The 138,527-nt window shown below is 52.7% G+C and overlaps 4 protein-coding genes and 1 non-coding gene across 14 annotated transcripts in view; all 5 read left to right on the forward strand.

Moving 5' to 3' along the window:
• Nucleotides 1-1,581: 1,581 nt before the first annotated feature.
• ELN (elastin) lies at nucleotides 1,582-34,260 on the forward strand. Of its 10 annotated transcripts, none has more exons than XM_052659011.1 (36): nucleotides 1,582-1,775; nucleotides 7,861-7,911; nucleotides 8,994-9,023; nucleotides 9,544-9,576; nucleotides 12,951-12,986; nucleotides 13,675-13,770; nucleotides 14,014-14,067; nucleotides 14,149-14,211; nucleotides 14,907-14,954; nucleotides 15,930-16,001; nucleotides 16,216-16,245; nucleotides 16,725-16,796; nucleotides 17,640-17,681; nucleotides 18,094-18,153; nucleotides 18,423-18,473; nucleotides 19,918-20,013; nucleotides 20,099-20,158; nucleotides 20,711-20,887; nucleotides 21,895-21,948; nucleotides 22,522-22,602; nucleotides 22,839-22,880; nucleotides 23,282-23,386; nucleotides 24,081-24,137; nucleotides 25,742-25,891; nucleotides 25,983-26,033; nucleotides 26,545-26,676; nucleotides 27,290-27,328; nucleotides 28,743-28,814; nucleotides 28,993-29,052; nucleotides 29,296-29,379; nucleotides 30,256-30,294; nucleotides 30,507-30,560; nucleotides 30,890-30,934; nucleotides 31,253-31,279; nucleotides 31,925-31,975; nucleotides 33,034-34,260. In XM_052659011.1, the coding sequence occupies exons 1-36, from the start codon at nucleotides 1,694-1,696 to the stop codon at nucleotides 33,075-33,077; spliced, it is 2,340 nt and encodes a 779-aa protein (XP_052514971.1). In that variant the 5' UTR covers nucleotides 1,582-1,693; the 3' UTR covers nucleotides 33,078-34,260. The 10 variants fall into 10 exon arrangements, with proteins under 10 accessions (XP_052514971.1, XP_052514979.1, XP_052514988.1 ...); XM_052659019.1 differs by having other exon boundaries at nucleotides 22,842-22,880; XM_052659028.1 differs by having other exon boundaries at nucleotides 13,696-13,770.
• A 12,692-nt stretch (nucleotides 34,261-46,952) lies between these two features.
• Nucleotides 46,953-72,412, forward strand: LIMK1 (LIM domain kinase 1). Its single transcript, XM_052659738.1, has 16 exons — nucleotides 46,953-47,007; nucleotides 48,702-48,798; nucleotides 55,884-56,022; nucleotides 56,361-56,470; nucleotides 58,037-58,243; nucleotides 64,330-64,435; nucleotides 64,535-64,701; nucleotides 65,727-65,910; nucleotides 66,427-66,513; nucleotides 66,822-66,953; nucleotides 67,307-67,366; nucleotides 67,697-67,762; nucleotides 68,120-68,276; nucleotides 70,846-70,901; nucleotides 71,128-71,285; nucleotides 71,395-72,412. The coding sequence occupies exons 1-16, from the start codon at nucleotides 46,953-46,955 to the stop codon at nucleotides 71,555-71,557; spliced, it is 1,944 nt and encodes a 647-aa protein (XP_052515698.1). The 3' UTR covers nucleotides 71,558-72,412.
• A 22,526-nt stretch (nucleotides 72,413-94,938) lies between these two features.
• Nucleotides 94,939-118,329, forward strand: EIF4H (eukaryotic translation initiation factor 4H). Its single transcript, XM_052661751.1, has 6 exons — nucleotides 94,939-95,072; nucleotides 109,573-109,760; nucleotides 111,905-111,969; nucleotides 112,052-112,148; nucleotides 116,183-116,320; nucleotides 116,405-118,329. The coding sequence occupies exons 1-6, from the start codon at nucleotides 95,014-95,016 to the stop codon at nucleotides 116,542-116,544; spliced, it is 687 nt and encodes a 228-aa protein (XP_052517711.1). The 5' UTR covers nucleotides 94,939-95,013; the 3' UTR covers nucleotides 116,545-118,329.
• On the forward strand, nucleotides 110,611-110,733 carry LOC128044065 (small nucleolar RNA SNORA32). Its single transcript, XR_008199043.1, has one exon. It is a non-coding gene; the product is annotated as a small nucleolar RNA SNORA32 (small nucleolar RNA).
• An 8,526-nt stretch (nucleotides 118,330-126,855) lies between the features above and the next one.
• LAT2 (linker for activation of T cells family member 2) overlaps nucleotides 126,856-138,527 on the forward strand; it is a 12,575-nt gene continuing 903 nt past the window's right edge. Inside the window, exons 1-12 of the mRNA XM_052635915.1 lie at nucleotides 126,856-126,891; nucleotides 128,655-128,772; nucleotides 129,237-129,276; nucleotides 132,850-132,893; nucleotides 133,076-133,127; nucleotides 133,352-133,389; nucleotides 133,644-133,679; nucleotides 133,761-133,791; nucleotides 134,328-134,383; nucleotides 135,504-135,566; nucleotides 135,806-135,877; nucleotides 136,343-136,465. Of these exons, the coding sequence (XP_052491875.1) occupies nucleotides 126,856-126,891; nucleotides 128,655-128,772; nucleotides 129,237-129,276; nucleotides 132,850-132,893; nucleotides 133,076-133,127; nucleotides 133,352-133,389; nucleotides 133,644-133,679; nucleotides 133,761-133,791; nucleotides 134,328-134,383; nucleotides 135,504-135,566; nucleotides 135,806-135,877; nucleotides 136,343-136,443 (687 nt within the window). The 3' untranslated portion in view covers nucleotides 136,444-136,465. The remainder of the gene's footprint in view (nucleotides 126,892-128,654; nucleotides 128,773-129,236; nucleotides 129,277-132,849; nucleotides 132,894-133,075; nucleotides 133,128-133,351; nucleotides 133,390-133,643; nucleotides 133,680-133,760; nucleotides 133,792-134,327; nucleotides 134,384-135,503; nucleotides 135,567-135,805; nucleotides 135,878-136,342; nucleotides 136,466-138,527) is intronic.

Consider the following 138,527-nt stretch of genomic DNA (forward strand, 5'->3'; position numbering starts at 1 on the left):
CTCGAGCCAGAATTTTAATCCTGGGTCCCACCGAGCCCAGTGCCTGGCCTCTGGCCCCTGCAGTCCCGGCTTCCCCCGCTGGCCCTGCCGACTGCCTCGGTGCTCCTGGCTGGAGGAGGGGTCCTTTAACTCCTGTCCTCGGACTGGTGACTGTGCTCTCCTCTTATCCTCCTTCTGGATGCAGGGAAAAGCTCTCAGAACTCACGGCCTTGACTCTTCCCCGTCATAAGCTGGGGTAAAGTCAGGTACCAGTCTCCCCCTCCTATCCTCTGGCCCCCAGATTTTTTCCCCACTTAGGTGGGGGAGGCATGACCCCCTCGTTTCCCACCCCATCTCACCCCCTCAATCCCCAGGGTCCCGATCCCACAGTCAGGCGAGGACAACCCAAGTCCTTCTGGAAATGCTGGTCCCAGTTGTTTCAGCTCAGGGCCTCCCCCTCCTGGCCACCAGAGGAATGTCAGTCCCAGGCATTCTCCTGGGGCAAGGAGAAACCTGGTAGTCTGAGGGCTACCAGGTCTGGTTTGGGTTCTAGGCATGCTTGGCGTTGGGACAGGTGGGGGCCGAATGATACAGGTGGGGGATGTTGGGCCACTTATCAGTCTGAGTGGGCTCCCCCGCCCCCCTGGTTCTCTGCAGGGCACCTGGGGATCCAGCCTGATCTTAACCAGGCACTGTGGCCCGCATAAACTGCAGGGGGCTATATCTTCACCCGTGACAGACGGAGCCCCTGTAATATATCAGTCTCCAATGTGACCCCCCGATGCCCCAGGGAATGACACCAACAGGGTCTCAACCCCCAAGCCATTCTGCCGACAGCCACCTGGCCTCTGCAGACCTGGATCCTAGACCAACCCATCACCCCCTCCCCAGCCTCAGGCAGGAGGCTGTGACCTTAACCCACAGGGAATGGAGCCCTGCAAGGCATCAGGGGACCCTTCCCTGCACCCAGATGCCCCACGGGGGCAGCAGCAACACGGTCTCACCTTCCCAGACATTCTGCCCACAGCCCCTTGACCTCTCCAGACCCTGGCCTGGATGGACCCTGGACTCCAGGTCTAACCAACAGCCCCCTCCCCAGCTTTGGCCTGTCTCTGGCTGGGTCTGGGAGTGTTGAGGGAGTCTGGAGGGCCGAGGTGGGGGGGGCAGAGGCGCAGGACAGCTGGCCTGTGTCCCCACACTGGGCCCGGGGCCCAGCCGGAGGGGCGGGGGCCTGGCCACTCAGGCCTTGGCTGGGGCCGGATTTTTGGCCGGGCTGCAGGGCCCTCCCTCCTGCTTCCTCTCCTGAGGGCTGTCCTGGCAGAGGCCCCCCTCGCACTTTCTGGCGGGAACAGGGCCAGCAGCGAAAGAACAGCCGCAGAGGGAAAGCAAGAGAGAGATGGGGGGAAACTCTGTGTGTGTGTGTGTGTGTGTGTGTGTGTGTGCGCGCGTGCGTGTGTATGTGCGCGCGTGTGTTTTAAGGGAAAAAAAAAAAAGAGCCCACAGTCCAGTCCAGTCAGACCCAGCCTGGGAGGCTTGCGAGCCGGCCTTTCGTAATTGCCCCCTCCCCATGGCCCCCTCCCCGAGGCCACCCCCTTCTCCCGCCTTCCCGCCCGCCCTCTCTCCCTCCCTCCTTCCCTCGCAGCCGACGAGGCAGCAATTATGCTTTGGGGATAAAACGAGGCGCAGAGAGCGGGCTGGGGCATTTCTCCCCGAGATGGCGGGTCTGACGGCTGCGGCTCGGCGGCCCGGAGTCCTCCTGCTCCTGCTGTGCATCCTTCACCCCTCGCAGCCTGGAGGTAGGCCTCACCCTGTTCCCCTGAAGGACCCGCAGCCCTGGGGCCGCCCGCTCAGGTGGCTGGACCGACCGACAAGAAGGCGCCCTGCCCTCCCAGCACCCTCAAGGGGGGGTCCCAAGCAGGAGCCCCTCAGCCACTGGACCCTCGGAACCACCCCTCCTGGGAGCCAGCCGTTCGGAGCAGAAACCTGTCATACATTCGCCCCGAGACTCAGAATGGTCCCAGACCAGCGCCGGCTTCTGCTGCCCCCACAGAGCGGATGAACCTTGCTCTGTCCTGGGGGGCTCTCTCAGGATGGGGGTCCCGAGCACGCTGGGGAAGGGCTGACAAGGTCCCATCGGGTCTGTGAGCACCGGCAGTTGGCACACCTGTGGACCCAGTGGCTGTGCACACGTGCCCCAGGGACAGGGGAACTGGGCTGCAGGCCAGCTCTGCGGCAGTAAGCTCTCTGACCTCGGCAGGTTCCTCGTCCCCTGGGAAGTCGGGACCCGCTCCGGGTGATGTCAGGGTTAAGTTGATTGCAGGATTGCGGGTTGGAAAGCTGCCGCTGTGGTCTGTCCCTGATGAGAAAGGCTAGGACTTCTGAGCATGTGTGTAAGTGTGTGAGTGTGCGTGTGTGCACAAGTGTGTTACATGCCCTTGCACAGGTGTGCATGGTCTGTATATGTCCGATCGTGTCATCAGATAAAGGAGGAGGTTTCTGGGAGGGGATGAATGTTCACAGGTTCATCCCGGGACAGGTGTGTGTGTTTGTGTGTGAGTGTGTGTGTGTGTTGGAAGGAGGGGTGTTATAGGATATGTGAAAGTGCCTGTTAGCATGTGCAAAAGTCTGCCACCCAACAGGCATGTCCCCAGAGGCGATCTGGTGTCCAGGTGTCACTGGGTGTGGTTTGTCACTGAGCACGTGCGTGTGTGTGAGTGTGTGCATGCGAGTGTGTGTGGTATGGAACACCAGCAAGGACAAGGAAGCTGGGGAGGTATCTGTCTCCTGGCAGAGGGAGAGCCCTGCGTGCTGGGGGCCTGCGTGAACCTGGGGGCACTCCCGGGCCACCTGGCATGTTCCCTGCCCTAGTCCCAGAGGACGCCCCTCTCCGGGCTGCTACGCACCTTGGGGGGGACTCTGGGAGTGGTCCCCCAGCGTCCCCCGAAGGTGCTCCCGGCCGTGGGGAGAGAGAGGTGCAGGCAGGCTCCTGAACCTTTGGTGGGGTAGCCTGGGTGGGGTCTGGTTTCCAGGAGAGTCCTCTTTGCCATGAAAACCAGTGGGGTCCAGTGTCTGGATGGGGGAGCCTCTGGGTGGAACAGGGCCAGGCTGGAGGGCAGGAGCAGGAGCTGGGCAGGGGCAGCAGCTGTTTCCGTGAGATTGACCAGCAGGGCAGGACCGCTGGGAGCAGGGGCTTCCTGCACAGAGGTCAGCTCCCGAATCTGGACAAAGCTGTGGGATGCTGGCGCAGCATCAGGTGGGGCCCTGCGGGGGGCAGAGAGACCATCCCATGGGAGCAGCCGTCCCCAGGCCTGAGATGGCAGCTCGGGTCCCATCTGAACCTCCTCCCCGGAGTCTGGCCCCTGAACACCTGCCTTCCCAGAGACGGCTCCTCGCTAGAGCATGACACGTAGCCCCCGCAGAAACCCTAAGAGGAGAGAATTTTTATCTACGCTCCACAAACAGGGAGATTGAGGCTGAGGCAGGCTAAGGCAGCACCAGGGGGTGAGTACCAGCCAGCTCATCCCTGGCTAAAGGATGAGGGAGGTGGGGGCCAGGTTCCAAGCGGCATTTGGGAAGGAGCAGGCCTGGGACTGAGTACTCCAGGGTGGGCCTGCCCTAAGAAGAATGCACCCTCAATGACCGGGCTAAATGCTCCGCTGGCCCTGTTCTTTTTTTGCAAACATAAATCTCAGCTCTGTCCCGGGTGGTAGAGTAGCCGGGTCCAAATAAGGGGTGTGTGAACTGATGCGGTCTTCTGGGGTTTGTGCCCAGAGCCTCCCAAAGGAGGGGCCCCCTCCCACATGCACAGGCTCGTACAAGCACACACACACTCACACCTGCCCGGCTTTCCTGAAGGATGTCACCCTCATGGGTCCCCCAGTCCCAAAGAACCGTGTTGCCAGTGGAGACAAAACAGGGACAACCCAGGAAGGCTCTGCGATGGAAGGGTTGTCTGGACCCATTTAAGATGGGTCAAAAGTAGCTTTGAAGATCATTTGCCCCAGACTCCCTTGCCATTTAAAGAGAGAGAGAGAAATTAAATCAGTTATAATTGGGACCAGCTGCCCCAAACCCCCAGAAATTTTATCATTTTAGCTTTGGGTGGTTTTTCATTTTTGTTTTTCTGATTTTGGAACTGAAGATGGTTTTGAAACAGGGATTTTTTTTCAGCCTATTGGAATTACACAGGGAACTTGAAACCTTTCTGACATGCGGTCTCACCCAAAAATTCTTGCTTTACTCGGTCTTAGGAGGGACCCAGATGTGTAGGTCTTGTTAAAGCTGCCGCCCAGGTGACTCTGAGGGGCCTCCAGGGCCTCGGACCCCCAGTTTAGGGGTTGATGCTGCTGTCTGAGTCTGCTGGGGCCAAGGCAGGAAGGCAGGCGTACCCGAGGGGAGGGAGGGGACAGACTCAGTCACTGAAGGGCGGATTGTTTTTGAAAAGCCCTTGGCAGCCTTTCTCCATGCAAACAACAAACAGCTTCATGTGGTCTTATCTGCTCCCCAGGCGGGCCCCCCTGGACTTGGAATTGGCAAAGTCCCCTGCCAAGGCCTGCTGGCCCTCTGCTTGCTCCCAAACAGCCATCTCCCAGCTCTTTGAACCCGGAGCCCAGGCAGAAGGCCCTGTGTGTGACTGGGGTCAGCTGTGGGTACCTGGCCAGGCATTTCATCCCTCTGGTTCATGGATGGTTTCTCTGGCTGTAAAACAGGGAGAAGCATCCTTGCCCAGCATACCTCCTAGGGCCAGTGGGTGACTCCAGCAATGTCACATTGCAAGTAATACATCAAGTAAGAGGACTACGGGAATGCGAATTTTAAAAACCATATATTCTCTTATTGGGGATTTGCTAGCGTGAACTAATATCAGCCTTTGTAATTCATACACATTTATAAGGTTTAATTTTTCTCTTGCCACTCATGCCACGTTTTGTCTAATGGGGAGGCAGCCTATGTGTAAACAGAGACACAGTAACGGAGGGAGCTGACAAGACAGGGAGAGGGGGTGATGTAGAGGAAATCCAAGAAGGCTTCATGGCAGAGGTGACATTTGAGTTAAACCTTGAAAGAAAATTAAATGTTTGAGGGGCTTCTGTGGATGGGAGGTGAGCCTCAGTCTTTGGGGCTCTGGGGGGAAGAACTGGAAAGCGGAGCAGATTCTACCTCAATAGCAGGGAGAACTCTCTGTTGGTAGAGCTGATAGCATCAGGAGGTGGTGATTTGCCTGTCACTGGAGGCGTGCAAGCAGAAACACAAGATGTTCGCAGAGGAATTTCAACCCAGGCCAAAAGACTGTTATGATCCCTGAGAGTCTAGGACCATGATTCTAAGATGCAAGAGACAAGTTCCACCCTGGGCTAGCTGGTGAAACAAGCCAAACCCACATAAAACAAGACAAGTATGCTCCAGGCCAACTGCTTTGGGCCAGCTGAGCAGTGGGAACCACAGGCTCAGAGACGGCAGGGGGGAGAAGTTGAGCCCAGTCTCGGTGGAAGGGTAGGACTTGGAGAGAGGAAAGAGCATTCCTGGCAGGAGGAACAGCTCAGGCCAAGGACGGGAGGTGGGAAGCAGGATGACCCTTCGCATGAGGGGCAGGAGAGGAAAGGCCTTTGATCACCACCAGTCTTATTCTGTTCTCACCTCTCCTGTCCTCGAGAGGGGCCCGGCGGGGGTCCTTTACGCCCACTAAGGCTTCTCCGTTTCCTCAGTGCAAAACGGGGATCAAAACCTCTGGCTCCGTGGGCTGTCATGGTTCAGGCATGGAGTTTGGCAGACACTGTTGGGCTCTGAATCATGGAGGTGGAGAGCAGGGAGAAGAGAGAGCTGGGGAGAGCCGGGTAGGCCCTGGGGAGAGCGAAAGCAAAAGAGGAGCTGGCCGATCCCAGGATGGGCCCAGCCCCTGCGCTGAGGGGAGAACAGAAGCCCAGGAGAGGAACTGGGGGTTCAACCAGACTAGCCTGAGGTGGGGAGACCAGTAACCTGGTTGGGGATGGAAGAGGTCAGACCAGACCTCCAGGCAACTTCCTTGCCTCCCCTCCACCAAATTCACCCATCCTTTATTGAGCACCTATCCTCTCCCTGGCCCCAGGCCATGTACTGTGAAGTAGAAACAAAGTGTCAGTCATTAATTAATTTATTTATTTTGGAGCAATTATTGAGCCAGGGCAGGTCTCTGGAACTCTTTGACAAGGCAGCAACCTGGCAAGGCAGAAGCTATTAACCCCACATTGCTACAAAGGAAACTGAAGTTCAGAGAGGTTAAGTGACTTGCCTGAGGTCACACAGATGGTAAGAAGTTGGCACTGCCAGGATTAGAGACCAGATGGGTCTGTCCTGAGCCCTTTGCTCCCTCTGCCCACCACATTGTTCTTGCAGCCCCCTCACCCCGACTCTGGAGCCAGAGAGTGGAGGGGTGAGGAGAGAGGAGGGGGAGGGGAAGGAAGGGGAGGAGGGAGAGAGGCCGAGGCAGAGAAAGGCACACACGAGACAGTGCTCAGAGCTGGAAGCCCGAGCCAGAGAAGGCATCAAAGGACCATGTGTGCGCCTGGCAGTTGATGACAGGGCCCGAGCGCCCATTCCCAGCAGGCCCAGCCTCCTGGGCCACCACTCTGAGCCCCTCAAGGCTCTGAGCAGATTGTTTAGGCACTCCAGGCCTGGATCATAGTGCCTGGGGCGGTGGGGGGAGGGGTGGGGGGTGGGGGGGCGGGGGTAGGTGGGGGGGGCGGGGGTGGGCAGGGGGCGGCTCAGGGGCTCAGGCTCAGGGGCTCAGGCTTGGGTGGAGGGGCGGGTGGCGCCGGGGCTTTGGCACAGGGGGACCATGACAGCTTGGCATCCTCCACCCTCCTGGGCCATGGCTGAGGCTGACCAGGCCCTGGGGCCAGCAGGCCCAGCTGTGCAGCACAGCCAGGCCACAGAGGCCAGATGTCTGCTTGGCATGCTGGGGAGCTGCCCGACATGCTCCCCTAACTCCGTCCGTTCAGCTGTGTTCAGCTGGGTGGTGCTGGGGCTCAGGCTGGGGCACTGGCAAGGCGGCTTGTCAAGGGGCCATTCAGTGGTGGTGGAGTCAGGGCCTGGTCTGCACCAGGATTGTCTGTTGCCATGACTACACATAGGCTGGGTCTGGGGCCCGGCCTCCCAGTGTTCCCCTGTGAGAGCTTCACGGGTCCGTGGGGACTGAACTCGTGATCCGGGCTGGGCAGACGGCCCCTTTGGCCCAGCCAGTGAATTAGCTTTTCCTTAGGAAACTATTCACTTTGCTCATTCATGGTGTCCCCCTCTGGGCCCCCGCACCTCCTTAGACAGCTCTGTGTCAGACAGCCAGAGCCCCACCCAAGCTCTGCTGCCCAGCGGCTAAGGACGCTGACCTCATGCTTTCCTATCAGTGTGGGAATGGCTGGGCCTCGGCTGGCAGCAGCCGCATTTCCTTACCGCTTGCTGTCACAGCCCGGGCCTGCTCTCCCACAACGCTGGGTCCTGCCCACGCCGCTCAAGGCTGGAGAGATGTGGAGGCCCAGCCAAAGGTGCTCAGACCCAGTCCTCGGCCAGACCCTCTCCAGGTAACACAGTGTGAGCCATTTGCTCAGAGGAGTGACCTGGCTTTGAATCCAGCCTCCATCTATTTGCAGCTGTGTGACCCCCAGCCCGTGTCTTAACATCTCTGAGCCTGAATTCACATCTGCTAAATTGAAGTTAATAATTCCTGCCCTTCCAAACTTACTGGGCCATTTTGAGGAGCAGGAAAGAGAAAATGCTTTGAAAATATAAGGTGCTTGAGTGATATTGGTTACTTTGCAGACACACAGTATTGTTGCCATCATCCCTGTCTTTTATCATTAGCTTTTAATTCATTCTGGCTCATGGGGGACTCTGCCTCCTTCCTTCCAGGGGTCCCAGGAGCTGTTCCTGGTGGAGTTCCTGGAGGCGTCTTCTTCCCAGGTAATGTACATGAAATTTGCACGTGCCCAGGTAAGACAGATGCTGATTAAATTTGCAAGAGGCAGACATGTGAACACTGCAAAAGGGAAAAACATTGGCATGCCCGCCGCAGAGGACTCATCAGTCACTCCTGTATTAAAAAGCTGTTTACATAATGCTGTTCTACAACTACTGAGCATAAATTTTCTAAAAGATGAAACTCAGTGCTTGGAAAACGGGAGGAAAGTGGCCGCCTCACTGATCCTCTGTTGTTTACTCTTCAAACCATTAACCCCACTCTCGGGAATCCATTCAAAGGAAATAATTGAAAAGAAGAGAAAAAAAAAAAGCCATCTGCCCCAAGGTTCACAGGAATGTTACTAGCAAAAATGCAAAACAAGAAACCCGCTTGACAGGAGGGTGTGATTAAGTAAACTAAGGTTATGCAACTACTACAAAGTATGCATATGCTTTCTGTTGGTCAAGTGATTTTCAAGTAAAAACAATATAAAAGCAAGAGCAAGGTGCAGATGAAGAAAAAAAAGGAAAAAAAAAGAAAAAAAAAGGGCAGAATGTTAGCTCAATGGCATGGCTGGGGGGCGGGGAGCGGGGGGGGGGTGGGTAGAGGGGGAGGCAATCTTGTCCTTTAATTGAGAAAAAAAGCATGATGTTTTAACGTAGATTGAAAAATCACAAGTAATATTTTCAATACTTAAAAAGTGTTTAAGGGACTTCCCTGGTGATGCAGTGGTTTAGAAAGCACGCTTTCACTACAGGAGGTACGGGTTCCAGGTTCAGGGGACTGAGACCCCTCATACCGCACAGTACAGACAAAAAAAAAAAACAAAGAATAAAAGGGGTTGAGCATTCAGAACTCATGTGGAAGTGAAAGAAGCCACCAGCACATTCCCAGGCACACACAGAGGCAGGAAACTTTGGCCAGATGAGACAAGAGGAAACAGAGGCTCACAGAGTTCAAGGCTTGCCCAAGATCAGTGGCTAGGCAGCGATGGATTTGACCATGGGTCAGTGGATGGCTTCTTGGCAGGGACCTTGATGGTTTTCCCTCTCTCTCTCTCTCTCTCTCTACCGTGCCAACACAGGGGCTGGTCTTGGAGGTCTGGGAGGAGGAGGTGAGTTCAAACACCAAACTTGGCTCCTCACTGATGGGGTCTGGGTCTCAGCCTAATCCACACATATCCTTAGACCTCAAAGCTCAGAAAACCCAGGCATTAAGGGGTCCCTCATTTCCCAGACTGAGCGTCTAGTGAGGAGGGACTTTTCTAAAAGCTAGATCCCCCAACCCCCTAAGCCCTTGCCCCCTAAGCTCTTGCCCCCAGTCTCTTTTCCCTGGGGGGCCCTGCCTTCTTTCATATTTCTTTTGATCTTTAGTAATATCCATGCAAATCCAGCTGAGTGGGAACCATCACCCTCTTCAGAGGTCCGATAAACAGTGAGAGAGGGGGAAACCCCAGGTCAGGATGGGACCTGGGCCCCCCACCCAAGCATCTGGGTGCTGAGCTCCCAGCAGCTCCTTGTACATAGGGGAGGACATTCTTGATCCCACAGTGAGACCCCACAGTGCCCTGTGGGGATCGTAGGTGGGCTGGGACTCCCCATTAACGACTATCTCTTCCCTCCTTCCCTCCGTAGCACTGGGCCCTGGAGGCAAACCAGCTAAGCCAGGTAAGCCCTGCAGCCTCTGAGCACTGAGCTAGGGCCAGGGGGCAGGGGAGGGAAGGGGCCACAGAGCCCTAAACCGGGCCTGTGGATGGAAGGAGGGAGTGAGGTGGTGGACGGACCCTCCCCTCTAGTCAACGCCTCCCAGGACCAGGCTAGGACCGAGCTCCAGGGCTTCCAGGGTCAGGAGGCTAGAGGCAGCACAGTCCTCCCTGAAGACGGGGTGTCCGGCACCCACTCTGCCCGGGCCTCTGTGCCCCCCGAGAGTCCCCTCTGCACCAGATCCCAGAAAACAGCCCTGGTGCTGGGGTCAAAAGTCAGAAATGATGTTCCAGTGGCCACCAAGTCTGTGAATGTCACTCTGGGCTCAGACACAGATAATTGGACCCTGGCCTCTGCCTGAATGATCCCAGACTCCCAAATGAAGCCCTCTCTTACTCCAGGCCAAGATCTCGGTTATTCTTGACTCTGATGATCCACTCTGAGCCCTTATCCTGACCCCAGGCTGACCCTTGACCCCAGATCAAAGCCCTGCACCTAACCCTAGGCTGCACCCTGACCCCAAGCCCCTTTCAGCTGTGCTCCGACCATGGAGTTTTCCAGTAAGATGTGGCTGGCTGTTTCCTGGCCCACAGGGCTGCAACCACTACTAGGTCCACTAAGCTCCAGAGAACACACCACCCCCGCTCCAAGGAAAGAGGGAGGGTGCGTTCCTCTGGGAAGTCCTGGTGGATAAGGAGCAGGTGGAGGAAGGGGTGTCTCCGTCTGGATTTATGATCTGATCAACATGAGATATAGCCTTCCCCCCCCACCTCCCCACCCCGCTCCATGTCTCCCTGGCTTTGAAGCCTGAGACTCCAGGACAGTTTGCATGTCCAACAGCTCTTACGAAATCCAACCCCCCCCCCACCTCAATGTTCGATGATTCAAGTGCAAATGAATCTACAAGACCCAGATTCCCCTTCCCTGCAGCCCCATCTGGGTTGTGAAACGCTAGGGTTGGGGCCAGGCAAGAGAGAGAGAGACACAGGAGGGCAGGAGGCCTGGGCAAAGGGTTTACTGGGGTCTGTAGGAGTCTGCAGGGCTGGGAGCCCTTTGGGATTCACTGCTTATCCCAGCAGAACCTGTTTCCTATCTTCTTAGAGGAGTGAATGATCTTAAAAGGGTCTTTGATGGTGGAGAGAGAACAGAGGAAAGGCTAGATAAGCAAGAGAGTGGAATTAGGATCGCACGTATCTGGAAAGACCCAAACGGAGGAAGTCGTGACCACAGAGCTAGAGGAGGGACTGGTTGATCCCGCTGGCAGCCGGGGACACACGGTCGGCTGTGATGAAACACCAGAGAGAAGACTGAGAAAACTGCACACAGTTGCAGTTGATAAAGTGAAGCTTTGAGTAACGAAAGATTGAGCGTAGACTTCCAGAAGGACTTCCAGCTTGGGGTGAAGATGTAGACCGAGAGGAAAGTCAGGACCTCGACTGATGAAAAGCGACTGGACTCCATGACCTCCCAGAGCTTATCTTTCAGCCTTAGGACTCTGGGCTCCAAAGGCCTGGACTGGGCCACAGTGCCCCCCAACACAGGGCATGCCCAGGAGAGATGCAACTGGGCACAGGCAGCGAGTGTCATGCCTGGGAACAACTAATCCCTTGGCGAGCAGAGGGTGGGTGGCCTGGCAGCTGCTCCACGTGGGCCTCAGTGGGCTGGCCCCGCCTGGGCTCTCAGTGGGGGACCAGGCAGCTGGGACCCAGCACCACCCCCACCCCCAGCACCGGCTGAAGGCCAGTCACCCACCAAAGAGCCCAGGAAAGAGCAGGGGGGACATCCAGTGGTCACCCCAACAGGCTGCAGACACAACATGCCCTCTGCTCACAAGCCCTGTGGTCCCAGGAAGGTTAGGGACACGCCGGCCCTTTTGTATGTGGGGAAACTGAGGGCAAGTGACTTGCTGTTTCACGCAGCGAGCAGCGGTGGGGCAGCAAGATTTAAATCCAGAGCTCAGTGACTCTGGAGAGTGACGGTTGGATAAGCCAGGCCTCTCGGGGCTCCCAACCTTGGCCATTCTCACCCCTCTCTCCTCCTCACCCCTCTCTCCCTCTTTTCAGGGGCTGGACTCCTGGGGGCATTTGGGCCAGAGAAGTCCACAGGAAGAAGGGGAGCAGGGGTGGGACTCTGCTCAGGCTGCAGGGCAACCCTGGGGGGGAGCACGGGAAGAGGGCAGATGGCTGCAGAGAGCCACCTGCCCCCACCCCACCCACCCAGCCTCTTCTCGCTTCCTGGCCGGTCCCCATCCTCTCCTCCTGGCCCCTCTGCGGTCAGGAAAGGCCAGAGGGTGTCTGCTGCCCTGCTGGACCTCAGGAAATAGGCCAGGCTGGAGAGAAACACCCTCGACAGAGTTGGGGTGGGGCGGGGCCGGCAGCACTGGGAAGTGAACCCAGGCACACCCCGGGCCCAGCCAGACCACACCACACCTGCCCGGAAGGGAGATGGGCCGGAGGCAGAGGCCCATCTCACAGAGGGCCTGGCTGGCTTTCAGACGGGCCAGCTCACATAAGTAGGAAGTGAGGCCAGGGGACCACACCCAGAGAAAGGCAGGTGAACTCTCCGGGGCTCAGCTGTCCTGCTTGTTTGGGGTCGGTCCCCGGAGAGGCTGCCCCTGAGCTTGGGACCCTGGTGACCAGGACTGGCGCTTGTGGGAGAGATTCTCACATAATTGGAAGCAAAGTCGGCACGGTTGTGAACTCCAACCTGATTGCCCATCGGTCCTGGCCAAAGCCGTGGAATGTCTCCTGGAGGGAGAACAGCAGCGATCGAGCCCAGATGTGGGAAGGAGAGAGCCAGAGGGACCCATTTGGCTTTTTATAAACATTTTAGCATCTGTCTGCAGGCAAGGAGGCTCCCAGACTGCAGGGCAGGCTAGATGGACGACAAAAAGGGCTCCAGATACAAGGGAGAGGGTGTGGGCTGAGCCAGGGGACTCCTGCAAGGAAGCCGAAGAAAGGCCTGGGGTGGGGCTGACGTGGGAGCAGGGCAGGGCTTGGCCTGGCCTTGCTGGCAGCTTCTGCTCAGCTCCAGCCCTGAGAGAAAGCCCTTCTGGGTCCCCCGTTAGCTGGCAGGACTTCTAAGGAAACTGAAAGGTCTGGTTGGGATCAACACAGTGGCATCCACATGGCACAAAGCAGTTGGTTACTAAACAGTGGTGACTATCTTACCAGGATTGGCCGCCAAGTACTGAAAACTTGAGTCCAGCTTAGAGACCTGAGTGACCACACACAGATCCCAGCATTGCCGGGTTTCGTGAGTCCCTTCCCACCCTGGGCCCAGGAACAATGGCCTACACCAGCCTCCCCTCACCTAGCTCTGTGTTCTTTTCCCTACAGGTGTCGGAGGGCTCGCTGGCGCTGGCCTTGGGGCAGGTTAGTGTTAACATCCAGGCAAGATGCCCCTCTGGGCCATCGGGGGTACAAGCAGTCAGGGGTACAAGGGTGCAGACCAGGCCTGTCCTGGGCACTGGTGTAGGGGGTAATGCTAAGACCACCTGCCTGGGGCCCCGGGAATGACAGCTGGGTCTTGGTGCTATTATACTGACGAGGTGGCCCTAGCAGTGAAGGACCCGCCTGCCAATGCAGGAGACATAATGAGAGGCAGGTTCGATTCCTAGGTCGGGAAGATTCCCCTGGAGAAGGGCATGGCAACCCACTCCAGGATTCTTGCCTGGAGAACCCCGTGGACAGAGGAGCTACAGTGAGCTACAGTCCATGGGGTCCCAAAGAGTTGGACATGACTGCAGCAACTTAGCAGGCAGCACGGAAGAAGAGCTAGAAGGAAGCAGCCCCAGGAGCCCAAAGAAGTCACCCGACTCAGCGGGGCTTCAGGAAGGCTTCCTGAAGAAGGGAGGTGTGGAAGTCTGACCCCAAAAGATCCCTGTAGCTTGTCAGGCTGAGAGGAGCAGCCTGGGCCATACTGCATCTCTGACTTTGAACCCAGTCCTGGGAGCAACAGTCACATCTTTGCACGGAGCAGAAGAGCCTCAGATGTACCTCCTGGACGGGGCGGGCCAGGGCTGGGCTGGGGGAAGGACCTCACCCATCCTCCTCTCTGCAGGGCTTGGGGCTTTTCCTGCAGGTGCCTTCCCAGGGGCTCTGGTGCCCGGTGGCCCGGCTGGCGCTGCTGCAGCCTATAAAGCTGCTGCCAAGGCCGGTGAGTATTACCCTTTGGGACGTGCCGTAAGCCCTCTGGCCTCTGTGGGCTCTCCACCTTGCAAAGAACCTTTCCTGGATTGGGGAAGCGGTGAACAGGATCCTCAGCTCCAGTCTCCTGGGGGTGATGGGAGGCAACCAGCTAGGTCTGAGTCTCAAAGTGAGGCATAGGCAAGGCCAGACCTCAGTCCAGCGGCCTCCTGCCTTTCGCGGCTCCTGGTGTGACTTGCCTCCGCCTCTGCAGGTGCTGCTGGTCTCGGCGGGGTCGGCGGCATTGGTGGCTTAGGAGTGTCTACAGGTATGGAGGCGAGACCTGGGTGGCCTGGGGGGAGGTCGTGGGAGGAAGGGAGCCCCTCTGATGTGGCCCCTTCCCCTCCAGGTGCGGTGGTGCCTCAGCTCGGAGCCGGAGTTGGGGTTGGAGCGAAGCCTGGGAAAGTGCCAGGTCAGTGGACGGAGTCTCTGGGACTGGAGGGCAGAGGTCAGGGAGAGGCCAGAGCTCCCAAACTCCCTCACCCCAGGGCAGGAAGGTCAGGGCCTGGCTGCAGCGGGGCAGGGGTCAAGGGGCAGAAGCAGGCCCAGAGCGTGATCCCGGGTCCCAGACAGGGGTGAGGGACTCCAGCTATCCTTCCAGGCCCTTCCTCCAGGACCTTGGAGCAGACGTGAGAGACAGGCCCTGTGGCAGGCATCTGGGTGACCGATGGGGACGCTGAGGCGCAGAGCAGGGAGTCAGTGCAGCAGGGCCCGCCCAGTCCCGACGGGGCTGGGGTGAAGCCCCATCCGGTGCCCGTCCCTGCACACCAAGCCCTCAAGGAAGTGACTTCAGGTTCAACTGAAGGCGGCTTGAGTCCGCACAGCAGGGAGGGAACATCTGGAAGCTGTTAGCCCCGAGGTGGGCTGGGCCGGCCATGTAAACAGGCTCCAGGAGACAGGACAAATCCACGCACAGAAGGATCTGCAGATGACTTCCGGAACTCGTGGGAGGGGGGGCCTGCAGACGCCACACACATGTCCCTGGCTCTTCCCCAGGGGCAATCCTGGGGGGCTAGCTCAGGAGCCTTGGGGCTGCTGTAGAGGGCAGGGCCAGTAGAGGCTCCTGGAGGCAAGACTGCTGCTCACACAGTTTTCTTTTGGCCGTAGGTGTGGGGCTCCCAGGTGTATACCCAGGTGGAGTGCTCCCAGGCACAGGTGAGAGCAAAGAGGAAAAGGGGAACACTAACTCGAGGAGAGCAGCCCCTGGCAGCCTCCCGAGGGGCCCCCAGCTCCCCCAAACAGTGGCCACCGGAGTCCTGACAGGCACTGTTGCCCCAAGCATCAAAGCTCAGGCCACAGACCTAAGATAGCTCTGGTTGTCTTTCCCCTAGGAAGACCAGAGAGCTCCTCCCAGCCCAGCCTCCCCAGAACCCCAAGCCAAGGCCCAGACCCAGACCAACATCACAGTCTGTGGTGGGTCTCCGGGGACAGACCGAGTCCCCAGCGTGGCCAGCTGTTTCCCAAACGCCATGAGTCACCAGGGGGGCCCGCCCAGCACATCCGCCCTGCAGGAGACCCTCGGAGTTGCCCTCTCAACCTCTTTCCCCGCCATGGCCTGGCTACCCTATGCAACATGTGACCTCCTGAATTCCCCCAAAACCCCAGCCTCAGGCTGGCTGGGTGGGATTGGCTGACAGAGGGTCCCCCTCGGCCCCCCCGGCCCCTCCCTGCCATGGTGGCCCAGCCCCGGTGGGGGAGAAAGGAGAGGTGGCAGCACGGAGCGCTGGAGGCCTCCCAGCCAGAGCAGATGACGGCTTCGTGTTTGGTTGTGAATCGCATCCAGAGAGAGCCCCTCCCCCTGCCGAGGGCACAGCCCTCCCCAACCTGCAGCCTGCTCCCTTGTCTGTCTGCCTTCTCTGATGAGGCTGGGCAGGGCAATGGGAAATTAACTCCAGTTTAAGAGACAGGCCAACAGAAGGGCTAGGAAATAGGATTAAAACTTCTGACCTTGGGGCAGACAGGGCAGAGAAGTCACCACCAGAGGGGCCCTCTACCCACCCCATGAGCCACGCCAGTAGCTGACATTGAAGGAGGCCAGCTGTGTCATGGAGGGTGGGTGCGGTGCCAGGCTGGCCCTTCCAGATTGGACCTTCCCCACCCTCATCGCCAGCCTCCTCTTTGTCCTCTCAGGAGCTCGGTTCCCGGGTATAGGGGTACTCCCCGGGGTTCCCACTGGAGCAGGAGTCAAGCCCAAGGCCCCAGGTATGTGGGACTCTCTGATTACCCTCAGTCCTGGGTTGAGCGGGGCAGGGAACTTGGGCTCAGATGGGTGGTGAGAAATCCCCAATGTGTTTGTGATGAGCTGAGAGGTCTGGGCAGAACTGGCCACGGCTTGGGCCAGCACTCCCCTCACTGGAGCTGGGGTGCCCTGGGCCCGTGGTGGCCAAGCCGCAGTGATGGCTCCTTGTCATTGCAGGTGCGGGCGGAGCTTTTGCTGGAATCCCAGGTAAGGCAAGGCTGGGTCCCTCCACGCCAGGGAGGGTGGGCAGGCCCATGGGTGGCCAGCCAGGCAGGGACTCCTGCCCTGGGAGGAGCTGAGCACTCCCACTGCTCCAGGCCTTGGACCGGCTTCGGCACAAAGTGGTGTCTGTCACAGGCCTGCTTCCCCTGCCCCAAACCCCTGTCTGGCAGCCTAGAGGAGCCCAGAAAATGCAGCAGCCTGTGCCAAATGGCGAGAGGGCTGCAGTCTCCAAGTGTAGCCCAAGCCACAGGAAGGGGAGCATCCTGCAGCTTCCTGGAGGAAGCGGCCCATCGCTGGGCGTTGCTCAGCTGACTGATGACATAAAGAGGCAGGAAGGCCCTCAGTCTCTTTCTGGATTCCGATGCCATGGGAGCTCATTCTAGTCTGAGGAGAAAGTGGAACTGGAGGCTGGAGGCATCACAGGGGCTCCTGGCCTGATTGTTTTGCTCTCCTTGTTCCCTCAGGAGTTGGACCTTTCGGAGGGCAGCAGCCTGGAGTCCCGCTGGGATACCCCATCAAGGCACCCAAGCTACCAGGTAAGGCAGGCAGAGGATTCAAGAGACTCCATTCACTGGGCCTCCCTGCTGGGAGGTCAGCTTGAGAGGGGACTTGTTTGCCCACCTGTATCTTGGGGTGGCTGGAGAGGGTAGTCAGGAAACCTGGGTAATTTTGCCCACTTCTGGTCAACAGCAAAAGAAAGCAGGGAGGAACGAACTTCCCTCACGGGTCCAGTGGCTGAGACTCCACACTCCCAGTGCAGGGAGAAGGCTGGGTTCGAGCCCCGGTCAGGGAACTAGAGCCTGCACGCTGCGGCTAAAAACCCCCCATGCCTCAACTGAGATGCTGCAAAGCCAAGTAAAGAAAGAAATATTTTCTTAAAAAAAGAAAGAAAGCGGGGAGAGACCAACATCTTGCAGGTGCTGGCCTCCCATACACACACATGCATCCGTGTCCACACACACACACCCACGCACAGAGACCCGTAGCCCCGATGGGAAGCCATATGTGTTGATGGTAAGAAACACCATTCACTGGAAAGAAACCTCTGATGTCAGTCCATTCCAGCTGTCAAGCTCACATGATGATGAGCTATTTCTTGCTGGGGAAGAGAGTAAGGAAGACCTCAGACTTGGGGGCCATGGCGGGTAGAAGAATGGCCATCCCTTTGCGCCCTAGAGTGGGGCGTCCTCTCCCCGCTCCTCCTCCAAGGCCTTGGCTCTCCTGAGAGCCTCTGGAAGCAGCTCAGGACCCTGGTGGACGGAAGGAGGCCTCAGGCCTCAGTGCGTGTGGGGACTAGGTGTGTCTGCCCAGGTAGCGGGGGCCCGGTGAGGCGTGGGGCCGCCGGGGGCAGCCGCTGAGCCCACGCTCCATCTCCCCAGGTGGCTATGGACTGCCTTACAGCACTGGGAAACTGCCCTATGGTAAGGCCCTCTCAGACTGGCGGGCTTCTGGCTCCTTCCAGCCGCAGGGTTCCAGCCAGGGAGCTGTGGCCCCAGTCCAGGGCTAGGAGAATACCAACTGGGGGGTAGGGTGGGTGTGCAGTCTCAGAATGGGAGCCCCCTAAGGAGGGGGACATGGAACTGGGACTCAGGACAGCCTGGTTCTCAATCCTGGCCCTTGCACTTATCACCAGGCCTTGAGAAAACAGGTTTTCTTCTCGGAACCTCAGTCTCTTCATCTGTTAAATGGGAATAACCATTCCACACATGTTTGTATTTAACTCTGGCTGGGGGTGACAGGTGGAGGCTCTGGGTGGCCTGGTCCTTGAAGGGCAGGGGAGGGGGCAGCCGCCATGAGATCGCATGGATGCCCACTGAGCCTCTCCTGTCACAGGCTATGGGCCTGGAGGAGTGGCTGGTGCCGCAGGCAAGGCTGGGTATCCAACAGGGACAGGTAAGGAGAGCCTCACCCCTCCGCCAGCCAAATAACTCAGGCTCCAGAAACCCAGCCAGCCCACCCTATATCCAGACCCTGGTCTGAGTCTAAAGAAGGACCCTTGTGGGGCAAGGCAGGAAGCTGGGGCAGCTCTCCCAGCCTCTGCTTGCTATATGCCCCACATCCACACCCAGATATGAACCAGTTGGTTTTCTTGGGCCTGGAAGAGATGGGCTCTGGAAATGCTGGGGCACACTTTCCAGTCTCTCCCCTTCCTCTTCCCCCAGGGGTTGGCCCCCAGGCTGCAGCAGCAGCGGCTAAAGCAGCAGCGAAGCTTGGTAAGTACCCCTGGAGCCCCTGCCTGCTAGCTGCCAGCCCTTCAGCCTCACCATGCTATTACCACAGAGAGCCTAGTTATCCTATTAACTAACCAAGGTGGCCCCTCCTCGCCACGCCCCTGTTTATCTGGCTGTTTCAACACCACCCGTTCCTACCTCCCTCCCCCCATTCATTCTTCCTTCCACCTGTGCCTCCGCTCCACCCTCCAATTCTCCATCCCTCCATCCCTCCATGCATCCACCCACCCCTCCACCCATCCATTCACCCATCCCTCCCTCCTCGGTCCCTTCCTCCCTCCATCCAGCCATGAATCCGCCCCTCCCTCTGTCCATCTAGCCACCCATTCATCTCTCCATCCACCCATCCACCCACCCCTCCATCCATCCATTCATCCATCCCTCCATCCTTCCCTCCTCTATCCTGCCCTCCGTTTCAGAAACCAGGGACAGATAAGGGCTCTGCTGAAGAATTTCAGCACTGTCGTGGGGCTCAGGAAGAGGGAGACGTTGCTTCTATCTGGAGATAATCAGGAATGGTTCTCAGAGAAAATGATATGATTCATAGCCTTAGAATATAGGTAGAGAGTTTGCTGGGTGGTTAAAATTGAAAGGAGCAAGCAGAGGGAATGGGTAAGGCAGTGGTTAGAAAGATCATTTTAGGTGGTGCATGTATGAGCGTTTAAACAGTTTAATAGTTGAGTATCAATTTAATATATACTATAAAACTTTTAACTAGCGCCTCAAGCCCACTATCCCTTGGCTAGTCGATGTGGCATGGCCTTCCCTCGGGCCATGCATGGGCCGAGTGGGCCCCTGGCGATTCCCCAGTTCAGAGTTAGATCATGGGGGTGAAGTCTTCACCTTCAGCCCCAGTCCCAAGGGATCCCCTTCTTGCAGTCATGATGGGATGGAAGATGCCTGCCCACTAGCCCAAGGGGGCGAGAATGTGGAGGGAAGCAGTGAGTTGGAGGCCTGCCCCACAGAGGTCCTCTTCCAGGCCCCCAAGGCTGGAGGGGATGGCTGGAATGTGGGAGCAAGAGAGCGGGGCGGCGAGGGGCTGCGAGAGCCAGGCAGCCGGGCGCTTGGATTACAAACTTGGCCGCGTGTTCGGAACAGAGAGAGGAAGTCTTGAACATTCTTGCAGGGGCCCCTCTGGCCCGGGGAGCGGCCGCTTGTGGTTTCTCAGTATGTGGCAGTGATTAGAATGGGATTTGTCTGAAAACATACGAGTCCCTTAATGAGGCTGTTGAAATGGACACTTTAGGGGTGAGTCAAGAAACAGTGGGGTGGGGGCCTCTTCCCAAGCAGTCCCGGCCGGAGATGCCTGGGCCTCATTCCCAGAGGAGATTGCAGCGGTGAAAACACCAGTGTCCAAGCAGCCTTCCTGCCTGGCTTCAGGAGGGGCCCCTGGGAGCCACATCTTCACTGTCCCCGCTCCAAACAGGTGCTGGAGGAGCCGGAGTTCTCCCTGGCGTTGGTGTTGGTGGTGCTGGCATTCCTGGCGCGCCCGGCGCAATTCCTGGCATTGGAGGCATTGCAGGTAGGGTCCATCCCAGCAGGCGGTGAGGGGTGTCCTTGAGAAGGTCGCAGGGAAAGGGCCTCACCCTCTGCCGCTTTCTCTCCAGGGGCCGGGGCTCCAGACGCTGCTGCTGCTGCTGCCGCCGCCGCTAAAGCAGCCAAATACGGTGAGTGTCCCCGGAATGGGCAGTGCCAGGGCTCCAGCCAGCCCCAGCCTCAGCATGCACCTTGGAAGGCTCCAGGCCTATAAGGCTGGATGGACTTTGTCTTTGTCAAGCTGGGGCACTGTTCCCCCCCCAACCCCTCAAGCATCATGGTCATGCCTCCCTGCCTCTGTCCAGGAGGCTCTGTCCACTGCTCTCCACTGATTGGCCCCGCAGTGTGGGCAGGGACCCTGCTGACTCCTCCCACTTTACCCCCTGGGCCACTCACAGCTGCTGTACCAACTGCCTGGGCCCAGTAGAGCATTCTGAATCTGCTTTAGACTTAGACCTTGCTCTTCCCAGCCACAGATCCAAACCCCTAGAGCTCTGTCGGGGTTCCCTCAGTTCCCTCCCCTTCTCTCGGGTGACTTGGATCCACACAGAGGCAATGCCCCCGCAGCTAGCATCCTGCACACAGGACCCGCAGCTCCTGAAGCTCCCCAAAGTCATGCTCCCGAAGGCCCCCCTGAGGTTCCCACAGGGTCCAGGCCAGAACAGCAATCCTTCCATCCACAGGCGCTGCTGGAGTCTTTGGCCCAGGAGTAGTTGGCGTCCCAGGAGCTGGAGTACCTGGTGTCGGGGTCCCTGGTGTTGGGGTTCCAGGTGTCGGGGTCCCTGGTGTTGGGGTTCCAGGTGTCGGAGTCCCAGGTGTTGGAGTCCCTGGTGTTGGGATCCCTGGTGTCGGAGTTCCAGGTATTGTATGCTCGGATATCATAGGTGGACCAGCTGAGCTTGGCTATGTGTGTGCACACATGTTTGTGTGTGCAAGAGAGAGATGTTAGAAATTACTGCCAAGACTTTCTGATTCTCCTTAACACATCACCCTTCTATCCTCTTCTCTCCATACCCTTGGTCATCTTCTCTTTCTTGGGCTATAATTAACTACTGCCAGCCTCTTATCTTCTCCAATTTACCTTCTGGTTGTCAGTATGCTCCATGTCTTTTTCATCTCTGTGCTCCCAGCCCTTCACAGAATATGTGTTCAGTAAAAGGTGGATAGATGGGTGGGTAGGTGGAAGGATGGATAAATGTCTGGGGAGATGGATGGATGGATGGATGCGCAAATGGGCAGCTGGGGAGGTAGGTGAACAGCCAGGTGGATGAGTAGGCAAATTGATGGATGAGGGAATGGATGATGGGTGGATGAGTGGAGAGATAAAAAGATGGGTGGTTACATGGATAGATAAATAAGATGGGTAGAATGGTGGATGGCAAGATAAATGGGTAGATGAAAAGAGAGATGGATAGGCAGGTAGGGACAATATAAGTGGTTAGAATGATGGATGAATGGATGGATGGTGGATGAGCAGATGAACGGGTAGGTAGAAGGCAAATACAAAATAGATAGTTGTTTACACATTTAGATGAGAGGATAGATAGGCAGGCTGATGGATAAATGGATGGATAAATGCATGTGTGGGTGGCTGGAGAGATGAGTGGTTGAGTGGGTAGATTGAGATCAAAAGATAGACAAATGGACAGACATTTGGGAAGGTCAGTGGGTGGATGAATGAGTGGCTGGGTAGACAGATGGACAGATGGGTAAGTGGAGATACGCGTGGGTAAATGGATGGACAACCCTGTGTTGGCTCAATAGATAGAAAGAAGACGGACTGAAAGTCAGAGGGGTATATATCTACATATCCCGAGTGTCCACTCCACTCTCCCCTGAGCATTGGGGTCTCTCTTGGTCTCTCCAGGGGCCGTGTCACCAGCCGCAGCTGCTAAAGCAGCGGCCAAAGCAGCCAAATTCGGTGAGTGCCCAGCGGACAGCTCCGCCCCGCCCTGTTCTGGCCTTTACTTGGACTCCGGGACCTTCATCTTCTACTCCCCATTGTACAGCCCAGAGAAGGGGAGTGACCTGCCCCGGGCCACACAGCAAGTCACTGGCAGAGCTGGGACTTGGACCCCTTGGGCCCCAGGATGATGTGTCCCCCAGGTGTCTCCCACCACGAGCCCGAGGGCCTGAGTGATAGTAGAGTCCCAGTATGTCATTCCCAGTGGAGACAGTGTCCCTGACCTCCCTGTCCTGGCCAGGACCCTCTCAGAGGAGAGCCCCAGCCTGGCGGGGGATAAGACTGCACAGTCTGCCCATCACCAACAAAGAGACCCTTCCCCAGCTGCTCAGAGGAGAGAGGGGATGGGGACACACCAGGGGGGGTCAGGAGGGAGGAAGCTGGTGGGGCTCAGGCATCTCATGGCTTCCTGTCCTTCATGGACCAGACTTGCAGGGAGGCTCGCATGCTCTCCCCAATCCAGCATCCCCCAGAGCCCGCCCCAGCCTCTGCCACTAGACCCTTTACCACTTGATTCTTTTCCCTCCTCAGGGGCCAGAGGCGGAGTGGGAGTTGGAGGCATTCCCACATTCGGGGTTGGCCCTGGGGGCTTTCCTGGCTACGGAGACGCAGGTATTCCAGGAGCCGGCCTTTCCCATGAGACTTAGTTCCATGAAGGCAGGTGGTGGTGGCAGGGGTGGGGACAGGGAAAGGGATGGAGGCTGGGAGGGTAGACTGAACTCTGGGAACTCAGGCAGGACGTGGGGGAGAGCGCAGGGCAGGCCTCCCGTGCCCTTGGTGCACAGCCAAGGGCACAGCCCAGCTGAGATCCAGCAAGGTTTCTGAATCTCTTTCTCGATTCCCCATAGCAGCAGCTCAGGCAGCTGCCGCCGCCAAGGCAGCCAAGATCGGTAAGTGCCCCAGCCCTGCGTTCCCTGCCCCCTCCGCCTCCCCTCCTCCCTACTCCTCCCCCCAGGGCCAAGCCCTCCCCGCTCCCCTCCACAGCCAGGCTCTCCTGTGGGGGCCAAAGCTCAAAAATCAGAGCAACCTCACACTCTTGGCCTCTGGGGCTGAAAAGGCCGGGGTTAAGTCAGACGCCCCGGCCCCATTTTCCAAAGCCACAGTGAACATTTCTGCCCTTTTCAATTGCCCACTATTGGGGTCATTGGTACCTGGCTCATCATCCCCCATCCCGCACCAGTGAGTCAAAGGTGCCCGGACGATACCCGGCCATGATGCAGCCCCCACCTCCACCCTCGGCTCCCCGGGGGGGTGCTTCAAGGGCAAAGCTGCATGCTCTTCATCCTTCCAGGTGCTGGGGGAGTAGGAGCCCTGGGAGGGCTGGTACCAGGTGCCCCAGGAGCAATACCAGGTGTGCCGGGTGTTGGAGGTGTGCCAGGTGTTGGAGGGGTGCCAGGTGAGCTGTATCCCAGCCCAGACATGGGTTTGGTTTATCTCATGGAAGGGTCCCATTTTACAGATGGCAAGACTGAGCCCAGAGACAGGGGTAGAGAAAAAGGGATTTCCCATACTTTGAAGGGAAGTGTCTCCATGGGATTCCAGATCACTGAGTGAACCCAGAAAGTCTCCTCCCTGCCCTCAGGGATGCTCAGGATGTCAGCCTGAGAGGCAGCAGAACTCTGCTTGGCTGGGGTTTGGGGAGACCTCATTCATCCCCCGCCCCACCGGGCCTTTCTGCTTTCTGATCGGGTGGGAGGGCCTGTGTTAGTCTCTGTTTACCCGGCACTCTTTCTCCAAAGGGAGGAAATGAGATTAATTTACAATCCTCCTTGTCGGTTTGTGGGTTTTTTCCCCACCAGAAGAGTTCTCTTCTGCATTTCTTCTTCTTTCTGGGTGGAGAGGGGTGGGAATTCCCCTTTTGCATTTCTCCCCCAAGAAATAAGCCATTTCCTCCAATAGCCACAGAGTCAGAGCTGCTTCTCAGGGAGAGGACATGCCCAGAGCAGCTGGCGGGCCATCTCAGTGCAGGCCTGAGAGAGGGGGCAGTTCCCGAGATATGGACTCTGTGAAGTCTTTCTACCATGGGGGATGGAAGAGAGAGGGGAGGGGTGCTGGGGACCGCTCCCCATCCTTAATCTTCGCCTTTTCAGGGGTTGGGGCTCCAGCAGCTGCAGCCGCCAAAGCGGCCGCCAAAGCCGCCCAGTTTGGTAAGTTGTTGTTGTTTCGTCCCTCATTCGTGTCCAGTTCTTTGCGGACCCATGCCTGTGGCCTGCCAAACTCCTCTGTCATGGGATTTTCCTAGGCAAGAATACCAGAGTGGGTTGCCATTTCCTTCTCCAGGGGACCTTCCCTACCCAGGGATGGAACCTGCATCTCCTGCATTGGCAGGTGGATTCTTTACCACTGAGCCACCTGGGAAGCCCCCTGCCAATTCTGCCTCCGAGCCTGATCCCAGAGCGCTGCTCTCTCATATCTCTGCTTTGGAGTCTGAGAGCACCCCTCTCCAATGTGACCTCTCCAAGCTGTCACCTTCTGGGCCTGAGCCTTCCTCACAGGTCTTGGCCCATCCAAGCACTTTGAGGGATGGGGGAGAAGTTTCTGAGCAGGAAGACAAAGAGAGAAGAGATGCCGGAGAGCCCTCCAGCACCCACCCCCACCCTTCCCAAAGCCCTTGCTGCCTTCCAGTCCAGCTGGGGCCTTGCCCTGTTTCTGGAACAGGCGCTGGGCTTCTCCGAGCTCCCACCCACCCTGAACGACAGCGGTGCTCTCACTCCCTGACTGGGCTCTGCATCTCCTGCTTCAGCCGAGGGCCACCCTGGCAGCCCCAGGCTCCCACACCCTCCTGAATATGGCACAGTGAAACAGCTCACTTTAGACCCCAGCTGCATGCCAGAGAAATCTTAACCTCAAGTCTGTTTAATTGCTGAGTCGTGCCTGATTCTTTGTGACCCCATGGACTGTAGCCCCCCAGGCTCCTCCGTCCATGGGATTTCCCAGGCAAGGATACTGGAGTGGGTTGCCATTTCCTTCTCCGGGGGATCTTCCCAACCCAAGGATCGAAACCACATCACCTGCCTTGACAGACAGCTTCTCTACCACTGAGCCACCAGTGATTCCTAAACTCAGATATGGCAACTCATGTTTGTAAAACTACTATTTGCTGAAGGCTTCCCTGGTGGCTCAGACAGTAAAGAATCTGACTGCAATGTGCGTTCCATCTCTGGGCCAGGAATCTCCCTCCTGTTTTCTTGCCTGGGAAATCCCATGGATGGAGGAGCCTAGTGGGCTACAGTCCATGGGGTCACAAAGAGTCAGGCATGACTGAGCTACTAACACTTTTCACTTTCAGCATTTGCTGAGGTAATCCTTACACCAGCCTTATGAGAGTGGTTCTGTTGCACCCATTTCGCAGATGTGGAAACTGAGTCTCCAGGAGCTTAAGTATCTTGCCCGTACTCATGTAGCTAAATGGTGGCTGAGCTGAGCTTTGGAGCCGGGCCTGCCTGTCTTGCCAAACTCCCTTCACTACATGTTATTGCAGTCGTTTGGTTGCTACTTGAGTCTGCCTGTATCAAAGGGGTCCCTGGAACTCCGAAAGTTGAGCTCCTGATCTTGCACAGACCTCTTATTAGGGATGAAGAAGCTGAGGCCCATCAAGAGAAAGTAACTTGCCCAAGGTCACACGGCAAGTCTGTGCCCAGCTGGAACAAGGATCCAGGGTTCCTGACCCCCCAGCCAGCTGCTCTTTCCATCAGCTTCTGTCCTCCTTGGTCAGGACTTGGTTAAGGATTGGCTCTGCTCTCTTTCGCAGGATTAGGCCCTGGCGTCGGCGTGGCTCCCGGCGTCGGCGTGGCTCCCGGCGTCGGCGTGGTTCCCGGCGTCGGCGTGGTTCCCGGCGTCGGCGTGGCTCCCGGCGTCGGCGTGGCTCCCGGCATCGGCCTTGGCCCCGGTGGTGTCATAGGTAAGCTGTGTGAATAAGTGGGCCTGAGTGAGGGTCCTCTGACTCCTCCAGGGGTGCCATCCTTAAACCTCATCCTCTCCCTCTCCTGCAGCCCCAGCTGCAGCTAAGTCCGCTGCTAAGGCCGCCGCCAAAGCCCAGTTCCGTGAGTGTTCTGCCTGCTTTCTCGGTCTGGTGTGACCCCAGCCTGAGCTGGGTTCCTGGACACCCAACCTCTCAGACCTGCCCTTCAGCCTCCTGAGGCCCCTCAGGCCGCAGACATGGGCATTAGAAACAGATTTAGCATAAGGGAGACCCCACACCAGCCGAGTGACCTCTGATGTCCCTGTGTGGTACCGAGGGCACCTGCCAGGGAGGCTTGTTAGGGGAATCAAATGAGTTCATCCAAGAGGGAGGGACAGAAGGTGAGGCTGAAAAGGGCAGTGGTGTCCAGCATGTGCGGCCCTGCATGACAGTCTGGGGAGGGGCTGGACTTGGTGGTCACTGTGAGTTTTAGGAAAACTGGTGGCAGTGTAGAGGGCAGATGAAAGGGACAAGGCCCCTGCATGAGACTGGGCCCCTTCTCCTGGGCCCTGACTCAGCTTCCTGGGCAGGACACCCTCAAAAGGGCCTGTTTCCTGTCTGCCGCCGTCACCCCACTCCCCCCTCTCCCGCAGGGGCTGCCGCTGGCCTTCCCGCTGGCGTTCCTGGCCTTGGAGTGGGCGTGGGAGTTCCTGGCCTTGGAGTGGGTATTGGTGTTCCCGGCCTTGGAGTCGGGGCCGGAGTTCCTGGACTTGGGGCAGGGGCAGGTAAGGGGCCTTCTGGGGGCTGAACAGCAATGCCCCCCGAGCCCAAAGGAGGCAGGGCTCTCTCCCCAGCACGTCCTCCAGCATCTTCGCAGCGAAGCTTATGATAAATGCTGTTAGATCCTACTGAGCCGTCTGAGACAACTGGGGTAAGAGGTAGGGGGCAGGCCAGGTGAAGGGCTCCAAGCTGAAAGGAAGCCCACCACCCAAGGAAGGAGGGTGGGGGTCCCTGGGGTCAGTGGAAGTGGTTGGGCCCACTTAGCTCCCCTTCAGCAGTGTGCAGGGGCACGAGGAACTCTAGTTCTTCATCTCCTAGTTACACCAGCCTCGGGCAGACCGTGCTGGTCCTCGAGGAGCCAGCAGAGGATAAAATGGAAAGAGGAGGCATAGTTCAGCCCTCAAGCACCCCCAGACCAGACTGGTAGAGACACAACTAGATACTGGAGCTCTGTCGCTGGCCCTGTGAGCTCCTAGCTGCAGAGTCACGGCTTCAGGGCTTTGAGAGAAACAAAGAAAGCTGAGGAAGTCAAGGAGGGCTCCCTGGAGGAAGCAGAACTCCCAGGCACAGAGCTCAGCTACTGACCTCCCCCACTCTTCCTTTTGCCCTTTTCCCCAGTACCTGGAACCCTGGCCGCAGCTAAAGCAGCCAAGTTCGGTAAGAGCCCCTCTACACACCACCCCCAGTGGTTGATCCCCTTGCTGCCCGACCATCCTTGATAGCACCTGCTCACCTGTCTCCTCTCCCCCTGGGCCAGGGCCCAGTGTCTGGAGCCTACATCACAGGGCTGGGATGGTCAGCGTGGAAAAGGCAGTTTATAGGACACATTAACGACAGCCCAGCAGACTCCGGCTCCTACCCACTAAATGCTGAGCGTGACTACAGCCCCAGGACAACCCAAACCGCCCCTCATGTTTCCAGCCCCCCGGGGGGGCAGTTCCATGTTGGTGAGGACCATGGTCTTTAAGGCCCCTCAGGCCCTGACAGTTTCATGGGGCCCAAGGCCAGGGAGGGGCCAGGGCTGATGTCCCAGCAAAGCCAGGACTCCTCATCTGGCCCCCGCCTTGCTGTCAGCAGGACTGTGCCTGCCACGAGGACGTGGCAAGCCTGCCTGCCCCCACCCCCGACACTTGGCACCTAGGCAGCCCCAACCTGGCCAGACCCATGCTGTCTGTGTCCCCCTGCATTCCGGCCTCCTAGGATCTGGGCCGGGGCCTCTGCCAGGGAACTGCCAACCAGGTCTGGCCAGTCCACTTGGGGCCAGTCTCCACCTTGGAAAGTGTTCCATCCGCAGCGGGCCTGGTAACCCACAGGCCTCTCTCCTGTTCCTTGCTGGCGGCCCTGCTGGTCTGAGCTCGACAGCCATTACCAGAGAAACAGAGAAGCTAAGGGCTCTGGCTCCAAAGTCATTTCCTGCCCTTGAAGCCTTGAGTACTTTGCTTAACCTCTGCTGTGCCTCAGTTTTCTCATCTGTGAAATGGGGCTAAGGGTACCTACCTTTCTTGCTGCCTGGAACAATAAGCCGGCTAACTGAAGCACTGACCATGAGTGTCCCCCTAAAGCGCTAGCTGTAACTCCTGGCAGCTCTGTCCTGGACAGTGGTTCACACTCAGAGGACCTTCACACAGAGTGTGTCCTCTCACTCTTCAAACACCTGTAGGTGAACAGGGAAAGGATCGTCATCCCCTTTAGGGTCAGAGAGGTGACAGCTCTGATGAGCAGAGAAACCAGAATTCAAACCCAGGGCTGTCAGGGCCTGAGGCTAGTCCTCCACCCTTGGCAGCCCATGGCCGCAGCCACCACTGGGACCACCTGCGGCTCCCAGTGCCAGCCTGGATGAAAGGAGAGGAGGTGGGCAGGTCAAGGATCAAGATGGGGTCTGCCTTTGTCCAGAGGGTCAGGGCAGAGCTGGGACTCAGACCCGTGTGTCTGGGAATGGACCTCTGTCCTCTGCTCCTTCCCCTGGGTCACGTGGCCTTCACCACCTGTCTACTTGCCTAGTGACCTTGGGGTGGGGAAGCCTCGTCCTTCAGAAGCGGGGAAGGACTGACTTTCCACCCTCTCTCCACAGCACCAGGAGGGGTCGGGGCCCTTGGAGGGGTTGGAGATCTTGGTGGAGCCGGCATTCCAGGTGGTGTGGCAGGTGAGTTGAAACCCCATGAAGCTTTGAGCACATTACTTAACCTCTGCTGTGCCTCAGTTTTCTCATCTGTGAAATGGGGCTAACGGTACCTACCTTACTGGAAACCCCAGGATGGGCTGGGCATTGAGGGAGACTGATCCATGGAGACTCCCTCCCTGAGCTCCCTCTGTGTCCCCAGGAGTCGGACCTGCTGCCGCGGCTGCTGCCGCCAAAGCTGCCGCCAAAGCCGCCCAATTTGGTGAGCACGGGTGTGAGGTGGGGGCTGCCGTGGGAGTTAGGGGGAGTGTGTCTGACTACATCCCATGAAGCATATATTCCCTGGCCTGCTCCCCAAGGCCTTCAGGGGCATTGTCTCTGGGGGTCCCGCCCACCTCCTGGCCCCACCAGCCCTCCAAGGCCCTGGGGGCCCAGGCTCCAACCCCTCTGCAGACAGAGCCAACTGCTGTCACTTGCAGGGTTTAATACACAGCTCTCTCCACAGGCCTGGGGGGAGTCGGTGGGCTCGGAGCTGGAGGACTGGGAGTTGGTGGGCTCGGAGCTGTCCCAGGGGCTGTGGGCCTTGGAGGTAAAGTGTGTTCTGGAATCAGTGAATGAATGGCGTGGGATGTGCGTGTGTGTTTGCACACCCGTGCACATACTGAAGTGACTTAGCAGCAGCAGCAGCAGCACATATGAATGAGAGAGAGAGAGACTGACTTTCTTTCCCATCTGGCCACACCTTGCTCAGGCGATCCTCTTTGCCTGGACCCTGCCCACACTTCATCAGCAACTCAAGGTTATACTGAGCCCTGCCCCCTTCTCTGGGCTTCTGCAGCATTTGAAGGGGCCCCAATGGCTCAGCGGGTAAAGAATCTGCCTGCAATGCAGAAGACATGGGTTCGATCCCTGGGTCAAGACGATCCCCTGGAGGAGGAAATGGCAACCCACTCCAGTATTCTTGCCCAGAAAATCCCACAGACAGAGGAGCCTGGCAGGCTACAGTCCACAGGCTCACAGAGTCAGACACGACTGAGAGGCTGAGCACAGAGCAGGTTTAGTGAGGGCTGCCCCTTGCAGTTGGGTGTCCCAATCTCTCCCTCTCCTCTCTCTTTCAATCTGCCCAACCACCTCCAGTGGGAGTTCAGAGAAGGAAAGCAAAGCCTGGAGGGAAATCCCTTTCCCAAAGTCTCTGCCATTGTGGTGGACCTTGTGTTAACGTCTCTCTCTCTCTCAAGTCATCGTTGTGTCTCTGACCCAGCCTGAAATTTCTTACCCCGTGTGCTCCACAAATCTGGCCACACAGTAGGAGCTTAATAAAGATTTCTGGAGAGATGGAGGGGTGGAAGGATGGTGGAAGCATGAGTCAGTGGGCAGGGGCAGATTGATGGCAGTGGCCAGGAGGAGGACACGACTCTGGGAGGGAGGAGATATTCCTAAGCCCTCCTGCTCCCCATCTTTCCAGGTGTGTCTCCAGCTGCAGCTGCTAAAGCAGCCAAATTCGGTGAGTTGCTCCCACAGCCCCCCCGAGCCCAGGCCTGCAAGCTGCTTATACCCCACCCTCACTGCCCTGTCCATGAACCGGCTCAGTCCCCAGTCCTGCTCACAATACCCATGAAGGATCCTTCCTGGAAATCACGTCCTCAGACCCTAGAGGGGATGCTCAGGGCCCCTTACGCTGTGCCTCATCCTGACCCTCATCTGCCCTCTTCTCAGGTGCCGCTGGCCTTGGAGGTGTCCTTGGAGCCGGCCGGCCATTCCCAGTTGGAGGTAGGGGCCGCCTCTGCTGTGAGATCCGTAGCTGAGCCTGGCTGGCTGGCAGCGGGGACTCCAGGGCTGTATCAGCATAGGGACCCGAGAAAGAGGGTGGAGGGGACAGTCCAGGAAAGGCTGCAGGGTGGGGGTACACGTGGGCCTCAGACACCAGGCTGATGAGGCTTTGTTAAAAAAGCTGCTTTGCCATGTGGGGGAGGGGAAGGGGGAGGAGGTGATCCTAGGCGGAGAGGAGTAGGTGACCAGGCCGCGGCGGGTCCCAGGGTCCCACCCCAGCCCACCCCATGCCCCCACTCCCCCACGCCAACCCCAAACCCCTCCTGCAGGAGTCGCAGCAAGGCCTGGCTTCGGACTCTCTCCTATTTTCCCAGGTACGGCCAGGCGCCCCAGCCCTCCTCTTCCCCTGCCCAGAAGGGCTGAGCCAGGCTACAGAGTCGGGGGCCCCCCGCGTCCTTAGATTGCACAGAGCTGGGCCTCCTCCTCTTCTCTTCCTCCCATGCAACATCAGGGGGCATCGGATTTTACAAAACATCATGTTCAGATGAGACAAACTGAGGTTCAGAGAGGATCCAGGGTCACACAGTCACTGGCAGAGCCCTCCCCTCTCAAACGAGGCCTCCACTGCCGGGGAGGGCTTGGCGGGCTCCCTGGAGACGCACACCCTCACCACCCCTCTGCTTGCCTTGCAGGTGGAGCCGGGGGCCTGGGAGTTGGTGGTGAGTTTACCTGTCTCACAAGTCGCGGCCTCATTTCAAGCAGGGCCCTGAACTCCTTCGCAGCGTGGGCGGGGTCGGGGGTGTGGGTCCATCCTATTGAGGGAATAGTTTTTGCAGCCACAGCCCTGGGCTGGCCTTCTGGTACGGGGGCTTGATGGAGCCCACGGGAGAATCACAGAAGCTGCAAAGACCAGCCTTGGGGTGTGGGGACCCCAATTCCTAGAGCTCCTAGCCTGGCACTTGACGGGGCTTCAGGAGTGAGACGGGGACGTGGGTCATGCCAGGTCTTAGGGTCTAACCAGAGAGGTTGACAAGGTCCCATAGAAGAGGAAAGATATTGTTGGGTAAAAACAGGGCCTATTCAAGCAGGTGGTCAAGGAGGCCGAACCTGGAGCCCCTTGGCTGGGGGGTGAGGCTGTCCCTGGGAAATGTGGCCTGGGGTCTGACTGTAGTGGGAGAGGCTGCCACAGAGCTGCTCAGACCTCCACAGGCTGAAAGGAATGAGGCTGGGCGGGAGGGTCAGGCTGGGGGCAGAGAGACCTTCGGAACCTGCTGCTGCAGGCGCATGGGTACAGGATAGGGGGGCGGGCTGGTAGAGATGGGGAAACCTGGCCACCTCCCCAACCCCTTGCCTTCCCTCCACAGGCAAACCTCCCAAGCCCTTCGGAGGGGCCCTGGGAGCCCTGGGATTCCCAGGTGAGTAGACTCTGCCCCTGGAAGAGGGCAGGGTCGGGGGACAGGCTGGAGCAGGGGGTGGCATGTCAGACGAGGCCCAGCAGGGAGGCCAGGGGTTGGGGAGCTGGACAGCTTACCCTCTGCTTCTGCTGTCTCTGAAACAGATCCTCAGAGCTGACAGTGGGCCAGGGACCCTCCTGGCTCTCCCAGGCCAGGCCTGGCAAGCCCTCCTTGCCTGGTACCCACACCCCCACTCCTGCAGGGAGAAGCCGAGAGAAAGAAAAGGCGGGGGGAGGAGGGACTGGGAGGGAGAGAGAGGATGGAGGTGACAGGGGGCCCTGGTGTCAGGGAACTGGAGGGGTAGACCCCGCGGGAGTCCTGGAGCCATGCCCTTGCTCCAAGGGGCAGACATGCGTCTGGCAGTGTCTGATCACCACCCTCAAGGCCTCTCCCAAGGATGCCTGAAAGGGACTCAGAGAAGCCCCAGCTCCACCCTGGCGCTCAGGCTGTGAATCCCCTTCTACCTACACCTGCTTCCCACCGCCCCCACCCCACCCTGAGACGAGGCAGCCCAGGGAGAAACAGAGGCCAGAGCAGCCTGACCTCATTCAAGGCGCCCAGCTCTCAGTCAGGCACCAGCTGGTTCTTGTGGCCCATGACCCTGCTTGCTTTCTTTCCCAACAAACACCCTGGATGAGCTCTGCAGAGATAGTGTCTCACTGCCACCAGGTGGCGGTAACGAGCCACACCTCGCTCCTGCAGGGGTAGGCGCTAGTCCAGGCCCCACGACCCGACCAGGTGGCTTGATGATTTGAAACAAGGTTAACCAGTCAGATCCTCCCCAGGAGAGGGCAAGGGCCCTGCTACCATCCACGTGCCCGGTGGGAGTTTGCACAATGAAAGGGCGCGGAGTTTGGCCTAGGGAGGTGGCCAGGCTTCCTTCCGCCTGGCTTCCTGGAGCCTCTGTTTCCCATGGTGATGATGCGGATGTGAGAAGAGCTTGGAGTTGGGCAGAGTGGGCAAGGGCTTGAGCACCAGCAGCCAGGACTGACTGTGGGGCGTGCCTCCCCTGCACCCAGGTGGGGCCTGCCTGGGGAAATCCTGTGGCCGGAAGAGAAAGTGAGCTTCCTGGGACCCCTGACTCACGACCTCATCAACGTTGGTGCTACTGCTTGGTGGAGAATGTAAACCCTTTGTGACCCCACCCCACTTTCCCATGCCCCCTCCTAAGTTCCCACCCCGGGTGGGAACGGGGCAGGCCGGGCGGCCTTGGAAATCCACAGGGCAAGGAGGCAAGAGAGTGGTGGCCAAGTGGGCCCCAGGAGGCCCCCCTCCTTCAGAGGCAAGGGGAGGGTGGGCTTGGCCCCCTGCGCCCACGCCCTTCCCACCCAGGAACTCCCCCTTCACTCTCTCCATCTCTGGGGGACTTGGTGCTACGTGCTGGTGCTTTCGCTCTTCCTGCGGGGAGGGAGGAGGGAAGGGCAGCCCCTTAGGGAACCCCCGCCCTGGGGCTCCTCTGAAGATGGTGCAGACACTTCCTGGGCAGTCTCACTTCCCCCTGCCCACCAGGACCCACCTCTGGCTGCGGTCCAGTTGGTACCCAAGCATTGAAACCCTCACGCTGGATTGGGTCACACCATCTCTTGGCCTCCTTGGCCCCCCTTTCCCCGACCCATCGCTGTTCCCCATGTCTGAAGACTCCCCCCAGTATTGGGAACAGCCCTCTTGCTCTTGTGGAATTCATCTGCCCGTCTGTCCATCCATCCGTCCATCCTTGTCCCGGTTTGGCCGCCCGGCACCCCTTGCTGGCTGGGCGCCCCCACCATCGACTCGGTTGTGACAGCCTGTGCCCAGCCTCCACCCCATCGCACACACCCCTACAAAGGGGCCCCGAGCCTCTGGGTGTGAGGAGCTGTACCATCCAGGGCCACAGGAATCTACCCCCCAACCTGGGTCTCCCCCCACGCAGTACTGTATCCCCATCCCCTCCTCGAGCCACTGTATTTCAGAGCATTTCTCCCCCCGCCCTGCCCATCTCTATGTGTCTCGCTGTGATAGATCAATAAATATTTTATTTTTTGTCCTGGACATTTGGGGATTATTTTTGATTGTTAATGTTCTCCTTTCATTTTACTTGTGTGGTTTATGGAAAACAAACAAACAAAAAAAACCACCTTTTTTTTTCTGATCTGGGGAGCTATATCCCCATTAGAAAATTCATTTTAATCATTTTGGTATAGCTCTGGATGAAACACACATTTAAAAGAAGAGAATTAACTGCTTCAGAAAAGACTAATAAAAGAAAACCTTTGAAAAGAAACTGTGTCTTGGCCTCCTTTGTAAGCGCTCATCTGCCTTCAGTTCCTGGTCCAGGTAGGGGACAGGGCTCGGGGAATCTTGGGGAACCTTGGGTCTTCCCAGGTGGCACTTAGTGGTAAAGCATCTACCTGCCAATGCAGGAGATGCAAGAAACGCACATTCGATCCCTGGGTCAGGAAGATCCCCTGGAGAAGGGAATGGCAACCCACTCCAGTTTTCTTGCCTGGAGAATCCCACGGACAGAGAAGCCGGGTGGGCTACAGACCATGGGGTCGAAAAGAGTCAGACACGACTGAGCAACTAACACTTTCACACTTTCACTTCACCAAAATCATCTGCCATTGACTTCTGGTGAAAGGATCTTTCTTCAAGTTCAGCCTGTCCTTTAAAAATGATAATCCCTTTCAGGGGAAGCAGGGCAGCCAGTCCGACACACTCATGCCTCCGAGGAGATGGGCTCACCCAGACACACGTTCCCCAGCCCTCACCCCTCAGACCCAAGTCCTTGGCCTCTGGATGCTGTGGCTGCAGCTGGATGAGCGGAGGAAACAAAAATGACCCTTCTGTCCAGACCAAACCTTGACCTTGGTGAACAGCCAAGAGAGAAGAAATGGTCCAACGGAAAAAAACAGGAGCATGCTTCCCTCTCCACGTTCCCTCCCTGTCACACCTGGCATAAGGCATCACTTTGCTTCCTGACAAAACGTAACGAGGGACACCCTGCTGGCTCAACAGGAGACTGAGGACCCCCTTGACTGCACCCGTTCCCCAGGGCCATCCCCCTCCCCTCGGGCCACTCATCCATCTGATGTGCCCTCCCGGAGCCCACCCCTCCCTTCTAGAGCACTCTGGGTACCAGATTCCAAACTTCCCTCCCCAAACCAGCAAGTGCACTTCCAGGGCCCGAATGGGCTAGCGTCTGTCCTCCCCAGAGAGAACCCCAGGGCCAGTGGGCACCCGGGGAAGCCACAAGGGTGGCAAGGAGGAGCTGTGTTGGGAGTGCGGGTGGGGTCTGCCAGTGTAGACACTAGTATCCGCGCATCTGAGCACAGGGGCTCTCACGCTGCCAGGAGTCTGGCTGGAAAGACACCGGGCTGGGGCAGTGCTCAGGGACCCAGTCCCGGAGGACAGCAGAGCATAGGAAGCAATTTACCAGGCCGAGAATAGCGCAGAGAGCAGGGAGGCTCAGGCCTTTCAGGAGGAAGAGCAGCCCTGTGACGGTCCGCAGTGCCTGGCCGGAGCAGGCAGAGCCCAGGAAAAAACGGAGGATGGGTCAGAAGCGGGTAGGAGTGCGTTTGCAGAGACCACAGGGGGCTGGGGTGACCACCAGCGAGGAGGGACAACCTGCCCAAGAGCAGTGGCAAACGAGATCCATTCATCACTTATTTGTTCATCGAAAAGACCCATTGCTCATTCCTCCACAAGCTCTCCAGACTCTGAAATTTGGCCAGCTCCAGCATTCAGCCCGGGGGCCCCCCAGCTGTGGTTTCTCATAATTTATGGCTTTAAATACCATGTATGCATTAGCAGTTCCCAAACTGATACATCAAACACAGACCTCCCCCTTGAACTCAGGACCTGCACGTTCACAGCCAGTTCCTAACATCCCCACCTGAAAGTCTCATAACCCTGAGTAGCATGGGTTCCCCCTCCCACCCCCCACCATAACCTGCTCCCCCCTGCCCCTCCACACCTTCCCCATCTCAGTTCCAGAGGTTCAGGCAGCAGCTTAGGAATCCTCCCCTCCTCCCATCTCACACACCCGATTCACCAGCAAACCCCGGGGCACCGACTTCAGAGGGTGACCAGGGTCCAACCACCCCTCCCAACCTCCAGGGTCCAGGCCGTGATCCACAGCAACTCTTGCCTAGACGACTGACACAGCTTCCAAACTGGGCTTCCCCATCCTGACCTGGCTCTTTCTCAGCCTTCACTTCACACAGCAGCCAAAACAATCCTTTTAAAACATAAAGTCAGCTCAGGTCATGCATCTGCTCAAAATCCTGCAGTGGCTGCCGTCTGCCCAAGCCAGAGGCCCTTCCTTGGCTGAGGAGCCCCTTACCTGAGTTGGACCAGCTGTTCTGATCTTGCGTCCTGCTACCTGGCCCCCTACAGGCCACCCAATTACCCTGCCCTCTCCCCATTCCTCGCGGGCAGAGGCCACCCCCTCTCCGGCCACCACCTCCGCTGTCTCCCCTGCCCAGAATGTCCTTCCCTCCGCTATCAACGTGCTTGGCACCCTCACCTCCTTCAGGTCTTGACTCAAATGTCACCTTCTCAGAAGGTGCTTCCCTGACCCCGTTTCTGAAATTGCAAACTGGTGGTCCAGGAGCTTCCCTGGTAACTCAGCTGGTAAAGAATCTGCCTGCAATGCAGGAGACCCCAGTTCAATTCCTGGGTCAGAAAGATCTGCTGGAGAAGAGATAGTATTCTTGGGCTTCCCTGGTGGCTCGGCTGGTAAAGAATCCGCCTGTAATGTGGGAGACCTGGGTTTGATCCCTGGGTTGGGAAGATCTCCTGGAGAAGGGAGTGGCTATCCACTCCAGTATTCTGGCCTGGAGAATTCTATGAACTGTACAGGCCGTGGGGTTGCAAAGAGTCAGACATGGCTGAGCGACTTTCACTTTCTTTTCCAGCGGTTAGGGCTTCCCAGGTGGCGCTAGTGGTAAAGAACCCACCTGCCAAAGCAAGAGACTGAAGTGACTAAAGTGGTTAGGACTCCTGACTTTCACTGCTGGGGGCAAAGGTCCCTGATTGGGGAAGTGAGATTCCACAAGCTGCGCAAAATACAGTTATTAATTAACTAAATAAAATTGCAAACTATACCTTCCTCCAGCACCAGGCCCTGCCTTCTTTCTCCAAGCACCCGTGACCAACACCCATTGTCAAGTCACAACGCAACACAGCACCCTTTGTTGTTGTCGCTTAGTCGTTAAGTCGTGTCCACCTCTTTGCGACCCTGTGGACTGCAGCCCGCCAGGCTCCTCTGTCCATGGGATTTCCCAGGCAAGAGGCCTGGGGTGGGTTTTGCCATCGCCTTCTGCAGGGGATCTTCCTGACCCAGGGCCTGCATTGGCAGGCCGGTCCTTCACCACAGAGTCATCAGGGAAGCCCAGAGCACACGCTGCTTCTTTCTTTATCGTCTATCCACACCCCTAACGCAATTCCCTGAGGATAAACTTTGTTGTAAGAACAAAAGAGATTAAACGCCCTGCTTCCACTAGTTATACACACTTTGAGAGAGAGAGCCGTAGCCAACTCTTGCGACCCCCATGGACTGTAGCCTGCCAAGCTCCTCTGTTCATGGGATTCTCCAGGCAGGAATCCTGTGCCAGGCTGATAACAGTCTCAAGGAGACCTGGGTCCTAATCCCTGAAACCCTGTAAATACCACTGCTTGCTAGTAGTCTGTTCAGGCTGCCATAGCAAAGTGCCACAGGCTGGTTGGCAGGAATTTATTTTCTCACAGTTCTGGAGGCTGGAAGTCCAAGATCAAGGTGTCCACAGGGCCAGTTTCTCCTAAGGCCTCTCTCCTCGGCATGCAGGCGGCTGCCTTCCACCTGGGTCCTTGCATGGTCTTCCCTCTGTGCATATATGTCTCCTAACCTCCTCTTCCGGAGAAGGCAATGGCGACCCACTCCAGTATTCTTGCCTGGAAAATCCCATGGATGGAGGAGCCTGGAAGGCTGCAGTCCATGGGGTTGCTAAGAGTCGGACACGACTGAGTGACTTCACATTCACTCTTCACTTTCATGCATCGGAGAAGGACATGGCAATCCATTCCAGTGTTCTTGCCTGGAGAATCCCAGGGATGGAGGAGCCTGGTGGGCTGCCGTCTGTGGGGTCGCACAGAGTCGGACATGACTGAAGCTACTTAGCAGTAGCAGCAGCAACCTCCTCTTCTTATAGGACACCAGTCATAGTGGATTTGAGCCCATTCTGACAAACTCATTATTTTAATTCTTGTGTTCTTTTCATTTTTGTGTGTATTTTTTTCAGTATTGATTTATTTGGCTGCACCGGGTCTTCGTTGCCATGTGAGGGCTCTTAGCTGTGGTATGGGACAGTCTTAGCTCCCTGACCAGGAATCGAACCCAGGCCCCCTGCATTGGAAGCGTGGAGTCTTAGCCACTGGACCGCCAGGGAAGTCCCTGATGACCTCATTTTAACTTAATCGCCTCTTTAAAGATTCTATCTCCAGACACAGTGACATTCTGATATGTTGGGGGTTGGGACTTTGACATATGAATTTTAAGGGGGCATGAATTTTAAGCCCATGGCAGCTACCTTATATGAAAAAAGAGTTTTTACAGATGTAATTAAGAATCTTGAGATGAGGATATTATCCTGATGGGCCCTAAATGCCATCACAAGTATCCTTAAAAGAAGCTGGGAGACTTGTTGCCAACAAATTGAATAACCTCCAAGAAATGAATAAATTCCTAAAAACACACAATCTGCCAAGACTGAATGGTGAAAAAAATAGAAAATCTGAACAGACTAATGGCAAGAAAGGAGAATGAATCAGTAATCAATCCTCCCAACAAAGAAAAGCCAGGACCAGATGGTTTCACTGGTGAATTCTACCAAATATTTAAAGAATTTATACCAATTCTCCTGAAACTCTTCCAAATGACTGAAGAGGTGAAACAGATCCAAGTTCATTCTAAGAGGCCAGCATTACCCTGATACCATTTCATTGCTCTGAAAGCCAGACAAAGATACCACGAGAAAACTACAGAGAAATGACATTAGCAAGGTGGCAGAATAGGAGGTCTTCAGCCCACATACCCTCACAGAAACAAGCCTAAAATTCATCCAGAACTTCAAAAGACCCCCAAACAGTCAAAACAGTCCTGAACAGGAAGAATAAAGCTGAAGGCATCCCTCTTCCTGACTTTGAAATACATTACAAAGCTACAGTAATAAAGAGAAAGAGAGAGTCCAAAGGAACAGAATAGAGTCCAGAAATAAATCCATGCATTTACGATCGGCTGATCTTCAAGGGCTTCCCTTGTAGCTCCGTTGGTAAAGAATCCGCCTGTAATGCAAGAGACCCGGGTTCAATTCCTGGGTTGGAAAGATGTCCTGGAGAAGGAAATGGCAATCCACTCCAGTATTCTTGCCTGGAGAATCCCATGGACTGTAGCCTGCCAGGCTCCTCTGTCTGTGAGGTCACAAGAGTCGGTCACAACTTAGCGACTAAACCACCACCACCAGTCTTCAACAAGGGCACCAAAAACACACAACAGGGCACGGATAGTCTCTTCAATAAATGTTGCTGGAGAAAACTGAATATCCAGATGCAGAAGAAGGAGGGTGAACCCCCATCTCACACCACACACAAAAATCGACTCCAAATGGATTAAAGACAACTGTAAGGCCTGAAACTACAAAATGTTAGAAGAAAATAAACGTACAGAAGAAAAATATATTAGAAGAAAACATAGAAGACAAGCTTCCTGACAGTGGTCTGGGCAACAATTTTTTGGATAAGACCCCAGGAGAACAGATGACAAAAGCAAAAATGAACAAGTGGAATGGTTTTAAACAAAAAAGCTTTCTCACAGAAGAGGAAACCATCAACAAAGCAAAGTGACCATCTATGAAATGGGAGAAAATATTTTTGGATCGTATCTTTGATATAGGTAAATAGCCAAAATGTATTTGGAACTTAAGCAACTCAAAAATCTTTTTTTAAAAATCCAATTTTTTAAAATAGGCAAAAAAATCTGAGCAGATGTTTCTCAGGAGAAAGCATCTAAGTGACCATTCGGTAAATGAAAAGGTACTCAGCATCGCTAATCATCAGGTGATGCAAATACAAATCAAAACCACAATGAGATATCACCCCTTTCCTGTTAGAATGGTTTCTTATCAAAAAACAAAAGATAACAAGTGTGGGAGAGGACGTAGAGAAAAAGGAACCCTCGTATACTGCTCATGGGAATTTAAGTTGGGACAGCCATAATGGAGAATGGTATGGAGGTTTCTCGAAAAAATTTAAAATAAAGATTTCCCTGGTGGCGCAATGGATAAGAATCGACCAGTGGACCGAACCCTAGTCTGGGAAGATTACACATGCCTGGGGCCTGTACTCTAAAGCCCACGAGTCCACAACTACTGACGCCTGCGTGTTTACAGCCTGTGCCCCACAGCAAGAAAACTCACTGCCAAGAGAAGCCTGTGCACCGCGGCGAAGAGCAGCCTCTCCCGGCCGCAACTAGAGAAAGCCCTTGCACAGCAACGAAGACTCAGCGCAACCAAAAATAAATAAATTTAAAAAAATAGAACTATCATATGACTCAGCAATTTCACTTAATAAGCAAAGAAAATGAAATCACTGTCTTGAAGAGATATTTGCACACCCATGTTTATAGCAGCACTAACCACCTTAGCCAAGATATGGGAACAACATACTTTTCCAACAACAGATGAATAAAGAGAGAAAATGTGTTGTATATCTACAGTGGAGTATTACTCAGCCTTAAAAAGGAAGGAAACCCTAAAAATAAATAAAGGAAGGAAATCCTGTCATGTGCTACCACATGGAGGAACCTAGAGGACACCTTGCTGAGTGAAAAGCCCGTCACAAGGGAAATTCTGTACAATTCCACTTGGATGAAGCCTCTAAAGTAGCCAAATTCATAGGAAAGAGTGTAGAATGGTGGTCACCAGGGGCTGGGGGAGAGGGGAAAGAAGATGGACTCTTTAATGGGTTCAGAGCTTCAGATTTGCAAGATGGAAAAGTTTTGCACTCTGTGATGATCTATATGGGAAAATACTCTTTAAAAATTTTTGGATATATGTGCACATATCACTGATTCACTTTACTGTACACCTGAAACCAACACAGTATTGTAAATCAATTATATTCCAAATAAATAAAGAAATAAAGACTTTTTTTTTTTTTCCTCTCAAGTTTTGGGGAATTCCTTGGTGGTCTGGTGGTTAGGGCTCTATGCTTCCACTGCAGGAGGCACAGGTTCGAGCCCTGGTCGGTGAACTAGAATCTGGCAAACCAAATGGCATAGCCCCCCCAAAAAATAAAATTAAACTTTTGGAGATCTGTTTCACAACAGTGTGAATGTACAGTTTACATCCATTTCAGCTGGGAGTGTCCATTTATACCCAGATTTTTTTCAATAAATATAGTGCCTGTATTTTCATTTTATAGGTCTTTGATGAAGTGTGGGGGAAAGTTTGTGTTTGAGTAGAGATGGCAATTTGCAGAATCAAAAGAACAGGGAGTTGAGTCCTGATTCTTTCCAGTTTCGGCTTCCTGGCCTGGGTGAGTCATCATCAACTCTTTTGGTTTTAAGGCAGAGATAGCATCGTGCAGATTTTACGACTTTGTGTGTGTGTATGTGTGTGTGTGTGTCTCTGGGGGCAGCGGGAATGGGCGAGAGGGGGTGTTGGTGGCCCTAACCCCCTGAATTGTTCAAGTATCAACTGTGCTTAAACCACTGAAATGTACACTTAAAAATGGTCAAGATGATTAATTTATACTATGTGTGTTTTTTTTAAACACAATTTTATAAGGAAAAGAAGCCGGAAAGGGAAAGGAACAGATTCTCCTCTAGAGACTCCGGAAGGAATGCAGCCCTTGATATTGGCCAGTGCAACTGAGTTGGGACTTCTGGCTTTTGGCACTGTGAGCACAGTAATTTGTGACAGCAGCCACAGGAAACGAACACAGTGAACCAACGATTAGTTGTAACATCAGGCGAATCAGTGCTAAATCAAAAGCCAGGGAAGGAGATGGAGAGTGAGGAAGAATGTTAAGTCAGCTGGGATGATTGGGGACACCTGATCTCAGGTGAGAAGCCCTGTGAGGACCCCTTGCTTGGGAAGTTACAAGAGCAGAGAGGTGCACTGCGGTTACTGAAAAAGAGCAAAGGAGAGAAGAAACAGGAGCAAACAGCAACCAGGGACGAGGTCCCCTAATGGCTGCAGTAAGAGTTTTGGATTTGAAAGTAAGGAAATGTCACACTTTGACCCACATGTGCAGAGGCTCTGGAGCATCATGGGGGAATAACCCGGGGGCAGTTGTACTGTACACCCAGCTAGACCAAGGAAGAGGCGGGTTGGAGGGAGAAGCAGTGGAGTTTTGGATCTACAGGGAATCAGTAGAATCTGCCAATAGGATTTGCTGATGGATCAGGTTCAGGTGGCGTTAGTGGTAAAGAACTAGCCTGCAGGAGACATGCAGGTTTCAATCCCTGGGTCGGGAAGATCCCCTAGAGGAGGAAGTGACAACCTGCTCCAGTATTCTTGCCTGGAAAACCCCAGGGACAGAGAAGCCTGGTGGGCTACAGTCCATGGGGTTGCAAAGAGTCAGACACAACTGACTACACACTAATGGGTGCAAGAAAAGGAATAGAGAGAGAGAAGTTGAGGATGTCTTTGAATTTTGGCTGAGCCACTAAAGGACAGGGGTGTCATTTACTGAGATGAGAAACACTGAGGGAGGAGCAGATCCAGGCACCAGTTAAGAGCTCTAATCTGGATGCATTCAGTTTGAGGTGCCCATTTGTCCTCCAAGAGATGCCTCAAAGATATTTGGGTCTTTGTGTCCACAGTTCAAGGAGAGGGCAGGGGAGTCCCTGAGCCACGTGTCTGGGTGATGTCACACAGAGTGGGCAAGGAGGGGGCAGGCTGCATCTGACAGCAGGGATCCCATGATGCCAGCTGTCTGTCCCTCCCTGGGCTAGGACAGTTCAGGCTCTGGCCCCTGTCCTGGGTCACAGTCTTGGGCTCATCCTGTCGCTGTTCCCATGCAGCCTTTTGGCACCAGCTTGTGTTCAGCCAGGCCACAATTTGGCAACTTGGAAAAATCCTAATCATTGACCTGGAACAAAAGTGAAAGTGTTAGTTGCTCAGTTCAGTTCAGTTGCTCAGTCATATCCAACTCTTTGTGAGCACACCAGGCCTCCCTGTCCATCAGCAACTCCCGGAGCTGCTCAAACTCATGTGAATTAAGTCCATGATGCCATCCAACCATCTCAACCCCTTCTCCTTCAATCTTTCCCAGCATCAGGGTCTTTTTCAATGAGTCAGTTCTTCACATCAGGTGGCCAAAGTCTTGGAGCTTCAGCTTCACCATCAGTCCTTCCAGTGAATATTCAGGGTTAGTTGCTCACTTGTGTCCAACTCTTTGTGACCCCATGGACTCTAGCCCACCAAGCTCCTCTGTCCATAGGATCCTCCAGGCAAGAATACTGGGTTGCCATTCCCTTCTCCAGGGGATCTTCCCCACTCAGGGATCGAACCCAGGTCTCCTGCATTGCAGGCAAATTCTTTACTGTCTGAGCCACCAGACCTGGAGTAAGTCTTTCCCAAAGGGCTCTGGACCCCTAATCCCAAAACTTGTATCACAAACACAGTCAGTAAAATATTTTTTAGCAAACGTCACATATATATTTGCCACTTGGATGGCAAATAGGTACTAAAACTTAACACCTCCAAGCCAGAGATCTTAATTTGCACCCAAATTAATATTTGGGAATTCTGTGGCAGTCCAGGGAATTTAGGACTCAGCACTTTTGTTGCTGGGGGCCCGGGTTCAATCCTTGGTAGGGAAACTAAGAGCCCATAATCCGTGTGGTACAGCGAAAATATAAAAATTTAATATTTGTTCCCCAACACACACATAGACATATTCACTTACAAATTACATACCTTCTTGGTTGTATAAATTATTTTTAAAATGGTCATCACATAACAATGCAAAAACAGAATCTAAGAAGAATGTTCTAAAGATGAAAGTGAAAAGTGGAAGTGTTAGTTGCTCAGTCATGTCCGACTCTTTGTGACCCCATGGACTAGAGGAACCACCCAGGCAGGGTCCTCTAGTCCATGGAATTCTCCAAGCAAGAATACCGGAGTGAGTAGCCATCCCTTTCTCCAGGGGATCTTCCCAACCTAGGTGTTAAATCTGGGTCTCCTGCATTGCAGGCATATTCTTTACCACCTGAGCCACCAGGGAAGCCCCTTGTTCTAAAGATGAGATAAACAATATGTGAATGTTTTATTGATTAAAAGTAAAAAGTTGGTTTGTTGCTTTCAGTTAAAAAAAGACAACTTGGATGGCAATACGACTGAATATGTCAGATCTGATGAGCTGGTCCTTGGTTTCACAGAAAAACGCGGCTGCCAAGGAGCTCCAATAAAAGAGGGAAGTGTCAGCTTCGTCTTCTTGTTTGTCTTACACCATTGGCATCATCTTCAATTTCTGCTTTCTTTTCCAAAATCTTACACAGCCACAAGTCTATTCTGTAAGTGTTAATTGTGTTAAAACTGAGTGATTGTCTTCCAGCTAACTGGGCACATGCCCACGGCCCCTCTACATCCCCCTTGGTAGCCCCCTGCACTGGGGGCCTCTCCCAAGCCCCTTCACCCAGTAGTACTAACTGCTGCCACACTGAGGCTGTGCCTGTCTTCATGGATTTCCCTTAACTCTGTCCAGTCCATTGTCAAATCTCCTTTATTAAACTCCTCAGTAATCCCCGCTGACTGCTCCTGTTTCCTGTATCAGCCTGGACCCTGCCTGATACATACCCTGAAGGAAACCAACAAACAAGCAAAGACGTTGCTGTCCAGCCTCTGAGGACCTACACACCTCCTTAGGACACTTTACTATAAGTACTTTAGGGCCATCTGACCAGCATAGAGTGAGGACAAGCATCAACCCTGCATGTTAAGAAAGGAGGGAGGAGGAAGAAGGAGGAAGGGAGGGAGGCAAGGAAGGAAGAAGGAAGGAAGGGAGAAAAAGAAAGAAATAAACAGCTAGGGAGGGAAGAAAGAAGGAAAAAAGAAAAATTATGTTTTGTTTCCTCCCCCAGGTAGTTGTTTGGCACCCAGAGGTGACTGCCCCTCATGTAGGCCACTGGACAAAGCCCTGGCTAGAGAAAATTTATACACACGATGGCTGGAGTTGGAGCATAAACAGCTCTGCCCCTCGTTCACTGGATGAACTTGGGTACGTGGGTCAATCTCTCCCAGTATAGGCTCCCAGGCAGTGGGATGAAGTGGAAGGGTGGACCTTGGACAGACAGTTGTAGGTAGGGTGCTCCACACTTCCAGGGCTGGAAGGAGCACCTGCGCTTTGAAAGTGAAAGTGTTAGTCTCTCTCAGTCCTGTCCAACTCCTGGGACCGCATGAACTGTAGCCCACCAGGCTCCTCTGTCCATGGAATTCTCCAGGCAAGAATACTGGAGTGGGCAGCCAGTGGGATTTTCCTGACGCAGGGATCGAACCTGGATCTCCCACAATGCAGGCAGATTCTTTACGGTCTGAGCCACCAGGGAAGCCTGTGCTTTGGGGACCACCCAATTCCTCCAGCCACTTCTCTCAAAACCCTCCTTTCAGTAGTGCCTCCTCCTGAACCCTGGGCAGGGTGGCGCCAGCTCCAGGGCTTTGGCACTGGGAGGAGCAAATCCCTGAGCTCAGTTGTCACCGTCTTCCCTGGGGCCTGAACCTTTAGCACACTGCCTAGCTGGTGAGAGCCTCACCTCTCCTCCCCATCCAGCACCCCACCTGCCCCTGGTGCGGCCAGCTCTCACTGCAGGCCTCAGGGAGGGAAAGGACCTGGCCGAGGCCCCTCCCCCAGGCAACTACTATGGACCTCAGGGTCCCGCGACGTCTCTTTCCGATCGGTCCCGGTTCTCAGCCTCCATCGAGCAGGCCTGGATCAGACGGCCTCTGCGTAGGGAAACCGAAGCTCCTAACTGCGAGCTTCTGGTTTTTCCAGTAGTCATGTATGGATGTGAGAGCTGGATCATAAAGAAGGCTGAGCGCCGAAGAATTGATCCTTTTGAACTGTGGTGTTGGAGAAGACTTCTTGAGAGTCCCTTGGGCTGCAAGGAGATCCAACCAGTCAATCCTAAAGGAAATCAGTCCTGAATAGTCATTGGAAGGACTGAGGCTGAGGCTGAAACTCCAATACTTTGGACACCTGATGCGAAGAGCCAACTCATTAGAAAAGACCCTTATGCTGGGAAAGACTGAAGGCAGGAGAAGGGGATGACAGAGGACGAAATGGTTGGATGGCATCACCGACTCAACGGACAGGAGTTCGAGCAAGCTCCGGGAGATTGTGAAGGACAAGGGAAGCCTAGCTGGGCTGCAATCCATGGGGTCGCAGAGTCGGACACGACTGAGCGACTGAACAACTGCGGCTTCTACACCGTCTAGGTTGCCGCATCAGAGCACACATCCCACCTAAGCCGCAGTTTTCGGATTCCTGATTTGCCTAGGAACTCGGAGGAGTGCTGTCGCTCTGGAAAAGATGAATGAAAGGAGGAGCGGGGCGGGGCCGGGTGGAGAGGGGCGTGGCAGTGGGCGTGGCGGGCCGCGGGCGGGGGCGGGGCCGCGCAGGGCCGTTCCGCCGCTCGCCGGCGCCCCGCCCCGCCCCGCCCCGTGCCGCAGCTCGGAGGCCCCGCCCCGGTCCGCCCCTCCGCTAGCTCCCCAGGCCGCCGCGGCGCGGAGCGGTTGCCGGAGCCGGTATCCGAGACGCGGCGGCGGCGGTGCCGCAAGCCCCGAGCCCACCTCGGCCCGGCCCGGCCCGCGCTCTCCGCTCCCGCCTCCCTGGCCGGCGGCGGCGGCGGCTGCGGGCGAGCGCGCGGGGCCCGGGCCGCCCCCAGCCCCAGGCCCGCCGGGCCCCGCCCCCCGCCGAGTGCATGAGGTTGACGCTACTTTGTTGTACCTGGAGGGAAGAACGTATGGGAGAGGAAGGTGCGCGGGACGCGGGGCGCGGGGGCGCCGACCTGGGGGCCGGGCGGGCGGGGACGCTGCGCTGGGGGGGAGACGGAGAAGCAAGGGGGGCCGGGCGCGGGGAGGGGGCCGGGCCTGCCCGCCGCGGAGGCCGGGTCTGCGGCGAGGCCGCGCCCCTGTGTCGTCCGGGATGAGCTCGTCCTTCAGAAGCCCGCAGGCCCCTCCCTGGAAAGCTCCCATCCCGTTTTTCCCTCCTCGGCCCCGGTGAGATGCTCCCTCCACCCCTCGCTGGCGGCGGGCCCCCTCCTCCCTTTCATCCCCTCCTTCTCCCATCCTCCGACCGCCGACCACCCCGGAGGAAGCCCGGGCACAGCCCACCCAGCCCTGGCCTCCATCCGTGCGTGCTGTGTCCATCCCAGGCTCGCCCTGGGCCACCCCTTATCGCGACTCTAACCGGCCCTTGGAAGAAAGAGTCGCTGGGAAAGCCGCAGCCCTGGGTCCAAATAGCAGCCCCAAGTCTGGGCCGGCTCTCTGACCTTGAGCCAGGCGCTACCTTCTGGGCCTCAGTTTCCCTGTTTGTACAGTTGGCCCCCGCATAGTTGGCGTGCCTGGGAATCTACGGGCAGGATGGGCAGAGCAGAGATATGAGTCCGCCGAAGCTTGTTGTAGGCAGCGGCCCCCACCCCACCCGCTCCCTGCACCAAACCCACTGCCTGCTGTCCGTCTTGACTGGGAGGATGATCAGTCTTTCTTCTGTCCCTTTCACCTACTGCGGCCCAAGGCTTGGGTTTGCAGGACAGTTACTGTACGAAGATCCCCATGATTCCCTCCCTAGTGTCTCCTTTCCTGGGTTTCCTCCTCTGAGCCATCTCATAGGCCCACCTGGTCCAACAAAGCTTCTACTCTGCCAGCTCCTCCAGCCCTGCCCTCCCCCCAGGTCCATGAAGGCCCACTTGGAGCCACCTTACGGAAGCTCCTAGGTCCCTGAGTCCTCTTGAAGGGGCAGGCTGTGGCCTTGGAGCCTGGTTGGTGACCTTGCAAGCCTTATCTTGTCCAGGGCTCAATCTCCCCATCTGTGCAATGGGAAGGGGCAAGCTGGGAGATCTTGCAGGGCCCACCCTGCTCCAAGGGTGCCAGGCCCCAAGGATGACTAAGCATGCCTAGTGGCCCAGCTTGAAGAGGTGCCAGGCCTCCCTGGGAGCAGGTATCTGGGAGCTCAGCCCTGAGGCCCTGGCCCCTTGTGAGGCCAGGGCATAGCCAAGCCTTCCAGGGGTCTTTAGTACAGGACACACCAACTTAGCGCTGTCCAGGCCCTGCCCTTTGAAAGAGCTCCTCTTCCTGGGCAGGCAGGAGAGGAGAAGGGGCTGTGACGAGAGTGTCAGCCACTGCCTTCCTTCTAAATCATGCTGCTTTCTTTCTCTGCATTTACACTGCCAGAGCCTGAGCTGAAGAATGCTCTTGCTGGGGGGTGGGCCTCTGCTACCTCCTCCTCAGCTTACAGAGAGAAATTGAGGCCCAGGGGGCCTTGGAGACTGAGCCATGGACTCAGCAACTCTCATTCTGTCTCCTGCTCTGTACGGACACTGCTCAGCTTGGGCGCTGCGTGTGTACAGGGGGCTTTGTGGAGGTGTACGTGGGGTCCAGCAAGGAAGGCCAGGCCTACAGCAAACGACCCCTCCTGAGTATGGTTCCTAACACCCTTTCCACCCCTGCAGGAAGCGAGTTGCCCGTGTGTGCGAGCTGCGGCCAGAGGATCTATGATGGCCAGTACCTCCAGGCCCTGAATGCTGACTGGCACGCAGACTGCTTCAGGTAGGGCAGGCTGGCAGGGGCTGGGGTGCCTGAAAGAAGGCCTGCCAGAGACGAGGATCTCTCTCTGGTCCTGGGCCTCAGTTTCCCCATCCGTCAAATGGGGCATCTGGCTTAGAAGCTCCCTGGAGGCCTCTCTTTTTTGTCATTCTAGACCTCTGAAGAGAGAAAAGGAGAGACCTGCATTTATGCTGATAATCCCAAGGCCTGATGGCACTTTGGCAGGTGGGGGGAGTGGAGGGTAGTCTACCCTTACCTTCTGGATGCTGGTGCTTCAGGGAGAAGAGGGAAACCAAGCAGGCCTTGGAAGGAGATGAGCCCCCGGCTGGTTGCAAAGATGCATAACCAGTAAGACCAGTCCCTTCCCTCCAGGACACCAACTCTCAAGTATAGGAGACTAGGATCAAGGTTGTGGCGGTGCACGTGGGGACGCAGAGGTGGCCCAGCAATCCGTTAGCACCATCCTGAGAAACAGGGCCGGGGGGAGCCTTAGAGAGCTCTGTGGGGCCAGAGCTGGGGTCCAAAGGATGGGAGATTTCGCAGGTGGAGAAGTGTGGTAGGAATCAATTCCAGACAGAGAGCCCAGCAGGTGCAGAGGGTAGAATGAATGGTGACAGGGCCTGGCCCAGTCAGTGGCCAGCAGAGTTCAGGCAGAAAAGCACCAAAAATGAAAGGAGGTAAAGTTGGGGAGGCCCCGCTGGGGTCAGGGCAACCACCAGCTAGCTGAACAAAGGGTTAAATTTGGGCACTGGGAGCCGCCAACAAGGATTTTTTTTTCTGTTTTAAAAATAATTTCTAATATTTTCTACACTTTAGCAAGGGCCAGACACTGGTTTAAGGACTCTGTATTGTTGGATACGTGTGGTCTCCATTAGTTGGGACACAGAATGGTTAATTCTCTTGACCAAAGACACACAGCCGCGGGGGTGAAATGAACATTGGCTGGGGAGCCCAGAGGAGAGGTGGGTTCCGAGTCCTGGGCTTCCCAATCAGGTGTTCAGAAGGAGGCCTTCGAGGAGGAACGGAGCTCTGAACAGGCAGAGAAAACCACATGCATGGAGACAGGGAAGGGGGGCATTGCCAGCAGCTGAGGCATGGGAACAGCTCATCCGGTTGCACAGAGGGAGTCGAGGGATGTGATGAGGAGGCAGAGTTAGGACTGATGTGTGAAGGGCCCTGAATGCCAAGATAAGGAGCTTCTGAAGGCAGTAGGGAGCCAGCGGAGAGTGTCAGGAAGCAGAAGAGGGTTGTGGGTGGGAGTGCTCCTGAAAAGTGCCATTCCAGTGGGCAGATGGTGGCCACGTGACAGGGAAGGGGCTGTCACAGTGGTTCAGGGATCTGTGCTCATAAGACCCGACCTGGGACAGTGACTCAGAGCGGAGGGAGTTTCAGATCTGAAAGGGACAATATTTGGCAAGGGTTAGTCATGTTAGCCACTATTCATCAGTGACTCCTGTGATGTCATGTCCTCAAGCCTTCACCATAACTGTAGGAGATACTATCATTTGCCCAATTTCCATGTTAGAAACAGAGGCTCGGAGAAATCAAGTAACTTGCCGAAAGTTGCAACAGCCGGAGCTGGGACTCGAACCTGTATCTGTCTCACTCCAAGTCACTGCAGAGTTGAATAAGTCAGGGATGATGGGGGAGGAGCTGAGGGCTGGTGAGTGGCAGAGGCACAGTCTAAGCCATTTGACTTCGCACACCCGGGTGCAAAGGAGACCAGTGGTCCGTTGGGTCTGGTGGAGCTGGGGGCCAGGTTGGCCATGAATCACGCCCTGTCCTTGTTGAGCTGGAGAAGCAGTAGGCTAACCAGGGTGGCCCTGCCCTGCCCACAGCTGGCCGAGGTGATTTGAGACCAGTCCCAGGTGGAAAGTTCAGAGAAATCAGCCCACTGAGGGCCAGCAGAGGGGATTGAGATGAGGCTGAGAGAAATCAAGGGAAGAACTTTGGGGGTCCCTGTGTGTGGGGTGGGGAGGGAGGGAGTTAGAGTCTTGGGAGACATGGGGTGGGGCAAGAGCGCACCTGCAGAAGCCACAGAAGGGCAGAGTGGGGCCGGACACGTGGAACCCAACTTGGGAGGGGTCCCTGCTTTGTTCACCGGCAGAGGAGGGAGACCCCAAGTGGGGACAGTAGGGAGGGGGCACGTTGGGTTTAGTCCATGGTGTGGTGGGGCCACAGGGAAGGCTCCTACAATGGGGCGGGGGCCCACAGGCAGTAAGAGTCGTGACTCCCACAGCATTTCGGGCCCCACGTTGTGTGGTTTTCCCAACAGCCCCCAGTCTGGTTAAGGCTGCCAGTCCTCACGCCCATGACAGGAAAGCAGCTCATAAAGGAGGGACTGGTTGCTGGGCCCCCTGGAAGTGCCAGCCCCTGGGCTTCAAGGCCTCACAGTGGGAGGGTTGCTGTGGGCCCATGGAATGCCTCTGGCGTTAGCACTAGGTGTCATTGTCACTGCAGGGCCCACCCCTTTCTCTGTCCCAGCCTCCTGGAAGGTTGGGGCCAGGCCCCGGGTGGTCCAGGCTTCCTTTGGCCCAGCTGCTGCCTCCAGGAGGTCCATTCTCAGAAAAGTGTGGTGCAGGAGCCCCGAGGCTGCCGTAACTCTGGTAACATCTCCCTGGAGGCTGGTGGGGCCCGGAGGGCGAGAGCTCAGTGCGCAGCTGGCACTGGGGGCTGGAGCCCAGGCTGGGATGCGCCCCCGTCTTCAGGGGACTTTCAGGGAAGGAGGATGGACTGTTCGTGGAAGTCAGCCTCTGTTCTCTTGGGGGCAGCACCGGAAGAAGCAGCTGCTCCCTGTCCCCAGAGAGTCCCCGGAGCCTTTGTCAAAGCAGAGGCCGAGGGGGACTTCCCTGGCAGTCCAGTGGTTCAGATGCCACACTCCCAATGAGGGATTCTCAGGTGGAGCTAGTGGTAAAGAATCCGCTTGCCAAGGCAGGAGATGCAAGAGACACGGGTTTGATCCCTGGTTCGGGAAGATCCCCCTGAAGGAGGAAATGGCAAGAATTTAAGGAAATTCTTGCCTGAAAATTCCATGGACAGAGGAGCCTGGCAGGCAACAGTCCATGGGGTCACAAAAAGTCAGATATGACTGAACACACACACACACACACACACACACACACACACACACACTCCCAATGCAGAGGGTGCAGGTTCGATCCCTGGTCAGGGAACTAAGATTCCACAAGCTATGCAGTGAGGCCAAAAAGAAAAGAGGCTGAGGGGCGTGGAGGGTGCCTTCCTCGGATGTGCAGAGCTGAGGGCAGGGTGGCGGCCAGGCCTCCCGTCTGCACCAGAGCCCAGGCAGTAGGGCCTTCAGCTGCTTCCTGTTCTGAGCTAAGACCAGGTCCCCCAGCGCCCACACCTCCGCATCCTCCTCCCCTGCCTCGTGGCCACGCTCGCCCCTCCCTCAGCAGCCTCCAATCCTCAGAGCCTGGAGTGGACGGGGAAGCAGCTCTGTCGGCCCACCCCTGCGTTCCCCGCAGCCTCCAGGGCCACAGAGACAGGCAGCGGTGAAGGATGCTGGCCTCCCCCCTGAGAAGACGGCGCGTCTTTCTCAGGAGGGCCAAGTAAGTGGAAAGCCCCCCTCCTGACCCGTCCCAGGCCTCAGGCAGGGCCTGCGGTGTGAGGGCTGGGGCCGGCTGGGGCTGGCTGGGGCCGGAGGCCACGGTGGGACAGACCCACCTGAGGCCGGGTTCTGGGGCATGAGAAGTGAAACTCCTTGGTCACTGTTGGCTGCCTGTTTAGGGGAAGCAGGCCGAGGCTGCGGCCCCTGGCCCTTCTGGTACAGGCTCCCATCAGGCTGGTCCCCCAGCTGCTCTTTTGCACCCTTGGTATCCAGAAATATGATTCTGGGCAGAGGGCACCCCTGGGAGGGATTGCCCTTTCCTTGAGGGGGTCATCCCGGTTTCCCAGCCTGGCCTGTTCAGCCCCACCCCCACCCCACCCCCAATGCCCTTCTCTCCTGCCCAAGGTTGGCTGTGCCTTCGCCTGCTCTCGGGGAGGGTACAGTATCCTGGGTATTCCTCTCTGGACACCTTTGTAGGGACATGACCTGCCCCACCTGCCTCCTCTGGCTCCTGCCCAGATAGGGGCCTGAGGGATGAGGGGATGCCCAGCGTCAGGGGCTCCTGTGTGCCTGCCATCAGCAGAGTCCACCGAGGCCCCAGGGGGCCAGCCACCAAGCCGCTGTGTGACCCTAGGCTGGGTCCGCTCTCTGAGTTGGAGGTCCTCTGGCCGAGGTAGAGGCTGAGCCCCAGGCTCCTGGGAGCGGTCCCGAGGACGCTGGGGGATGAGAACTGCTCCAGGCTGATGGCGTCGGACAGGAAACACTTCTGTTCTCCTGGGGGAACACCGTTTAGAGGTGCCTGGCCTGGGACCTCAGGGAGCTGGCAGGTTATAACGGCAGAGGCTGGGGGGATGCAGGCAGCCTGGGGAGCCCGTGGCGGGGGGCATCGGAGCAGGCTGCGAGGAAGTGGTTATTGGGGAGCTGACTGCACTCTCAGCTCTTGAGTGAATCGACAGTCGCGTCTTCCAGGGCTGCTGCAGTGTTGTGTGCGCCTGAGCCAAGGAGTAGTTCTCCGGCAGAAGAGCAGTCTGCCCTGGAGGAAGGCGGCCGCCGCCGCCCCGCCCACTGGGGCGGGGGAGGGGGCGTCCAGCCGCCCGGGAGTCGGGGGAGACTCCCGCGGGGACACTCCCGTGACGCGGTGGAAGGGCGCAGTGACTCCCGGGTCGGGGTGCGTGCGGAGCCCGCTCTCAGGCCGCGCACCTTCCCTTCCGCGCTGGGTTAGAGCCCCTGGGCGCTGCGCTAGGGACTTCCCCTAGGGACTTCCCCACCCTGGGGCGCCCTCCCGCCCCCTGGCTCGGTGCGTTCCTTGCCCGTCGCCCACCCTGCGGTAGACGTCCACCCACCACAGGGGCCGTGATGTCGGGGCAGGAAGGGCCGCGGGGGCGCCCGATGACGTCATGGCTCTGATCCAGCCGCTTCCGCCGCCGCCGCCTCCTCCCACATCCCAGCGCCGCCTCCAGGAGCTCTCCCTGCCCACCCCGCACCATTGGAGGTTTCAAAACCTGGGCATTTTGTGCTCTTCTGCCACCCGCCCCCACCCAAAGCCCTGAGCTGTGGTCCCCAGCAGCCTCCCCTCAGGCTTCCAGACAGCTGGGAACGCGCTGGATCCTCTTAAAGGGACAGCGTCCCATCAGGGCTCTGGTTGCTGTCCCCTCCCTCCTCCTCCTCCGCCCCCACCTCCTCGCCAGTTGCCTCGTTCAGGAGCAGTTAGGGAGCACAGTCAATGAGTGCTGCCCCCCTGCAGGCTACAATAGAGTGGAGGCCTCCCCAGCTGCCTGGAGCACGGGGCTCTCTGACCCAGTCCCAGTGTCTCCTGCTCTCCTCCCTCCTAGATTGTTCCCCCACTGAGCTAGGAGCTCTGAGCCTGGTCCTTCTATCCCTGTGTGACTTTGACACATCATGCAGAGCACCCAGATAGCAGCAGAGCTGGACGGATTCCCTAGCAGTTCTCTGCATGGCATGTCCTCAGGCTCAGACATACCTGTGCATGCCAGGACCCCGGGTCAAGCTCTACAGAACCCAGCAGGGCTTGTACCCAGGGTGGAGGGGCTGTCGGTCGCTCAGAGTCCATTCTTGCATTTGCTCACCCTGGCTTAGCTGGGCTGCTGGTCACCACCCCACCAGGACCCTTGAGCGTAAAGAAGCCAGGCGATGTCACTCTAGCTCCTGGCCTGTGGAGTTGTGCCTAGGAGGAAACCTCTACATCATTTCCCCCCACCTGCCCTTCAGGGGCTCCACCAGCCAGGCCTCCCTGCTCCTCATGCCAAACCCTGTTCCTCTGACCGACAGCACCCATGGGGCTAGCTGGAGTCTAGGAAGCCAGGAGATTTCCTTGTCTTAGCTGACTGACTGGTCTACACTGAGCTGAACTCCTGCCTTGTATCTTAGTGCAACTGGGAGCGTCTTTGTGGGGCCTGCACTCCCCATCTGTATGACCTTGGGTGGAATAGATCCTCTCCAGTTCATCTGCCTCGTCTCTAGAAATGGGGATAGCCATGCCTGCCTCATGGTAGCCTATGAGGACTAAGCAAATTTAAGCCAGAAGTGAGCCTGTCATGCAGAGTGAAGTCAGAAAGAAAAAACAAATATCATATATTAATACTTATCTGTGGAATCTAGAAAAATGGTACTGATGAACCTGTTTGCAGGGCAGGAATAGAGACACAGATGACTGGACACAGCCGGGGAAGGAGAGGGTGGGATGAAGCGAGAGAGCAGCTTTGACATATACACACAACCATGTGTAAAACAAATAGCTAGTGGACGCTGCTGCGTAACACAGGGCGCTCAGCTTGATGCTCTGTGATGACCTAGAGGGGTGGATGGGGGGGTAGGAGGGAGGCTCGAGAAGGAGGGGATATGTGTATACTTAGAGCTGATTCACGTTGTACAGCGGAAACCAGTAGAACATTGTAAAACAGCTATACTCCAATTAAATTTTTTTTAATGGGAAGATGCGAGCACTTAGTAGGTCTTCACAGCTCCAAAAAGTCACCTCCATTTACATCAGCAGCCTCCTCATTGCTGGGAATGGGAGGAGAGGGAGGGAGAAGAAGCAGACTAGACTAGATGAGTGGGGCTCACGGTTCGTTCCAGTGCCCCCTGCAGCCTGAGTCCTGGGCTCCCAGGTTCTTCCCTGGGCCTGAGAGTAAGTCTTCTGCCCACACTTGGCCCTCTTCCGTGCACGACAGGGGATGGGGGCCTCACATGAGGAGCACTTCTCACCCCGGGGCTAGCAGGCAGGCCAGACACTCTGGGTGCAGAACTGCTGTGGTGGGGGTGCGGGGGTTGTGACTTGAGGTTGCACGCAGGACCAAGGCTTCTGGCCAATGGACCATGGTGGAAGGAGTGGGGTGGTCACCAAATCCACCCCTAAGTCCACTCGCCAAGCCCTGTGCCCAGAGCAGGCTGCCTCCATCCAGAGAACACACCTTTCTCTAATGCTGCCTGTGGACTGGCAGGGCCCAGGTGTGGGGGCAAAGGGTGGGCCCCTCTGAGTCCCAGCTCCCCTTCCACCCAGGTGTTGCGAATGCAGTGCCTCCCTTTCGCACCAGTACTACGAGAAGGATGGGCAGCTCTTCTGCAAGAAGGACTATTGGGCCCGCTATGGCGAGTCTTGCCACGGATGCTCAGAGCACATCACCAAGGGGCTGGTCATGGTAAGTTCGCCCCCCAACCTCACCTGGTGGGTGTGTGTATGTGTTCACAGGTTACTCCCTGCCCCAGATCTCTCTCCCATCATCTCTCTTGTTCTTCTTTTCACTGGTTTTCTGATTCCCTGGTGCCTCCTGAGCCTGTTTGTCTGTCTGTATCCCTCAGTCCCCATCTGTGGAGCCAGCTCTGCCCCCAAGTTGGTTTGGGGCTGCCCTTCTGAGAGGAGGCAAAGGGGAGAAGCTACAGGGGCTAAAGGAACCTCTGAGCTGGGTTGTGGTCCCCCTCCCTGCACGGCCCCCAACACACACACACACACACACACACACACACAACTTGCTTCCAGGTGGCTGGGGAGCTGAAATATCACCCCGAATGCTTCATCTGCCTCACATGCGGAACCTTCATCGGTGACGGGGACACCTACACTCTGGTGGAGCACTCCAAGCTGTACTGGTGAGTGCCAACCCGTCCCTGATTCTGGTGTGCCCCCAGGTCTCCCACGCCAGGGCCCTTCCCCTTTCTGTGAGGGGGCGGTCATGGTGACAGTGCAGAAACCACTGGGAAATAAGACACCGCAGTCAGATGGAGGAAGCCTGAGACATCAGCTCTCTTCTTGACATCACTGCTGTGCAACTCTGGCACCAGCGTGAATACTGACCCTGTAAGCTCAGGACTCATCCCCAGCAAGACCGCCCATATCCCAGACCCAAGTGCAGGGGTCCCCAGGCCACTCACACTTCTGACCAACTGACTGCAGACTCAGGGATCCCCACAGCCCCCTCAGATTTGATACTTCACTCAGTGACTCACAGAGCTCAGGAGAGCACCACAATCATAGTTTTTATTAAAAGCTATACTACAAAGCTGCAGTCATCAAAACAGTATGGTAGTGGCACAAAAATAGAAATACAGATCAATGGAACAGGATAAAAACCCAGAAATGAGCCCATGCACCTATGGTCAATTAATCTATGACAAAGGAGGCAAGACTGAAAAGCTATAAATCGGGACCAGCCAGGTGGAGACACACAAAGGGCCAGGTCCGGGAAGTCTGGAATGCAGCGCTTCCATGCATTCCGCTCATAGAATCAGGCATGTGATCCGTTCTCCCCAGCATCATCAGAGTTTTTATTAGGATGTCATTATGTGGCATAATTGACCGAATCACTGGACATGGGGTTGAACTTGGGCTCCTTGAGGTCAGACTGGATCAGAGTGGCAGCCTTTCATCATGTGACCAGCCTTCTGGTGACCAGCCTACGCCTACCCCACCCCCACCTGAATTGGCTCACTAACATTAACTCAAAAAAAGACAAAAAATAAATAAAAATTTTGATTTAACACATGAGACAGGGTGCTCAGGGCTGGTGCACTGGGATGACTCTGAGGGATGGGATGGGGAGGGAGGTGGGTGGGAGGGTCAGGATGGGGAACACATGTACACCCATGGCTGATTCATGTGAATGTATGGCAAAAACCACCACAATATTGTAAAGTAATTAGCCTCCAATTAAAATAAGTAGAAATTTTGAAAAAGAAAGAAAAACAGATAAAAGCAAACACAAAAACATTAGCTCAAGTGTGGGTTGAGGGGGCTCATGAAAAAAGAAGACACACTCCTGAGGATTTAGAGCCTCTTTCCCAGGAACTAAGGACAAAGATCAGAGAAATCCTTTAGTGTGGCAGCACTGATAAAGCTGGATTTGAGGGCAGCATGGCGTTTGAGGCTACCAAATGGACTTTTAATGACTTCCTCCCAAATGGGATTTATCCCCAGGCCTCATCCTGGCCAGCTGACAGTGTAGACAACCCAGAATGACTGAGCCCCAGAGAGGGGCAGGGCCTGCTCCCAGCCCACCAAGCAGCCAAGACCCTCCTCCTCCCATGGGGAGCAGGAAGGGGAGGGTGGAAGGAGGAAAGAGCCCGGGACTGAGGGATTGTGGGGGGTTGATGCTGCTGGCTGCCCTGATGCACTTCTCTTCCCACTCTTTGGGTCCCCGCCACCGGCGGCTCTTGCAGTGGACACTGCTACTACCAGACCGTGGTGACCCCCGTCATCGAGCAAATTCTGCCCGACTCCCCTGGCTCCCACCTGCCCCACACGGTCACCCTAGTCTCCATCCCGGCCTCAGCTCATGGCAAACGTGGCCTCTCGGTCTCCATCGACCCCCCTCACGGCCTGCCGGGCTGCAGCACGGAGCACTCTCACACCGTCCGCGTCCAGGGGTGAGTGGCTGGCCTGCGAAGGCTCCAGCTGGTGTGGCTGTGGGCACGGATGCTTTAGGTGGGCAGGCTGACTCTGGGGCGGGGACTGAGAACGGATAAGTTTGAGCCCAGATGGAGCCCGGCTCCAACAACCTGGTATACCAGCTGTCTGATCCAGTCATTCCTCCAAGAGAAAAAATCTGTAACAATTGCCAGATAAAATATTTAAAATGTTCTCTTTACTTACTGCATGACCGAACAAGAAAGAGAAGTAACCAGGTCAGGAACAGGTGAAGAAGGGAGCCTGAGGGTGTCAGCAGAGCATGGAAGGCAGCCATACCTTGAGGGCAAATCTAAATCGGGGGAATGAAGTTTCACTTTTGATGTCTTCTTGTGGCTGAGCATCTCTCAAAGCCCAAGTGACTAGCTCTAGGAAAGTGAGTCTAATAAGAGACACTTATCCCTTCTCCATAAAGTTGCCCCCCGACCCCTCACCAAAGTGCTCTCAAGGTCAGGAAGAACAAGAAATAAACCATGCCTTCCACCAGCGATTTCTACCCCTCCTTCCCAGAACTGGAAAATAAACTGATTTGAACCTGAACAGAAGGGGAGAGGGAATCTCCCTGGAGAATTCAAACACTTGGGTTTGCCAACCAAATTGACAAGCCTGGGTGGTTCAAAAAGCCTCCAGGAGAAATTGTAAAAGTTAAGTACTTCTCCACTGGGAACGTCCCTAGGCCCTGACAGAAGTAGATGCAGGTGGAACCCACCTCCAGGCTTCAGAGAATTTCCTGAGATGAGTGTCCCAAGGAATAGGAGCCGTTCAGTCAAAAACCACAGAGCACGTGTGGCAACAAGGCCCTGTGAGCGCAAGCCAACAGCAGCAACGGGGCAGAAGCAGACCTACAGAAACTGCAGACAGCGAGATTATCAGAAGCCATGCAAAATAAGCGCACTCCCTGTGCTTTCTTTCCTATTTACTCCATGTGTTTTAATAAGTGAGAGATGCTTGGGAAAAGTGAGTAAAGAGCGGATGAGTGCGGAAAAGGACCAAATAGAACCTCTAGAAGTGAAATACAGGTTTAGCAGTAGAGCAGGGTTTTAAACAGCTGAAGTGAGAAGCAGAAACACAAGGTGAAAGTAGAGAAAGAGAGGCTAAGGTGTACTAAGAAAGTAGAGGGGCGTAAGAAAGTAGTGAGCCTGAGAGAGCAGAGAAAGAGAGGACAGAGTGAGTGGACCTAATTATCCATCTAGAATCCCAGAAGAAGAGAGAATGGGAGAGAGGCAGTATTTAACAGCTGAGAACTTCCCAGAGGGGATAAAAGATGTCAGTCCACAAAGTCAAACTCAGTAAATCCCAAACAGAAAAATAAGAAATCTACCCATGGACCACCCCACCTAGTGAAACTACAACACAAAGGCAAAAAAAAAAAAAAAAAAAAATATATATATATATATATATATATACACACATACATACATACATACATATATATATATATATCTTAAAAGTAGCCATAGGGAAAAAACAAATTTCCTTCAAAAAAAGACCAGACTGTGGTCTGGTGGTTGAGACTCCAAGCTTCCATTGCATTGGGCTCGGGTTCGATCCTTAGTCAGGCAACTAGAAATCCTGCATGCTGCAACTACGACCAGGCAGAGCCAGATAATTTTAAAAAGACAAAACAGAATTGTATACTTGATGAGAATGTCCTTCAAGAGTGAAGGTAAGGGGCTTCCCTGGTGGCTGAGTGGTAAAGAATCTGCCTGCCAATGCAGGAGACATGGGTTCAATCCCTGATCTGGGAAGATCCTACATGCTGTGGAGCAACTAAGTCCATGCACCTTATTGAGACTGTGCTCTGGAGCCTGGGAGCCACGACTACTGAGCCCAAGCGCCTGAAACCCGGGCTCCACGATGAGAAACCCGCGCACTGTAACTACAGAAAAGCCAGCACTGCTACGAAGACCTAGCACAGCTCCAAAAAACAACAAACAAATAAATCAGTTAAAAATTTAAAAAGGAATGAAGGTGAAATAAAGACATGTTAAAGCAGACAAAACAGGATTTGATACGAGCAGATCATCCCTAAAGAAAATTCCAAAGGATGTAGAGAAGGGCTGAGATGCAGGAAGAAATGGAAGCTAAGGGGCCAAGCCAGTGGCTCATATGCTGTGCGACACTGAGCTGCTTCCTAGTCCTCTCCGAGCTTCGTGCTGCTGCTGCTGCTGCTAAGTCGCTTCAGTCGTGTCCGACTCTGTGCGACCCCATAGACGGCAGCCCACCAGGCTCCCCCGTCCCTGGGATTCGCCAGGCAAGAACACTGGAGTGGGTTGCCATTTCCTTCTCCGATGCACGAAAGTGAAAAGTGAACGTGAAGTCGCTCAGTCGTGTCCAACTCTTCGCGACCCCATGGACTGCAGCCTTCCAGGCTCCTCCGTCCATGGGATTTTCCAGGCAAGAGTACTGGAGTGGGGGGCCATTGCCTTCTCCTCTGAGCTTCGTAGTCTTTGTCTAAACCATGAGGGAGTCAGATACCTTGGAGCCTTCTAAGATTTCTCCTGGACCTTCATGGACCCTTGAGAAATAATTGCCTGAGTGTAGGACAACTACCCCCTTGGAGTCAGTGGATGACTCCTTCCTTGGGAGTCAGTGAACAGTTCTCACACACTTGCTGGGTACCAGGCCAGTGCCTGGTGAGAAGTGAAGATGGTTGGGGCGGGAGGGGAGAGGGTAGCGGGGGAGAGGAGGGGGCCGGACTTGATGCTGTGTTTCCAGCCCCATCTGGAGCATCAGCCAGGCACGCAGCTGCCTTCCGCACGCAAGTGAGCAGATGGACTGGTGAGAGAGACAGGGAGACTCCCGGACCAGCTGGACCCTGACAGCCAGGCAGAATTTTAGGAACAGAGAGTCAATGACACCTCCTCCCTTCCTCCCTCACTGGGCGAGCATTCTTTCCAGCCAGCGTCTGCTTTCCCAGCAGTCTGCGAGGGGCCACACCCTTCTCAAAAGCAGCCCAGCTTGCCCAAAGGCTGCTGGCCAGATTGAACTGTTTGTTTGAAGAGTCTTCGCTGGCCACTTTTTATTTTGTTTATGTGTATTTTGTTTATAGCAGCATTGAAAGGGAAGTTAAATTTATCTTTGCCCCACCCTCCCCGCTACTTGAGAAGGAGACTCAGGCAAGGGAGATGGAGAGTCTAAGGAATATATATATACACGCTTTCCTATTGGTTTTTCAGCCAAGCCATGCGGCTTGCGGGATCCAAGTTCCCTGATCAGGGACTGAACCCAGGCCCCCCCTCCCCCGCCCCCGCAGTGGAAGCGCAGAGTCCTAACCTCTGGACTATCAGGGCAGTCCAGGAAATATATTTTTAAGGCCGTATCCTTGGAAGAAAAGTTATGACCCACCTAGACAGCATATTAAAAAGCAGTGACATTACTTTGCTAACAAAGGTTCGTTTAGTCAAAGCTATGGTTTTTCCAGTAGTCATGTGTGGATGTGAGTTGGTCTATAAAGAAAGCTGAGCGCCGAAGAATTGTTGCTTTTGAACTGTGATGTTGGAGAAAACTCTTGCGAGTCCCTTGGACTGCAAGGAGATCCAACCAGTCCATCCTAAAGGAAATCAGTCCTGAATATTCATTGGAAGGACTAATGCTGAAGCTGAAACTGCAATAATTTGGCCACCTGATGCGAAGAACTGACTCATTGGAAAAGACCCTGATGCTGGGAAAGATTGAAGGCGGGAGGAGAAAGAGCCAACAGAGGATGAGATGGTTGGATGGCATCACCGACTCAACGGACATGAGTTTGAGTAAACTCCAGGAGTTGCTGATGGACAGGGAGGCCTGAAGTGCTGCAGTCCATGGGGCCGCAAAGAGTCAAACACAACTGAGCGACTAAACTGAACTGACCTGGTCCACAAGAAGTCTCTGTGAAAATATAGTCACTATTTTAAAATTTTTATCTTGAAAAATATCAAATTTACAGAAAAATTGCTGAAATAATAAGTGTACTGAATACCTATACACCCTTTTGGGCTTCCCAGATGGTGCTAATGCTAAAGAACTGATGTGCCAATGCAGGAGACATAAGGCACGTGGGTTCAATCACAGGGTTGGGAACATCCCTAGGAGGAGAGCATGGCAACCCACTCCAGGGTTCCTGCCTGGAGAGTCCCGTAGAGAGGAGCCTGTCCGCGGGGTCGCAAAGTCAGACACAGCTAAAGTGACTTAGCACGTGTACACCCTTTACCTAGGTTCATCATTTTTAACTCTTTGTTACATTTGAGATATGTGTGTCTTTTCATCTATATCTAGGTGTGGGTGTATCAACATATATATATATATATATATATATTTGTATATGTTCATACACAGTTATTTACCGAATCATTTGAGAGTAAGCTGTAGGCACCATTGACTCATCCTTTCCCCAAATACTTCAGACATTCTCCTGAAAATAAAAACATTCTCTTTATGTTACTGCCCACTGTATCCTATAGTGCAACTATATGACAGTTAGGAAATTCACCATTAATATAATACTTTTGTCCAGTATACAACCCGAACTCGGATTTTGCCAGTTGCCACAATGCTGTCCTCAAGTGTCTTCAGTTTCTTTTAACCTGTGCCAGTTCCTCTGCTTTCCATTGTCCTTTATGCCCTTGACATCTGTGAAGAGTGCAAGTCAGTCGTTTAGGAGGATGTCCCCCGCCCCCGCACTTGGGTTCCTCTTCCCTAGATTTAGGTCATGCATTTTGCCCGCATTAACTGATGATGCTGTCTCCTCCTCTGTGCATCTTAGTGGTAGACACAGGAGGTCAGTAAAGTGCACCCTTTTCTGGGGATGTCAACTTCGATTATTTGGTTAAAATGCAATCTACTCTCTCTGCTGTAAAGGATTTTTTCCCCCTTTGCAGTGTAACCAGTGAGTAGTCTGTGAGATTTGAGTCTGTAAATATCCTGTCCCCAACCACCTTTCACTGAATGGTTCTCGCCTTCATGATAAGTCTTCCCTGTAGCAGTTTTACTGTGATGGCTACAGAGTGATGATTTTTCTAGCTCTGTTCTTCCTGCTTCATTTGTTAGGTGACTTCCCTGTGTAAGGAAGCGCTGCTCCCCCATGTGAGAATATACTCTCAATAATTGAAAAATTGTTAAGACTCTGTTTTTCTTAAAGCTGTCTCCTTTCTCTTCTGCCCACCACCACAACCGTATCCCCCTGCCCCAGCCCTTCCACATCTCAAGGCAGAGGCAAACATTCCTTGAAAAGCTTTAATGAGGACAAAATGAAATCAGATCATTAACACTCAGGAGGAGTTAAAAAAAGCAAAGGAGTGTGGCAAGCTGGCCATTCTGTGACTTAGCTCATGGCCGACTAATGGAAGCCACCAGCCCCACTTCACCTGCAGCTGTGGTTCAGGGAAGGCTGCTCACCCCTTCCTGCCAATCTCGGGAGTGGGAGCCTTAGGCTCATTTTGCAGGGCACATTTTGGGGTCAGGCAGGAAGCCAGTGGGCCCAGACCCTCTTAGGCCTCTTGACACTCGTCTGCCCCAAGCATCACAGGCAGTTGGCAGAAGTCTGCCCTCCGTAGCAGAGACAGTGCTGTGTTGCACAGGAGCCCCCGAGCATCTCGTTGCTGCTCTTCCTGTTCAGTCACCAACTTGTGTCCAACTGTTCTGCAACTCTGTGGACTGTAGCCTGCCAGCTCCTCTGTCCCAGGGACTTTCCAGGCAGGAACACTGGACTGGGCAGCCATTTCCTTCTCCAGGGGATCTTCCTGACCCAGGGATCTAACCTGCATCTCCTGCATTGGCAGGCGGGTTTTTTTTTTTTTTTTCTTTCCCACCATCTGAGCCACCAGAGAAGCCTGAGCATCTCGTATAGCGGGGCAGATACCACAGGGCATGGCACTTTCCACCACCCATGGCAGGCGTTGCAATTAACGTAGAACTCTTCCCACCAAGCCAGACTTCAGTGTTCTAGACAACTGCCACCCACCAGTCACGCAAGACAGCATGGTTGGCCCTCGTAATCCTGATCTGGTCCCCTTGGCCTTGGCTCCCTGGGGCAGGCAGAGGTCTGACCACTGCTCTGTGTCCGCAGAGTGGACCCGGGCTGCATGAGCCCGGATGTGAAGAATTCCATCCACGTCGGGGACCGGATCCTGGAAATCAATGGCACGCCCATCCGGAACGTGCCCCTGGACGAGGTGCGGGTCCCAGGTCTGGCAAGCGGGGTTGGAGGTGGTGCCCTTGTGCCTGCTCCCCACCACCTGAGACTCACCTGTCCACATGCCTGCTCTCCCCAGATTGATCTGCTGATCCAGGAAACCAGCCGCCTGCTCCAGCTGACTCTGGAGCATGACCCCCATGACAGTCTGGGCCATGGGCCGGGGACTGAGCCCAGCCCCCTGGGCTCCCCGGCTCACACGCCCAGCGGGGAGGCAGGCAGCTCCAGCCGGCAGAAGCCCGTGCTGTAAGTCAGCCCTGCACCGTGATGCTCTGTGTTACTTTCCCTGACGCTGGGCCTCAGTGGGGGTGGGGAGGGGCGGTCCCTGCACTCCAGTTGCTCACAGTCTGATGGAGAAGTCAGCCCTGCAAAAAAAACAAGAACACGCCAGCAAGGGGTGCAGGGAGCTGGGAAGAAGAAGGGGAATGAGAAGGAGGAAATGGGGAAGTGGCACCACCAGCTGGGGGCGACAGGGCTCCCAGGGTAGACCAGAGCCCTGGCTTCAAGGAGCCGCTGGCCTGGTGCTCAGGCATCTGGTTTGTGTTGCAAGGTGGGCTCCAAGGCAGCAGCTGGTGGCCAGGGTCTCACAGCACAGTGATGTGTCCCACAGAGACCACTCTGGTCCCCTTTGCAAGAAGGTGCTCAGGACCAGAGACAGCCCGAGGGCTGTGATGTGGTCCAGGCTAGAGGGGCCAGGGGCACCTCTTAAAGGGAGGTGAAGGGTGCAAAGAAGCCCAGAGACAGCCTGGTTCTCATGCTACTCACTCTGGGGCCTGCTCAGGACTCCTGGTCAGGGGGACACCTGGGGTGACAGCCTTTACACTAAGAAGCAGTGACCTTGAAGGCCTGTGTTTCCTCCTCCCCCGTCTGGAGCTCAGGTCACCCTGCAGGGCCACCTAGAGGCATCCTGCGCAGGTCCTCCGCCTCTGCACCTCGGGGCCCGGGACTCAAATGCCAGGAGACAAAGCATCTGATCCAGGGTCGTCAGGCAGAGAAGGCCAAGGGCAAACATTCCTTCCTGAACATTCAGGAAGTCCAAGCCAGACAGGGCACCGAGTGCTTGCATTTGGGTAGGGCAGGGGTCTCATGATGGCCCCGGAGAGCTGCCCGGCGCCACCCTTCCTGACTATGGGCAGTTTACATGGACTGGCATCGGTGGTGCATGGCAGGCTGGGGGAAGGGGCAGGGCTGAGGCCTGGCGTCCCCGAAGGGGCCCTCGGCCAGGGCCCCACCTGCCACCGGTGGCACTGGGTGCTGGTGTGTCTCCCCAGGAGGAGCTGCAGCATTGACAGGTCCCCGGGCACCAGCTCGCTGGGCTCCCCGGCCTCCCAGCGCAAGGACCTGGGTCGCTCCGAGTCCCTCCGTGTGGTCTGCCGGCCGCACCGCATCTTCCGGCCTTCAGATCTCATCCATGGGGAGGTGTTGGGCAAGGGCTGCTTCGGCCAGGCCATCAAGGTACGGGGCATGCCAGGGAGGGAGGGGACTGTCTGAGGGTGACCTGTTGGCCCTCCACCCTCTTCCCACCAGTGTCCCCAGGAAGCCACAGTGGAAAGGTGTCTGGCTTCCAGACTCCTTGGCCAGGGCTCACCTCCCCCTGGGCCTCGTTGAGCTAGCTACCGTATATAGGTAGACTGCGTGAAGGAGGTCCTGGGACAGTGGCTTCTCAGAGTCAGGATGGGAGGGCAGCCCAGACTGACCCTGAAGGCTTCCTCCCCCAGGCCCTCCTACTCAGCCTAACGTGGGCTGCTTACCCCCTCCACACTCTTGAGACCAGCCCTCTCCTGCCTCTGATGTTCTCTGGCAATGACCAGCCTAGAAGGTTCAGGTTTATAGAAAAAGCACCAGCCAGGTTGCCCATGTCCACCAGCCAGGCCTCAGCCCCCGGCCCCGTGTGTCCATCTGCCTGGGAAGCGGTGGGCCTCCTGCGGGGCGGCCTGGAGCAGAGCCCGTGCCCCGTGTGTCCCCACGCAGGTGACGCACCGAGAGACGGGCGAGGTGATGGTGATGAAGGAGCTGATCCGCTTCGACGAGGAGACCCAGCGGACGTTCCTCAAGGAGGTGGGTGAGGGGCCTGCCCCACGCTTGCCCATCGAGACGGGGTGGGTAGCAAAGGGCTCCGGGAGGCAGTGACGCTCAAGCTCTCATCGAAAGAAGACAGACCGCCAGGGGGGCAAGAGGGGCAGGGACAGCCCTGGGGGTGGGGGCAGCCCAAGCAAAGGGGGGGGCGGCGGCAGGTGTGGCAGAATCCCCCAGCGAGAGGGTGGGGTGTGGAGACTCCCCCTCCTTCGGAACTGTACATGGCGGCTTCTGGTGGGACAGTGGCAGGAGAAGATGGGGGCACAGCCTTTTTACACCCCACTTCCCAGGTGAAGGTCATGCGATGCCTGGAGCACCCGAACGTGCTCAAGTTCATCGGGGTGCTCTACAAGGACAAGAGGCTCAACTTCATCACTGAGTACATCAAGGGTGGCACGCTCCGGGGCATCATCAAGAGCATGGTGAGTGCTGGGCAGAACCACACCCTCGCCCCCACCCCACCCCCGCCTGCGTCCCATCCCAGTTGCTCCCACTGAGGGACCCTGGACCCAGTGGCTCCTCCCTGGACCCCAGTCTCCCAGGCTCTTCACTGGGGATAAGCCTCTGATCTCAAAGCTGCTCTGTCAGGAAATTGTTTGGAATTGTTCACCCACACCCCGTAGAGGGAACAGTTGTGAGTGTCCTAGAGAGTGAGGGGGCTGGTCATCAGCCCCTACAGGACGCTCACCCCCTCCTGCCTTTCTCATCCACTGTCCTGTCCCTGTGGCCCTGTTGGCTCATCCTGGACATTCTCCCCCCTCACCCCCACCCCCAGGACAGCCAGTACCCCTGGAGTCAGAGGGTGAGCTTTGCCAAGGACATTGCTTCTGGGATGGTGAGTAGGCTTTGATTTCGGGGGCGGCATGGGGTAGGGGACTTCCCTGATGGTCCAGTGGTTAAGAATCCATGCTTCCACTGCAGGGGACATGGGCCTGATTCCTGGTCAGGGAACTAAGATCCCGCCTGCCTTGCTTTGCAGTTCCCCCCGACCCAACCCCTGCCAAAACAATTCTCTACCATTCTCCTAAATTCCATAGGAAGCTTCAAGAGAGGACAAAGGGAACCCAGTAGGGGGGCAGATGGGAGCCTTGCGGAGGATGACAAGGGCGGGGCTTGGGTCCCTCAGCGCAGCTGCCCCCTGATCTCCATGCCTCTCTACCCTCAGGCCTACCTCCACTCCATGAACATCATCCACCGGGACCTCAACTCCCACAACTGCCTGGTTCGTGAGGTGAGCAGGCAGGCCTGCAGGAGGGGCCAGTGGGACCCCCGCCCACCACACTCCTAGCAGGTTGGGGGTCTGCTGGGACGGTGACCTTCGCAGAGAACGGGCCACACCAGGCTGCACCAGCCGCTCTGGGCCCAGAGGAGGGCCTGGATGTGGGGGCTGGGGCAATCAGGAGAGGTTTACTGAAAGAGACTTGGGGCAGGGAGATATACTTCAGTGGGAGGCAATGGGAGCAGGCAGCCCAGGGTTTAAGGGGCAGTGATGGAGAGACCACAGGCTGCCCCCAGAAGGCAGAGGAGGGAGTGGGCAGGTGGTGGCGGGAGCGTGTCTCAGCACGGCCCTGCTTCCCTGTCACCCTAGAACAAGAACGTGGTGGTGGCCGACTTCGGGCTGGCGCGGCTCATGGTGGACGAGAAGACGCAGCCTGAGGATCTGCGGAGCCTCAAGAAGCCAGACCGGAAAAAGCGGTACACGGTGGTGGGCAACCCCTACTGGATGGCGCCCGAGATGATCAACGGTGAGTCAGGGGCCCCGCCGGGCACATCCCCGGGGCCGCACGGTCCCAGGCGGAGCTGCAGGGGGCAGAAGTCCTGGCCTCCTCTTCCTCCTCCTGAAGTCCTGTCATTAGTTTGCTTTTGCTGCTGCAACAGATTGTCACAACTTGGCTTAAAATACACAAGTCATCCTAGGGACTTCCCGGGCGGTCCAGTGGTTAGGACTCCATGCTTCCAATGCAGGGGGGCACAGGTTCGATCCCTGGTCAGGGGAGTATGACCCACTGAAAGTGAAAAGTGAAAATGTTAGTCATTCAGTGATGTCTGACTCTTTGCAACCCCAAGGACTGACTGTAGCCCACTGTCGTGAAATTCTTCTCTGTCCATGGAATTCCCCAGGCAAGAATACTGGAGTGGGTAGCCATTTCCTCCTCCAGGGGATCTCCCCGACCCTGGGAGCAAACCCGGTCTCCCACATGGTAGGCGGATTCTTTACCATCTGAGCCACCAGGGAAGCCCTACATGTCTTGAGTTTCACCCAAAAAATTTAAAACCGCGCAGGCAAATTATCCTATAGTTCTGGAGGTCAGGAGCCCAGTATCAGGCTCGCTGAGCTAAAGTCCAGTGTCAGCAGGACTGCGTTCCTTCTCGAGGCTCGAGTGGGAAGGATCTGTTTCCTTCCCTCTTCCAGTTTGCAGAGGCGGCCTCACTCCTTGGCTCCTGGCCCCGCCTCCGGCAAGGCCAGCAGTGTAAGCACTTCTTTCCGACGCCCATGTCCCGTTACTTCTCCTACCTTGACCCTGACTCTCCGCTCTCCCTCACAAGGACCTTTGTGATCAGAGGACTCAGCTAGCTAACCCAAGATCATCTCCTCATCGCAAGATCCGTAACTGAGTGACACCTGCAAAGTCCCATAAAAGGCAGCACATTCAGGGTCCAAGGGTCCAAGGAGCAGGCGGTCCCTGGACAGGGCCTAGGGTCTCTCCAGGACCATTATTAGGCCTCCCACAGAGCACCCTTCTTCCAGGCCATTTCTTTTTTCCGGCCTGTCACACAGTGATCCCATGTGTGCCTGGACTGGGGGTGATAAACTCCATCCACAGGCAGGGGACATGCAAACCCAGGGTCAGGACAGGCAGACTCAGGGTCATCTTTAACACCAACTCTGATCAAAGTTAATATAAGCCACCCCCTAATAACATAACTGGTAAAGTGAAAATGTTAGCATTAGTTGCTCAGTCGTGTCTGAATCTTTGCAACCCCATGGACTGTAGCCCACCAGCCTCCTCTGTCTATGGAATTTCCCAGGCAGGAATACTGGAGTGGGTACCCATTTCCTTCTCCAGGATATCTTCCCGACCCAAGAATCGAACCCAGGTCTCCTGCACTGCGGGTGGATTCTTAACTGTCTGAGCCGTCAGGGAAGCCCTTGTAAAGTGGGGTTAATAGTCCCTATCTTGAAGAAAAGAAGAAGAATAAAACAAACAAAAAGAGTCCCTATCTTTAAGAAGTGGCATGAAGATTGGGTAGGATATTTGTAAACTAGTCAGGATTCAGTGAGAGTGGCTGTCCTGATTATCTTTAACATCGTTAGGTAGACGGTATTGTTCCCATTTTACAGCTAGGGCAGGTTGAGGCTCAGAGAGTCTGTATCAGTTCCTGAGGCTGCTGTAACAGATGCACACAAACTGAGTGCTTACAGCCGAAGTCTGAAATCCAGCAGAGCCTCGCTCCCTCCAGGGATTCCAAGGGAGAGTCAATTCCTTGCTCTGTCTGAGCTCTGACCCTGGCATTCCGGGCTTGTGGCCACATCGGCCTGATCTCTGCCTCTGTTTCCACGTGGCTGCCTCCTCCTGTATGTCTTCTTTCTCAGTCTCTCTCATGAAGACAGTTAGGATGGCATTTTGGGGCTTCCGCGCTGGCTCAGTGGTAAAGAATCTGCCTGCACTACAGGAGATGCAGAAGACTCAGGTTCAGTCCCTGGGTCAGGCAGATCCCCTGGAGGAGGGCATGGCATCCCACCCCAGTGTTCTTGCCTGAGAAACCCCACGGACAGAGGAGCCCAGCGGGCGGTAGTCTAAAAGGTCACAAAAGTTGGACACAGCTGAGTGAGTACACATGCAGGAGGGCATTTAGAACCTGCCCAGATAATCTAGGGTGGTCTCATCTCAGGATCTTGAATCATATCTTCAAATCAATTCTTTCTCTCTCCAAAAACAGTAGCACCAACAGGCTCTGAGGGTCTGACACAGTTATCTCTCAAGGTCACCACAGGGTCCGTGACATGCCTGGAGTCACAGAGTTGGTTAGTGACCGAGCTAGGCTTGGAACCCCTTGCCCAGGGCTTTCACCTTGACTCCCCCCGCCCACAACCAGCCACCAGCCACCACCCCCACAGCAGGCTGGCTCAGCCTGGGTGGGCCCAGGTAGGGTCAGAGCCCAGGGCCTGATCCTGTGGAGGCTGTTAGCATCTGCCTCCTGGTCCCCACCTGCGGGTCAGCACATTCCCCAGCGGGCGGTCCCCGGCCCAGCCTCCTTGCTGGCTGGGATCCCCGGCCCTGTGCACCTGCCAACCATGGTCTCTCCATCCAGGCCGCAGCTATGACGAGAAGGTGGATGTGTTCTCGTTCGGGATCGTCCTGTGCGAGGTAGGCCCAGGGGCGGGCGGCAGCGGGGTCCAGCCCCCTCCCCACATGCTCCAAGCTGCAGGCTGGAGGCCTGCCGGGCCCCCAGGCTAGGGAGGCTGTGGGGACGGGCTGCCTGCCGCTGCCTGCATCCCCATGGTCAGACGGGTGCCAGACCCAACCTCAAACCCGTCCGGGTGGCACCCAGCCCCAGGGCCCCCCGGGTAACTGCCAGGCCTCATCTGGACAGATCATCGGGCGAGTGAACGCTGACCCGGACTACCTGCCACGCACCATGGATTTTGGCCTCAATGTGCGAGGCTTCCTGGACCGTTACTGCCCCCCAAACTGCCCCCCGAGCTTCTTCCCCATTACCGTGCGCTGCTGTGACCTGGACCCCGAGAAGAGGTGAGTGGGATGCAGGGCTTAGGGCGGGGTGTGTGGGGGCGGTTCCCGAGCAGAGCCGGAACCCACCATGCCCCCGCCTCCTGTCTCCCACCCCCCACCCCCCACCCAGGCCCTCCTTTGTGAAGCTGGAGCAGTGGCTGGAGACCCTCCACATGCACCTGGCTGGCCACCTGCCGCTGGGCCCACAGCTGGAGCAGCTGGACAGGGGCTTCTGGGAGACCTACCGGCGTGGCGAGAGCGGACTGCCCGCCCACCCTGAGGTCCCTGACTGAGCCCAGCGCCCCCGGCTGCCCCTGTCTGCCTCCAGAGAATCTGCCCGGCACCGGATTCCTTTACAGGAGGCGGCCCGGGTGTGCCGCCCTCACCGGGGCAGCGGGCACCCAGACCCTCCCCCGCGCCAGGCCCTGCCTTGCCCCATCTCTGCCCCTGGCCCCAGAGCTGGTCTGGCCGCACACACACCATCACCTCACCCTGCCTTACCTCTGTGTTGGTGGGGCCGCCCCCTCCCGCCTCTCCTTGCATGAGCTGGAGGGCCCGTGTGCGCTGCGCCCCATCCCGCACCTGCCCCCCGGCCCACCCCCACGCACACTCTGCCGTCTGCAGTTCCTCCGAGGCTGGGCTGGAGGACAGGCCACCCCCCCCAACCCCCCGCCCCTACTGTGGCCCTTCATGCGTGTTGCCAGGAGCAGACAGGGCGTCTGGGGCCCGTCAGCCCCCCAGCGGGTTGTCTGGGTAGCAGCAGGTATAGATAATTATCCAAACCCCCAAAGGGAGAGAGGTCTGCTCCCATGGGGCAGAAGTCCCGGGGGCCAGACAGCAGCCCTGACTCACTTTGGGTCTTTTCCTTTCTTTATTGAAGCCACTTTAGTGGGAAGCAGGTACCAGGCCTCAGGGAGAAGGGAGGGTCCCTGGAGGGGAGGGGGGAGCCGTGGTCCGGGGGCCAGAGCTGCTGGGGGGCGCTGCAGAGGGTGGTTAGGCAGAGTCCCCCAGCCTCCCAGCCCCCTGAAGTTCATCTCAGCACCCCCTCCAGGCCTCTCCCCAGGCTCCTTGCCAGTGGCTGAAGCAGCCCCTGCCCCTCCCCACACCGCTCTGTCCTCTGGGTTCTTTCTGTGTAATCTATTTTTTAAGAAGAGTTTGTATTATTTTTTCATAACGGCTGCAGCAGCAGCTGCTGGGGGCTTGGGGTTTTATTTTTTTTCGGCGGGCGGGGGTGGGGGGGCCATTTTGTCACTTTGCCTCAGTTGAGCATCTAGGAAGTATTAAAACTGTGAAGCCTTCTCAGTGCACTTTGAACCTGGAAAACAATCAAAAACAGGCCCATGGGACTATGACTCAGAGAGGTGACAAGAGTCATCTCCATCCAGGAATGGGGAAGTCTAAGGAACAAAACCCAGACTCAGAATAATAAAATAAATTCCGTCCTCCCACCCCAGATCCCGGATTGTGACGTGTGTCTGGGGGCCCCAAAGAAACAGGAGGAGAGAGGGACCTTTTGATTTAGAAGCCTGGTCTGGGAAGACAGGAATGGAGGTGTGGGTGGGGACAGATAAGAGGGCGGGGATGGAGGTGTTGGCCCAGCTTTTCCAAAGTTGAGTTTGAGGGTGGGAGGAGGAGTAGGTGGGGAGCCAAGGGAGACTAGGGAATGGGCTGCTCTTATTTCATGCTTGCCTTTTTTTTTTTCTAAAATGTAAAGGGTTCTATCAGGAAACTAGGAACCACCCTAGATATTTCAAATGTAGGTCATTTAATCCAGGAAGTCGTTTAATCCAGTGGAAGGACAAAAAGTGGATACTGAGATAACCACAAAAAGTGGATACTGAGATAACCATCTCTCTTGAACTGTAGGAAGCGGCCATCCCTTGGCTGGGGCACTTAAGGAAAGAAGTTAATTTAGTTATGTGGTGCCAAGGTTAACAATTCACCCCTTAAATTTGGTGGCTTGAAATAACAGTGGTCACTCGTGGCTCAGAACTTCTCTGTTAAGAATTGGGAACAGCTTGGTGAGTGGTTTTGGCCTGGGGTCTCCTGTGTTTGTGGTCAGATACTGCCCAGGGCTGCAATGCTTTGAGGGCTTCACTGGGGCCAGAGGGTCCCTTTCCAAGGACCTTCTGTACATGGCTCATGCTCATGGCTGCAAACTGGGCTGGCTGTTGACTAGAGGCCTCGGTCCCTCTCAGAGGCCTCTCCACAGGGCCCCTTGAGTGTCCTCACAGCATCCTCGAGGGTGAGCATCCCAAGAGAGCAAAGGAGAGGCTCCACTGCCTTTTAGGACCTAATCTCAGAAGTCACACAGGCTTGCTTCCACCATATTCCACTGGTCACACAGACCAACCCCGATCCAGCGTGTGAGCTGTCTACACAGGGCCACAAATACAGCCCAGGAGAAATCACTGGAGGCATCTTGGAAGCTGGCTAGAGACATGGAAAACAGTGCTTAGATTTTTGATGTATGTTAGGGGGAAGGGTTGGATTCCAGTTGGTGCTGGAACTTCTTACTAAGAAGATAGATGCGGGACTTCCCCAGTGGTCCCGTGGTTAAGAACCCACCTTCCAGTACAAGGGACATAGGTTCAATCCCTGATCAGTGTACTAAGGTTCTGCATGCTGTGGGTCAACTAAACCTGTGTGCCCACACGCTCTGGAGCCCACGTGCCACAACTAAGACCGGATGCAGCCAAAAGTAATTTAAAAAAAAAGATGCAAAAATAGTGCTAGAGCTCAACATCGGCTCCTGCTGGACAAGGGCAGAAGAAGGTCTCTTCACCTGCTCCATGTTCCAGTCTCCCTCAGCGGGCCCCTGCTAGCAGGCCCACCTCAACAGGAAGCCAGTTGCAAGGAAATCTGGGAAATGTAGTTTTCAGCAGTCCAGCAACAGTATCACAGAACAGGCAGTGGAGCGGGCTTGGGGCTGAGGCACCATAAGCAACCAGCACAACCCAGCCTTTTGGCTCCTCATCACCCGCACACACCTTTCTACCATATTTGATTTCCATACAACTCTTAACAGCTTAATGCTTCCACATAACAAGACGCAGATACCTTTCGTACACAAACGCGTCATTCTCTTTCTAAAGCCAGAAATTAGGAAGAGGAAAACCAGGCACCATGGTGATTCCAGAAATACCTAGAAAGGATAACATACTATGACCAAGTAGGATTTACCCCGGGAATGTAATAGTGGTTCAGTATTTCGAGAGTAAATCCGTGGAAAACCGCAGCAAGATGCCACTTAGCACCCACAGGATGGCCATCATTTTTAAAAAGAAAGGAAAAATATGTTGGTAAGGACGTGGATGAATTAGAAACTCCCTTCTCTGTTAATGGGAATATAAAATGGTGCCGCTGCTGTGCAGAACAGTTTGGCAGTTCCTCAAAATGTTAAACAGCATTATGGGGCTTCCCTGGTGGTCCCGTTTTTATGAAATTGCCTGCTAATTCAGGGGACATGGGTTCAACCCCTGGTCCAGGAAGATCCCACATGCCACGGGGCAACTAAGCCTGTGTGCCACAGCTACTGAGCTTACACTCTAGAACCCACGAGTCACAGCTACGGAGCCCGAGGGCTGCAGCTACTGAACCAGCCTGCCCTAGTGCCTGTGCTCAGCGAGAAGACGCGCCGCCACAACGAGAAGCCCCCTCCCCGTAATGAAAAGCAGCCCCTACTCACCGCGACTAGAGACAGCCCTGTGCACAGCAACAAAGACCCAGAACGGCCAAAAATAAATTTAAAAAAAAAAAATTTTTTTTAACAGAGTTATCACCCAGCAATCCCCCTCTCAGGTTTACAAACAGAAGAGGTGGAAATGTACACATAAAAACTTGTATGTGAAGGTGCATAGCAACATTATTTGTAATAGTCAAAAAGTGGGAACAACCAAATGTCCATCACCAGCTAAATGGACAAACAAAACTAGTATATCCATACAATGGATTATTATGCAGCCATGGAAAGGAATGAAATAGTGATACATGCTACAGTGTGGATAAACCCAGAAAACATGTTGAGAGAAAGAAGCCATAGAAGGTCACATGTTGATGACTCTGTGTACATGCAATGTCTGGAACAGGCAAATTCATAGAAAGTAGATTCGTTGTGGGAAGGGTAGATGGGGTGTGTGAGTGTGTGTGTGTGTGTGTGAGTGTGTGTGTGTGTGTGTGTTTGTGTGCGCACTCGGTCATATCTGACTCTTTGCCACTCCATGGACTGTAGCCCACCAGGCTCCTCTGTCCATGGAGTGTTCCTGGCAAGAATGCTGGAGTGGGTTGCTGTGCCCTTCTCCAGGGGGTCCTCCCGACCCAGGGCTTGAACCTGCATCCCCTGTGTCTCCTGCTTTGGCAGCAGGTTCTTCATTACCAGCGCCTCCTGGGAAGTCACTGCTACTGTGTTAAATCCACCCCTTGGGGGCTTGATGGTGCTCTTTCAGTGACTACATTTTCAGTTTTTTAGAAACTTTATTTGGTTCTTTGTCAGATGGAATGTTTGTTGTCTTAAAGTTTGGGTTTATTATTTTATGTCTTTAAGAGTCTTCGGCATACTGAATTTTATGTTCTCTTTCATGCTGTTATATATCCTCAGGATCTAGGGGCTATAATTGTCCTGATTGTTAACTTTGATTCTCACATGGGAAAATTTGTTTAAGGGCTTTGATATTTCTTTAAAATTTCTTCTTTGTTTCTGGCTGTGGTGAGCTTTCATTGCTGCACTTGGGCTTTCCTTTGTCGTGGTGAGTTGGTCGTAATGCATGGCTTCTGTGGTGGCTACTCTTGCTGCCAAGCTAGGTGCGCGGGGCTGCAGTAGTTGTGGCTCGTGGGCTCAGGAGTTGCAGCTCACAGGCTCTAGAGTACTGGCTCAGTAGTTGTGGAGCACGGGCTTAGTTGCTCTGCAGCATCTGAGAGCCTCCCAGACCAGGGGTCAAACCAATGCCCCTTGCGTTGCAAGGCAGATTCTTCACCACTGCACCATGAGAGAAGCCCTCGACACTTTTTTTTTTCAAATTTATTTTTTAATTGAAGGATAATTGCTTTACAGAATTCTGTTGTCTTCTGTCAAACCTCAACATGAATCAGCCATAGTATACATATATTTCTTATATGTATACGACATTTCTTAATAATGGGTACAATAATGGGTACAATTTTCATTATAGGTGAGTCCAACCGCCATACTTAGCCCAAAACTTTATGTATACATAATACATCCTGAATTAGTCTGGTGTTTTTTTTTTTTCTTGTAAATCTCATCTCCTGTCACTCCTGGTTACAGACCCTCACTAACACCTAAGGGAAGACACATCATTGACTCATTGTCGGTCATGTGTGGTGTTTAGTCCCCTGTTTGTTTCTGGACTCCTGGGTCTTCTCTTTCTTCCCTGGGAGCTCAGCTGTGCATCTAAAGTAACTTTAATTTGATCAAACATTTCAAAGGGTTTTACTTGTTGAGTTTTCTGGTTATCCTAGCTGCCAAATCAGAAGCACATGGGGAGGTTTCTCAGAACATGTTTCCTAGGCCTTCTTCCCCTGCCAAAATCCTGACACTGCCTCCTAGAGAGTCTGCCAAAATCTGGGTGCATCTGGGGCCAGAAATGGGGTGACAGTGGGGATTGTTCCTCTGTAACTTGAGAAGCAGCGCTAGTGGTAAAGAACCCGCCTGCCAGTGCAGGAGACGTAAGAGATGTGGGTTCGATCCCTGGGTTGAGAAGATCTCCTGGAGGAGGGCATGACAACCCAGTCCGGGATTCTTGCCTGGGAATTCCACGAACAGAGGAGCCTGGAGGGTTACAGTCTATAGGGTTGCAAAGAGTTGGACACAACTGAAGCCACTGAGCACCCACGCACAATGTGGGAAACGACACAACTCACTTCCCCAGTGTTCTGATTGAGTTCCTGGTGTCTTAGACTTCTGTGCCTAATGCACCCACAGAAGATGCTGAGTAAATGAACAGTGAATACGTGAATGCATGAAAGATGACTGGGTGACGCCTGTGGTCAGCGTAATACCCACTGTGCAGGTCTGATGTGTGATTAAACCAGAGAGCAACCACTCAATAAAGATCATTTTCCCTTCCCCTAAAACAGAGAGGAGGAGCTTACCACCACCCCCACAGGCTTGGCAGGCCCAGGTCAGACTACCCTCGGGGTGGACAACCTGCATTCCAGCCTCTGTCCGGGTCTCTGAGGACCTCGATGGAGGTCATGAGGGAAGCATGCAGGTTGGCCTGGATTCCATTCTGTGGATTTACACCCACATGTGCTTGATGAGTGGGCCAGTCAGCCTGGAGGACAGGCCCTAGGGGTATCTCAGAGGCCCACATTAGGCCCCACCTGTTTGTCCGTTCTGGGTGTGACACAGAGTGGAAAAGGATCGGCAGAAGAAGGGGGCGACAGAGGATGAGATAGTTGGATGGCATCACTGACTCAATGGAAACGAGTTTGAACAAGCTCCGGGAGATGGTGAAGGACCAGGAAGCCCTGCGTGTTAGGACCCTATAGGGCGTCCTTTGGCCCCTTAAAGCCTCAGCTTTCCTTCGCCATCCCTTCCCCACTCATCCTGTCCTCAACCCTCTCCTGACTCTTGGCAGAGAATTCCACCTGCAGCAGGGCTGCCCACCTTAGGGCCTCCAACTCATCTCTCCAAGTCTCCAGCTGGTTGCAGGAAGACCCAAAGACTCCTCAAAGGCCAAGTGCCCAGACACAGACTTCAGTTTCCCCCAAGCATCCTGCCCTCCTTCTGGGATCCCAGCTCCAAAGTGTCATCCTTACCCATCCAACCCACGCAGACACCAGGGAGTCACCCCGGCCTCCTCTTTCTGAAAGTCTTCAGGATGGAATCTACTTCCGGGCTTCTCTGCAATCAGGCCTCTGCCTGCCACTGTCCCTCTGCATCATCATCTGAGGTCAGCCACCAGCATGGCCCTCTGGGTCATCATACCTCCTAACTCACCCGCAGCCTCCAGTCTGGGGTTGGTGGGTCCTTGCTCAGGGCCTCAGACTCGCTTTGTCTGCCTCCAATGGTGGTTTGCTTTCTTTTTATGTTTTCTTAATTTAAAAAACATTTATCTGGTTGTGCCGGGTCTTAGTTGTGGCATGTGAACTCCTTAGTTGCGCCAAGTGGGATCTGGTTCCCTGACCAGGCATAGGATCCAGAACCCCTGCTTTAGGAGCTCAGAGTCCTAGCCACAGGACCACCAGGGAATTCCCTGCTTTTGCTTTTAAATGAGCTAACACTATACACTAGACGTCACATACAAGGAAAGAACTCTGGCTGCTCTTGAGTAATTTATTGGGTCCACGTGCATGTTCTTCCCTTGGTGTCCCCAAGTGGCAGCCATACACTGATGATCACAGACCCCCAAGGACAAGCCTTGCTCTTCAGGGCACTTGAGATTAAAGCACTTCCCCCGTCCATCGTCACCCTCTCTGCTCCCAACTACAGCCCAGAGTGGACCCATTCGGCAGCTGGTCCAAGTCCTTGCAGAGGAAATCAGCCTCTTTAACCTGGCATTTGAGGCCCTTCCCCAAGCCACCCAGACCACCCTCCAGCCTCACCTTCTTCCCTAGAGAAACACAGCTTACTGGCCTCACAATTCCCAGATACCACTTGCTTTCCCAAACCTGTCTCCATGGAGTTGAGCTTTTTGTCTGCTTGGTTTACATAAGCTGACTGTACAGAACCACATACACAAAAGTGGGCACACTGAGTATAAAACATCAACTGCTTTTTTTTTTTTTTTTGAGACATTATAGAGTTCTGCTTAAAATATTTATTTGGCTGCATCGGGTCTTAGTGGCAGCATGGGAACTCATAATTTCGCATGTGGGATCTAGTTTTCCAACCAGGGATCGAACCTGGGCCCCCTGCATTGGGAGCATTGGAGTCTTAGCCACTGGACCAGGATGGAAGTCCCCCCAGTGGGCTGTCTGTAAGGAAAGATGTTTCTGCAAACTTTTCATTATGAGGCATTTCAAACATTAAGAAACCTTGAAATAATAAGTTAATGAGTCCCTTACACCTGCCACCTACATCCAATAATTGTTAACATCTGGCAGTGTGTGTACAAGGTTAATTGTTTGGTTGGTTTTGCTGAACTATTTGAAATCACTTTGCAAACATCATGACATTTCACTTCCTGAACATAGCGAATACTTCAGCATGCAGACGCCTCCTAAAAATACATTATCTTCAAAACCACAAAACCATGATCAGACTCAAGAAAATTAACAATAGGGACTTCTCTGGTGGTCCAGAGGCTAAGACTCTGCGCTCTCAAATGCAGGGGGCCCAGGTTCAATCCCTGGTCAGGGAATTAGATCCCTCATGCTGCAACTAAGACCCAGAACAGCCAAATAAATATTTTTAAAAATGAAAAACAAATAATAATTTCCAGTATTACTACTATCTAGTCTAAAGTCAGTTTCCCCAGATTTCTCAGCTAAGCATTTTATAGCTGAGTTGTTATTCTTTTGCTGGTTGCATCAGGGCCCAGTCAAGGCTCAGGGCACCTTTGTCTGTTGTTCTCTTTCTTCCTGTGCCCCCACCAATCCTTTCATCCCTGGTATTTTTTTTTTGTCCCAGGCCAATCATCTTGTACAAAGTTCCATCTTCTGGATCTGTCATTTTCCTTGAGGTGGCACTTACCTCATTCCTCCGTCCCCTTTATTTTCTATAAATGGGAAGAGAGGTTAAATATAGAGACTTGACTCGGCTCAGTTGATCGTTTTGACAGAAATATCTCATGGCTGGAGTTCCCTAGTGGTCCAGTGGTTAAGACTGCAGTTCCAAAGCAAGGGGGCCTGGGTTTGATCCCTGGTCAGGGAACTAGATCCCACATGTTGTATCTAAGAGTTTACATTCTGCAGCTAGAGATCCTCCCTGATGCTGGGAAAGACTGAGGGCAGGAGGAGAAGGGGAGGAGAGAGGATGAGATGGTTGGATGGCATCACCAACTCAATGAACATGAGTCTGAGCAAACTCTGGGAGATAGTGAAGAACAGGAAGCCTGGCATGCTGCAGTCCATGGAGATGCAAAGAGCCGTTCATGACTTAACAACTAAAAAACAACTAGAAGTCCTGTGAGCTGCAACTAAGACCCAGCACAGCCAAGTAAATAAACAAGCAAATGGAAAACTTAGAAAAGAAATGACTCATGGGTGCTGTGCTGTGCTCAGTCGAGTCTGACTCTATGCCACCCCATGGACTGTAGCCCACCATGCTCCTCTGTCCATGGGATTCTCCAGGCAAGAATACTGGAGTCGGTTGCTGTGCCCTGCTCCAGGGGATCTTACTGACTCAGGGATCGAACCCAGATCTCTTAAGGCTCCTGCATCGCAGGCAGATTCTTTGCCGTTGAGCCACCAGGGAAGCCCCCATCTCATGGGTGGTGTGATGTAAATATGGGAAAGGAGTTTGATTTACTTTCCATGTTTTGACTGATACCTGGAACTAACTGGTGGACATTACAGGGAAAAGGAAGTTGTGTGTGGAGACAGAGCTGCTGAATGCGGCATGGGCTGCCTGGGGAGGTAGTGAGCTCCTTGTCACTGGGGGGTATCCCAGAAAGTTTGTGGACCGTCACACTGGTGAAGAATCTCTTGCTTTGGTTAGTGCACCCCAGCCACCTCTTGCCCGCTGGATGATTTAAGGGGTGCTTTTGGTCGTCATGGTGATTGCAAATATTACTGATGCACGGTGGATACTGAGATCCTTGCAACTTTCGAGACAGTCCCGTAAATAGAGCCACATAACCAACAGGCTACTGAGAACTTCTGGGCAAGCATTTCATTAGAAAAGGGGCTTTTGGACTCTTTAGCAATGGAGTTATTTTTCTAACAATAGCTTCATAGAACCGAGCACACAGAATAGAGTCACAGTGCTTAAAGCTGGGGTCACGGCCTCGGGGGCCCTTCTCCAGGCTCCTAAGCCACCAAAGCACATCTGTGAAAGCCAGAGCTGGGGAACCTCAGATCCAGGTGCTTCTGAAATTCTCCATCACAGGAGTGGGGTGGTTCATTCCAGGCCTCACTGCCAGCATCGCTCACGCTGTGGGTACCTGCAGGCTGGTGCTGGTCCTCTCAGGATCAGGTGAGGAGCAGGAAGCGTGGTCCAGCCAGTGCCTGGCAGGGGCCCCGTAATGTTTCTTAAAGGCCAATCTGAAACTTTCATTTTCTCCAATAAGAAATACATTCACGTGGCAGAAGTTCAGGAGGCCCACGCAATTATACTGTGGCTTTGCCAGCAGATAAGAGGTTCATGCTCTTCCCAGAAAACAACTTGTTTTTAATGGGCGTGTACTCCCTTTTTTTCTTTCCATCTCAGCCTTAGAGATCCCTGATTGCAGTATATGGAAAGGTTTCTCATTTCTTTTTTGTAACTTCTTTTTTAAAAGTGTAATATAATATACATATATAAAGGTGTATATATATAGGAAAAGCTCAGTGAATTTTCACACACCCAATTGACCAGCATCTAGATGGAGCGGTAGGTTCCAGCCTCCCAATACCAGCGTGTGCTACCCCAAAACTAACTGCTCTCCTGACTTCTAACACTGGAGTTGAGTTTTGCCTGTTTTTCGGACATTTAATATATAAAGACTCAGTATGTTTTTATGTCTGTTTTTTTTTCTTTTTCGCTGCACCGTGAGACATGTGGGATCTTAGTTCCCCCACCAGGGATGGAACCCGAGTGCGCCCCCACTGCAGTGGACGTGCCGAGTCTTAACCACCGGACTGCCCGAGGAGGCCCTGTGTCTGGCTGCTTTCATTTACCCACACTGTGTGCAGCTGTAGCTGACTCATTCTCACTTTGGTGAGCTACCCCACTGAATGACATGACGACTTTTTCACCTGTTCTACCGCTGATGGGCTTCCAGGTGTGTGCCAAGGTTTTGTTCTGCCCACGTGTGCCTGTGTGCTCACAGTCCTGTCTGCTTCTTTGCAACCCCACGGACTGTAGCCTGCCAGGCTCCTCTGTTCATGGCGACTCTCCGGGCAAGAATACTGCAGCGGGTAGCCATGCCCTCCTCCAGGGGATCTTCCCAACCCAGGGATCGAACCCGGGTCTCCCGCATTGCAGGCGGATTCTTTACCATCTGAGCCACCAGGGAAGCAGTTGTCTTTGGAAAGGGGAATTGGGTGGCCTGGAGCCTAGGGCGTCGAGGGAAACAAACTTTTCACCTTACACCCCTGGGTGGATTCTGAATCTTATGCTATAAAGCTTACTCTTAAAAACAAATGTTATCCATGTGTATATGTACACACACCTGTGTACATACGTATTAGAACATGGACGTGCATTAGAATATTTGGGGAGTAGGGAAGTTGGGCTTTTGGGGGAGGTAATGTTTGAGACTGGCTTAAAAAAAAAAACTTTTTATTTTTTATTAGGGTATAACCGATTAACAATGTTGTGATAGTTTCAGGTGGACAGTGAAGGGACTAAGCCATACACATGAATCCATTCTCTCCCAAGCTCCCCTCCCATCCAGGCTGCCACATAACATGAAACAGACTTCCCTGGGCTCTACCGTAGGTTCTTGTTGGTTTCGTGCTAAGGGTGTGCTAAGTTGCTTCAGTCGTGTCCAACTCTTTGCAACCCCACGGACTGTAGCCCACCTGGCTCCTCTGTCCATGGGATCTCCAGGCAAGAATACTGGAATGGGTTGCTATGCCCTCCTCCAGGGGATTTCCTGACCCAGGGATCAAACACATGCTTCTTATGTCTCCTGCAATGGCAGGTGGGTTCTTTACCACTTCAGTTCAGTTCAGTTCAGCCGCTCAGTCGTGTCTGACTCTTTGCGACGCCATAAATCACAGCACGCCAGGCCTCCCTGTCCATCACCAACTCCCAGAGGTCACTCAAACTCATGTCCATCGAGTCAGTGATGCCATCCAGCCATCTCATCCTCTGTCGTCCCCTTTTCCTCCTGCCCTCAATCCCTCCCAGCATCAGAGTCTTTCCAATGAGTCAACTCTTCGCATGAGGTGGCCAAAGTACTGGAGTTTCAGCTTTAGCATCATTCCTTCCAAAGAACACCCAGGGCTGATCTCCTTTAGAATGGACTGGTTGGATCTCCTTGCAGTCGAAGGGACTCTCAAGAGTCTTCTCCAACACCACAGTTCAAAAGCATCAATTCTTCAGCGCTCAGCCTTCTTCACAGTCCAACTCTCACATCCATACATGACTACTGGAAAAACCATAGCCTTGACCAGACGGACCTTAGTAATGTCTCTGCTTTTCAATATGCTATCTAGGTTGGTCATAACTTTTCTTCCAAGGAGTAAGCGTCTTTTACGTTCATGGCTTCAGTCACCATCTGCAGTGATTTTGGAGCCCCAAAAAATAAAATCTGACACTGTTTCCACTGTTTCCCCATCTATTTCCCATGAAATGATGGGACCAGATGCCATGATTTTCGTTTTCTGAATGTTGAGCTTTAAGCCAACTTTTTCACTCTCCTCTTTCACTTTTATCAAGAGGCTTTTTAGCTTCTCTTCACTTTCTGCCATAAGGGTGGTGTTATCTGCATATCTGAGGTTATTGATATTTCTCCCAGCAATCTTGATTCCAGCTTGTGTTTCTTCCAGTCCAGCGTTTCTCATGATGTACTCTGCATAGAAGTTAAATAAGCAGGGTGACAATATACAGCCTTGACGTACTCCTTTTCCTATTTGGAACCAGTCTGTTCCATGTCCAGTTCTAACTGTTGCTTCCTGAGCTGCATACAGATTTCTCAAGAGGCAGGTCAGGTGGTCTGGTATCTCTTTCAGAATTTTCCAAAGTTTATTGTGATCCACACAGTCAAAGGCTTTGGCATAGTCAAGAAAGCAGACGTAGATGTTTTTCTGGAACTCTTTTGCTTTTTCCATAATCCAGCAGATGTTGGCAATTTGATCTCTGGTTCCTCTGCCTTTTCTAAAACCAGCTTGAACATCTGGAAGCTCACGGTTCACGTATTGCTGAAGCCTGGCTTGAATTTTGAGCATTACTTTACCAGCATGTGAGATGAGTGCAATTGTGCGGTAGTTTGAGCATTCGTTTGCATTTCCTTTCTTTGGGATTGGAATGAAAACTGACCTTTTCCAGTCCTGTGGCCACTGCTGAGTTTTCCAAATTTGCTGGCATATTGAGTGCAGCACTTCCACAGCATCATCTTTCAGGATTTGTAATAGCTCTACTGGAATTTCATCACCTCCACTAGCTTCGTTCATAGTGATGCTTTCTAAGGCCCACTTGACTTCACATTCCAGGATGTCTGGCTCTAGATTAGTGATCACACCATCGTGATTATCTTGGTTGTGAAGATCTTTTTTGTACAGTTCTTCTGTGTATTCTTGCCACCTCTTCTTAATATCTTCTGCTTCTGTTAGGTCCAGACCATTTCTGTCCTTTATCGAGCCCATCCTTGCATGAAATGTTCCCTTGGTATCTCTGACTTTCTTGAAGAGATAGTCTTTCCCATTCTGTTGTTTCCTCTATTTCTTTGCATTGATTGCTAAGGAAGGCTTTCTTATCTCTTCTTGCTATTCTTTGGAACTCTGCATTCAGATGCTTATATCTTTCCTTTTCTCCTTTGCTTTTTGCCTCTCTTCTTTTCACAGCTATTTGTAAGGCCTCCCCAGACAGCCACTTTGCTTTTTTGCATTTCTTTTCCATGGGGATGGTCTTGATCCCTGTCTCCTGTACAATGTCACGAACCTCAGTCCATAGTTCATCAGGCACTCTATCTATCAGATCTAGGCCCTTAAATCTATTTCTCACTTCCACTGTATAATCATAAGAGATTTGATTTAGGTCATACCTGAATGGTCTAGTGGTTTTCCCTACTTTCTTCAATTCAAGTCTGAATTTGGCAATAAGGAGTTCATGATCTGAGCCATAGTCAGCTCCTGGTCTTGTTTTTGCTGACTGTACAGAGCTTCTCCATCTTTGGCTGCAAAGAATATAATCCATCTGATTTCAGTGTTGACCATCTGGTGATGTCCATGTGTAGAGTTTTCTCTTGTGTTGTTGGAAGAGGGTGTTTGCTATAACCAGTGCGTTCTCTTGGCAAAACCCTGTTAGCCTTTGCCCTGCTTCATTCTGTATTCCAAGGCCAAATTTGCCTGTTAGTCCAGGTGTTTCTTGACTTCCTACTTTTGCATTCCAGTCCCCTATAATGAAAAGGACATTTTTTGGGGGGTATTAGTTCTAAAAGGTCTTGTAGGTCTTCATAGAACCGTTCAACTTCAGCTTCTTCAGCATTACTGGTTGGGACATGGACTTGGATTACTGTGATATTGAATGGTTTGCCTTGGAAACGAACAGAGATCATTCTGTCATTTTTGAGATTGCATCCAAGTACTGCATTTCGGACTCTTTTGTTGACCATGATGGCTACTCCATTCCACTAGCGCCACTTTAAATATAACAGTGTGTACATGTCCATCCCCAAATCCCTAACTGTCTCTTCCCTCATCCATTCCTCCCCCTGCCCACCCCTGCTGGCAACCATAAGTTCATCAGGATGGGCAGAGGCCTGCAGGCTTTGGAAAGTGGGACCAGTTTGGGGAACCCTAAGATGAATGAGGCTGTTTATCGAAGCATCCAGGGGACCTGGAGCCCTGGAGGAAGAACTTTTCAGGGAGAGTCTGGAGTCAGCAAAGGGCTGAAGACAGAATAGAGGAGTGGGGAGGGGACAGAGAAGGAACGCTGAGGGTTTAAGGGACAAAAGAGGTCATCCAGGCTCTTGACTGTCACCTAAGTTGCCATGAAAGTGAAAGCCGCTCAGTCATGTCCAACTCTGTGACCCCGTGGACTACACAGTCCATGGAATTCTCCAGGCCAGAACACCGGAGTGGGTAGCCTTTCCCTTCTCCAGGGGATCTTCCAGACCCAGGGACTGAACTCAGGTCTCCCGCATTGCAGGGGGGATCCTTCTCAACTCTGTCACCCTATAAATAGACATAAATAGGTGGGGCCTAATACAAATCCCTGGGGCACCGCCCAGGGCCTGTCCTCCAGGTTGACTGGCCCATTTCATCAAGCACACAGGGGTCCAAACCCACAGAATGGAATCCAGGCCAACCCAGGAGGCTGGAATGCGGGTTATCCATGCCCTGGGGTTGGTCTGACCTAAGCTCCTTCTTCCTTTCAAAGGCTGCACTGTCCAGTAAGGGAGCCACCAGCCACATGTGCTATTTAAATTTCAATGAAGTTTGGTTAAAATTAAACAGAATTTAAAAATGAGTTCCACAGTCGCATTAACTACCTTTCAAATGCTCAGTACCTCCTCAAGGTGGTCAGAACAGAAATTATTTGAAACACTCAGCTGAGGTCCCAGGAAAGAGAGAAATCCCAGATGCCAGAAATAAGAGGGGGCTGACCCTTGCAGAGAACAGCTTGCCCTGCTTCTGGGGTGAGGACAGGGGCACAGCAGGGGCTTGTGCTCAAGCACATGTGGGGATAGGAGGCAGCCTTGGGAGCATGCCTAAGCTCGGGGCAGGTCCTGAGAGCTCTGTCTAAAGCTGGACCTTTAAAGAACTTGAGAAAAAATGCCCATCTAGGGGGCTTCCCCGGTGGCTCAGTGGTAAAGAATCTGCCTGCCAATGCAGGAGAAATGGGTTCGATCCCTGGTCTGGGAAGCTCCCACATGACACGGAAGAGCTAAGCTCGTGCACCACATCTACTGAACCTGTGCTTCAGAGCCTGCGCTCAGCAACAAGAGAGAAGCCAACACAGTAAGAAGCCCCATACAACTAGTAGCCTTCCGCTCACCAAAAATCTGAGAAAAAGCCCATGCGGCAACGAAGACCCAGCATACCCCCAAATAAATAAATGAATAAAATTATTTTTAAAAATGCTCACCTACAAGGAGATGACAAGCAAGCTTGTCTGTTGCAGCCTGAGAATCAGAACTCCCAACCCAGCGCTGCACTGACTGGACAGGAATGGTTCAGGAAAGTCCCAACTCGAAAGACATAAGTACTGAACAAAGCCTGAGGATACTTCTGGGGGAAAAGCAAAAAGGGAGAAAAAAAGCTTGGAAGTCGTGCTCCCAAGATCCAGGCTGCAACAGATTCTATTGGAGGGAAAAAAAAACAAGAACCAGCCACCCTAAGGATGAGCTCACAGTAAGAAATGTCAAACCCCCCAGGGGGACAATTCACTGGGGTGGAAACTCAGAAGACAAAACAAACCAGAGGCCCCAGGTCTCCAGAATACAGGACAACACTCTGAAAGAGAACACAAAATAAGTCTGTTAAAGGTGATTACAGAGTGGTTGCCGGACTTCCCTGGAGGTCCAATGGTTAAGACTCTGCACATCTACTGCAGGGGGTATGGGTTTGATCCCAGGTCTGAGAACTAAAATCCCGAGTGCCAAAAAAGCAGGGTGGGGGCGGAGAGTGGCTGCCTTTAGGGGTAAGGAGTGGACATGAGGGAGGCTTCTAGGGGTACTGGAATATTCTGTGTCCTGATCCAAGTGCCGGTTACCTGTGTTTGTTCAGTTTTTGAAGATTTAGTGACATGCATATGTAGGATTTGTATACTTTTTCAGATGTATAATTCAATGACATCAGTGACTCAATGGACATGAGTTTGAGCAAGCTCGGGGAGTTGGCAACAGACAGGAAAACCTGGCGTGCTGCGGTCCACGGGGTCGCAAAGAGTCGGACATGACTGAGTGACTGAACTGAACTGATGTTATAATTCAATACAATCACTTAACAAATGATTAAAGGAAAAAGTATTAGGAATTAGAAAGCTAAAGAATAAGACATTATCGGGGTGGAAACAGAGGCAGGGTGGTTTTGTGGGTTTTTTTGGCTGTACCTTGTGGCTTATGGGACCTTAGCTTCTCAACAAGGGATGGAACCCACATTCTCAGCAGTGCAAGCGTGGAGTCCTAACCACTGGGCCAAGGAGCCAGGTTTTAAGAACAATCAAACAGAACTTTTAAAAATAAAAATGCACTCAATGTAACACAATTTTAAAAGGGCAATTAGTAACATAACAAGTTAAATGAATTCGAAATGAAAATGACTGACTTGGGAGACATATCTGAGGAATAGATTGTGCTCAGAAGGCACAGAAGGGTAAAATGGTGGAAAATATGAAACAGAAGTTAGGACACATAGAAGGAAGAATAACAAATTCACACAGGTCTAAGAAGTTCTATAAGGAGAAACAAAGAATCGGGGAAAGGCAATATTTAAAGACAGGATGATTACTAATTTTCCAAAACTGGCAAAAGACAGGACGTTAAAGATTCAAGAAGCAGAAACCCTACTCCTGCTCAGAACAGGAAGTCCACATTTATTTACTTATTAGCCGCCTGGGCAGCATGTGGGCCTTAGTTCCCCGATCAGGATCGAACCTAGGCCCTGGCAGTGAAAGCACCAAGTCCTAACCACTGGACCGCCAGCGAATTTCCAAAATTAAAATTTGTTTGTGCTTCAAGCAGCACCATAAAGAAAATGAAAAAAGACCCATAAACCTGTGAGATGGCTATCATCAAAAAGACAGATAAAAAAAAAAAAAAGACAGATAACAAGTGCTAAGGACGATGGGGAGACACTGGGACCCTTAAGTACTGCTGGTGGGAATGTGAAATGGTGCAGTCACTTTGGAAAACAATCCAAACAAAACGCCTCATATCGTGAAACACAGAGTTAACCACACCCAAAGTGAAAAAGTGAAAGCGAAATCGCTCAGACTCTTTGCAACCCCATGGACTGTAGCCTACCAGGCTCCTCTATCCATGGGATTTTCCAGACAACAGTGCTGGAGTGGATTGCCATTTCCTTCTCCAGGGGATCTTCCTGACCCAGGGATCGAACCCGGGTCTCCCTCATTGTAGACAGATGCTTAACAGTCTGAGCCACCAGGGAAGTTCCCACACCCAAGAGAAGGGAAAACATGTTTCTACACAAAAACTAGTACACAAATGTTCATGCGACCTCATTCATAATGGCCCCAAATGGAAGCAACCCAAATGTCCACCGACTGCTGATTGGATGAATAACATGCAGCATGCCCACATGATGGAACTTTATTTCATGATAAAAAGGAATAAAGTGCTGCACATGGATGTACGGCATGGCACAGCATGCGTGAAGCTTGAAAATATGCTAAATGGAAGAAGCCAGTCACAAAGCATCACATTTGATTCTATGTAAACAGAATGTCCAGGGGAGGGAGGCTCAAGAGGGAGGTGGTACATGCATAATGATGGGGAAACAGTGGAAACAGTGTCAGACTTTATTTTGGAGGGCTCCAAAATCACTGAAGATGGTGACTACAGCCATGAAATTAAAAAATGCTTACTCCTTGGAAGAAAAGTTAAGACCAACCTAGACAGCATATTGAAAAGCAGAGACATTACTTTGCCAACAAAGGTCTGTCTAGTCAAGGCTATGGTTTTTCCAGTGGTCATGTATGGATGTGAGAGTTGGACTGTGAAGAAAGCTGAGCGCTGAAGAATTGATGCTTTTGAACTGTGGTGTTGGAGAAGACTCTTGAGAGTCGCTTGGACTGCAAGGAGATCCAACCAGTCCATTCTGAAGGAGATCAGCCCTGGGTGTTCTTTGGAAGGAATGATGCTAAAGCTGAAACTCCAGTACTTTGGCCACCTCATGCGAAGAGTTGACTCATTGGAAAAAACTCTAATGGTGGGAGGGATTGGGGGCAGGAGGAAAAGGGGACGACAGAGGATGAGATGGCTGGATGGCATCACGGACTCGATGGACGTGAGTCTGAGTGAACTCCGGGAGATGGTGATGGACAGGGAGGCCTGGAGTGCTGTGCTTCATGGGGTCGCAAAGAGTCGGACACGACTGAGCGACTGAACTGAACTGAACTGCCTTGTTGTATGGCAGAAACCAACACAACGCTGTAAAGCAATTCTCCTCCAATTAAAAGACAAATTAAAAAAACAGTAATAATAAATGGAACATCCAGAATGGACAAATTTATAGACAGTAGATTCAGTTCCGTTCAGTTCAGTCGCTCAGTCGTGTCCGACTCTTTGCGACCCCATGAATCGCAGCACGCCAGGCCTCCCTGTCCATCACCACCTCCCGGAGTTCACTCAGACTCACGTCCATCGAGTCCGTGATGCCATCCAGCCCTCTCATCCTCTGTCGTCCCCTTCTCCTCCTGCCCCCAATCCCTCCCAGCATCAGAGTCTTTTCCAATGAGTCAACTCTTGACATGAGGTGGCCAAAGTACTGGAGTTTCAGCTTCAGCATCATTCCTTGCAAAGAAATCCCAGGGTTGATCTCCTTCAGAATGGACTGGTTGGATCTCCTTGCAGTCCAAGCGACTCTCAAGAGTCTTCTCCAACACCACAGTTCAAACGCATCAATCCTTTGACGCTCAGCCTTCTTCACAGTCCAACTCTCACATCCATACATGACCACAGGAAAAACCATAGCCTTGACTAGACAGACCTTAGTTGGCAAAGTAATGTCTCTGCTTTTCAATATACTATCTAGGTTGGTCATAACTTTTCTTCCAAGGAGGAAGCGTCTTTTAATTTCATGGCTGCAGTCACCATCTGCAGTGATTTTGGAGCCCAAAAAAATAAAGTTTGACACTGTTTCCACTGTTTCCCCATCTGTTTCCCATGAAGTGATGGGACCGGATGCCATGATCTTCGTTTTCTGAATGTTGAGCTTTAAGCCAACTTTTTCACTCTCCTCTTTCACTTTCAAGAGGCTTTTTAGCTCCTCTTCACTTTCTGCCATAAGGGTGGTGTCATCTGCATATCTGAGGTTATTGATATTTCTCCCGGCAATCTTGATTCCAGCTTGTGTTTCTTCCAGTCCAGCATTTCTCATGATGTACTCTGCATAGAAGTTAAATAAGCAGGGTGACAATATACAGCCTTGACGTACTCCTTTTCCTATTTGGAACCAGTCTGTTGTTCCATGTCCAGTTCTAACTGTTGCTTCCTGAGCTGCATACAGATTTCTCAAGAGGCAGGTTAGGCTGGTCTCTAACTCTGGGGTAAGATATGGGGAGTTAAGGCTAAGGACAGCAGTTTCTTCTGGGTATTGCAAATGTTCTGAAATTGATTGTGTTTATGGTTGCACAACTCCGTGATTATACTACAAACCACTGAATTACACACTTTAAATGGGTGAATGGCACGGTATATAAATATCTCAATGAAATTATTAAAAATAATACTAATAAAGCACATGAATGGTGCCATCATTGAATTACAGGGTGTTTTTGTCTACAGAGCACCAGCAGTGGCTGAAGAAGCTCTCTGCAATACTACCCCAGTGGAGGGATGGGAGGAAATGGGATGATGAAGAAAGGGTCTTAGTCAAACTCCAAATATTTTCATTTGATACCCAGTTTTCATAGAAGCAACTGGTATTTATTGAACTTCCTCTGTGAGTCAGGCCCTGCTTTCAGGTGCCAAGACTTCATCTGCCAGCAAAACAAACTCCCCACCCTCAGGGAAGATGGACTTTAGATAAGAAAATGACAGACAAGTAAGAAGTCAGGTTAGACAAGTTAGGAAAAAGAACCAGCAGGGCAGTAAAGAGATAACTGGTATTGGGTTGGCCAGAAAGTTGGTCCAAGCTTTTCTGTACCATCTTATGGAAAAACCCAAATGAACGTTTTGGCCAACCCAATATTTTGCATACAACAAGTTAAGAAGGCTCCTTTGAGCAGAGGCCTGAAGGAAGCAGTGGTGGGTGCTGTGTGGGTATCAGGGGGCAGGAAAAGCAAAGTCTTGAAGTGGGAAGGTGATCAGGGTGTTAGACGAACAAGAAAGAAATTGCTGGTTGGGTGGATGAGTGCTGGGAGAGACAGGGAGGAGGGGTTGGGAGGGTGAGCAGACAAAAGGACCTCTGGCTCCTTCCCAGGAAGATGGTGGGGTCCCGAGCGTCCTGACTTAGGTTTTAGAAGAAACATGACCGCTTTATGGAAAATGGACCAAAGGGCCAGAGTTGAAGCATCCTTCTTCTCCAAATAGTTTCACCTCTTATTCAATAGATTTGAGATCTTTCTGAATGGTTTTTTTTGTTTCTTTGCAAAGTCTGCACACTTTTAGCGCCACTAAGCTATGGTTTTGGTTAAAAAGAAAACATATTCAGAATTTTTTATTTTCATCATGTATAGATGGTGGTATCATTTTTTCTCATATCCATTCACTTGTTTGGAAAGTCTTTGACCTATGAGTAACACTCAGGCTTGTAACAGAAGCTTGGCAGTAGCTCACTACAGATGCTTATTGAGATTCACATGGGCGGATCTGCATAAATTTATACAGTATCAATATGTCTTTTCACATCAATTGGCTAAGTCATTGATCTTAGTCTCAACATAAAAATAATTCACATTTAAGATTTAGATAAGTTAACAGTATTTCACCAAGAAAACACCAACATTTCAGAACTCAAAAATAGCTGAATATTGACTATTGTTCTTTTACAGGCAAAGAATTGACAGATTAAAACCACTTCTGGAGATCACATAACTAGTAGTTTAACTGGTGTGGCCAGGATTTAAACACAGTTTAAAATGCAAACCACAAAGGACTTTCCTGGTGGTCCAGTGGTTAAGACTCCGAGTTTCCAATGCAGGGAGCATGGTTCAATCCCTGGTCGGGAAACTAAAATCCTACATGCACTGTGCAGTCAAAAAATAAGTAAAATGCAACTCATAAACTTCACCACTACACTAAAGGCACCTCCCAGAAAGAGACATCTGAGTTGGGCCTTCTAGCAGGTTGCACCTCTCCACTCCCAGGATTAGGGGGAACTGGCGAAGGCTGGAATATCCATTCTGGGGAAGGAGTTAGGGAACAAATGAGGATCCCAGCTCACCAGGACAACCTCAGGAGAGGCTCAGCATCTTGTTTTACCATGGAGGCAGTCAGTGCCTTTATGGAAATTTCTAGGGTTGGCCTCAATCCTCCAGACCCTGTGTGGGGTGGAAGCTGTGTGGCTGGAGATTAAGGGAGGGGAAATGTCCTAGACAGTAAGGTCTTGGAAGATAGTGAGGATCAGGAGATTGGCAGTGGGTGTTGGCTAAGAAGAGAAAGGACGATTAAGCCTGGTGGGAGCTGGGTGGCCCTTGGATGGTCCTAGTGCTGGGAGAGCCCCAGCCATAGGCCTTCCTACAAATCCTCTCTCGTTTTACTTCATTCATGATAAATCACACTCTTCTCCCTCACACAGGGCCCTGTGGGAGATGACAACTCTCTCAACAAAGGCTTCCGTCCTTCAGGAATCTCACCTTGAGGTGGTTGTGGGCCGGGAGACTTTGGTATAAAAAACTTTTCGTTTAATCTTTCCAATCTGAGGAGGTGGCTGGTATCTTCCACCTTAGGATAAAATGATAAAACTGGGAACTTAAAGAAGCTAAGTGACTTGCTTGAGATCACACACCTAGTAAGAGGCAGAACCCGGGCTACCTGAGTTAAAAGCTGCTCTGTCAATGCTAGCACTGGGGGAAAGTAGCAGAAAATGCTTAAATATCCCAAGAACGGACACGAAAATGAAAAAAGTGAAAGTGTTAATTGCTCAGTCTTGTCCCCACTCTTTGCGACCCCTGGGGACTGTAGTCTGCCAGGTTCCTCTGTGCCTGGAATTCTCCAGGCAAACATACTGGCGTGGGTAGCCATTCCCTTCTCCAGGAGATCTTCCCAGCCCAGGGATCCAACTCGGGTCTCCTGCATTGCAGGCAAATTCTTTACCATTTGAGCCATCATTGCAAAAATTCTATGAGGTTTTCAACTTTTCCTAGACACAGAAGGGTTTAAGAGCATCCGCTATTACCACAATCTCAATCACAAACCTGAGAAATTACCAGCATAATGAATTTCCATTGCCTTTCTATTCTGTGCTATTGCTAGACGGAATTCACTCAAGATAGAATTCTTTTCCAAAAGCAAGATGCAACAACTCTCTGCCTCAAGGACAACTTACACTCCAATCACAACACCCCGTCCCCAAGACCGATACCTAGCTGGCAGTTAAGAGCCTCGGCGGCAGGGACTCATCCCCGTTGCCTCGCACGCTCAGATACTGACCCCAATCTCCACCTTCCAGGCCCTTCGCTCCTATGCATTCTCAACGGAATGCTCAGCTCAATATGGCGGGGGGTGGGGGTGGGGGTGGGGGTGGGGGGGGTGGGGGCGTAGGGGTGTGGGGGTGGGTGTGTGTGTGTTCTCCATCCTGGGGGAGGCAGCCCTTTGGTGTTAGCGAGCGACACCCTGGCCGGGTAGATGTAGGAGTAGGACCAAGTAGAGGAGAGCTCTGGGGTCACTGCCAGGTCTGGTGTTCGGAAATCTTAGACCAGAGAGCACCGCTGGCCCGGCGCAGATTCCAAGGACAGCGCGGAGAGGAGCCCTCGCTGCGCGCTGCAGCAGCCAGCGGAAAGGTTCGGGAGGTCAGGCCAGGCTCACGTCCACTGGCGGGGCGGGGCGGGGGCCGGAGGCGGCCGCGGGTGAAGCCCAGGTGCGAGGGGCTAGCACACAATGGGCCGGAGCGCACGGCAGGGCGCGCAGCCAACGCGCTGCCGCACCACGTGGGCCGCAAAGCGCGCCGGGGCCACCAGAGGCCCGTCGGCCCAGGCCGGGCGCGGCGCGGCGTACGTGCGCGCACGCGCGCGTGCGTGCGTGCGATTTGCGATCAGGCGGCGCGGCGGACAGCCCGGGCGGCGGGGCGGGGGGAGTTATATTGCGGGGGCCTTCCTCGCTCACCCTGGTTCCTCTCGGAGCGGAGACGGCAAATGGCGGACTTCGATACCTACGACGATCGGGCCTACAGCAGCTTCGGCGGCGGCAGGGGGTGAGGCGAGCGTGCGCGGGCCCCGGCTGGGCGCGGGAGGCGGACGGGAGTCTGAGGTGGCGGGGTGGGGGGTGGGGGTGGCGGCGTGGCCCCTGGGCGGCGGCCTTCCCGCGCTCACACCGGGGGCGGCGAGCCGTAGGGGCCCGGCTGGGCCGGCGGAGGCCGCGTAGAGGCGCCTGGAGGACCGGGTCCTGGAAATGGCGCGCTCGGGGAGGGTGCGGCGGCGGTTAGGCTCCCAGGGGCTTGCTCGAGGGACAGACCCCTCCTTGTGTCTCCTCCGCCGCCCGCGACGTGTCTTTCCTCTTCCTCGGCCGCAGGGCCGGGCTGCCGTGGCGCTGAGGGCCCGGTACGACGGGCTCCCGCTTCCAGCCCCATCCCCCAGGACGGCAGGGCCAGCGCGGGGCTCTGCTGCAGAGCGGGGGTGGGGGCCCGCTGCCTGCCCGGCCCCAGCCATGTCCCGGCCGCGGCTTCCTGTTGTCAGCCCGCGCTGCCAGTGTGCTGGGCCCGTTTGGCCATGAGACCAGCGGGCTGTGTCGGGTCGGAAGGCCGAGAGAGAGGTGATTCCCTTCCGTTTTCGGGTGAGGCTGGGATTTGGCAGCTGGAGCCCGACCAACCAAAACAAACACACACGGTAGCATTTTCCTTTTATCCTTCCTTAGATCAGAGTGCCTTACTGACAAGTGCTACGTGCTTACTGGCAGATAAATGTTATGACCTGGAGAAGGAATCGCATTTAGCTTCGTTCTGATTCTGGTCATGCACAGACTATATGTGCACCTTGTTTAAAGGAAAAATCCTTGTCTAGTGAATTAAAAGCTTATGGTGCTTAATTCCAGGGACCCGCTCTGCATTTATTTTTTTTTAATACACGAGTAACCTCATACAGAATTTAGGAGATAGGCTATGAACATCTTGATATTTGTCAAGGGCACACTTTGCCTTTGTGTGATTTGCAGAAAGGATTACTTTCCCAGGAAAACACCACAATAGTACCTACTGAGGTGTCCAGTCTCCTGAGTTTCAATCCCAAAAGTATCTTTATTTGGTGAAGAATGACCTTTTAATACTTCGGTTTGGGAATGGCTCAAATAAAAGCTTGTTTGGGTGCGTGAGTGCACCAAGTATCATTCATGACTGTAGAACATGGAAGTTGGGGGAGGTGGAGCTACCTGTTATTTCAAAGAATACTTTATTTGCTAATAAAAAGAAATAGATGTTGGGTTACATGTACAACTACTGCCTTTGGGGTAGGTTTCTAGACATCAAATTTGTAGTTAAGTCATCTTGAAATTTAATAACCAGTATTTTTTCCTTTCTCCTGGTTTCAAAAAGCATTTGGAAGTACCCAGGAAAACTTAAACAGTAGTTCAGATTAAGACAGATCCAAGGAATTTTAGTTGGTTTGGGACTACAATGTTAGTTGTATTATACAAAACCTGGGGATTTTTTTTTAATTCTTGCTTTTGACAAATGTACCAGATGTTTTGGTGACTTGAGGTGTTTGAGTTAGTCTTCCTGTGTGTATCAAGTTTTGACAGTTGGACTGCCTTAATAACAAGTTGATCAAAAGTAAAATTCTCGTTTAAGATGCTGTTTATCAGAATATTAGAAAAGACAAAAGACAGTGTTAGCCATTTGCCCAGATGCACTCCAAAAACCGATGTGAGAGAGTATTAGTTGGCACAATACATTTCCTAAGCTTTTTAACAAAAAATCCTTTTGCATTAAGCACTTTCTGTAAATGACCTTGGAATTTTCCACTTGACTTCATCTTACATATAAAATACATAGGAGATATTGCTCAGGTAGCTAAAAAGTAGTTTTAAAAAATCTGTTGGTGAATTTGTGTGTTATTTTTTAAGGCAGTGTCTGGAGTGGGTCCAGAAACTTCACAGAGGACCAGACATGTAGTGGTGTGATCTGTGCCAAAGCTTTCTTGTTCCAGATGGTTAATGTTAACTTCATCAGGTCGGAAGTTATCAGTTATTGGGATCCTGGAAATTTAACAAAATGATAGGATCAGATGATCTTCAGTGATCAAGTTATGTTCACATCAGTACTTGTCTCAGGGCTTCCCGAGTGGCTCAACAGTAAAGAATCTGCCTGCCAATGCAGGAGCCACAGGTTCCACCCCTAGGTTCAGAAGATCCTCTGGTGAAGAAATGGCAACCCACTCCGATATTCGTGTCTGGAAAATTCCATGGACAGAGGAGCCTGACGGGCTACAGTCCTGGGGGTCACAAAGAGACATGACTGAGCATGTGTGCACAATACACATCTCGGTGCTGTTTACGTTCAGATACAGCGCCTAACCATTACAGATGATTACCACCTGTGGAATGGTCCTGTGTGTTTCATGCTTGTTTCTTTTTTTTTTTGGCTTCACCCTGTGTCATGTGAATCTTTGTAATTAGTCCCCCTACCAGGTATCAAACCCACGCTCCCTGCAGTGGGAGCACAAAGTCTTAAGCACTGGACTGCCAGGGGAGTCTGTGTTTGGCACTTTTGTAAAGCACCTTGTCTCTGGTCTGGGCTTCCCTGATCGCTCAGTTGGTAAAGAATCCACTTGCAATGCAGGAGACCCTGGTTCAATTCCTTAGTTGGAAAGATCCGCTGGAGAAGAGATAGGCTACCCACTCCAGGATTCTTGGGCTTCCTTCAATGGCTTAGCTGGTACAGAATCCTCCTGCAATGCGGGAGACCTGGGTTTGATCCCTGAGTTCGGAAGATCCCCTGGAGAAGAAAAAGGCTACCCACTCCAGTATTCTGGCCTAGAGAATTCCATGGACTGAATAGTCTGTGGAGTCACAAAGAGTTGGACACAACTGAGTGACTTTCATTCACTCACTTCTCTCATCTAAAACACCTTAGATAGGATGTCTTAACTCTGTAATCAACTTGGGTCACAGGTGAAAGGGATGGCAGGTTTGTCAAAATCTAAAAACTTGGGTTTTAATAATTATTATACATTCCCTGTAAGTTTATTTTGTAGTTGTGTGTAATAACCAGTATGGTTGTCAGGAAGCAATGTTGAACTACTGCTTTATTTCCCCAGCCTCTAAAGGCATGTTCCCAGCAGCAGAGGGGAGAACCAGGGACTGCATTGTTGCTCAGAAATCGAGTCAAAACAGAATTCCAAATTATCAGTTGATTGTACCAGATCTTGAGTGTATTTTTGTTTTGCACTTTGCTAACCTAGCTTTCTGAGGTTCTCATTTTTCATTTGCCTTTGGCAATAACGTGCCATTGACACTAATGTTACATTTCTAACTACAAAAGGCCTTTTGAGTGCTGAACCTAAAAGGAGCATCGATCCTGAGAGTTCAGTTGGAACTTAGAATTAACAAGAATTGATATTGCTGGAATGGTACCTGCTAAAAATGAATTAAACTACAAAGTTAAATATTCTTTATTAAATTCCAGCGGGGGGGGAGGTTAGAATTCTGATCTTTGAGTCTTATAGGACTTAACCTTGGCATCTGTGTTTAAATGTCTGTTTATTTTAAGTCTTATGATGCAGAAGAAAGTGTATGAAAGCTAACTAGTTTCACTGATGACAGGATCTGTAAAGGTGTTGAAAGGCATATTGTGAAAACCTATCAAATGGCAAATTGCTTAGGTTTACTGTCATCCTGCTCTCCCCTCCTTAGTCTCCCGGTGCTTGATTCCAAGTCATTGTTCTCTTCAAATACTTGGTTTTACCAAGAGGTCTTTGAGATGTCAGAGATGTTCGGGCAGAAGCCATGGCATTAGAATGAGTCAGACAAGAGCTCAAGTGTTCTCTCTTTCAGCTGTGTATTAGCTGTGTGGTCTAGACAAGCTCCTTAACCTCTTTAAGCCTCATTTTCCCCACATATAAGATAGAAACTCCTCTGTAGAGCTGTTGGAATATTAAATGAGATGTTAAACTGCAGCGCGGTATCTGGAACATAAATGCTTAATAATTGATAGCTGTTGATTTATAATTTTTTAATTCTTAAAATATTTCCTTTGCAGTTAGTAAGAATGGGGAGGTTTCTATTGAGAGTTAGCTGGAATGAGTTATTGTTTTCCTGGGTATATTTCTAAAGTCAGTTAAGGGAATGCTATTCATTTTATAGGCATAAAACATTTATAATAAGCATATATAATAAGTATCATAAATTAGAATCAAGTAATTCGTTCTTGTACATTATTGGTTTGTAACAGTTCATGTTGGACTATTAAAATGCTTCTGAGATTTCTTTAAAAAAAAATCCTTATATGCTTTTAAAATTTATATTTCTATTTGAAATTACCCTTAGTGTTCTAGAAAGACTTCACACAGAATCAAGGCATCTTCCCAGAAACTTGGAATGTGCAGAGCAGAATGTTTGGCTGAGGGGGTCGGGGCATCAGGGAGTCAGTCCTGGATCAGATCCAGCTTTCCCTGGGAATAGGAGAGTGTTGGGCAGGAGACCATGCCTGGCTCTTTGCCTTTGCATCATTTGGACAGGTGGTTAGACTTGCACGCTCAGGGCACAAGTGACCAGCTGATTTTGATGGGACTTCATAGCTGTAATGTCTAAGTTGTGTTTGTGAATCATTGAATATCCTTGGATTTTTTAAGTTTGCCAAGCATATCATAGTTTTTCTTAATGTTCTTGAAAGGACCCTCGGGATGTGTTCAAGTATACTGATACTCTGTTGAAAACATGGCACCTCCATTGTACTCCAGCACAGGGTAGATGGAGCTGGTGATCCCCCCTTGTTCCACATGCTATTCTTCTATAATTGGAATAATCAGTTGCATTCTTGGAGGGAGCCCCCTAATTTTTTTTGGCCAAGCCCCACAGCCTGTGGGATGGTAGTTCCCTGACCAGGAGTTAACCCTGGGCCCTCTGCAGTGAATGTGCAGAGTCGTAACCAATGGACCACCAGGGAATTCCCTGGAACCTTTTGAATATCTAGCTTAGTAGAAGACAGCTGGTTTCTCATAGCTGTTTCTGTATTCACTCTTAAGGTAGGTTGCTTGACATTCATTAAGACAATCCAGCCTTACAGAGATAAACAGTTAGAAGTGGGAGGATTGTTTTAATGGCCTTTTTAGATTAATTGTAGGTACTCTTAATTTTTACCTACTAAAACTTGCCAGGTGGTAATTTCCATAAAGGTGAATTGTAACAATAAACATCTCTTACATTAAAATCCATATAGATTTATCTTATATTTTGAGTGTATTTTTTACCTGTGCATTTTTTTGGTAACATGATATATTGGTCCTTTGGAAAATACCAGTTCACTGAGTTAATGCAGAGCTTCCAAAAGTTGACATATTTCACTATACAGTATCAAAAATCATGTTCATTAATGTCCCCATCCAGTTCATCAGAAAAATTTCAGGAATTGGGAGACTGTCAAGCGTATGTTGATAGATACAAGTTTTCTGAAATTCTGGGTTTTGCTTGAAAGCCTGCATTTTATCATTGGCAGCAGATAGTACTGTTAGTTTCCTGAAAGGGACAAGACTCGCTTCATTTACATGAAAGTGGTCCAAGTCTGGACCACAGTTGGTTAGTTCTTTCAGGTAAAAGTGTTGTTCCGTGAAATGAATAGCCGGTTCAGCTTGTAACTGACTCACAGGAGGGCTTTTCCTCAAGCTAACCACGTACTTCTGTAAGCAGCAGAGTGCTTCATTCCCATTTGGTAACAGGATATTTTAAAAGTGGGTAGTATTTAATAAAGTTAATCATTTTGACCACTTTATCAAAAAACATTCTTTGCTAAGGATGGCTTTTTATTTTTTGTGTGAACCACTCACTCATGGGATCTTAACTTAGTTCCTCGACCGGGGTTTGAACCCAGGCCCTTGGAAGTGAAAGCGTGGAGTCCTGACCAACCACTGGACTGCCAGGGAATTCCTCCCTCCCCTTTTCCCCCTATTTTTAAATTTAAATATTTAAAAAATCGTTTACCATACTGTGTTGGTTTCCGCCATACAGCAGTGCAGATCAGCACATTTATACATACCCCTCCTCCCTTTCCCCTCCTCCAGCCCCTCCCTCTGCCGGCACGGAGCACCAGCCTGGGCTCCCTGTGCCGCGCACGACCTCTCACCAGCTCTCTGGCCTACACCTGATAGTGTGCGTTTGTTGATGCTTCTCCATTCGTCCCACACTCCCTCCCCTGTTTGTGTCCATGAGTTCCATTCTCTACATCTGCGTCTCTATTCCTTCCCTGCAAATAGGTTGTGGTACATACATACAATGGAATAGTATTCAGCCATTAAAAAACACATTTGAGTCAGTTCTAGTGAAGTGGATGAGCTTAGAACCTGTTAGACACAGTGAAGTCAGAAAGAGGAAAACAAATATAGTATGTTAGTGCATATATATGGACTCTGGACAAATGGTATTTGATGAACTGTTTTCCTTTTTTAAATACTGCAAGTGCATGAGTAATGGTACAGTGTGGTGCCCCGTCTTGACTTACATGGCGGCCGACAGCAAGATCTGTGGAGGTCTCTGCACGCTTTGGTTTAACAGGACTACTGCAGCTGGTTAGCCCATGGAACTGTTAAATGGAAGAAAGGTTTGCCTCTGGGGAGACAGAGCCAGAACCAAATAAAGGATCCTGTAATGTTCTTTTCGAGGCCATCTGAAAATCTAAATGAGTACCCATCTTGGTGAAAGAGGTTACTTGCAATCCTAAAGTAGTTGGCAGGCTTGCGGCTTCATTCCTTCTACCCTGATAAGGAGCAGATACTGTTGCAGTTTTGGAGATAAAGCAGTGAACCAGAGTTCCTGCCTCAGAAGGTTGCAGTTCTGCATTGCTTTTTGTATCTTCCAGATGTGACTGAATTACAAAGCTCCCATTCACAGCAGAGAGAGCCCCTTGAAATAGGGCTCACTGAAGAGCTCACCCCAGACACTGCCCCCCACACCACCTCCAGTGTTCACCAGAAACTTGGAGAGGCTTTCATGCACATCCCGTAGTAATGATAGTTGTCAGGATAAAGGGATTTAATTTTGAGTGCTAACTGAAGGCCTTGGGAAATCCATACTTAGAGAAAGATCTACTTGGGAGTGCAGTGTCTTCAGTCGGTCCATGGGCTTGGTTTTTAAAACCTAAGCTCAAATTGAAATGTAATGTGACATCTTGGATGGGATCCTGGGACGTGAAAATGACAGACAGTAGGTGAAAGCTAAGAAAACCTGAATAAACTGAGCTTTAGTTGGTAAATGTATTGATGTTGGTTCAGTGGTTGTAATCAGTGTGTCTTACTAAAGTAAGATGTTAATAGGTAAGGGGGCTGGTAAGATGTTAATGAAATAAGGGGCTGGCTTTTGACAGCCTTACCTTTTTTGCTTATTGTCTCGAAATGAAGTAAATTACACATTTTGACCTTTCTTTGCACACTCAGAGGATTTTGTCTTTGTTGCTTCCTTGCATTTTATTCTCAGAAAGACAGCCTTACTGGGATTTTATATAGGATCTAGGAAGAGTGCCTCATGCCACGTGATATATGCTAGTAGGTGTTTGTGGATGGCAAAGACCAAAGCTATTGATCAGCCCTACTGGAGCCATGGGGTTCTCAAGGCAAGAATCCTGAAAGGTGATGCTGTGAAAGTGCTGCACTCAATATGCCAGCAAATTTGGAAAGCTCAGCAGTGGCCACAGGACTGGAAAAGGTCAGCTTTCATTCCAATCCCAAAGAAAGGAAATGCAAACGAATGCTCAAACTACCGCACAATTGAACTCATCTCAAATGCTAGTAAAGTAATGCTCAAAATTCTTCAAGCCAGGCTTCAGCGATACGTGAACCATGAACTCCCTGGTGTTCAAGCTGGTTTTAGAAAAGGCAGAGGAACCAAAGATCAAATTGCAAGCATCTGCTGGATCATGGAAAAAGCAAGGGCGTTCCAGAAAAACATCTATTTCTGCTTTCTTGACTATGCCAAAGCCTTTGACTGTGTGGATCACAATAAACTGTGGAAAATTCTGAAAGAGATGGGAATACCAGACCACCTGACCTGCCTCTTGAGAAATCTGTATGCAGGTCAGGAAGCAACAGTTAGAACTGGACATGGAACAACAGACTGGTTCCAAATAGGAAAAGGAGTACGTCAAGGCTGTATATTGTCACCCTGCTTATTTAACTTCTATGCAGAGTACATCATGAGAAACGCTGGACTGGAAGAAGCACAAGCTGGAATCAAGATTGCCGGGAGAAATATCAATAACCTCAGATATGCAGATGACACCACCCTTATGGCAGAAAGTGAAGAGGAGCTAAAAAGCCTCTTGATGAAAGTGAAAGAGGAGAGTGAAAAAGTTGGCTTAAAGCTCAACATTCAGAAAACGAAGATCATGGCATCCGGTCCCATCACTTCATGGGAAACAGATGGGGAAACAGTAGAAACAGTGTCAGACTTTATTTTTGGGGGCTCCAAAATCACTGCAGATGGTGATTACAGCCATGAAATTAAAAGACACTTCCTCCTTGGAAGAAAAGTTATGACCAACCTAGATAGTATATTCAAAAGCAGAGACGTTACTTTGCCAACTAATGTCCGTCTAGTCAAGGCTATGGCTTTTCCTGTGGTCATGTATGGATGTGAGACTTGGACTGTGAAGAAGGCTGAGTGCCGAAGAATTGATGCTTTTGAACTGTGGTGTTGGAGAAGACTCTTGAGAGTCCCTTGGACTGCAAGGAGATCCAACCAGTCCATCCTAAAGGAGATCAGCCCTGGGATTTCTTTGGAAGGAATGATGCTCAAGCTGAAACTCCAGTACTTTGGCCACCTCATCAGAAGAGTTCAGTTCAGTTCAGTTCAGTCGCTCAGTCGTGTCCGACTCTTTGCAACCCCATGAATCGCAGCACGCCAGACCTCCCTGTCCATCACCATCACCCGGAGTTCACTCAGACTCAGGTCCATCAAGTCCGTGATGCCATCCAGCCATCTCATCCTCGGTCGTCCCCTTCTTCTCCTGCCCCCAATCCCTCCCACCATCAGAGTCTTTTCCAGTGAGTCAACTCTTCGCATGAGGTGGCCAAAGTACTGGAGCTTCAGCTTTAGCATCATTCCTTCCAAAGAAATCCCAGGGTTGATCTCCTTCAGAATGGACTGGTTGGATCTCCTTGCAGTCCAAGGGACTCTCAAGAGTCTTCTCCAACACCACAGTTCAAAAGCATCAATTCTTCAGTGCTCAGCCTTCTTCCCAGTCCAACTCTCACATCCATACATGACCACAGGAAAAGCCATAACCTTGACTAGACGGACCTTAGTTGGCAAAGTAACGTCTCTGCTTTTGAATATACTATCTAGGTTGGTCATAACTTTTCTTCCAAGGAGGAAGCGTCTTTTAATTTCATGGCTGCAGTCACCATCTGCAGTGATTTTGGAGCCCCCAAAAATAAAGTCTGACACTGTTTCCACTGTTTCCCCATCTGTTTCCCATGAAGTGATGGGACCAGATGCCATGATCTTCGTTTTCTGAATGTTGAGCTTTAAGCCAACTTTTTCACTCTCCTCTTTCACTTTCATCAAGAGGCTTTTTAGCTTCTCTTCACTTTCTGCCATAAGGGTGGTGTCATCTGCATATCTGAGGTTATTGATATTTCTCCCGGCAGAGTTGACTCATTGGAAAAGACTCTGATGCTGGGAGGGATTGGGGGCAGGAGGAGAAGGGGACGACCGAGGACGAGATGGCTGGATGGCATCACAGACTCGATGGACTTGAGTCTGAGTGAACTCCGGGTGATGGTGATGAACAGGGAGGCCTGGCGTGCTGCGATTCATGGGGTTGCAAAGAGTTGGACACGACTGAGCGACTGAACTGAACTGAACTGGAGCCAACCCAGTTATCACCTAGAAGTACTAGAGGCAGAGAACGCCTGATGTTCCAGTTAGCCCAGAGGTTAATATGCCAGGCCATGGTACCTTGTTACTGGTCTTAAATGACAGCAACAAGACCTAAATTCTGTATAGTTGTTTTTTGTTCATTTTTGACTGTGCTGGGTCTTCACCGCTGCACCTAGGCTTTCTCTAGCTGTGGCGAGTGGGGGCTACTCTCCAGTTGCAGTGGGTTAGCTTCTTGTTGCAGTGGCTTCTCTTGCTGCGGAGCACGGGCTCTGGGGCATATGACTCGGCAGTTGTGGCGCACGGGCTTAGTTGCTCCACAGCATATGGGATCTTCCCGGACCAGGGATTGGACCCGTGTCCCCTGCATTGATTGACACGCGGCTTCCTATTCGTGCCCCACCAGGGATGTCCTGTTTAGTTTCTGATTCACTTAGAAGTCTTTGTAAAATTCTTCCCCAGAAAGAACAGCATGTGTCCTTCATTATTTATTATCTTACATACTTTGGAATTTTGTTTCATCCACTTGCTGATTGTAATCCCTGTCCTATTCATCTTTTCTCTTCTTTTTTCTTATAGTCACCCTTCCTCCAGTCTCCTCTCCTCTTTATCTTCGCTTATTCACATTATCATGTTGAGTTCCGTGTTTTGTCTGCTGTCTGGAAAATATAGAGTTCAAGTGGCTTTTGTGCCACCCTGCAGAGATGGTGCTCATTACTGTCTCCTGAATTTTCCGTCATCCTTTACTTGGGATGCGATTTCTTCTTTGTAGATGCCTGGACCCCCGTAGCTGGATTACCAGCTGCTTGCTAGCAGGCACTGCGTCCTAGGTTTGTGCCCTGTGTATGGTGCTCTGTGTTTAATAGACATTCAGATACTTTGTTGACTTGAGTGAAGAAACGTGATCTGTCATAGGATTATGGTCACACATGGAGTCGGAAGTTGGCTTTCTGAAATGACTGAGGATGTAATTATTAGTTTAAAACTTTCATATATATATATATATTTTATCAATAGGCTGTCCCTGTCGGCAGCAGGCATGAGAGGGCAGGACCCTTGCTCGATGGGGGCAGGTGGTGGGGGCCGGGAGCGCAGCACAGACCTTCAGCTCTGTCTTTGAATTGCAGCGTCGCCTTGTCTGTTGCCTGTTTTACGTCCACAGCTGCTAGTCAGCCTGCTTCTGCATGAGCAGCGTATCCCGCAGGGCGTTTAATCTACCCATAACACTTCAGAATTGTTACTAAACTTTTATAAAGCAATCAGTCTTGTGAAGTATCTTTATGGTCAGTCTCAGGCTCCTCTATAACATAAAAATTTGAATATTTATAAAATAACATGCAAAAATGGAGGTACAGAGGTGATTTAGGGAAGGTCTTTTACCAAGCTAAGGTGCCAGATGAGTCTTCTGTGTTTTAACCTATTTTAGAAAGTGCTTTCATGTAACATAGCTTATTTAGAATAATAGTTCCCTCTAAACTTAAAAAGTATCTCCTAAGAATTTTAGCTCAAAGGCTTTCTGACGTTTGACTTTTCGTTTGATTGGTTGATGACAGCGTGCATCATTTCATTACTTGCATGCGTTTGCTCTGGGCTTTGTCTCAAGTTGCTGGCGCACTGTAGGCTCCTGGTAGAGGAAACACACTGAAATCTGTCCGGCTGCAGCCCCACTGCCCTGTAGTGTCTTCAGTGAACTCCTCAGTGGAAAGCTAAAAGCCACCCAAGTCCTGTGGAGCTGAGGGCACCAGGTAGGGCAGCATTTAGGACTGTAGCTCTTGAAAAAGTCTGGAGTGTTAAACCGCTGGCAGTTGGGCGAGGCTAGGGTGAAACGAGAGGGCTCGTGGGTCTGAGCTGGCTCTTTCCACAGCTCCTGCTCTTAAAGTACCGCTGGCCTGAAGTGGGGTTCTTCAGGCTTCCTCTTCCCAAAGCCAGAGCTGGCGTCTGACCATCCTGCGTTCTTGCTAGTCACGATCCTTATCAAGGCTCATGAGGCTCTGACTGCACTCAGTCAGAGGTCGGTCCACCCTGTCTCTTCAGTCCTCTGTCCAGCACCCCGCAGAAGTTCTCACATGCCCTTTTAGCAAGTCTTTCTCCCTCCTGTTTTCTTGGTTCATTAAATGTACCCCTGCCAAATTTACCATTCTTTGATCCTCACCTTCTCACCTTCTCATTGATTTTTTTTTTAAGATCATTTTAGCCCTTTGCCTTTTATATGTATCTATGTAAATATATACACAAGCATGTGTGTATGCATTTACAGTTATTTTTGTTTTATTTGTGCTATTCAGACATAAGCTACTTGAGAGCAAGGGGCTGTTTTCCACCAGGTGTTACTTTAAGTATTCTAAATTATAGTTGGTTCTCTGTTTTGACAGTTTTCTGAGTGTTTGTACTGTTTTTATACATTCAGTACCCAGTCCCAAGGAGTATCTTCCTGAAAATGTTTTAGGTTTTATGGTTATTGAAATGCAAAATAAGCCACATTCACTTGTAAGTCTGTTTTTCTCTTATTCAAGTGTTGTCTTAAAGGTATTATCAAACATTTGAGGTATCTAGAATTCATGTCAGGCAAGTTGTGGAATTTCTTTCATGATATTTCTAGCACTGTGTGAATTTTAAAAGTCAAGTTACTTTCCAAGACCTGGTATTAATATACCTTGCAGAAAAAAGGGAAGATTGCCTTTGGGCAGACGTTTGACTCATGTGAGGAGACTCATTTGCTTTAAGTGTCTCTTAAAAGTGGCACCTCCCTCTTTTAAATTTTTTTCCTCTAAACATTTTATTTTGAAATCTTTCAGGTCTGCAGTAAAGTTGAAAGAGCATGATACAGTGGACTGTAGTAGATTCGCAAGTTTCACAGTTGTCTGTCTTTATAGATTCATGCACACACACATGACGTTTGTGCCAAACCCTTTGAAAACAAATGCTGTCCTGACACTTCATTCCGAAGTAAGTTTGTCTTCCTGAGAGCAGAGACATCCTGCTAACTGTAGTACCGATTATCACTCCTACGAGATTTAATGCTACAACAATATTTATACACACCAGTTTCAAATTTCTCCATCTGCTCTTTCTATTACGGCTGCTTGTTCTGGGATCCAAAGGTCCTTTGGAGTCATTTCATTAGTCTCCCTGCCTTAGAAAAGTCTTTCATGACTTCTGTGCATTTGAAGAGTCTGTGCTCAAATAGAGGGCATGTCATTTAAATTTGTCCCATTACTGGAGATACTAAGTTCAGTTACCTGTTTACAGTTGTAACTGAGCCTTGCCTGAATCAGTCACTACTGTGTTGGTGTAGTTTTCTAATTACATGATTCCTCCTGCATTTTGTAGCTGACATCATTATTAATGTAAAGAAGAGCTCCCCTCCCTTTCATTAGTTTAGCAGACTAGTGTAGGTTCAGAGCAGAATTGGTGAGAAAGTCCAGAGTTCCCGTGGCCCCTGCCCCACAGAGGCGCAGCGCCCCTGCTGTGGACATCTGCATCGCCGCGGCACAGTAGCCCGGTCAGCAAGCCTGCCTGACAGTGTGCAGTGGGGTTCCCTCCTGACGGGGTGCGTTCCGCTCTGTGGGTTGGGCAAATGTATAATGGCCCCACTTATTTTAAAATTACCCATAAAGCATTGTAAATCTCAGGTTGTAGATGGCCGTGATGGTGGTCGCTGTTATTCTACTCGTATACACTGTGTGTCAAGCTGTGTACGCAGCAGCATATGTAATTTCTCAGTAATTCAGTGTCTTTTTTAGTATTGACACAGTTTTCCAAATAAAGCTTAGAAAAATTGAGTAACTCCAGGTAAATATCGGTAGAGCTGGGATTTAAACCACTGCCTCTCACATTAGCAATGATGTGATGGAGTCAAGGTCCTGCCACTTGTAAGCTCTGTGAAAGGGAAAGTCGCTCAGTCGTGTCCAACTCCTTGCGACCCCATGGACTGTAGCCTGCCAGGCTTATCTGTCTGTCCATGGGATTTTCCAGGCCAGAATACTAGAGTGAGTAGCCATTCCCTTCTCCGGGAGATCTTCCCAACCCAGGGATCAAACCCAGGTCTCCCGCATTGCAGGCAGATTCTTGACTGACCGAGCCAGCATGGACAAGTAAACGCTTCTTGTCTCAGCCGAGGAAATTGCATTGAGGCTTAAGCGAATTAGTCACATGCATGTATATTTAAGGACCCAGCGAGGCAGTGCGTGGCAGAATGGAGAGTATGTATGTACATAGTACTTGGACAAAAATCTGTATGAGAGCATATTATCCATCAGACAGTAGCAAGAGACAGTTATATTGTGAATGAGTTAAACTTCAGCTTTAGGACAGGAAGTTGGACAGTTCATTTCTGTATGTGTTAGTATTATTGGGTGTGAGGGAGGGCATTGGCTTAGGTTCTGTTCTCCTATTCTTATTTAGGGAATAGGAGAACCCCTTTTCTGTAGGAGGATGTTCTGTTTGGATTTGATTCTCTAGGGAAATCTATGTTTACACAGATTCTGTATTTCTGGACTTTTTTGTCATCCAAAAATAGGCATATTTTCCATAAATGAATTTTGGAATACTTGGTCACTTCAGGACAATGTAGCTGAGTTTATTTCACCAAGGTGGGGTGGCTGAGTGGGAGACGTTTTCCTTGGCCCTCCGGGGCAACCATGCTTGGGCGGACTTGAGTCCTGTCTTTTCCCTCCTAGGTCCCGTGGCAGTGCTGGCGGCCATGGTTCCCGCAGCCAGAAGGAGCTGCCCACAGAGCCGCCCTACACAGCATATGTGGGCAATCTACCTTTCAATACAGTTCAGGGCGACATCGACGCTATCTTCAAGGATCTCAGCATAAGGAGTGTACGGCTAGTCAGAGACAAAGACACAGACAAATTCAAAGGTGAGTTCAGGGGGGTTTTACTGTGTTATTGTAAGGGGGAGAGTGGGTCTGACGCGGAGGGCTCTAGTTAGGAAAGTGTTGGAACATTTGCCTAGTCCAGGTAGTTGAAATAAACATAGCCCTTTAACTCATAGGCCTTCAGGTCTACGTGGCAGGGAGGGGAGGTGTTTATAATCTAGTTTGTAGAAAATGTGGCACACGCCGAAGTAAATCTGGAGTGTGCCTAGCCTGTGTAGCGATTCTGTCTCTGCCAGAGGAGTTCCCAGGAACGAAATGAACAAATGGAACCCGGGACTTTTCAGGTGTACATCAGCTTGGCTGACTCATGCATTTGGGAGTGGTTTTCCTGTGAAGTCCAAAAAGTAACCTAGTACTTGTCACTGTACATTTGTGACTTCAGCGCGTGTGTTTGGGGAAGTGATGGGGTCACATTTCAGATCAAGTTAGTGTCTGTGGATTAGTCTCTTTAGGGCTCTTGAGCAGAGAAGGGCTGGGAATGGGGAATCAAATGGCATTGGCATCTAGCTGAATGGAGGGGGCTGTGCCTGTATTTAGTGCGTGATGCAGGGTCCAAGGGCATTTGGTTTGCTTTGTTGACCCAGAAATGCACCCATGAAGAGCGCAGAGAGGCTGCGGTGGGGTGGGGGCTGCACAGGAAGCGGCGGTGCCGCTCAGCAGAGTGCTTCTCTGTTTTCTGTCGTTTTGAAAGCTTTCTCACCTAAGAACCTAGACCCTTTCATCGTACGTGATCACATAATGAAAACCTGTGTACCTGTTAAGCTTGTAGAAGTAAGTCACACTGCGAGGAAGCATTAAGAATTCAAATTTAAGGTGCAGATATGTGGGTGAATGGTCATTACCAAGGCATTTAGAATACAGCTTCTCATTTGCTGTGCACATGACCATAAAAAATGATTCCCACTAGGTTTTCTTTCTGCCACTTTGTTAGCATTCAGCCTATTTGGGAATATTTTATCTGAGGGGAATACAAATGTGGGGGTGAAGCCAGCCTCAGGGCCAAGCCAGTGGCAGCATTTTAAGAGTTTGTCTCATACAAGTGCATCTTTGGCAGCTCTAGTGTGAGGCAAGTGTGAGCTTTAGAGGGACCAGGCGGCTGTTGCCTGTTTGAGTTTGGAAGTGGTTTTCTCAGTTCCTCTGAACATTGAATCCACGTGGGAGAGGCATGGATATGGAGGTGCAGTCCGAGCTGGGGATGGGGGCTCTCCAGCTGTTCTTTGTGTGAGCAGATGGTGAACAGGAAAAGTTAGGACCCAGGCTGTAGCGCTTGCTGTCCCAGTAGGGTTTGAGGGTGAATTGTAATCATACAGGAGGGGGAGGGGAGGGGGTAATACAGGGGGCAGTGTGAGCACAGGGGCAGTGGGGGAGGGGGTCTTAACCCAGATTTAACCCAAGGGGCAAGGAGAGGGCATGGACTAGAGTGTGGAAATGCTAGTAGAAGGAAAGTAGAAGGAAAGGCTTATTCAGAGGTTTAAGCGGGGAGAGAGGGGGTGTGGTTTCCTCTGCCAGGAGTGTCCTCTGTTTACAGGCCTGTGTCAGAATGGAGCATCAAGGACTCAGGTTGTCAATAAAGCACCCAGACTAGCTGTCTTTAATTAATTAGCCTTCTGAAGAGGTTGTGATTGTTGCTGAGGGTGTGTTTTTTAGCTTTGTAAAACAGATTTTATACCAACTACCTGAGCGGTAAGTAATAGGCACCTTCAATGTAGTGTTCCTTCAAAGCGTGTTTAGTATCCAGTTTGAAATCTGTGTCTTAAAGCCCTGTTAGATTTATTCAGAAGTTATTCAGAAGTTAGACATCATTCAGAAGTCGGAACTAACAGCTCTTCAGTGACCCAAGCAAGGTTTTAATGTTATGGTTAAAAGGTAAAGCTTTATAAAAATAGCTACTATTTCAATACCCAAATAGGTTAGCACTTTCTGATAGAATATAGTTAGGAGGAAGGACTTCCAGGCAAATTCTATTTATTAGAAAGTAAAATATGCACTTTCAGGTTCTGCACGTCTGTGGCCATCTAGGCGCAACAGAAGTGGTAGTTGTGATGTAGGAAGTGGTACAGACAGGATCCTGCTGTGTCTTTAACCTGGAGTTCCTGGAGGAAGTCAGGGTTTGTGTTCTCTTGCAGGATTCTGCTATGTAGAGTTTGATGAAGTGGATTCCCTGAAGGAAGCCTTGACATACGATGGTGCAGTAAGTATATTCGGGTCTTCTCTGTGGTGGTAGTCGCTGGATTTTTGTCTTGCCAGTACTTACCATATTTTCCCCTTATTAGCTCTTGGGTGACCGGTCACTTCGTGTGGACATTGCAGAAGGCAGAAAACAAGATAAAGGCGGCTTTGGCTTCAGGAAAGGTGGACCAGATGACAGAGGTGATTGGTTCTTCTACAGCTGAACATAACAGTTGCTCTGTGCCCACTGATTACAAGTCTTGTAGGTTGTAGTAGACCTCTTATCTCATGGGTCTAATTAGGTATTCATGAGCTTTTAAGAACGCGTAAAATCTTGCAAAGAATGGGTGATGCTTCTGCAAGCCTGGGTTTTTTTCTGCTTCCTTTTGGCAGCAAAAAAACTTTTCTAAAATTTCAGTGAGGTTCCCATCACATGAGTTGTACGTCTTACATGTTTGTGCAGCAAGGTAATGATCAACCTCAACTTTACCTTTTTTGTGTATTCTCAGGAATGGCGGCTCTTGAGAATCTCATGGTAGATGGGATTTCTGGTATCAGTATTTAAAGTGTCACCACTTACCCTTTTTGGTGGCCTTGCTGCCGTTGTATGGTTCTTGTGAGTAGCCCGCCTGGCCAGACTACTGCCTTAGATCCTCTCACAAAAGAAACTTTCCTGAAAGGTACCCAGGCACGCATTAAGCCTCTATTAGAGCCTCAGTGTTTTGGGGTAGGACGTGAAAGCTGCTACGTCGAGACCAAGTTGAACTGATCCACCTTGTTTTGTTACCATTTCTTTGCCTACTGCTCTTAAAACATGCCTGTATCTCACAGTGAGTCTTTCTGCTCGGCGGGGTCTAGTGTGTACGGCAAGAATAGACGAGTGTTACTTCTAGAAGCAGTGTGGAGGTTCTAGAAGCTCACAGAAAGCCTCATACTAATGGTTCCTGGTGGCTCCCTCCTAGATAGTAAGAAGTAGTCCTGTTGACCTCTCTGTTTCTTAAAGGTGGACGTAGTCCTTGATAATTGCTTTTCTCAACTCATCGAAGCAGACTTGTGGGCACCTCCTTGTGTCGATTCAAGAGGCCAGTTTGCATGCCAGGCTTGAAGAGTTGATGTCCTAAACATTTCTCATCTCTCTCTTTTTTTTTTAAATGATGAAAGTAGTTAATATTTGGTCAAGATGTCCCTTGTAACCATAAGGTAGAAAATGAAACACAGGTCGTTTCTTTCCTGTAAACTGGAGCTCATCTGCACTGGCCACCTTGTGAGAGGAGAGCATTAGTGCCTCCCCCCAACCCTGTCGTCCCCCAGAGCAAAACTCTGTAGAAGGCAACTGGTGGGTGTGGGAAGAACTGGTCTTGGAAGTTGAAATTTTCTTAAAGAATTTATTTCCAGTACTGCTTTAGCTAAACAGACGGCTACTTCTATCTCTTGAATAATTTAATTACCCCAAGTCCTGTAGCCAATCAGAAATGAGCTTATTTATAAAAGTACAGTATAATCCAGTAAACCTGTAATTTTATGTATGAGTTAGTCTCTGATTGAAAAATGCAGCAGACGTCATCTCAGAGCCAGCTCAGGTGTAGTCAGTGACTCAGTGGGTGGTGGCCGCCCATCTGCAAGCTTTGCATTCCCTGGTACTGAGGAAATAGCAGAGCGAGTTCCCAGCTGTGGAGGTTACCAGAGGAACTAATACCTTTCTGCTGTCTGCTTAGCTTGGGTTTTTGTGACTCTGAAGCAAGACATACAGTGACTGTAGCCAGAAAAAGTACCTTGCGACCAACCAGTGTAGACTATACTGTATCTAAAACCAGCAGTGCCCAGGAGGTGGAGTACAGCCTGTGCAGGTTATCTGTGTAGGTAGACCTCTCTGACTCTCTAACGATGTCTGTTTTTGACACACACTCCTTACTAAAAAAAAAAAAATTTCAAGCAGTACAAAAAATACAAAGAAGAAAACAAATAAGGTCCCTGTCAACCAGAAATAGACAGTTTGTTAAACTAAACTTTGCAAAGGAAGCTCTTCTCCTGGATAGTGTGCCTCCTGGAAATCTGCCGTCACTCTTGATGGGAAGCTGGTTGTCAGTGTCAGGCCATCCTCTTTATTCCCCATTGCTCATGTCAGGAGAGATGCTGGAGCGAGGGTGTCACTTGACGCTAAGGTACACTGGCTTGTTTTCTTTCCCCTGCTGTGCTTTTGTCTCATGATCCTGGACGGAGTACTGATAGCAGTTGTGTGTATGTGCCTTGTCAGTGTAGGTGTGAGCTGATTTGTTTTATGCTAAACCCTGAAGCAAAAATTAATCTCGTTAAAGGGGAATTTACTTTCATACTTGGTGAGGAAAGGTACACTTCACAGTTTAGTTTGGGGAAAATGTCAGGTTAATTGTTTGAGTACTGATTAAGCTTCTTTAATGAATGGTGAATGCTCTGGTTGTTAAAAGTGATTTCACGAAGAACCTTAGGCTTGATTATATGTGTCCAAATTAGGTTTTCCCCCAGAGCAGTGCTCCTGCTGGTCTAAGTCTTTTTACAGTTGTTTTCATTACTTGTTTTGTTAAAAACAGAATTGTTCAAACAAGTAGTCTCTGAACTGAGTTTCAGATAACTTTATCAACTTACAGATTCCTTGCTAAGACCAAAAAAATTAAAACCTTACCTACCAATCAAGATAGTTGATTCTCTGTATTCACAATGTTAGGTTTTTGCAAACACCCGGTTAGCAGATCCTGAGCCGTTGTTCCTAGGGGAAATACTTGCCATAGTGAGGCTCAGTCTTGTGAGCCTTTGGTCATATTTTTGTCAACCAGTTGATACATCACCGTTGTTTAATATATACGTAGTTGATTCGTTAACGGTGAGCTCACAGGTGACAGCGCTGTAACCCCTGCCTGAGAAAGGCTTCTCTGACCAGGCACACCCAGCCGTCTTGGTCTTCGGAGCGCTAGCCAGCACTCTGAATAGCAGAGTCGCTCCCGAAGAGCGCAGAAAGTGCAGCGTTAAATCGGTTGTGAAAAGGGCACTCGTATTTGAGCCGAGGCTTGTTCGTAACTCAGTTGGGAATATGTGTGTCAGGTGACAAGTCTTTCCCTGCCCTGTGCATGTCAGAAGGACAGCAGAAGGCCCCAAGTATTGATTTCGGGATTACAAGTCAGTTTTAGTGAGTAGACAGATGGGCAAACATGAAATCAGTGAATAAGGGGGACCAACTAATGTATCAGAAGACTGTTCCTCAAGCTCAGGATCCTTCTTCAGGTATAAGTTCCTACAAAGCTTTGAGCAGTGACACCATCCTTGGAGTGAATAAAAGTAGTCACCTGCAGGAGCTTAAACATAGAGGGCAAGCGCATTTGTTTAATTATAATCTTAAATTTTTATTGAAAGCAAAAGGTTGTACTGTTAAAAGGTTATCTTAAAACAATTCGCCCCCCTCCCCAGTGACTTTCAGTTAAATACAAAACAAAGTAAGGCTTAAGGTTCTTAAAAGTCCATTGAGAAAATGTTTTTCACACTGAAGACAATGGCAGCTTACTCTAATTTTAAATGAGATGCAGTTCACTTGTGTTGGTAATTATTTTAGCGGATGCATAGAGGACTTGGGGGAAAGCCCTTTGCAGCTGTAAGAGGTGTGGGTTGGATGTGTGGTTTCTGCTCTCTGACTCCCTCTTTGGGAAGGGAGTGGGCCTGATGGGAGCTTTGGTTACACAGAGGTGCTTTGCTTTTAGAATGATCCACACCTCAATGGCAGCAGAAACTGGAAAAAGGGGAGTGGTCACCCAGGGGTGACTTGGTGTTTTTATTTTGTCTTCAAATCTAGCTGTGTGTGTGATTTTGCATTCTAAATTGTAACTTGTAAATTTCAGGTGTTTTTTTTTTTAACAACTATAGATTATAATCAGAAACAATAAAATGTGCTTTGAGTTTTGTTTTAAGCCTTGTTAGGATACAATCTTACTGGCTTCTCCTACAAACTTAAGAATTTAAACAGCTCATTTAATTTTTCTCTCCTAAGATTCTTTTTTTTTAATCTTCTACGATTAAAAAAGTCTGTCAGTGTTGAAATTGCCCAGCAGATTCACATTTAAACCCGTTTTGAGTGCACTTGATCTCGGAAAAATTTCTGATGCTGGACAAACTAAGGAATTTTAAATGGAGCACAAACAGTTCACACAGCTGTATAATCAGCTTTGAGACGGGAGTATAAAAAATCCTTTGTGGTTCTCTTCCTTCCACAGGTTTCAGGGATGACTTCTTAGGAGGCCGGGGAGGGAGTCGCCCAGGTGACCGGCGAACAGGCCCCCCAATGGGAAGTCGTTTCAGAGATGGCCCTCCCCTTCGAGGGTCCAATATGGATTTCAGAGAACCCACAGAAGGTATGATGGTGACGTGTAAACGGGCGGCAGGAGGGCGCCTTCTCGCGACGCCTTGGTAAACCGCGCTGTGTTTCCCTCCCCCAGAGGAACGAGCACAGAGACCACGGCTCCAGCTTAAACCTCGAACAGTCGCAACGCCCCTCAATCAAGTAGCCAACCCCAACTCTGCCATCTTTGGGGGAGCCAGGCCCAGAGAGGAAGTCGTTCACAAGGAGCAAGAATGAGCTTGTGGTGGGGAGGGAATGGGGTGTGGGGGGCGTTCGCGCGAGACCACAGCCTGGCTCGCCCCCCGGACCGGCAGTCCTGCAGTTACCATTCCTGCGCCTGACCTTTGTCCTCCTTTCTTACAACGGAAACACAGAGCTTGTGAGTGCATGTCAGCAGTTAACAAGTGGTTTTTAGTACATTCTTGGCTTTGCTGTATCTGCCTAGTGCCTGTTTTGTGCTTTTTTTCTTCCCTGCCACTCCTTTCCCCTTTCCCTTCTGTCCTTCTCCCTCCCCGCTCCTTGTCTGCTTCCAGCAGAGTTTCTCTGGAGGGGCAGAGGCGGCCGCCCTGCCGGAGCTCTCTGGGTTGGAGTGCTGCGTTTCTCTCCATTGCTTTCGCCTTTTCCTTCTGCCGCACTGGCCTTTTCCTTTGCCTTTTCTCAGTGCTTCTCTTCTGACCTGCATGTCGAGTTCTGTATTGCTGTGGCTTCCGAGGAAGAAAGCAAGTCCCACGTTGGATAGCCCCTGGTTTTTAGTCAGCTGGGATCAACAGACAGCCTTTGGGACACCTTTCAAAACAAGGATAAAGTATCTGTTGATCTCTGCAGATTCCTTCCTATAACTATTTATAGGTAGTCCTGACTCCACTACCCGCTTCCCAGATGGGCTGTTCACGCGGAAGAGGCTCACGTTTCAAACAGCAGAACCTGAGAGAATGGTGTGAACTGTCGGTGGGGCATGCGCGCAGGAGGCAGACTCAGTGCCCTGCTGCGCTCGCGTGTTTTTATCACTCTTCCAGCACTGTGTCCAAGCTGGTCTCCCTCGGGCACCAGCCGTGCTAGAGGCCCCTCTGTGGCTGGATGTGGTGAACTGCCGTCCAGCTTCCTCTCCGCTGGGCACAGAGGTGCTTTGGGGGCCGCAGGGGGCGGCGATGTGCTGGGCTCACCCCTGTGTGGATGCGGCTCCTTCTCAGACCCCTACTGTGTGTCCTGCCTCACTCTGTGCTTCTCTGTCCCCCAGCATTAAGTCACAGTGAGAGCCTGTGCTTCCCACCGTCCCTTAATTTTGGAATGAAAATGGGCCTAGGATCTGGCACTTTACTCTCTGACTTGATGAACTGAGAATTTGACTATGCAGAGCTGTCAGGTAACAGGGAGGTGGCCCAAGGTCACCAGGTCTCAGCTTCAGGACGTTCACTCCCACATAGAGTGTTCAGCTCGCACCCAGGGCCGGGCAGCTAGGCAGCAGCTTTTGAGCTCAGACACCTATGTGTGAACACATTTTTCACCACCCGAATCCCAGTTCATCCCACTGGGAGCAGTCCGGGCTCGGCTAGAGCCCCGGAAAAGAGAGACCCTCACCAGCAAGACTGGAGGGCTGGGGCAGCCGGGCCTGGGCGGCGCACTTAGGAAACAGCTCCTCGTTAGCTGCCGCCCTCGGCTTCTCCCTGTCCCCAGGTCTCAGCAATTCACAGAACTCTGCCTCCTATCCTTCCTTCCACCTGTCATCTTTGCTTCTGAGATAAGAACCATTTGTGTAACACCAATACTTACCTAAAGAAAGACATGCATTATGTGGTTGTAATCAAACCTGATGCTTTCAGATGACCTACTTACATCTTCAATGTGGAAAAGATTAAGAACAAAACAAATTCATCTAAACTTCTGGGCAATCCAGTTGACTTTTAAATGTAAGAATGGAATTCCAAACACTTAACACATTCAGCTATATGACGACAGAAAGTAAATCTATGGATATGGTATTTTGTGAATGATCTTTTAAATAAAAGAAAACCTTACGTAATATTTAATGCTTGTCTTTATTTTTTTGAGTTTTTTAGCTGTTCATAAAACTAACAATTTTATATTTGGAAAGTCATGTCCAAATTTAGTAGGATGTCCTGTTCAGTGGGCAAAGCCTCTTGCTTTCAGAAGTTACAAGACTTGTGAGCTTATTTTAGAAGCTTGTAATGATTAGAAATGGGATGCCAATTTTTCTCTTTTTTCCCCCATAAAAATAGGTTTTGGTTGGGTAATCCTGGGTGTGCCCTCATGTTAGTGCTGGGTGCTGCTTCTCGGCAAGCAGATTGTATGTTGAGGAGGTGCCGCTGGGTAGTTTGCTGGTTTCTGTGGCCCAGTGGGCAAGGTGCAGGGCTGCAGACTATGTTTGGGAGAGGCCCGACTGCTGGGGAAGGGGGTGAATCGGCTTACCTTGGGGTCGGAGCCTGACTGCAACTTAATCTGGAGAAATGAGCGGGGAGGGTGGGTGTGTGTGCCACCAAGTGCCTGAGCGACTGTTGACTTCAGTTGCTCCCCAGCAAGAGGACTTGATTTCAACTGGTGTTTTCGTTCAGAGGGGAGCGGGAGCATCCCTGAGGCTGAAAACCCTCTGCCCAGAGTTAAGCAGGTGGGACTTGGTCTCCTGGAGGGGTTTCCTGGAACTGGTGGGCAGAGGCTTGAAAACCAACTCTCATGATGAGAAGCCTTCCCGCGGATCCCGTCTTTGCAGGCCTGTGGACCTCGGAAGGGTCCTCTAGGTCTCCAGTCGTTCAGAGGTTTCTTGTAATTGAAATGAGGCTGCAGCTGACTCTGCCTCCGCCAGATGTGGCTGTCACTGCAGTGGTCGCTTCTTCACAAGCACCATTTTTAGAGACCATGGGAATCAGTTTAGTACCTGCATCGAAGGTATGTCTTTCCCCCAAATAAGCACCTGAATAAATAGGGTCAGTTTTGCAAATATCTGTACTAACTATGTGAATGTTCCACAGGTCATTCAGATGGATGGTTGACATCTGGTTTCTCTCTGCTGTTCTTGAACTGACTTCAGAGAAACCGATTTTAGTAGAGTGCCAATTGAGGCCCTTTTAATAAGGGGTTCGGGTTTCTAAGAATGTTCTTACCCTGGAGTCCATTTTGTCAAGAGGCCAAATTGTTTCTCCAGGTCCCAGGAGAGGACAGGTTTCCACAGCAGGCATCCAGAGGCCTGAGTTTCCCATCCTGTCTCTCATATTCCTTCAGGGAGGCCCCGGTGAGCGCGGAGCAGAAAGAGGGCAGTGGTCAGGAGGCCTGTATGTAGAAGGAAGGTGTTGGGAAGTTGTTACCTAGCGTTCCCTCTCAATTTGTGATTGCTAAGGATTAGCCTGGTTCTCTCCGTGAAGGAAATTTCTTGGTGGAGATTAAGTCTAGAAGAAGAACTGATTCACTTGAGTTTTGTAAAGCCACTCTGGCTTGAGACCTGCTAGAAACAGCGTTTCTTTGCTATGTCAGGAGATGGTGCAATGCAACCTCTAGAGACTATGCCTGGTTTTTTGTTTTTTTTTTTTGTTTTTTTTAAACAACCCTACTGTAATTAATCTCTTGTCACAAGTTGCACTTCGAGTACACTTTGGCTTCCCTTCAGTCCTCAAATTCTAAATGGCTGTTGAGGTTGTGCAGGGTCACTCGCACCACGACAGGGCTCGCTGTTCAGAATGACAGCCTCACTAGGACCTGACGGCCTCCTGGAGGATGGAGTCAGCGAGCTGTTTCCGGCTCAGCTTGCCGCATGCTGTCTGCAGAGCAGGACTCCGCACCAGCGCTTTTTTAGGGCCATCAGGGAGGGAGACCGACAGATAACATCTCGAGCTTTCTGATGTCACTGATGGTTCTCCTGGTTCTCCCCACCCTCCCCAAACAGTTTGCTCAGCCTGTAGGGCAGTGAATCACCCTAAAAGGTTCCCCTGAGGGGAGGCTAGGTGGACAGCAGGCTACTCTGGGCCCCTGGGCCTGGCCACTTCTGCCCTTATTGGTGAGGAGCTTTGCTCTGTCTTTCGCATTTTCTTGGCCAATCTTTAACGCCATTGAGATGTTTGCATTGCTTTTTATTTGAGGATTGGAAAAGACTTTGATGCTGGGAGGGATTGAGGGCAGGAGGAGAAGGGGACGACAGAGGATGAGATGGCTGGATGGCATCACTGACTCTGGACATGAATCTGAGTGAACTCTGGGAGTTGGTGATGGACAGGGAGGCCTGGCGTGCTGCAATTCATGGGGTCGCAGAGAGTCGGACACGACTGAGCAACTGAACTGAACTGAACTGAATAGGCTTAAAAACACAACTAGTATCTAAGAGTTTTCCTTTTGCATTTTTTTGTCATGAGAATGAGTCAGAATAGTGAAAGACTGTTTATTTAATTATAACCTACGACTAATCTCTTCCCACATCTGTAACCACACTCTAACTGTAAAATATTAAATATACAAACAAAAGCATGCTCCTTTGCTGTGGTGGGCTCTTTGGTTTTCAGTTCAGGAACTTAGAGAAAATGTTTTCTGTACCTGTTCACCATGGGACAGAGGGCAATAAAATCATTACTGGCCTGGAAAATTATCTTTTCTAAGCGGGATAGGGAGGCAGGGAGATCAGAGATGCTTTCCAGGTCACCAAAGGGTTCTGTAAGTAGCACCAGGATTCCTCGGAATTACTCTTGAAATACAGAATATGCTCACCAGATTTTTTTAAGTAATGTTTCAAAATATAAATGAAGATGTTACAAACTAAAAACACATGAAGTATATGAAGATTTCCTGCAAATTGGTAAGAGAAAAAGAACTCAGTGGAAAACTAAGCAACAATGAACAGGCATTTCACAGAAGAGGAAATAAAGTGCTCAACCTCAGTAGTCAAGGACCTGCATCAGGACTACAGAGAAAATACTATTTTACACCCATCCAAACAGCAAAGATCGAGAAGTCTGACAAACCAGTTGCTGCTAAGTTTGTGGGTCTTCACATGTTACAAATGAGAGTCAGTGAGTACAGCCACTGTGGGAATTAATTTGAAATGAGCATTAGCCTGAAAATTGAACGGTCCCACGCTCTAGCCCAGCGGTTCCTCTCTCAGAGATGCACCCAAGAGAAATAGCCCCACAGCTTGTGTTAATTTTATACACACACACACATAAAAAACACTACAAATACCTATATCCAGAATAGAAAACAGTTTTTTAACTATGTATAGCACAGGGAACTATACTGAGTATCCTATGATAAACCATAATGGAAAAGGATTTTTTTTTTCTTTTTTAGAAATGTGTATGTATAACTGAATCACTTTGCTGTGCAGCAGAAAGTTATACAACACTGTAAGTCAACTATACTTCAATTTTTTTTAAAGTACTTTGAAGGCTAAAAAAAATACACATAGATGACAGAAACATCACTTAGTTACGAGGGAGGCAGAAGAATGAAGGAATATTCTTGGTTCTGCTGGGTAGTGAGCTTAGGACCAAAGAGAAATGTCATAAATGCCTGGGCGTGACGGGGGGCAAGAGTGATTCTCGTTTGCATCGTAAAGGTTGAGAGTGGCAGACTCTCAGGGGCTTCGAGAATGTTGTATATGCTTCTCAATGTGCATATATCTGAAGAAAATCCATCACTTCCCATCAGCCTTGAAAGGATGCCCCAGAAGATTCTCAGTGTTAGAACTTAAGATCTGCTGTGTTACTACTTATCTTGCTTCTGTAACAATTGTGCACACAACTGACACTCAGCTGTGAGCTGAAAAGCCGGACAGTCCTGTTTGGAGTGATGAAGACAAGATGGTGGTGATGGCTGTATGGAGCTGTGAATAATTAATGCCTCTGAGGTGCCCACTTAGAAGTGGTAAAAATGGTAAATTCTATGTTACATGTATTTTGTCACAAAAAAAAAATACCAGAAACCACTGAATTGAAAAAAAGAGTTGGGGGCACTAGTATTTATATAACTGGACACAAAATGGCTAATGGTGGAGAGGGGTTGAAATGTCTAGTTTTTTAAAGCTTATCTTCTAACTCACATCTGAATGATCTATGAATAGAACTTGGAGGAATTAGAATTGCCTACAAGGGGGCAGTGGAGCCTCCTGGATTCAGGAGTGGATTCAGATTGAGTGGCTCCTCCTCCCACTCAATTTCAAAAAGCATCTTTGGGTTGAGAGACCCTTGTTTTTTATAGATGGAAAATGGGCTCAGAGAGGATCCTGGGTGCCACTGTGGAAGGACCCTGAGACTTTGCTGGCAGTCAGCAGTCGACTCCGCATCCCCCATAAATAAGAAGGCCCTTGACAGAAGCCAGCATGTGAAACAGAGCTCCATTCCCACTAGACACGTTGGACCTCCTGTCCGTCTCTGCAGATAGAGAAACCTGGGCAAGCACACAGCCCAAGGTTGGATGGAAACCAACACAGACTTGTCCCAGTGGGTGAGGAGGGGCCAGGCAGGCGGTCCCAGCGAGCCCCTGAAGCCACGAGTCGTGAAAAGACAACAGGCTTTGGGGTCTGGGTTGAAATCCAGCTTAGCCTCTCAGCCTCCAGCCAGCTTGCCTAAGGAAACGAAGGTCTTCTTACAAGAGTTGCCAAGGGACTTACACATAGCGCTGCCCCCACATGGAATGAGGGAGGCACCCGCGGTTCTCAGGCGCAGGTTTGGAACTCAGGTGAGGTTGGCTTTAGCCCTGCTGACCCCACTTGCAGGGGTGAGGACAACCAGCACTCGGGGCCCACGAGGTAGCCCAGGTCCCCGCGCCACCCTTCTCCCCCACAGGGTGGCAGCAGTGAGCACCCAGCCCTGGCGGTTTTGGTCTGCTTCCCACTGGGCCTCCCGGCAGCATCCCTAGCCTCACCTGGCAGGGCTGGACTGGGACCAGAAGAGAAACCCTGTCCCAGCAGAGAGGGGCCCAGAGCTGGGGAGCTCAGGCTCTGAGATGCCAGACAGATGGGGGGTTGAGGTGCGACCCCTGTGGGCTTCCCTGGGGACCCTAGCAAGTGGGGTAAGAGTCCAGTGGCCTTGGGCAAGTTGTTCAGTGACCACTAACAGGAGGTGCTGGGGGACCCGGCCACCTGTCCAGCACCTCCTCACCTCTACGGCCGGATGCTGGGGCAGCAAGTGGAGAGAGTGGCCGGCTCTGCACCTCTATGAGCCTCATCTGGAAAATGGGAGTAAGGGGGCCCCTGGGTCTGGAGGAGCGGCCATGCGTGTCCTTCCTTCTGCCCTTCACCTGGGTCTCCCTTCCTCTGGTGCCAGTGTCTGTCCACTCCGTCCATCTGTCTTTGCCTCTAGCCGTTCGTTACGTCTGCCCTGGCATGTGTCTCTGTGTGTTTGTGTGTCTGTGTTTCTCTTTCTCATTCTTTAGCACGTGTATCTCTTTCTTTGTGTGTGTGTGTGTGTCTAGTGTGTCCGTGTCTTACTCTGTGGCTGCCTGTGTGTGTCTGTGTTTCTCATTCTTTAGCACGTGTATCTCTTTCTTTGTGTGTGTGTGTGTGTGTGTGTGTGTGTCTAGTGTGTCCGTGTCTCACTCTCTGGCTGCCTGTGTGTGTCTGTGTTTCTCTTTCTCATTCTTTAGCATGTGTATCTCTTTCTTTGTGTGTGTGTGTGTGTCTAGTGTGTCCGTGTCTTACTCTCTGGCTGCCTGTGTGTCTGTGTTTCTCTTTCTCATTCTTTAGCACGTGTATCTCTTTCTTTGTGTGTGTGTGTGTCTCTCTCTCTGGTTTTCTTTGTGTGTGTGTGTTTTGGTGTGGGTGTGTATTTCTGTGTGTGTGTGTGTGTCTAGTGTGTCCGTGTCTTACTCTCTGGCTGCCTGTGTGTGTCTGTGCAAGCACCCCCATTTCATTCTTCATTGCCTTTCTCCTATCTCTCTGTGTGTCTCTTCCTCCCTGAGACGGGGCTTCACGTGTGTGTATTCAGCGTGCAAGTTGCGTGCGTTTGTTTCCACGTCTCTATCTGTCTCTGGGTCTCCCCGCCTCCGTCTGTTGCAAGCAGGGCCTGTCCGGCAGAGCAGCGGATGTGTGAAGGCTGATTCAGTGGCTGACAGGAAGCCCGCCACCCTGCCTGCTGCCCGCCAGTGTCTGTGGCGTTGGCATCGGCTCGGGCAGGTGTGCGTGCTCAGGATGAGGTGGCCACGGTGAGGAGGCCCCCCGCTCTCAGGTAAGCCTTTCCCAGGGGTACCTGGAGCCTGGGCCTGAGGCCAGGGTCCTGAGGCTGCCCCCCGACACCCCAGCGGGATGGGAGAGGCCCTGTTGTCCTGGCAGGAGCATCTGGTTGCCCGTTGGGTGGGCCGGGAAGAAACCAGGACGCCCCACACCTCCTGTCCTGGTGCCCCCCGGCTAGGGGCCCCTTGCCCCAGCCCCTGAAGCACCCTGGGGGCAGCTGTTTCTGGGGCTCCGGCCCCTCTCCTGCCCTCGCCTTCCCCGGCCCAGCCTGCACAGCCCTGGGAAGCAGCCAGGGTGGTCCCATCACTTCCAGAGACTGCTGAGGGGCCAGGACAGGGTTCCCAGGGGCTCAGGAGCTTTGGTTTCTTCATCTGTAAAATGGGACTGTAACGACCCTGCTGTGGAGCTACGGGATGATGGGAGAGGCGCTCCAGGCGAGGAGGCCGAGGTCCTGCCCCAGGCCCGGAGGAAGAGCTGCCCCGGCCGCCCCCACCCAGCCCCCAGCCTGGCCACCAGGTCCCTGCTTGGGGGGCTGTCGAGAAGATACAGGCCCTGGGGTGCTCCCAGGGCTCTGCTCTGTCAACGGGAGGCCATGGCCTTCCCTTTCCCCTTCCCCTTCCCCTGCCCAGAACAGGAGCTTCCCTGGGGCCCTGCACCAGGTGCCTGAGCATCAGGCACCTCCATTAGAGACCTCTGGTGAGCCTCATCTGAAGGCCAAGGTTCTTTGGGGAAACAGAGCAAAGCCCAGCAGATAAAGCCTTCCAAGGGCTGGGATGGGAACCTCTTGACTCCATCCCTACCCCGCAGCCTGCCCTTTGGCCCCGGCGGGCCTCAGTTTCCCCATCCACAGCAAGAGGAGGGCTGGGGGGCTGGGCAGGAGGGACGCCAAGGGCCTTTGGGGGCGGGAGGCTGGGTGCTGGGGCCGCTCAGCCCAACCCTGAGAGCTCTTCCGCCGTGGGCTTGTTGCAAACCTTGTTCATCTGAAAACTGCCCACTTCCCTTTCTGCTATTTTGGCCTGCAGGCCTGGGGCTGCGGTGGCCTCCTCTCCCCTCCCCACTCCACCCCGGGCGGCCTGGCCCCCGGGGGCCCTCCTGGCGCTGCGGGGGCCCAGCCCCTCTCCTTTCCCCCGCTGCCACCCCACCTGTTCTCAGACCTGGGTGGGAAAACAAGCAGAGAAGACAAGTTGAGTCCGTCTTGGTCTCGGGGAAGAGGCAGTCCTAGTTTCTTCCTCAAATGGATCTTTTTTTTTTTTTCAAATGAATCTTTTAAAAACCATATTGTGTGAGTCTTTTTAAAAAATGTAATTTAAAAAAGGATTTACAGGAAGGAGTGTAGGCCTAGAGTCCACCTGCCCTGAGTACAGGCCTTGGTTCTGACTGCTCAGCTGTGTGACCTTGGGCAGAGTACTCACCTCTCTGGGCCGCCCTCTCCTCCCTTGGAGAAGAAAGGAGCCGACCTCTCCCAGGGGATGCTGTGTGGCTCTGTGACAACTGCGGGGCTGGGTGCAACAGCCACGCTCGCCTTCAGATCCCAGGGTCTCCCAGGGTCCCAGCACGACGCCCCTCCTGGGGCAGGCTCAGGCCTGTGTGTCTGGGAGAGCAGGCAGGGAGGGCTTCAGGCAGGGTTGCCCCACGCTGTCCAGTGCAGGCCAGCCATCCAGGATGCAGCTAACCCCTTCCCATCCTGCGGGGACCGTGATGATGACAAGTCACGGTGGGCACAGCCAACTGTGCCCCACACCAGCCATCAGCAGCACCTCCAGGTGTCATCTCAGCACTGGGCCTCCCATGACGAACCCGAGGGTTGTGTCATTTTTTCCCTGCATTAACAGGGTGACCGGTGGCATTGGGACTCAGCTGCTGGGGCAGAATTTGTGTTCTCATGCCCTGCCCCCTTCCCTCACACAGTGCCAGGCGGGGGGAAGATGGACCAGGGCTAGGAGCATCCCTGACTATGGCTCATCCCAGAACAGCAGAGCCAGGAAGCAAGAGGGCCTTCTGGTGGTTGGGGGTCCTCGGGGAGGGAGGGCAGCAGAGCTCAGCAGCCCAGATCCTCGGGCCTTGAATGCCAAGCTGAGTGTGTGGACTTGCCCCTGGGGTCTCAAGCAGACCCCAAGGGTGGCCAGTGCTGGACCCTTGTCCCACGGGAGTAACCTCCCGTGGGTCTACCCCCAAACCTCCTTGGGGGCAGAAAGAGCCTTCATCTCGACCCAAAGATAAACATGTCAAGGGTGGGCACTCGAGGGAACTGTCCAAACCAGCTGGCCGGAAGTGTGACACTCAGCAAGTTTCTCTTCCTGAAACCCTGACTGTGGTCCAGGCTGGATGTGTGTGTACTCTCCACAACTGTTGGAGGAAGGCCCTGGTCGATCCCAGTTTTACAGATGAGAAAAGTGAGGCCAAGAGACCCTGAGATACAGGTAGGGGTCCCCCTGTCCAAGACCAGGGGCTCCCAACCTCACCAGCCCTGGAGGGACTTGGGCCTTGGCTGGAGGCCCAAGAGGGAGGCGGCCCTGGACCAGAGGGAGGTCTGGGGAGGGTGGAGGGTATGCGGCCTGGGAAGACGGTGCCCCAGCTCCTAGAGGACGGGGAGCTGAGGTCCCCTGGAACGATATCCTGGGGGTGACCAGTCCATCCTCTCTCCTTATATGGAGGCCACTGGGTCCCGAGGTCTGGGAATGGTGGTGTTCCCACAGACTCACTTGGCATTTGCGGGAAGGAGAGGTAACTTCTGCATGACGGGCCGCTGACAGAGGCTGAGCCCTGCACGGAGATTTCCTGTCAGCTTTGAAACGGGGATTCAGGAAGCTTGGGGTGGTGAGCGGGGCCTCAGGGTATGGTGCAGGCCTCTGGGGGAGCCAGAAAGAAGGGGAAGGCCTGCACAAAGCTCGGGTCTCTTTCAGCCTTGCCTCCCGCAGCTGTGAAGCGAGAAGCCTCCTCCCAGGTGGCCGAGGCGGGAGGCACAGGTGTTCACAGAGGGGATGCTCCATAGCATGGGGTCCACGTGCCCACCGTGGGGCACAGGCCCCGCAGGACCCCTGCTGCCCTCTGCCCACTGTCACTTTGCAAAGGAGGCTGAGTCTCTTTAGAGTTGCAACAAATCTCCCTGGAGGGCCCCTCAAGAGGGCTGAACTTGCACTCAGCAGGCCTTGCTAGGTGGCTGCCTGCAGCTTCACTGAGGCCCCGAGGCTGGGACCGGCCACTGACCACAGAGTGGCCTCTTAACCCCATCTCCCAGCACATTCCTCTACCAGCCACCAAAGTCCCTCCGCCCAGGTGCCCTTCCCCCCTTCCTGGTCTCAGGCCCACCTCCTCCGAGAAGCCTTCCTGACCTTCCTCCCAGCTCCAAGGACAGGAGGAGCCAGAGCATCTGGGTAGACAGGCATTTTAGGAATGGAAAACGCACCCCTAGCTTCCCCGGGAGGCCTTGGGTGGGAGCAGAGAATCACCCTAGGGTGGATGGGGGCTCTGGTATAGAAGGGGCAGTGGACTCTGAGCTTGGGGAACAGCGCTGGGTTCGCAGGAGGTTTTATCACAGGATGAAAGAACAGAACAAGCATTAGGGTCTGGAGTCCTTGCATGCGTGCTGGGTCACTTCAGTCATGTCTGACTCCTTGCGAAACTGTGTGGACTGCAGCCCACCGGGCTTCTCTGTCCATGGGATTCTCCAGGCAAGAATACTGGAGTGGGCTGCCATGCCTTCCTCCAGGGGATCTTCCTGACCCAGGGATCGAACCCTCATCTCTTATGTCTCCTGCACTGGCAGGCAGGTTCTTTACCACTAGCGCCTCTGGGAAGCCCCTAGGGTCTGGAGGCCGGCATTCAAATCCTGCCTTTCCCCTTTGCAGCTGTGGAATTTGAGGCTTCCGTTTCTCTGTTTATGAAATGGCTCTAGCCTCCCCCTCGCTGGGTGGCTGGGTGGACTAAGCAAAGGTGTGCGTGGGAGTGTGCGCTTACAGGCAGGTTTCCAGAACCTTCCAGCACTTGATGATGGCCCTGGGGGACCCGAGGTGCGGGTCTGGGGTCAGATGAGCGGACAGGGCTGGTTCTGACCCGTCTGGTCCCAGAGCAGGGAGGGTCGGGGACGCTGGGCTGTCAGGGGACAGTTCGGGGAGGGTTCCTAGCAGGGGCAGCCCTGTGGCCCCCACCCGGGCTCAGAGTGCCCCCTGTCGCAGCCCTGCAGGAAGAAGAGTGCCCCGGAGTGGACATGAGCACGGACACAGAACTGCTGTGGCCGGGGGCAGCTCTGCTGCTGCTGCTGGGGGCAGCGGCCGGCCTGTGTGTGCGCTGTTCCCGCCCAGGTAAAGCCTGGGGGTCGTGGGCCTGTGGGAGGAGTGCGCGGTGTCCCCAGAGAGCCGCTCAGGCCCAGACCCGGCTGCTCGGAAGGGGCAGTCAGATAAGCCTGGGGGCGCAGAAGTGAAACCCAGGGACACGGCCCCTGATCGTTCTCTGAAGACCACTGGTCTGACTGAATGGGAGTGTTGGTTCTCCGGGGTCAAAGGCATCTGTTTGCGCATGGATTGTGCCGGACAAGGGAGGGGAGAGGGGGCTGGGCTGTCTGCCTTCACGGTCCGCTCTCCTAAGTAAATGGTGCGCAAACCTCGCCAGGGTCAGGTGGCCCCCAGCGATGAGTGGCTCAGCCCCCACGTCTGGTCTGAGGCCTGCCCAGGGCAACAGGGCAGATGGTTGGGCCTCGGATCTCAGCTCCCACCTGGCCCCGGGGGGCGGGATCAGGGAACTGGCTAATCTGGTCCTGCTCTTGCAGGTGCAAAGAAGTCTGAGAAAATCTATGAGCAGAGGAGTCTGTGAGTGTCTCCCCAGCCCAGTGATGCTGTGTGTCCTGCCTGGGCGGGGGCCGTCCCTGTGGGCCTCCCCTCAGGCACCTCGCCCCCACCCCTCACCCCTTCACTTTCACCTCCTCCATGCCGGGCTCCAGTGGGTCCTCAGCACTTAGGGGAGGATGAGGGGGTGCCCAGGGACCGCCCAAACCCTGCCCCAGACTAGTTGGGGAGGGTGGGAGGCACGCTCCAGTGAGCCCAGGAGCGTCTCCAGAAATCCCCACCGTGACCCCACCCCAGTGGGAACTAGGCTGTGCTGGGGGGTTGACAGAGGAATCCTGCCCTCCCGTTGCAGGGACAGGGACCAGGGACCAGGTGCTGGGTCTGAGACAGCATGTGGGCATGAAACTTGGGGGGATCACGGAAGGCCTCCTGGAGGAGGCAGGAAGAATCTGAAGAGACAGAAGGGAAAAGGGGGACATTCCAGAGAGAGAGGGAACAGTGTGGGCAATCACTGACTTCAGGCCAGGGTGGACACTGCCTCGGGTTTGATGCAGCTGGAGTGAACATGTCTTGAGAGTAGTGAGCTGAATTCAGAGGAAGGAGAGTCTTGACCTTGGCCAGAGGCCTTGGCCTTTGTCCAAAGGGCCAAGGGGAGTCGCGGGAGAGCTGGAAGCAGGGCAGTGGTCAGGGGAGATGAAACATGAAACGCTGGCACTGACCCCAGAGCGTCAGGACCCCGGCAGGAGGGCTGCGGCCAGCGGTGTGCTGGTGGAGGGCTCCGAGACCTGCGTGCACACACGTGCACAGGCCTGCACGCCCACGCACACCCACTGGCTCCCCCAGCGCTCATTCATGCATGCACTTCTCACACACACACAGGGCCTGCTTGCACGCCTGGGCAGGCACTCACATACAAACTTGCTCACACACCCTCTTCTCATTTCCTTTTGCAACTGAAAAACCACAGTGAGATTTGAAAATAGAATTTTCCCATCCATGCCCACTCCAAGGGCTGGGGCTGGACCTTCCCAGCCTTTTGGGGTCCCTTGGTCCTCTGGCTCGCCAGCCCTCAACCTCCACCGGGGGTGTGGACTGGACTACCCTGGTGCCCTCCCCACTGGCCACACCCCTGCCCCAAGGCAAGTTCCTCAATATCTTCCCTCTCCCCTCCTCCCTTAGCCCCTGCCCACTCCAGTCCCCCGATTAATCTTATAACTGAAGATCCTCAGAGGCACAAGCTAAACCTCCCCATGTGGGTGGTGGAGAAAGAGGCCTGAGTGGAAGGAGATCAGAGGGGAGACTTGGGCTCTCCTCGCCTCACTTGGGTTCAGTCCTACCAGCCTGTGCCAGGCCCAGCTCCTGTATCATTTCCTCTGGGAAGCCAGGCCAGACTCTCTTCTGTGGATTTAGGGCCTTGTTCCTAAATCAGATCACTTTCACCCCTCAGGAGCTCCTGGAAGACTGGACCAGGTCGCCATTCTGGTCCATGGAACAAACCCAAGAGGCTTTTATAATTAGCTAATCTGCTCCACTATCCTTAGTGGTGGCATTCATTCCAAAAGGCACTTCATGGGCCAAAATGTCAGCTAAAGCTCCAGCCCTCATCTCTGCATTCCATGCAGCAGTAAGAATGAAGAAGGAAGACAAAAAGGGTGCATCCCAGTTGGGAGTGCCTCCTTATTTAGGTTTCACATGTAGAATATTTAATTTCTATTTCTGTATACCCTATATCAAGCGTACCAATGAACATTTAATTTCCATCTGTCATCACACAGTTCATCCCCTTTACCAATTTTGCCCTCTCAACTTTGGTAAACACTACTCTTCTCTCTGTACCCACAAGTTAGTTTTTGTTTGGTTTGTTCGTTTATTTTGTTTGTTTTTTATATTTCATATACGAGTGAAATCATACGGAATTTTTCCTTCTCTAACTTATTTCACTTAGCATAATACCCTCAAGGTCCAACCACATTGTCACAAATAGCAAGATTTTGTGTTTTTATGGGTAAATAGTATTCCGTGGTATATATACGCCACATCCTCTTTACTCACTCATCTATGTGTTGAAGGACACTTAGATTGTCTCCGTGTCTTGGCTATTGTAAATAGAGCTGCAACAAACATAGGGGCACGTATCTTGTTGTTGTTCAGTTGCTAAGTCGTGTCAGACTCTGCAACGCCATGGATTGCAGCATGCCAGGCTCCTCTGTCCTTCACTATGTCTCAGAGTTTGCTCAGATTCAAGTCCATTGAGTCAGTGATGCCATCCACCCATCTCATCTTGTGCCTCCTCCTTCTCCTCCTGCCCTCAATCTTTCCCAGCATCAGGGTGTTTTCCAGTGAGTCAGTTCTTCGCATCAGGTGGCCAGAGTATTGGTGCTTCAGCATCAGTCCTTCCAATGAGTATTCAGGGTTGATTTCCTGTAGGATTGACTGGTTTAATCTCTTTGCTGTTCAAGGGACTCTCAAGAGTCTTCTGCAGCATTGTATACAGCTTTTCAAATTAGTTATTTCATATTCTTTAGATAAATACCCAGAAGTGGGATTGCTGGATTATATGGTAGTTTTATCCTTAGTATTTTGGGGCATCTCCATATTGAATTTATAGTGACTATACTAATTTATATTCCCCCCCAATAGCACACAAGAGTTTCCTTTCCTCTACATCCTTACCAACACTTTTTATTTCTTGCCTTTTTGATAATATTGTTGTTCTATCAGGTCTAAGGTGAAACTTCACCGTGGTTTTGATTTGCATTTATTTCCTTCATAATTAGTGATGTTGAACATCTTTTCATATCTGTTGGCCATTTATAAGTCTTCTTTAGAAAAATGTCTATTCAGCTCCTCTGCCCAGTTTGTTAATCAGGTTGTTTTTTGGTTGTTATGAGTTGTTTATATATTATATTATAAGGGACATTAAGCCCTTATCAGATATATCATTTGCAAATAGCTTCTCCTGCTTGGCAGACGGTCTTTTGGTTTCATCGATGACTTCCTTGGCTGAGCAGAAGGTTTTTAGTTTGATGTCGTACATTTATTGGGAAATAGAGCCTTATAGATGGGTGTGTGATTGTCTAAATATAAATCAGGTTCTGTTTGAAAGGAAGAAAGTGATAGTTAGATGTCTAGCTGTGTTTGCTAAGCCCTGAAGTTGCCTCTAAGCCCTGAAGTTGCCTCATCCGTTACTGGGGAATAAATGGCATGTTTGAACATCTCCAGGACACGGTGCTCTCAAAGGAATCTTAAACATTCCTGGGGTGGTAGGTGGTGGGGGCAGCCTCTTTGTTGCTTCTGGTTGAAGTCATCACCAGGTCCCTGAGCAGCTCTCCCAGCCCTGCCCACAGACCTTCCTGACCATCTACGTGTCTGGTTGGCTCCAGCCCAGGCCCGTGTGAGAAGGGTGGGCACCAGTGGGCAGGCAGGGGGGCTGTATGGACGAGGAGACCATCAGGAAACCCGGGATCTGAGTCCTGGAGGGCTGGCAGCAACCCCTCACTCTCGCCGTGGTCTGTCCATCCCTGTCCATCTGTTCTCTCTGTCCCTGGGGCTGTGGGAAGCCAGGCCCTGACTCAGCACAGCTCTGTGTGTTTCCAGGCAAGAGAATCAGCAGAGCTTTGCAGTGGCCCGGACCTACACCCGTGAGTCCCCTGGCAGACGGGTCCCAGGCTGGGCTCAGGGTTGGGGGTGTCAGCCTCAAAGTCCCTTTCATCCTCATTGTTCTGAGGCTGTGGCCAGGCCTGATCGGGCTGGGTGATGGGGTGAAGGGACTACACCAGCCAGCTGGTCTGGGGCCCGGCCAATACCGCCTCATCCTTTGCAGTGGTCAGGGAGGCCTGGCCCGGGGACACGGCCTCCAACATGGAGTTGACGAGGTAGGAATGAGCCCCCAAACCCACACCCAAGGGAGGTGATGAGGAGGGCCCTGGGGAGTCCCCACCTGGCAGAGCCCAGGCCAAGACCCTGCTCCTTCCTCAGACTTCAGAGCCCCAGTTCTGATTCTGAGGGCACTACCAGGGGGGCTGTGGGCTCCAGACCCCCAGGAACCCCAAGGGCCTCCTCCCAGCCCCTTCTCAGCCCTGCCCCCGCTCCCATGCAGGAAGGACAAGCTGTTGCGGTTCTCGCCCAGCCTCGAGGGTGAGTGACCTGGGACACAGGGGTGGGGGCTGGGGCAAGATGGGACGGAGACAGGTGAATACCTGGTGGGACAGGTACTAAGCACGAGGCCTTCCCAGAGGAGAGACATGCCAGCTGGGCTGGGAGGCCTGATGGCTGGCCCAGTGGGGCAAGGGGACAGAGAGCAGGTGTGAAGGTGTGAAGACTGGGAAACACCTGGAGGGGTCCAGGCTGGGGAACCAGCATTGAGCCAATGGGCGTGGACTTTCTTCCAGATTCTTCATCCCCCAGGTACCAGTACTTCAGCAAAGGTAGGTGGGTTCTGGGCAGGAGGGGGCTGCTGTGCGGGCCCACAGCCCCTGCCGCAGCCTGATTCTCGCTCCCTCCCGCAGGAAGCAGACCCAGATCAGAGGAATCCTACATGTGAGCGGCCTTCTGTGGGCCCTGGCCACCTCCGCCCCGCCCTCAGCTTCCTTCCGCGAGAACGGCCTCCTGCCCTGGAAACCCGTGGGCCCGAGCAGGCTCCCTGCAGCACCGTGGTCCCTCAGAGGACCTTGGCTTCGTGGGGACGAGGCCGGGGCAGGGACGCAGCCCTGCTCGGGGGCGGGGCCGTCTGGAGTGGGCGGGGCCGCCTGAGTGGGCGGGGCTCACCCTGCGTCGGCTGACCATCCAGAGGAAGGGCCCCCCAGGACATCTCCTCCTGGGCTCCCTGTTGGGCAAACTGAGGTTCCGGGGCGGGAGGCGACTTGCCTGAAGTCACCCGGCGCGGTGGCTGGAGCCAGGCCACCACGCTCTCAGCCCCAAGGTGGCTCAGGGGTGAGACCCTGGCTGAGCCCCGCACGGGCTCCGGGGGCAGTGACGACGGGGGAGGGGGGCAGCCGTGGTCTCACCACGTGAAGCCCGCATCCCCACCACGGGCCTGCCCCGCAGCTGGTGTTGTGTCTGTGTTTTCTTGTCAGAGACCCCACCTCCACGGACTATTACAATTGCGATCCGTTCCAGAAGCCCGTGGAAGGTGAGGCAGAGGAGGCAGCGAGGGCAGATCAGCTTCAGAGGCCACACCCTCGGGGCTGGGCCAGAGAGGGTTCGGAGGACCCGGGAGGACGGAGAGGACTGGGGAGGATCTGGGAGGATCCGGGAGGACTGGGGAGAACGAGGAGGACCGGGGAGGACCTAGGAGGATCTGGGAGGACCGAGGAGGCCTGGGGAGGATCAAGGAGGACTAAGGAGGATCTGGGAGGATTGAGGAGGCTGGCACTGCGGGCAGGAGCTGAGATGCAGAGGAGGGCAGGGATGGGAGGGAGTAACAGTCAGGGAGCAGAAGGGGAGCTGAGGGCAGGGACCGGGGTCAGGCTGGTCCCCTTGTCATTCAGGGCCCCCCTCAAGGCTGGGGACACATGGGTCCTTGGAGGGAGGCCCTGGAAGGGGCAGACTTGCTTGAAGGATGCCAAGCCCTGCTAGCCCTGAGGGTGCTGGAACCCTGGGCTCTTTACACCTTGGCTTTACAGAACAAGAGGGTGGGCAGTGCCTGCTGAAAGGGGCATAGGCCTGGACCCCCGCCTAGGCCGAGCTAGAGTGGGAGTGAAGGTCTTCTCCCCCGCTGCGCTCCTATATTGGGGGGAAAGCCCTCACTTCTCAGAACTTCTTCAACAAAGATGGAAGCTGGGTGGGGTGGTGTTTAGAGCTTAGCTTCCTTGTTGGGGTGTGGGGGTGGGGTGCAAAGCCAGGGTACCAGGCTCTGATATGCCACACCCAGCCTAGGCGCTGGGCAGAGGATCCTCAGCCTGCCCCCACTGCCTGAAGGGTTAGGCAGGTCCCTGTCTCCTGTGCCCCCAGTGGTTCTGCCTGCCCCTCTTGCCCGCAGAGAGATGGCTCTCCCTTCTCTTTAACTATCCACGCTGGGCCTGCCCCTCCCCAGAGCGTTCAGGGGTAGCTTTGAAAGACAGAAGGAGCCCAGGGTGGAAGCCACGGAGCCAGGCCTGTGCCCATTAAGACGCTTGTCCAGGAGAATGTTCGAGGCCCTGCGGGACCCAGAGGGGGATTGATGAGACAGAGGGAGGGAGGAAGAGCCAGGCTTGCAGGCTTGTCAGGCAGGACCCACCAGCACCCCCCACCCTCTCCCCTCTCCCTGGCAGATGACGATGACACCAATTCCTATGAGAACGTGCTCATTTGCAAGCCAAAGAGAATGGACTCGGGTAAGTTTGTGCTGCTGGGGTCTGGAGCTCCCGCTGCAGGGTTCACCATGACCAGACCTTGTGTCCCGGGAGGAGGCCCCGTCAGTCCCTGGATCTCCCTCCCTCCCTCGAGGGTCTGCCAAGTGCATGAAGGATGCAGGCTGCCCCTCTAGAGGGGCAGCCACAGCACCTCACTGGCCTGAGGAATGGCCCTGGTGGCTGTCCCTTCCCCAGCCCCTGTCCTGGTGCTCTCCCTGCAGGGGACGAGGGGTCTGAGGATTATCAGAACTCGGCGTCCATCCAGCAGTGGCAAGAGTCCAAGAGAGTCGTGGGTATGTGGCCGGAGCCCAGGCATTCCCGAATGGTCGCCTTCAGCTGGCTTGCACTGGAGGAGGGCTGCCCTAGCCTGGGACACACAGTCAGGGGGAGGGGGAGAGAGGGGCGCTTAGAGGATCTGGGAGGACGAGGCCAGGTGGGCTCCCCCGAGGCCCATCCAGCTGATCCCACGGCAAAGCTTCTGGTGCATCAGCGGCTACAGCGGCACAGGACCTCCTTCGGCAGCACCGTGGCCTCTGAGGTTGGGTCCTCCTGGCCTGCTGCCCCGTCCAGCAGCTTGGATGGAATCGCACCTGCCCTGCTCCGGGCGGGACAGACTGCTGGCAGATCCCAGAGGGGATGGGACGGACACACTGCCCAGTGTAGCCTTTCCCGTGCGCTGCTTGGTGCCATCTGCGGAGACAGGGCCGGGCTGAGCGTGTCCATGCAAACCCTCTGACCATCTGCCCGCGGATCCGCAGAGCCAGCCCCACGGGAAGCGTCGCTTTCCCTGGCAGGAAGCCCAGACGAGGACGGGGAGCCCGATTATGTGAACGGGGATGTGGCGGCCACCGAAGCTTAGGGAAGAAGGTGCCTGGAGGAAGGTATGGTCCCGGCTGGTGGGCTGCATGAGGGGGATCACACCCCCAGGGAAAGGTAGAGCACTGGAGCTGGAGGAGCCACAGCGGGGGCTGTGGACAGCACTCATGGGTGCTGACATGGGGTCGTTTCTTGGGGCACTGGACCTCCCGACAAGTCCCTGCCCACCCCCAACTCTTGTGGCTGGTGTGGTGAGGTAACATGTTTACGGCAGACACAAAGTCTCAGCCCCAGGGGTATCAGGCAGGGCAGGCTGGTGAGTCTGGGTGGGCCTCTGCAACCTTGGAGGGTGATTTAACCTCCCGTGACCCACTTCCTCCCTTGCAACGTGGAGCTACTGGGACCTGTGTCTTAGATGGGACACGCAAGACCCTCACAGAAAGCAGGGCCAAGGACTTCCCAGGTAGCCTGGTGGTTAGGACTCCGCGCTGCCGCTGCAAAGAACATGGGTTTGATCCCTGGTCGAGGAACTAAGATCCTGCATGCCACGTGGTGTAGCAGCAACACCCCCCCCCCCCCCCCAAAAAAAAGAAGCCGCAGGACCAGGATGACTTGCCCATGTTGGACTCAGGAATGGCGTGGGATGGGGGGCTGGTGATGGTGCCAAGTGCTCACACACCACCCCTTGGCGCCCCCCAAGGCACAGAGAGGACAAGCCACCTGCCGAGGTCCCCACTTAGAGTGCGTGGAGAAGGGGATGGACACAGGAGCACAAAGATGTAGGAGCCCGGGCCCTGCCTCCAGAAGGGAGGGAGTCGATCTGAGGGTCCTGGAAAGGCTGCCTGAAGTCCTGATCTGGGGGACACAGGCAAGCCTGTCACACTGGGGGCAGGCCTGGGCCATTTGAGAAACCAGCAATAGTATCAGCCACAGGCGTTTAAGCTCAAAGGGCAGAGCCCGTGGTTCATTCATTCACCCCACACCTAGGGGGCACCTGCCAGGGGCAAGTTCTGCCTTAGGGGCTAGGGACACAGTGATAAAGAGAAGATACACAAATCCCTGTCCACTGAGAACTTCCATTCTGATGGGAGAGAGGAAACAAGAGAACTAGCTGGAAGAGGAGAGGGGAGAAGAGGGAAGGGAGGAGAGGGGAGGGGAGAAAGGAAATTGAGCAGTTAGGATGTTAGAGGTGGGGAGAGGCAGGAGGAATGTGGTGGGGCAGGGGAGGGTGCCGTCATTTAAGCTGGGAGGCAGAGAAGTCTTTCAGAGCTCCCCTCCTCACTCTTCTGGTGGGGGGAAGGACCCCCAACAGGAGCCTGATTCCTACAACAGGAGGGGAACAGAACAGAGCAATGGGGTGTGGCAGAGGTGGAGGGCAGGGCCAGCAGCTGGGTTTTTTCTGAGATGGGGATGTGCTCGGCAGGGGAAGAGCGACTTGCTGTTTCTCGGGTATCACTGCCCACCATTGTGTAGAGATGTGAATACAGGGGAAGAGGAGGCAGGGAGGCCAGTGCCTTCGGGCAGGAACCCGGGAGGCCGCGGTGGAGGCAGACCGTTTGTGCAGCTGAAGGGGCTCCCTGACGCGCGGCGTGTCAGCTGCCAGGTGGAGTGAGGATTGAAGAGGCCTGGGGGTTTTGCCCGAGTCAAACAGAGGGCATCACTATCTGCAGCTGAGATCAGGGAGGTGACCAGCAGAGCGGGTTTTGTGGGCAAGGCTGGTTTATGTCTGAGCTTGCTAAGTTGGAGATACCGTGCAGGAGGTTGTACGAAGTGGGGAGTTAAGAGCCCTGCGTCTGGATTCAGGGAGAGGGCAGGAGCAAAGAGGCTGTGCAGGTTCCTAAGAGGAAAGAAATTAGAGTATGCTGTCTGACACACAATACGGGGAGCCTTAAGTTTGGGGTCGGACTCTGGCTGGCTGGAATTTACACCCTCGACCTTGCACACAAGAAGGTCTGAACTGCACAAGCTGGTGTCCAAAGTGGCCTGACAAGACTGGAAAGGCCTAATCCCCGTGTTTGAGTAAGTGAAAGGGCCACCAGGCAAGGCTGGGGGCAGAGTGGAGTTAGGGCCTAGTACCTCTAGTCAAGTCCCTTCAGGAATTCAAACAAAAAGCAGGCACCTCCCTGG

This window comes from Budorcas taxicolor, chromosome 2, assembly GCF_023091745.1.
Source record: "Budorcas taxicolor isolate Tak-1 chromosome 2, Takin1.1, whole genome shotgun sequence".
NCBI lineage: Eukaryota > Metazoa > Chordata > Mammalia > Artiodactyla > Bovidae > Budorcas > Budorcas taxicolor.

Coding starts and splice junctions, on each gene's coding strand:
- ELN (XM_052659011.1), top strand. CDS start 1,694: ATGGCGGGTCTGACGGCTGCGGCTCGGCGGCCCGGAGTCCTCCTGCTC. Junction 21,949..22,521: donor GGCCAAAGCAGCCAAATTCG/GTGAGTGCCCAG, acceptor TTCCCTCCTCAG/GGGCCAGAGGCGGAGTGGGA. Junction 28,815..28,992: donor CATTCCAGGTGGTGTGGCAG/GTGAGTTGAAAC, acceptor CTGTGTCCCCAG/GAGTCGGACCTGCTGCCGCG.
- LIMK1 (XM_052659738.1), top strand. CDS start 46,953: ATGAGGTTGACGCTACTTTGTTGTACCTGGAGGGAAGAACGTATGGGA. Junction 66,514..66,821: donor AGCGGACGTTCCTCAAGGAG/GTGGGTGAGGGG, acceptor CCCACTTCCCAG/GTGAAGGTCATGCGATGCCT. Junction 67,763..68,119: donor ACAACTGCCTGGTTCGTGAG/GTGAGCAGGCAG, acceptor CTGTCACCCTAG/AACAAGAACGTGGTGGTGGC.
- EIF4H (XM_052661751.1), top strand. CDS start 95,014: ATGGCGGACTTCGATACCTACGACGATCGGGCCTACAGCAGCTTCGGC. Junction 95,073..109,572: donor AGCTTCGGCGGCGGCAGGGG/GTGAGGCGAGCG, acceptor TTTCCCTCCTAG/GTCCCGTGGCAGTGCTGGCG. Junction 112,149..116,182: donor AGGTGGACCAGATGACAGAG/GTGATTGGTTCT, acceptor TTCCTTCCACAG/GTTTCAGGGATGACTTCTTA.